The sequence below is a fragment of the Gopherus flavomarginatus genome, chromosome 2 (genome assembly GCF_025201925.1).
Source record: "Gopherus flavomarginatus isolate rGopFla2 chromosome 2, rGopFla2.mat.asm, whole genome shotgun sequence".
Classification (NCBI taxonomy): domain Eukaryota; kingdom Metazoa; phylum Chordata; order Testudines; family Testudinidae; genus Gopherus; species Gopherus flavomarginatus.
The window spans coordinates 34,456,430-34,573,906 of NC_066618.1; the positions used below are offsets into that span (position 1 = coordinate 34,456,430).

Consider the following 117,477-nt stretch of genomic DNA (forward strand, 5'->3'; position numbering starts at 1 on the left):
CTATTGAAGCTAATAGAAAAACTCATGATTCAACAGGAGCAAAATTTTTGTGCACATTCCACTGTTCTGTCATGATTCATGAACAGGAGTACGAATCTGTAATACAGAGTCTATGCATAGTGATAAGGAATGTACTTATTTGTTTGGAGGAAATTAGAAAAATAATTGTTTAATAAAAGAAATTAATTCATCTATTCAAGCAGGAAAGAGCTAATTCCAGTTCAGAAACGCCACCCACCAAAGCTATGGAAACAGGCTATAGAGTTGTAAGCATTACATCCTCAGAATACACTCTAATTGATCTGGATGCACAAAACAGTTAACCAGCAGCTTCTATGAGGTGATGACCCCTCTTTTAGATTTCACATACATCACAGTGCTCACTGTGATATCACTGGAGTTGGTATAATGAAGTTCACATATCCATGAGGTGATATAATCTTCCAGTTTAATTTTAAATTAATTCTGGGGCACATGGCACCCCAGCCTTATTATCTGGGTTTTCAGCAGTGACTGGAGACTGATGTAATCCAAGTACGACCTAGATGGTTCAAAAGACTGATTTGTTCAAGAGTGCTGTTCAAAAGACTCTTAATTTGATCACTTTCTAAGAATTATTCAGAATTATTTTTAAAACAGGTATTAATAAATGTTGTGTGCTGCAGATTATCCATTCTTTTGAATTCCATGAGTAAATCCTGTCCTCTTTGCAGTCAATAGGGTCAGAATTTCACCCCATATAGTTAAATATTGTTTTGGTTTAGCAATAGTTCAACATTCCAAAAACCTAAAATAACAGATTGTCCTAATAATTCAAATTTTTCCTGTTACAGCAAAAGTTGTCTAGGGAAAATTTAGCAGCAGAATAGTTTACCTGAATTGTATTCTTGTAAAGTTAAGTAATGGATGAATAATATGCAAAATAATCAGAGTTCTCATCTTCAGCTAGCGCAGTGAAGATTTATTGCACCTACGAGATTTGGACTTAGTACTTTCTTCTCAAAGCAAAAAGATATGTAAAGTTTCAACAGGTTCAACATGCAAAATAAGTGCTCTGTGAACTCATCTTTGATCATGTTGGAAAGACTGTGTGACTGAAGCACTGAATGAAAGACAATATTACTCAGCTCCCAAGCTGAGAGGAATCAGATCTGTGTCTTAGGCCACGTCCACACTGCAGAGTAAAATCGAAATTAATAAAATCGATTTTATAAAACAGATTTTATAAAATCAATTTTACGCGTCCACACTAGGGCACATTACTTCGGTGGTGTGCATCCATGGTCCCAGGCTACCATCGATTTCCGGAGCGGTGCACTCTGGGTAGCTCAGTAAAAGAATGGGACCAATAACTTCGATTTCCGTCCACACTAACCCTAAATTGATTTAGTAATATCGATTTTAGGGTTACTCCTTTCGTTTAGCTGGAGTACAGAAATCGATTTTAAGACCCCTTAAAATCGATTTTAAGTGCCTTGTAGTGTGGACGGGTACAGCGTTAAATCGATTTAATGCTGTTTAAATCGATTTAACGCTGTAGTGTGGACCTGGCCTTAATTGTATAATGCTTCTGTCTGAGTACCCATTGGATGAATGGACAGGTGGACTGTCTTCTGCTAGAATTCCTCATCATCATCTCGTTGCATGCTTCCTTGAAAACCAATAAAATAACGCTGATTTTTCACACTAATTCTTTATTAATACTTGTTTCTCAGTGTGTGGATGGCTCATTGGCAGTATCACAATGCAGCCATCGCTACTCTGTGTTATAAATTTCACAGTTTCTAAGCCAAGTTTTGGGTCAACCTGCCATTATGTAAACAATGTTCTGCTTAAAAACATTTTTTTCTCTGCCCCATACCTTTGTATGTCTACAATCCTACTGTTTGGCACATCACCTTTCGGCACAGCAAGAAGTATATATGTGCTGGTAAAATAATATGACAATTTTGTGTCTGTGGATTCAGACTTCAGTGTGCTGAAAAACAGAATATGATATGTTCATAACTTGTTTCCTATATATTGAATTGATCCAGCCTTTAACTGCCCTTTGGGAGATATATATGTGCCTCAGAATTAAGTTAATAGAACAGTATGTATATATATACACACAATTGCTGTCTGAAAAAACCTCTCCATTTACTTCCTTCCCAACCCTGCTGTGAGCCTCATCTCCTGAAAAGTCTTCTTCCAGCTGAGAGAAGATGGAGGTTCCTTCTCCTATTGCCCATAAACTTCATGCTGAATAAAATATGGAGGAGGAGGAGGTAGCTGAAGAGGAATGTGAGGCCTGTTCACTCCTATATACACATCAGGAGCTGGGTGTGTTGCCACTGCAGTGCTTTCAGCCTCCGCCATCCTGGGTAGTTCAGAAGCCCTGCTTTGCAGCACAAATCCCTGGATCAGATTCTGAGACGTGAGTCTAAATTGCTTTAACTTACTCCTTCTTCCACCCACTCTGCATATAAGTTACATCAGCTAGACTGCCTTAGACTCACACTCACATACTGTAATTTACACATCAACTCTAAATTTGCCTCCCTGAGCCTGATTATGAACTCACACTGGTGTAAATCAGGAGCAATGTCAGTGAAGTTAATGATGCTAAAACATTGTAAAATTGGCGTGAGACAAATCAGAAGTAGGGCCACTAATCTAAGGGAAGGGAAGCTTGTGTAATTTATACAATTATGAGTTGTACATAAGGGTTATAGCTGGAAAAGCAACTGAAAGAAGGTGTAAGAGTTACTGATCTTCCACCTTATTTTACTGTACTAGTAATTATAGCTATTGTTCTTACTGCAGTAACACTTTGGGGCCCCTATCAGAGATCAGGGCCTAAAATCCCATATAGTGTAGATTTTTTTCATCTTGTTGCATAAGTAGCAACTACTGCATACTATCTTTGTTTTTCCTTTATGACTTATGGAAGAATAACAAAGGCAAATGCAAAAAGAACATTGCTGTTAAAAATCTAAACTGTGATCCTCTTCGGGAATGATATGGCAGTGTAAATGTATATGGTTCTAATTATACTAACCTGCAAAGTTAAACATGGTTTATGCCCTTTTTTACTGCTCTATAATGTATACAAAGTCCTGACAGGTCTAGTGTTGGAGTGGAAATGTTTCTATATATTTCTTACCTTAGAAATATCAAGAATGTTCAATCTGACTTTTCCATGTTTTTTATTTTTTGTATTTGAGGACTCAGATATGAATTGGGAGATTTCTCAGCCCTTAATTAAGCCCTAATCCTGCCCCATAGAAGTCAATGGGAGTTTTAGCATTGGTGTCAATGGGAGTAGGATCAAGCACTTAAGCGACTGGAGAGTCCAATCTTACAAACAGAGCCTTTCTTCCACTATTTATAGTAAGTTTGATATTTATTGTTTATTGTCTTTGTTTCTGCATATACTTCTGTAATGCACTAGTTTGGTATTTGTGATGTCATAAAACCACTAGTTCTCCAGTTGTCCAGGAAAAACAGGACAGATATGCAGAAAAAGTCTAAAAAAACCCAAACAACCCAACCCCTCCAGGTCTTCATTTCACATCAGAAGGGGGGTAGGGGTAGAAGGGTGAAGGCACAACCCCCTTTTATTTGTTTGATTTTTTTTTCAGGTCACCTTTAAAGCAGCTGGAGTAGTGGTTTTTTGGTCTAGCGGCTAGCTGCATGTTGCACTGTCATATATAGATCTAGGTTTTGTTCCTGAATTCCTAAGCTTGCATGTGCTAACCCTAACTGGAGGCTGTGCCTTGCTCACTCTCTACGAGTATGGCTACACTTACAATTTTGCAGCGCTGGTAGTTACAGCTGTGTTCGTACAGCTGTGTAGGGCCAGCGCTGCAGTGTGGCCACACTGACAGCTACCAGCGCTGCAGTGTGGCCACATTTGCAGCACTTGCAGCGCTGTTGGGAGTGGTGCATTGTGGGCAGCTATCCCAGCATTCAAGTGGCTGCAACGTGCTTTTCAAAAGGGGGGTGGGGTGGAATGTGACAGGGAGCGTGGAGGGGACAGACAGAACGGATTTTTGGAGTTGACACTGTTCTCAGCTCCCTGCCTTGCAAGTTCTAAGGACTGTGCCTACCTTCAATCATTTTAAAAGTTCTAACTCCCTTCCCCCACTCCTCTCTCATTCACTAAATGCAAATTATGTACTGCTAAATACCCGTCAGACCAGATCAGCAACTGCTGAACACGGACTTCCCCCTCCCCCCCTGCCGTGTGAGAGTGCTGTTTCTCTCTTCAAGCAAACAGCTGTGAACATTCCAAAGTAATTCCCCTGCCTGCCTCCGCTCGCTCAGCAAACAGGAGCTGTGTTTGTTTTTTAAATAAGCAGTTTGGCTGAACTCCGAGCTCTCCCTTTCTTCCGGTTTGTTGTGGACAGGAATTCTGGGATACCTCCTTATACCCTGGAGGTCAATAAAAGCGCTGGTGGGCGTCCACACTTGCTGACCATCGCTGGATCACCAGCGCTGGAATCCCTACACCCGAGGCTCGACCGGGTGTACAGCCAGCGCTGCAACCAGGGAGTTGCAGCGCTGGCCGTGCTTTGCAAGTGTGGCCACATCCTAAGTTGCAGCGCTGTAACCCCCTCACCAGCGCTGCAACTCTCTAGTGTAGCCAAGCCCTAATGTGTTTTTCTAGCAACACCTGGAGTGATGCTGATACGGTCCAGAGGGAGTCTCCCCCAGTTCTCTTTGACAAAAGGGTTGGTTGTCATGATTCAAGGCCATCAGGGGTTGGAAGATATGAAGCATGAAAACAGAGAGAACACTGGGTCTCAAAAAAATAAAAGGTTTCTGGGAAATATATAATAGGTAGAGATGGCTGAGATTTTTGACAGAAAAATATTCCCATCAAAAACAGAATTTTAATGAAAGTAAGATTTTTTTGCCAGAAAATGTGTTTTTATTATATTTTTCCTATGAGCAATTTGTAAATAAAAATTTTCATTTAGTTTTAAAGTGAAAAATTTATTTCAGTTTTTGAAAATCACCTTTAAAAATATTTCTCTTCACAGGTTTTGCTTTTTTGTCACTTAAAGCAACAGAATTCATGATGCAGGGAAAAGATTCCTTTTTTTTAATTTTTACTTTTTGTTTGGCATGTTCCCCCACACACATACCAATTTACTTTTTCTATCTTGTTGCTTTTCAACACTTTCCCAAATTTTACATAGTTAGAGGGACTGAGTTACGTTTGAGAAGTTTTGAAAAGTTTGAGTAGAAAAGGAATAAATGTCTGGAGGGAGCAATATCCTGGACAGTATTCATTTTATTGCATGCAGTGCCAAGAAGGACATTTAAAAAAAAAAAGAGAGAGAGAGCAACCAGGTAGAAAAGAGAAAAAAAAATTTAAATGAAAATTTAAAAAAAAAGTATAAATTGCACCATTTCAAAGTCCTCAAATGGAAACGACATCACAATTGTTTATGAAATTGTTTTCCAGTTTTTCAATCAGCTCTGATAAGGGGCTTGATTAATCACTGTGTTCCAGTCTTATGTCAGCTGAATTCCAAGGAAAACACTGGACTTTCACTGACGTAAAACTGAAGTAATGCAGTTTTGAACCAGACCCAGCAACTTGGAGTTTAAATGTTGTGGAGTATATCTAGTCACTGCAGTTGGAGTAATTTGCACTTGCAGTTATCCACAAACAAGATGTACAATGGAGTACATATAAGTAGCTATATGTGTAACTGAATTGTAGGTACAAAAATGTGGGTGTAACGTGTGCCTTTAAACGGGAGGCCACTGTCCTGAAAATTTCACAGCTTCTAATGTTCTCCTAGGGAGGAATATTTGCATGTGTGAACAAATGATCTTCCAAACACTGGCCATCTATGAACCTTGCCTATGTAAGTTGTACAGACAAATTCATCTTTCTTGGTGGCTTTCATACAAGAATGTCAAAGCTCATTCCTCTTCCATAGCTTTCAAAAATGTTAAGAATGGGCTCACTGAACCCTTTGAGAAATATCATTTTTAGCGCAGAATTTAGTTTCATATAGCACCTTCCATATGGGAGGTATCCCAAAGTACTTTAGAGAGCATTAAATTACAGAGAGATACTGGACATGCATTGACTAGACAAACAGGGAAGCCATTATACACTCAGCAAGACTTCATGCAGAACGTTGGATATTAGAAACTTGTTTTATTGAAGGTGGGGGGGAATGTTGTCATCAACCATGACATATGGTTTAGGCAGTTCCCCCCACCTCCCTTTTTTTTTTTTTCTAAAAGGACCATGAAATATTTAACTTCTACCAGGACAGCCGCAAAAAGTAGGCGGAGGGGACTTTAGTGTAACTGTTCATCTAAAGGATGACACTTCTAACAGTATAAAAAAAATAATAAATTATACTTGTATAGCACCTTTCCAAAATTTGCATTCACACACATGTGATCAACAACCAGCATTTGCACAAACAAACAGGCTTGGGTGCATCTTTAGAGGCTGCTTTTAAGATATAAATTATAATATGAATCATGTTAGAAATTAAAATGGATAAAGAAACCCACAAAGAGTATTACTAGAAGCGAATCTTGACTGATATTTGAAAAAGCAATGGCACTGTTTCTAATTAAGAAACAAATAGGTGGAGATGCAGTGTCAATTATAACTTCATTAAGTTTGTAGTGAAACAGAACTGAGGGCTCAGTCCTGTAACTCTTAAGCCCCATCCATTTCAGTGTGCTGTCCCTTATAGGACATGATTGAAGGATTGAGCTCTTAACAGATAATGGACACAGAATAAGCATCTAACCCAAAGATATCTAACTCAGCTCATCGGACACATTTACTGATTATCATCCTTTCATCCTCTCAATTTCAGTCTATGCCCTATTTCAAATAAAACATGATGCACTGGTTATGAAACATAGGACTTTGTGAACAATAGAGAAAGCAGAAGGACCTGCATTAGATTGGTCTTGTGCCTTCCCGTGTTCCTGAATGTTACCGTGAAAAAGTGTTAAATGAAAAGAGCAATGGGAGGTATCAAAACTTTGTAGTGAACTACAGCATGGAAGCAAATGTCTCCTCACTAATAGAACATTCACACAAAGAGTTGGGGGAAAGCAACTGAAAGCACACACAATAGCTTGTAGAATTAGAGGATGTAGATGGAAGAAAGTGATGCCAATTCTGTACAATTATGTTTTTGTCCGTCTTTGATTTTTAGAATTTTCTTATTCATCAGAGTCCAGTTCATATTTACTTTGTTTTGATGTCTGGAATACTGTGCATTTCAGTCTAATAGTCTTCTCTATTCTAAATGTTTATACAGTGTGATTTACTACAATGTGGCTGTGTAATTATGTTGATGATTAGACAAAACATTTTTGACATGAAAGGAAAACAGTAGTTAATAATGTTTTCCATCTGTTTGGTAAAACCTCACTTTTTTAAAAAACAAAAACAAAAACGAGCCCTTCACATGTAGCAGCATCCAAGGCAACACCTAAGTACATGACAGAAATATAAATCCTCATGAATTCATTCTGATCATTACTCACACATTTTGTAAAGCGTTGCCATCTGTTTTATAGATAAATATTACTGTAATTAGTGTCAGCACATGTTTACATTATATCAGTCGCAGAGTCTTATTTTAGAGTTAAGACCCTGATTTTCCCCCAGAAAGAATAAAGGTGTATTTTAAGCTATTGGCAGGAAATACACTCATTTTATCCTAATTACAATGTATTTCAATAATGGCTTCTTTTTTGGAGAACTTCAGAGCATTTAATGCTCCTGCTCTTCATTCAGGGTCGAATACTGGGTCATTGCCTGCACATGAAATATTTTTTAAAATAGCAAGCCAGCTGCAGAGGGGATGTTGCAACTGTGGTTACCCTATACCCTTGAGTTTTCTATTGCAGGTCTCTGCAACATCCCCATGTTGAATGAGGACTTAAGGTTTGATGATGCAAGATGTTGAGCACTTGGGGTCTGATCTAGTAAAGTCTATGCCTTTAAGCATATGCCTAAAGTTAAATGCACAGGGCCTGAGCACTCAGCATTCTGTAGGGTCAAGCTTATAGTGACCAGGCCACAGCTGCTAATCTTCCCTATGGCCTTTAGTAGTGGGCTGACTCTGCGTGCAGCCTGTCTTTGTGGGTAAGGATTTTGCCCCTCAACCCCCACAATATTCCAACAAAAGCAAAATCTTTTCATGTCGACTTTTCTCCTTCACCATCGGAAATCCCAGAAAATATATCTGACACCAGACAGATCCCTGAAATTAGTTGGACACATTAATTTAGAATGTCTGTATCTGATGTGCCAGACAAAATGCTCTAAAGACCTGATCGAAAGCCCACTGAAGTCAATTGAGAGACTCCTGTTATCTTCAGCTGGCATTGAATCACGATCCAGCTGCATTTATAGATCCAGAAATATGTTCCAGATGCACAAATACTATTCTGACAATACTGAAACATAACCTTTATTTTTCCTCATTATAGCAATAACTTTCTCTAGCCCAGATAAAGTAAGTTACCACTGAAATTTTCTTGCCCCGCTCCTGATATTTCTTGCACCTGCAGAAGGCCCTGGTATTTGAAAATCTTTGCTGGGTGACAGAGATTGATGGTGTTTTGTTTCCAGTAAGGTTTCAGTTACATTTCCTTTTCCTCAATAGATTCTATGCTACCAGTCCTACCCAGAACACTGATATATCAGCATTTAGCACTAGTATCTCAGCTTTTCTTAACAGGTGGTTATTTTGTGTTCTACAGGAGCTGCAGCACATACTGCCTTGGCTGAATGTAGGTGAGATTTAAGTTTCTCTGAAGAGGCTTAAATCTACTAGCACTACTTTTGTCTGTACATGACTAGCAGCCAATAGATTTTCCAGGATGGTTTCCATCATAGGCAAGGTTTATAAGTATCCATTTAATTTTCCAGTCAGATAATTGCTGCTAAGATTATTTGCAAAAAAATGTGCCAGGTTTGTTTCCATTCAAAACAAAACAACTCACTGGATACTATAATAGAGAACAGGAGAGACATAAATAGCTGCCACAGTGAAGCCATACTAGATTGCTGCTTCCAATCTGGGCACCAGTAGCAGACCTCAGTAAAGGCTCCAGTGAACACAAGTACTGGAAGAGCTTCCCAGAGGGTTCATGTTCATTTTTGGAGGTGGACATAAGGTGGCTAAAATTAAGGCAAAATGATCCAAAAAAAAAAAAGCTGTGTTTTCAAAGTTGAAATATACAGAGCTCAGCAAACACACACCAGTAATAACAACATAGAATCCGCTCCCTCTGGAAAATCCAGAAAACATGCTGAGCTAGTACAACACAAATGAGCAGTATATAAAAAGCTATGAAATTCAAAAGGTACCTTCCAGCAATGTACCAAAAGCCACAGTCCTATCTTGCAGCTATCAGTGTTCTACAGCACTGGCTGCCAGCTTCTTGATCCACCACTTCCTCATCATTTCCACAGTGCCATGTGTTGAAATGCTGGAAGAGTAAATCGTCCCAAATATGAAAATCTGATGGAAAGGTAAGAGATTTTATTGCAGATTTCAGTGAATCTGTCAACAGAAGGCAGTAGCATTAAAAGAAGAAACAGACCAAGACACACAGTTCAAATCCATATCCAGACGCAAACTTCTTTATGTTTGGGAGTGTTTGGATTCAAAAGACTTGGTTTGGCTCATTGTAGTCATGGTCCAGATCTGAATTTTCACAAAGCTAGGAGGTGCGCACGCACACACACACACACACACACCCCTTTCTTCCCTTCTGTATCATCTTTCTTCTGAGAAATCTCAAAGTTCTTTCAAAATATTAATTGCCTAAGTCTCACATCACTCCCAAGAGGTAGGGACAACTTGACTCATTCCTGAGATGGAATGCAGCAGCTGTTTAACAATGCAGTTATCTTCACAAGATTTTAGAGCTGGCAGTGAAGAATAATGGATGCAGTTGAAACAGCAGGGGAATTTAAGTAGGTGGAATGTAATGACACAAGTGGACACTTGGTCAGGACATTCATGTTTTCAATCCCGTGTTCTTACAAAAAGCAATATGAATTTTTTAATGACCATACGCAGTCAGGGTCTCGATTCTATGTTGTACCTGAAATACAATACCTGCTGCAGCACAATGTTCCCTGGCACCATGCTGGGGAATTGGTTCACTGTGACTCAGAGGATGAAGTGCACTCTACTGAATCACCTGCACCATATCCTGAGGCAACTAAGTGTTCCCAGGAGGTCTTCCATCCAAGTACTAATTCAGATTAATTCTGCATATTTGTATGGGTGTTTAAAAACTGTGTTTAAGGTCCTCAGGTTACAAACAAAAAACTCTATGCAAAGTGTATTACCATATTCAAGAAAAACATTATAACCACATTCTGCAAAGTTTAGTATATGCAACTTAAACAGCTGCTATATGCTTTGGAGCACGATACTGTAATGTAATAGATAAAACATAAAAGAAGTGAAGCTGTTTAACTATATTGCTTTGCGTCCATCCACCACATGAAAGCAGGAGGGATAAAGCAAAAAATTATTTGATATAGGATGAGATCAAAGTGTGAGGAATAAAGAACCCAAATACCTTCACACATAGTACTGTGGGGAAAAGATTATGTTTCGGAAAGTTCATTATTACACTTACAGATATAGCATAGTCCCAATGGTTTTTCCTCTTTTCCTCTGCTGTCCAGATTCAGTTACACTAGCTCTTCAATAAAATAAAAAGGGTAAAAATGGCTGTCCTTTGTGAAAAGTCCCATGTAAATACAATGAGAGTTTTGACTGTAAAAGCACAAAGTACTGATTGAAAGAGTTGCTTCAAAGACATTTTATTCCTCAGATTACGGAAGATATGTTTACATAGTAACTAAGACCCTGCGGGGTGGGAGGGTCCCAGAGCTGGGGCTCCAGCATGAGCCCAGTAATCTACACAGCAGTGAAACAGCCCCGCAGCCCGAGCCCTGCGAGCCTGAGTCAGCTGGCATGGGCCAACTTCAGGTTTTTCTTTGCTGTGTAGACATACCCAGAGTGACAAGGAAGAGAATGGTTAGTCACCTTCATAGGTAGCATTTCCAATTCTGCCCACTGTGATGGACCATGAGTATTTCTGGATACTATATGTTGACCTGGTTATTGGGATGTTTACTGTATGAATATTCAGTAGCATGCTGTTGGACAAATAAGCAGAAAGTGGGACAATGGCATGTGAGAGCCACTTTAAACAGGATGGCTTGCCCTAAGAAGCCAGCCAACCCTGATTACTGAAGGAGCTGGACCTGATAGGCATCAGGTGATTTCTCTGTAAAGATCTGCAGGAAGAACTGTGCTGGCAGGATTATAAAGCCAGGAAGATTGTAGCAGAACGGCTGGTGGCTAGGGAGATGCCTGGATGTAGGCCGGCTGACCTATACCTTGGAGAGAGACAGAAGATATAAGGGAGAATGCTGAAGCCAGTCTACAAGGTGATGAAGGAGATAGCAGATGGGAAAACTGGCCATAGGTTAGGAAAACGATGAGGGTGGATGTGCCAGAGTTAGAAAAAGAAACACCAGACAGAAAGAGTAAAGAGAAAAATCAAACGGTTATAAGAATGAAATCACTAGTCACAGATGTGAAGATAGGGGTTATAAAACCTCTAAAAGTGACAGAATGGATTTCAAAAAAGTGCTGGAGACACAGAAAGAGCTAGAAAGCTGCAAGGAGGAGATCTGTTAATTGAATGCAAAAGGAAGGAACAAGTGGGGAAGCTATTAAAGATTAAATTGTTAGGCAAACAAAGTAAGCTGCCATCTGTATCAAGCATCCGATGGAAACAGGAGGAGCTGTGTATGGGGTGCTGATCAAAATGACTGAAGATGAAGTAAAGCAAGAACAGGGGATGATAAGATACTATAGCTTAACAGCTAATTAGCAAGAGAGGAGGGGAAAGAAAAGCCGTCAATGGTTGTGCCAGCTTCATTTAAAGGAGAAGCCTTTCCAGATACCATAACAATAGAATACCAGAGTTTTTGGATGAAGCCATATATCCTAGCCCTGGTGAGGTGTTACAAATGCCAAAGGTTTGGACATGTGGCAAATACATGTAAAGAGAACATTAGATCAAGTAAATAAGGAGGGGAGCACTCTTATGACAATTCTTTGAGGTGGGGGGAATTAAAGTGTAGCAACTATGGAGGAAAGCACAGTGCAGCATACAGATGTTCTGTAGCAGCAAAGCAAGCAAGATAGATTTAAAAACAAATGATTTAAATAGCATATCATATGCAGAAGACACCTGAGGCATTTAAGAGCAAAAGAGGAAGAGGAAAGGAAACTCAGTAAGAAGAAAGACAAACACACAACAGAATAACTCAAATGATATAATGAGTGATGCAGGGAAAACAGGAGAAGACATATTATGTGTAGGCAAAAATAAGTTTATAGCTTGTATGACTGAAGTAATAAACTGCACATCACAGCCTAATAGCACATGGACAGGAACTAAAGAAAAATACCCCTGATAAGGCCACTAAACTTGATATCATTTGCATATAAGTAACATGGTTTATAGGAAAACTGGATTTCAGAATCCCAGGATACGGCATCCACAGGCAAGACAGAAGTAAGTGGTGGAGGAGTTTGTAAACTCATTAAGTAAAACCTACAGTATCTTGAAATGGAGATGAAGAAACTAAATATAGAGCATAATGCTATTGAGATTCCAAAGCAAAATAAATCTTCCTCTTTGAGAATACATAGTATATACAACCTCTGTAGCTAGCTAGAGATTAAGGATTTGACAGATATAGTTGAAGATGCAACAGGCCTGTATATTATATGCAGAGACATAAACAGCCATAACAGATCATGGGGAAGTGGAAAAAAAGATAAGACTCGTAAATGTCTAGAACAATTAATGGATGAAAAAACGTAGTAAAACTGAATGATGGTACACCCACTAGGTGTAATGCAGTCAAGGAAATCTGTCCTATCTAGACCTGGGAATTGTGTCAAGTAGTATAGCAAACAAATACAACTGGGAAGTTGAAAAAGAGGAGGGAATGGGAACTGTTTAGAAGCAAATATAATGAAAATATTAATGAACAATGTATAAGTAATGTTAAGGAGGTTAGTAGCAATGTAACAAAAGGGCTCATAATGTCAGCAAAGTTAGCTGTAACTAAGATATCAAGTCACGCTAAAAAGCAGAAACCATGTAACATGGTGAAATGAATGTAAAAAAGCAATTAAAGAAAGGAACAAGGCAAGACAAAAATACAATGGATAATGAGCACTTCATGAAATATAAAAGAAACAAGGCAATTGCACAAAGGGCTATTTAAAAAGGAGAAAAAGAAACCTGGAGAGAGTACTGTGGAAAAATAAAGAAAGATACTAAATCATCAGAGGTATATATGCAGATTAGGACAATGAATGGAATATGGAGTCAGATCAATTTTATACCAGGCCTCATTGTAGAAGGTCAAGGGATAAAAAAGCTCTAATGAAGACAAAGCAGAAATCTTAGCAGAAATATTTCACAATATTAGTAATGGTGAAAATCAGAGTGCAGAAATCAACGTGAGGGAAAAATAAATCATTAAAAAGAATCATAAAAACTAGAAGCAGTGGGAGGAAGATGAGGACATGATATTAAGTAAAAATATCTGCAGGAGGGAACTTCAAAAACCTATAGCTAAAAGCTAAATCTCTGCAATAAGCAAAGATGGTGTATGTAACAAAATGCTAAAGCACCTGGATCAAGGGAGTCAGAAAATATTACTAAAACTGTACAAGAGCAAATGGGGAAAAGGTGAGCAACCACTGGAGTAGAAACATATGATTGTAGTTCCAGAGTGGAAACCAGGTAAGCAGCAAACAAGATGTGATTTCTACGGGCCTGCTGCCCTTACATCATGTATGAGTAAAGCTATGGAAAGAATGGTAATTGAACGATTAACAACATAGCTAGAGAGAAGTGGACTTACAGACAATGTACAAAGTGGGTTCAAGAGAGGAAGGAGTACAGTTGATCATGTAGTAAGAGTGGAGATGGAAGCACAAAAAAGTATGAGAAATAAAGAATACTTTCCTGGATACTTAAAAAAGCATGATACATTATGAAGAGAGGGCTTATTGCATAAAATAGCATGCATGGGCATAAAAGGAAGACTATATAGGTGGATAAAGGATTTTTTAAGTAAAAGACCTATGCAGGTCAGGGTAGGGAAAGCCTACTCTAGCATATGTACAATCACCAAATGGCACTCCACAGCAGAACGTCATCAGCCCTACCTTATTCAATGTAATGATAACCAATCTCCTTAGAAGGATGATGGCAGGCATAGGCATTTCCTCATTTGCAGATGAATGCGCCATATGAGCAAAAAACAGAAACCAGGAGAACCAAATTAATGAAATACTTAGGAAGAGTGCAGAATGGGGAAATGTGCAGCTTTCAATTTTCAGTTCTCAAAACTAAATGATATTCACTAAAAGGAAGATAGATTGTAAACTGGTTCTATATGGGCAGTAAATAGGCATAGTTAAAAGCTACAGATTCTTGGGTTTGACATTTGATAGCAAGCTAACACAGACAGATCACATTGAAAATATTGTAGATAAATGTAAAGGTAAAATCAATCTACTTAAAAGTATTTCCAGAACCACCTGGGGCATGGAAAAGAAACCAGTGGTAATGCTTTATAGAGCATTAATAAAACCGATCATTGAATATGGATGCCAAGCATTTAGTTCAGCATCAAAAACATACCTAGGGAAGCTAGACTCAGTGCAAGCCCAAGCATTACACATTGCATGTAGTGCCCTCATCAGGACCTCTTTGTGTTGTGCTGGTGAAATGCCTGCAGCATTAAGAACAATATTATTGGATTGTGATAGGACAGGGTTCCCTCACCCTAAGTTCCTTACTGCAAACAGTCTTCACACAGAACTCATGGCAAATTCAAAACACCAAGTGCTTTATTTATTGTGTGAATATAACAGAACAAGTTCCCCACAACTCAATGTTCTGACATTCTTCCTAGACACAGGGCAAGAGGGGGCAGAGATCTTACCTCCCTAAGAGCCTGGGCTTCTCTAACTCTCCTTCCAACTTACCCCTCTTCCTGTTTTTTTAGCTGTCCTCAGCTGATGAGCTGAGCCACATTGTTGATTGGTTAATTGTTCAGTCCTTAAGGACAAAGTGCCCAGAGTGGCGAGTCAGCCTAGAGGTATTTCACGTTCTGTCACATGGATTTAAACTTTTGGACAAAACTCATAGGAAACAGGGAAGATAGAAACATGAGACATATATGAAGAATTCTGGGAATTCTGTGGAGAATCCAAGGGAAAAGTAAAAAATGCCTCATGTTAATAGGATTAAAATATGGGCAAAGAAGCTAAGAGAAAAGAAAGACCTAAAAGAAATTAGCATATACAGCCATAGGAAAATGCATTATAGGTGGAAAATCATCCCCAGCACCATATACATGTGAAACTATACAATGAAATTAAAAGGGGAAAAGCAGAGCTAAACGTATTCAGTGTATATGTGATAAATGGAGCAAACACTGCCAAATATTTATGGATGAGTCTAAAGATGAGGAAACTGAGAGAGTGGAGAAAGCATTTTGCGTCCCAACACTTGGAATACAGAAATCCATTAGATTGTTAGCAATTAAGACAGCCATAGTAGCAGGGATAATGTTGGCATTATATTGGATCCTGGACATAAGACCTGTCTCTGCTGTCATCTTGTCAGATTCTCTGTCAGCACTACTGGCTATCAAAACTGGGAATTCAGAGAGCAAAAATAACATAATTAATGAAATATTGTTACTAATGATAGAATCAGCACAGATGGGAGTAAACATTGAAATAGCCTGGATCCCAGGGCATGCTGAAAGAGCAGGAAACCATGTGGCAGATAAAGTAGCAAAAATGCTGTAAAAATGCAAAACATTGATAGAGGGAGCTCTAAATAAACAGTTTAAAAACTTTGTTAAAAGTGAACTAAGAGAAGAGTGGCAGGAAGAATGGACAAAAGAAACAAGGGGGGGAAAGATTTCATGACGTATGCTCTAGAATCATAAATGTTGACATACTGAAAGAATCTGAGAGGAAATGTGAGGTAGCTGTTCTCCAGATACTTACTGGACACTGTGGCTTAAACAACAATTTGGTCTCAATTGTGGTGACCGGACCACAAGTGTGAAAAATCGGGACAGGCGGTGGGGGATAATAGGAGCCTATCTGAGAAAAAGACCCCAAAATCAGGACTGTCCCTATAAAATCAGGACATCTGGTCACCCTAGTCTTAATTAATAAATATAAAGATGGGCTGTGTGAGAAATGGAAGGTCAAAGCAATGGTTGATCACATCCTCTGGGAGTGTAAAGAATGTAACATTGATAGAGGGATTTTATATGACAAACTCAGGCACCTTAAAGTGACAAAATTTGCCCTAAAACACCTAGTAAGAGCATCAGAAAAATAGGGCACAACTAATAAAGCAATATTACAGTTCTTTAAAAACACAGGGAAAAGAGAGAGTGTCTAACTATATATTCATGAAATCTAGCACTTGATGGTTATGGACTCAGAATGTGAGTGTGTTAGGCCATAAAACAGAAGAAGACGACGACTGACAGGAGTGAGCAGGTGCTAGATATAGCCCTAGGGGTTCAGGCTGAGACTCCAACCAGTGGCGTGACCTGCCAAAGCAGGAATGGCTGAGGTAGGAAGACTGGGAGAAGGAAGAGAACCTTTTGTTTGGAAAAGCCCCAGGTAGGAAGTCATGGGAGGAGAAAGAGAAATGTTTGTGTGGACTTTTGGATGGACCTTGGGGGGTTTGAGTTTGATTTGGGCTTTGTTTACATTAACTAACACAGCTCAAAAAGGGGTAGGTTTGACAACCAGAAAACCTGGATGAAGTTCTATTTTTGAACAGTGTAAGGGGGGAAACTGGGGCAGGCTGCCTGAAGTGTGACCTCAAGGCCACGGTGGGAGGTGGGAAAAGGTGCTCAGGAGGTGACTCCTGTGGTACAGCCACCATTGACTTAAGGGACATTCAAGAGTCATTTGCTTTGGTGTTCTATCTCTGACCCCTTGCTGAAGTCACTCCTATAGTTTTTCAAGGCATCCAAGCTTGTGAACACAGGAGAACACAGATCTGACTAGATATAAGAGGGCACACCTCCTCCCAGGACTGGCTCCAGGCACCAGCTGAGCAAGCTCGTGCTTGGGGCGGCAGATTCTACAGGGCGGCATGGCCGCTTTTTTGCGGGGGGGGTCGCTGCTCCAGCTGCCTGTAGGGGGCAGCAGTGTGGAGGAGGGGAGTGCCCCACAGCAAACTTGGCAGGGCAGCCTGTGTCCTTCCCTCCCTGCCGACCAGAGCGGCGCGGAGCCCTCCTGGCAGGCGGTGCAGCAGTCGGGGCTGTGGGGTGAGCGCCCGCTGAAGCCCTGGCCGCCCTCCTTCTCTCTCTCCCCCCCGCTCCCTCCCCTTCCTCCCCCCTAGACTGGGTACGCACTCTGCTGCACATCTGCAGCACGGGGAGTCCCCCTGCACCCTGGCTCCAGCTGCCCGGCAGGGTGTTTTTTGTTGTTTTTTCCCCCTTGCTTTGCCACTCTGGCCACACCATTTTTTCCCCGCTGCTTTGCCGCTTCGGCTATGCCCCAGGGTTTGTTTTGTTTTGTTTTGTTTTCCTTCCCTGCTTTGCCACTCTGGCCACGCTGCAGGTTCCCCCACCCCCCACTTTGGCCGCGCTGCAGTTGTCTCCCTGCCCCCACCCCGCTTTGCTGCTCCGGGCCGCACTGCAGGTTTTTTGTTTTGTTTTGTTTTTTCCCCCCTTCTGCTTTGCCGCTCCTGCTGGGCCACAGGTTTTTTTGTTTTGTTTTTTTCCCCTGCTTTGCCGCTCTGCCCCCCCCCTTTTTTTTTGCTTCGAGTGGCAAAAAAGCCAGAGCTGGCCCTGTCCTCTCCACCAAGGGAAAAACATTTAAAGGAAAGACTAACACTCAGAACCCAGAGGTTAGGGATGACAGGTTCCCTTCACAGGCCTCATGTTGCCATCCACAGGATGGTAGGTCTCTAGATAAGACAGACATGCATGTAGCCCATCTGTTGTTTAAAAATCCTCTTACTTGTGTTATGCTTTTGTTCCTGTTAAGAGCAAGCAAGCCTTTGGTTTATGGGGGCTGTCTGTTCACTGTATTCACCACTGGTCACAGACACCCACAGTTGACACTCAGGGTCCTGTCTATAAGTAGCATAATTGCAGGATTCCATCTCAGAAGAGGTGAAGGCACAAGGCCTGACACCTTTGGAGATGCACTTGGAGACCAGAGAAAGGAAAGAAGTGAATCTAGCTCTGTAACCATGATACCCACAGCCTTCCTGAAATACACTAATTACATGCATCAATCAATTACTCCAGACTGGTGATATGGTATGACTTTAAGTCAGATACACTCAAGCAACCAAATTCATTACCCTGTCCTTCCTTGATTCAAGAGTTTAGTGACTCCTGGTGTCCATGCAGTGTTTTAACTGGATCAAATGATGTAGTCAACAACTATCTCACAAATAATGTGTGTTTGTGTCAGCAGTTTGATCTAAAAGATAAGAAAATTGTAGTGGTGGTGCTGGTGGGGGGAAAAATCTCCTTCTTCCATAAGAAGCCACGCCCTAAAGATTGGATTGAGTGTTATTGGAGCTCATGTATTGAAAGAGGCAGATATTAAACCATTCAAACCATCAAGAGAAGAATTGAACCAACTAAATTAGGCTGTATGGTAAATCTAATTTTCGCCTGGCAGCCAAGACACTATTGAAGATTATGATTAAGTGGTTGATGTTTAAGTTTTTATCCTTCACTGTCAAAACAGACATTTCAAATGGTGCTCCTCAAGCCTACAAAACCTTGACTACAAAGGTAAACTTTTCACAAAGTTAGACCCCAGCACATTTTCTGACGTTTTTCAATCTGTTCCTTCTCCACCTCTTGAGGTAGCTCACTCTGCAGAAAATGCATTTCCATGGGTGTCAGCAATAAGGCTTCAATCACAGTTTAGATACCCAGCATTAGCAATTAATTTATTTTCCCGTCTTATATATTTTTCTCTTATTTTCATAAAAAAGTTGTTTTATAATCTTGACCTTCCACTTAGGTACTGTACTTCTGCTAACAGGGCAGAATATGTCAAACAGAAAGGGGTTTAGCTTCATTTCCGCTCATTCAGAATCATTTCCTTAAGATGACTTTCAGCACATAAGTTTAAACAACAAAGGTTTACACAGGTCGTTTGTATGAAGTCCCTTTGGAGAAATGCATGAGTTTCAAGAAGAGAATACACCCCTGTGGATACAGTCTTGGAGTTCTTCCACATCCAGTGCTGTTCTCTACCTCCAGCAATAGCAAAGAAAACTATGTGCTGTATAAATTATGCAAACAACGCATACCTACTTTGACCTCAAACAAAGAATATGATACCTCACTTCAAAAGTGATATTATTTAAAATAAAAACATGGTTTTCTAACAGATTAAACATATTAACTCTTTCATTTTTGTACTAGGTGGTTGCTTTGTTCAGTTACACAATTTCCCCTTATTATTACAGGAGTTCTGCCAACAAATCATTAGAAATAAAAAGGAGGAACATTAGAAAATACAGCATTATTCATCTGTTTTCCCAGCATGTAGCAAATAGGTATAATCCATCATTTCCAATGTCCCTTTCAATTGTATCTTTCACTACTTCAGATAATTTAACAATCACAATGACAGTGATTCCTTCCTTGAATAGCCAAGATGTTTTCCAAGGTAACATTGTTTTTTCTAGTAGCATATTCTGGATTCTCTGCTACAATACCATTAGATGCAAAACGCCTTCCTTTTCTTGGGACAATTTCAGGAATGTTGGAAAGATCTGGAAAACACATTTTCATTTTTCAGGTAACTCAGAAAAATCCCCATAATCTGCTCATCATTTCTGTTCCTTTTACAATCAGTCTCATACTGGAACAGCACTATGATTCTGGAAACATTTAGTTAAATTGTTTGGCTGGCTGTGAGCTCAGGCCATTTGATTATGGGCTCTCCTCACCCATCTCTTTTAGTGGAGAAAGAAGATTATTACTAGCAATGGGCCAAGTGTGGATTACTTGATGCACCTGAATATTCAGCATACTTAATAGTAGGCGCATGGAGTGATGTGTGTGTAGCTTCCATTACTGTAGTAGTTCCTTGCTAACTTGCACTAATGACTGGAGACCCTACTGTTTAGCATCTGCAAACAGAATTTAAAAAACAAGGCTAATGCAGCTCAAAAGTAATCTCTTCACTTGATAAGTGTAGCTTAGTTTGCAGCAGCAACTAGCTCTCTGTAAGGTTATTTAAGTAAAATAACTGACCTACTTAGAGCCCTCCAAACAACCCTATCCTATGGGGAATAATTGTCACTATGCCTGTTATTTGTAACCTTTTATAACATAAGACATTCTCATCAAATGTGCCTATGACTAGGCCAAATGTTTGATCTCTTAGAAATGTGATGTGCACTTAATAATCATGGTATAATCATGGTAGACCAGTTATACTGAGGGGACTCAATACTAAATACCTCTCATTCTATAAAGGAAAAATAGACAAATACTGTATTCTATAGACATCCTATGTTGTGACTCAGAGTCAATTTGTTTCTCTCTTTTGGTCAAAGGAGTGTCAGCTGTTTAATGCCTGATAATGTCATTAGCACTAGAGAAACATTTTAAAACTACTGTTAGTGTTTTTCCTCATTTCTCAGGGTGGCAGTGATATTAATAGGCTAGAAATTCAATAAGAAAGTCAAAAGTTGGTTTGCTTCTGCAGCACCTCATATAGCTTCCATATATCATGGATGTGCTGGGATTTCAAGTGTCAGTTCTTTATAAATACTGATCATCCACTTTTCAAGAACATTCATTTTCTGAAACTGAGAGACATTGGTGATCAATCTGCAGCAACCATGTTGATGTAATAACATAGTGTATTTTATTGATACAATACCTATTCTGCTCAAGAATTCTGTAGTAGATGCCTCACCCAAAAGAGACAGAAAAACTAAAACATTGCTAATTGTTTTTAAATTTACACAAATGACCTTCTGGCAAAAACTTCAGGATATGAGTAGCCCCATTTAAACAAGCCTATGTCCATAGTACTATTTATATCAGAAAGCAAGGGTTTTCCAGCAGAAAAAGGCTGCAGCAGCAAAAGAAATAGAATCATTTAAAAAAGACAAACAGGAATGGGAAGCATAACAAGTATACACTGTGGGTTGCTATTACTATGAGAGCCTCTGACTTGTAAGAATAGTAGCCTTCAATTCAATCTCACATTTTCTATTTTGAATTTCCTTCTTTTTTAGGATAGAAGAACTTTAACAAGAAAAAAAACCTTAAAGACTTATGTTTTAAGAGCTAAGGCCATGGCAGTTATCTCCAGCGGCCATTGTAGTGCTGAAGTATTTTCCCACACTGATGTGTCAGTAGAAGAGGTTTTAGAACAAATTGATTAATAAGACCGTAATAAGTCCCCAGGACCTGATGGTATTCACCCAAGAGTTCCAAAAGAACTCATATAAAATCGCAGAACTATTAATTGTGGTATGTAATCTATCACTGAAATCAGCCTCTATACCAGATGACTGGAGGGTAGTTACGGCTTGAGAGGTGATCCTAACAATTACAGACAGGTGAGCCTAACTTCAGTACCGGGCAAATTGGTAGAAATTATAGTAAAGAACAGAATTATTGAACACATAGATCAACAAATGTTGCTGAGGAACAGTTAACATGGCTTTTGTAACTAAAATTTTCTGAGGGTGTCAACAAGCATGTGGATAAGAGTGATCCAGTCGATATAGTGTACTTGGATTTTCAGAACACCTTTGACAAGGTCCCTCACCAAAAAGCTCCTAAGAAAACTAAGTAGTTAGGGGATAACAGGATAGGTCCTATCAGGGATCAGTAATTAGTTAAAAGATAGGAAACAAAGGGTAGAAATAAATGGTCAGTTTTCACAATGGAGAGAGGTTATAGCAGCATCCTGTAAGGAACTGTAATGGGACCTGTGCTGTTCAGCATATTCATTAATGATCTGAGAAAGGAAATGAATAGCTAAATGGCAATGTCTGCAGACAATATACCATGATTCAAGATAATTAAGTCCAAAGTTGATTGCAAAGAGCTACTGGAGGATCTCACAAAACTAGGGGACTAGGCATATGCAATTTGACATTGATAAGTACAAAGCAATGCACATTGGAAAAATAATCCCAACTACACATATATAAAATAATCAGTTCATTAGCTGTTACCACTCAAAAAAAGAGATCTTAGAGTCAACATAAATAGTTCTCAGAAAACTTAAACTCAATGTGTAGCAGTGGTCAAAAAGGCTAATACTAGGAACTATTAGGAAAAGGGTAGAAAATAAGACAGAAAATATAAATTCATGGTGCATCCAGACCTTGAATACTTTGTTCAGTTCTGGTCACCCTATCTCTATACAGTGGAACAAGAAAAGATTCAGAGAAGGGCAATAAAGACAGTCAAGCATACAGAACAACGTCTATAAGAGGAGATAGTAAAAAGATTAGGGCTGTTCAGCTTGGAAAAGAGATTACTAAAGGGAGGATATGACAGAGGACTATAAAATCATGAATGATGTGGAAAAAGTGAGTAGAGCAGTGTTATTTATCCTTTCCTACAATACAAAAATCATGGGTCACCTGATGAAACTTATGAGCAGAAGGTTTCATATAAACAAGAGGAAGTATTTTTTCATACATGGCACAATTAACCTGTGGAACTCATTGCCGGGGATGTTGTGAAGGCCAAAAGTGCAACCAGGTTAAAAAAAGAACTAGATAAGTTCCTGAAGGATCAATGACTATTGACAATGATAGTCAGGGATGCAATCCAATGATCAGGGCAACCTTAAACTTCTGAAACTGGGAGGAGAAGAGAGGCGTGGATCACTCCAACTGCCCTGTTCTGTATGCCCCTGCAGCTCTGGTACTGGCTACTGTCAGAAAGAGGGTACTGGGCTATGTAGACCACTGGTCTGATCCAAAATGGCAGTTCTTATGTTGCTTCCAAAATCCAACCGTCAACTCTTCATCTCATGGAGAGAAAGGATGGTCCAATAGTTGGTGAGCTAGTCTGCAACTTGGGAGAGTAAGCTTCAATCCAACAGACTCTCTCCAACAGAGCAAGTCATGTAAATTTGTGACTCAGTTTCTCAGGTGTTGTGAGGCTAGAATAATGGACATTTGAAAAGTGTTTGGAGAGCCTCAAGCCCAGTCTACACTAGTCAGTTATTTCAGAATTAGCCAAGTTAATTTGAAAAAAAAAAGATTCTGTCCACACGACCAAACTGGTTTTTTGCGATTAAAGGGACTCTTTAATCTGATTTCTATACTCCATCTCGGCAAGTGGAGTAGCGCTTAAATTGAGATTGCAGTCCTGGGTTAAAGGTGTTGTGGATGCAATTTGACGTTATTGGCCTCTGGGAGCTGTTCCAGAACGCTCCCTTGTGACCGCTGTGGACGACACTCTCAACTCCGATGCACTAGCCAGGTGGGCAGGAAAATCCCCAGGAACTTTTGAATTTCATTTCCTGTTTGGTCACCATCAGCACAGGTGACCATCAGCACAGGTGACCATCAGCACTGTCCAGCATCACAAGAGATCACACAGTCCTGGATTAGCAGATGAGCTCCAGCATGGTCCGAACGGGAGGTACTGGATCTCATTGCATGCTGGGGAGATGAATCTGTTATGGCAGAACTACGTTCCAAAAAAAGGATCACAAATACTTACGCTAAAGTCTCCAGGGCCATGATGGAAAGAGGCTTCTCCAGGGACACAGAGCAGTGTCATACAAAAATCAAGGAATTCAGGCAAGCATACCATAAAGCCAGAGAGGCGAATGGGTGCTCTGGGTCACAGCCCCATACATTCCGCTTCTATCATGAGCTGCATGCAATTATGGGGGGTGACGCCACCACTACCCCATCACTGTCCGTGGACACCTGCAAGGGGGGAGTTGCATGGAGCGGGGAGGAAGAGTCATTGGAGGACAAAGAGGAGGACAGTGTACAAGCGGCAAGTGGGGAATTTGTTTTCCTCCCTAGCCAGGAACTATTCTTAACACTGGATCCAATAGCCTCCCGCCACTCCCAAGGTGGGCTCCCAGACCATGACCCTGGAGAAGGTACTTCTAGTGAGTGAGAGCCTGATCGGAGCCATGCTGTGGGGGGTAGGGGAGAAACTCAGCCATGCTGGGCTGTTTGCGTTTAGTTTAAAGGACTCATCCCTGCTCACAGCCTCATCGGAGCCATGCAGTGGTGGGGAAGGGTGAAGCGATCATCCCAGAGAGTCTGCAGGCCCTCCTTTTATATGGCAAACCCACCAGGCATTGCTTGCTATGGGAAAGGGGGCCCAGCAGTTTGAAAGCATTGAAATGAATGTAGAAGAAGCAGAACCCCGCGTGCCCCTAGACTGCCTGCAAGCTGAATTCTGTTGCCCGGCCGAGTGTGATGGCTTACTCACACCAAAGTGGCAGGCACTTCAATATAAGAGGCAAAATGCTAACTTGTACAGAAAGAACATGTGCTGTGTACTATGAATTGCCTGTTTCACTGAGAAGGAGTTCTCTTTGTTCTCTGAAATTTATCTTTTAAAATACTATCTTCCCTTTTTCTCCTCCCGCAGGTGCAAATGTTTCAACATGGCCCCTATCTACTCCTTCCCAGAGGCTGGTCCAGATAAGATGGTGGAAAAAACGAACTCAGGACGACATATTCACAAAGCTCATGCAGTCCTCTCGCACTGATAGGGCCCAGCTGAATGTATGGAGGCAAACAACTGCAGAGTCGCGTAAAGCATTACAGGAATATGAAGAGAGGAGGGACACGTGCCATGAGAGCAGGTAGGACACTATGGTCAAGCTCATGGGGGAGCAAACTGACATGCTCCGTTGTATGGTGGATCTAATGTGGGAAAGTCAGCAAGACCACAGACTGCCGCTGCAGCCCCTGTACAACCACCCAAGTTCCATAGCCTCCTCACCCAGACGCCCAAGAACTCGAGGGGGGAGGCTACAGGACCCACAAACAACCCCAGCGGATCGCCCAAACAGCAGAAAGCTGGCATATGTGAACTTTTGATTTGGTTTCTGGACTTGTCCTTCCCTCCTCCTCCACCTCCCTAACCCAATACACCCTCCTCCCCCAGTCTACCTTCTGATTTCTCTCAACATGTTGTGCAACAAATAATAAAGAATGGTTTTTAAACAATTTTGACTTTATTTCCTTTCATGTATATATAGGGGGCAGGTAACTTCAAAAGAACCAAACACAACTGTCACATCGTACCCTGACCAGTCATGAAACTGGCTTTCAAAGCTTTTCTGATGCGCAGCATGCCTTTCTGCGCTCTTCTAATTGCCCTGTTGTCTGGTTGTGCGAAATTGGTCACCAGGAGAGTTGCCTCAACCTCCCACCCTGCCATAAACACCTCCCCTTTACTCTCACAGCTATTGTGGAGCACACAAGCAGCAATTACAATTGGAATATTGGTTGTGCTGAGATGTAACCAAGTCAGTAAACTGCGCCAGCATGCTTTCAAGTGTCCAAAGGCACATTCTACCACCATTCTGCACTTGCTCAGCCTATAGTTGAACTGCTCCTTACTACTGTCCAGGGTGCCTGTGTACAGCTTCATGAGCCATGGCATTAAGGGGTAGGCTGGGTCCCCGAGGATAACTATAGGCATTTCAACATCCCCAACAGTAATTTTCTGGTCTGGGAAGTAAGTCCCTTCCTGTAGCTGTTCAAACAGACCAGAGTTCCTGAAGATGCGAGCATCATGCACCTTTTCTGGCCATCCCATGTTGATGTCGGTGAAACGTCCCTTGTGATCCACCAGTGCTTGCAGCACCATGGAAAAGTACCCCTTCCAGTTTATGTACTAGCTGCCCCAGTGTGCCAGGGCCAAGATAGGGATATGCGTTCCGTCTATAACCCCGTCACAGTTAGGGAACCCCAGTACATTAAAGCCATCCACAATGGTCTGCACATTTCCCAAAGTAACTACCCTTGATAGCAGCTGATCAATGATTGTGTTGGTTACTTGCAGCACAGCAGCTCCTACAGTAGATTTGCCCATTCCAAACTGATTCCTGACTGACCGGTAGCTGTGGGGCATTGCAAGCTTCCACAGTGCTATGGCCACTCACTTCTCCACTGTGAGAGCTGCTCTCATTTTGGTGTCTTTGCGCTTCAGGGCAGGGGACAGCAAGTCACAAAGTTCCATAAAAGTGGCCCTACGCATTCGAAAGTTTTGCAGCCACTGGGAATCATCCCAGACCTGCAACACTATGAGGTCACATCAGTCTGTGCTTGTTTCCTGGGCCCAGAATCAGCATTACATGGCATGAACCTGGCCCAATGCCACCATGATCTCCTAATCGCCACATGCTGTGCTTCTAGGAATGTCTGGGTCCATGTCCTCATCAGTATAGTAATCGCGCTGTCGTCGCTTCCTCGCCTGGTTTTGCAGGTACTGGACATACTGCTGGATAATGCGTGAGATATTTACAATGGTCAAAACTGCAGTAGAGATCTGAATGGGCTCCATACTTGCCACGCTATGGCGCCTGCATGCGTAATCCTGGAAAAAGGGCACAAAATATAGGAGAGCTGTTCAGTTCAACATGGCCGATAAAAGGCAGTAAATGGTTGCTTTCACAGAAGCAGGAAGCTTACTAGAGCTGCAAGAGCAGGAGAGCAGAGTTTGTGGCAGAAGCTGTGTGGCTCAGTTTGCGATGGCTGAAAAATGGCAGGGAATTGTTGCCTTCTGTAGCTTCCATGGGAGCCCAGGACAGACAACATGGAGAAATTAGCTAGCAATGCAAGAGCGGGAGAGCAGAGTTTGTGGCGGAAGCTGTGCTGCTTGGTTCACGGTAGCTGAATAAAGGTAGGAAATGGTTAGATAAAAAAGTAGATAGAAAGACGAGAGGACATGGAAGGTGGATTCATAGTACCAGGAGACAGGTGGTGCACCGTTCTGCACTGTCTGCAGTATGGCATCTGCTGTAGCTTTCATGGAGGGAGGAGCGAGTGATGACACACACCCAGAAACATCCACGAGAATGTTTTTGCCTCATCATACACTAGGAGCTTAACCCAGAATTCCAATGGGCAGCGGGGACTGCAGGAACTGTGAGATAGCTTCCCACAGTGCACTGCTCCGACATTCGATTCTAGCCTCAGTACTGTGGATGTACTTTGCTAAATTCATGCGCTTTAGTGGGCACACACAACACCAAATGTATAAAATCACTTCCGAAAATTCAAATAGAGTAAATTCAAATTAATTTTGTACTGTAGACGTACCCTCAGATGGAAAGTATAATGAAAGTCCCAATTATTCTTATTAGCAGAGGGTGCTTGCAAGTGCAAATGGCTCATCAGGTGGCAAAATAGCAATTTGTCTGCTCAGTTGAAGCAATTGTGTGTGCATTTTTGTGCAAGGGTATATAAACTTCACACATATGATAACAAAACAGAGCTGTTAAGCATAAAATTACATTTGGCTTTAATAAATCATTATAAATGTGTACATTTAATTTAACTGAATTCTTAATACATTATCTACTAGCCAGCATAACAGATCCATGTATTAAATTTCTCCAATCAGTGACAGCAGACACTGGCACTTAGACAATTTTTTAAAATGTGCATCATTTATTTGCAATTAACTCCCCTAGCTACATCCTTTAAAAGTCAGAAAGGAGATTTAGGAAGGGAACAATGTGCAGGGTTGAAGGAAGGGGATGGGGACGTAGCCTAGAATAGTGTGTACGAGAAAGAGAGAGAGCCCATCCAAAACCTAGGCATGTACTCAGGGCTGCTAGCCTCTCCCAGACTTGTGCCACCACAGCTACACTTCTATTGTTAGTGTGCTAGCTCAATCGGAGCTAGTGCATGTTTATGTCTCCTCAAGCTGGAAATGACTCCTTCCATATCTAGCATAGAGATGAGACATCAGGAGCATTTATCTCCCTTTGCCTCAGTGAATGCATGTGGCTTCACGGTCAATTGGGTGTGTGAGACCTTCTCTAACTGTTCACACTAAGGAACTTTTCAGAGATGTATCACCTCATGTAATCACCTGCAACTTCACAAGAGTCTCTGTTTACTTTTAACAATATATTAACTGGACATAGGGTTGCCAACTTTCTAATAACAGAAAACCAAACCCTCCTGCCCCGCCTATTCCCTGAGGCTCCACCCCTGTCCTGCCTCTTCTCCATGGCCCTGACCCCACTCACTCCATCCCCCTTCCCTCTGTCACTCGCTCTCGCCCACCCTTGCTTACTCACTCAGTTTCACTGGGCTGGGACAGGGTTTGGAGTGCAGGCGGGAGGGAGTGAGGGCTCTGGCTGGGGGTGCAGGCTCCAGGGTGGGACTGGGGATGATGGGTTTGGAGTGCAGGAGGGGGGTCCATGCTGGGGCCGAGGGATTCAGAGTGTGGGAGGAGGCTCCAGACTGGGGCAGGGGGTTGGGGTATGAGAGGGGGTGAGGGCTCTGGCTGGGGGTGGGGGCTCTGAGGTGGGGCTGAGGATGAGGGGTTTGGGGAAAATGAGAAGGCTCTGGGCTGGGGGGTGGAGCCAAGGGGGTTGGAGTGTGGGAAGGGGCTCCAGGCTGGGACAGAGGGTTAGGGTGTAGGAGGAGATACACGCTCTGGGCTGGGGGTGCAGGCTCCAGAGTGGGGCCAGAAATTAGGGGTTCAGGGTGCAAGAGGGAGCTCTGGGCTGAGGCAGAGGTTTGAGGTCCAGGAGGGGGTTTGGGGTGTAGGCTCCGGGAGTTTGGGTGCGGAGAGGGCTGGGGCAAGGGCATGGGATGGGGTTGGGGCACAGGCTTCAGGTGGCGCTGACCTCAGGTGGCTCCTGGGAAGTGGCAACCTGTCCCTCCAGCTCCTAGGCAGAGGGACAGCTGGGGGCTCTGCACACTGCCCCTGCCCGCAGGTGTCGCCCCTGGAGCTCCCATTGGCCACGGTTCCCAGCCAATGTGAGCTGTGGAGCAGGCGCTCAGGGAGAGGTAGTGCAAAGAACCCCTGTTTCTGCCCCTTCTCTTAGGAGCCGGAGGGACATGCCAGCCGCTTCCCGGGAGCCACGCTGAGGTGGGCAGGGAGTCTGCTAGCCCTGTTACACCACCAACCGTGTTTTTAATGGCCCAGTCAGCAGTGCTGACCAGAACCACCAGGGTTCCTTTTTGACTGAGTGTTCGGGTTGAAAACTGGGCACCCAGCAACCTAACAGTGGACAGCTGAAGTTTTGAGAACCACAGGTCCTCCAAAATGAAAAGAAACAAGCACCGAAGCCACAGAGTTCCTGCTGATGACTTCTCTGAGCTAGTAGAAAAGTTTTTTTGGCATTTTCCCACAGCGCTTTCTCCTCCTCTCTCCCTCCATAACTGTGATTGTTGCTATTTTGAAGAAAATGTAGGTGTAACTGTAGATGAATGAAACACATGGCCAGGAGAGTCAGCCTGTGTGACATGCTGCATTGCTTTCTTACTGCTAAGGGTTTGGTGCCACCATGTGGCTATTTTGATTTTTGCACATCAGACGCATAGCTCTGCTCTGAAAAATGTGTGCTTATGGTCCACATGCCCAGCTTGATTTGTTACAATCACAATCATGTTAAAATTTGAGGTGTTGGCAGTTAGAAAACCACTCAATTTTTCAATGAGCAAGTTTCACCTGGAATTCAGTAGGACAAAATAAATATGGGACCACATAACAGTCTTTTTTTAAGATAGAGCTGCACCTAAGAACCTGATTTCTTTTTAAAGCCTGGCCTTAATCAGACTTTCCTTATGGCCCAATGTTCCATGGAATACCACATATTCAAAAGGAAAATCACAACACTGGTTTAAAAATCATGAGTTATTTTAAAAAAATACTAGATTTGGGTTGTATTGGGATTGTATTTGCCTTCTGTTTTTTGAGTGCTTAAGATTCACATTTTCAAGCTTTTCCAGACAACCATGACAGCTAAAAGCTTACTTGAATAAAAAAAAAAAGGAATACTGAGATTCTCACATAATCAGATGACTCCAGGAGCTGGGGGCTTTAAAACAAGACCAAATGTCATGAGATTTGTGATAAATCATGAGAGTTGGCAATACCGAGAGCTGGTCTAACTAGAAAATTAGGTCGACCTAGTTACATCACATCTCTTGAAAAACATAGTTAAGCCAGCCTAAACCTCAGTGTAGACAACGCTAGACTGATAGAAGAATTCTTACAATATGCTAGCTACAACCTCACGGAGAGATGGATTTACAGCAGTGACACAAGAACCCCTTCCACGGCTATAGTAAGTGTTCAAGCTACAGTGGTGCAGCTGGAGGGCTATAGCTGTGCTGCTGTAGCATTTTTAATGTAGGCATACCCTTAGTCTACAACTAATTGCAATTGTCATATGTGCCATTTAGATGTTGAAGACCCCCATTTGCAGGCACAGAAAGTAATATCAGCTTTGGGAAATCTGTCCCTAAATCTACAAGAAAGAAAAGGTGGGTGAGGTAATATTTTTTATTGGACCAACTTTTGTTGGGAGAAAGAGAGAGACAAGCTTTCTAGCTTACAGAGCTCTTCTTCAGGTTTGGAAACTTAAGTCAGAGGGTCTAAATGTGTTGTAGCTTTAGACAGTTTCTTATAATGATGTCAGTCCCAGGGTATTAGTGAGAAAAGGTGGGTGAGGTAATACCTTTTACTGGACCAGCTTCAGTTGGAGGGAGAGACAAGCTTTTGAGTTTACACAGAGCTCTTCTTCCATCTTGTATTTAGACACTGACTTAAGTTTCCAGACCCGAAGAAGAGCTTTGTGTAAGTTTGAAAGTTTCTCTCTCTCTCTCCCCCCAACAGAAGTTGGTCCAATAAAAGATATTACCTCACCCACCTTTTCTAACTTATCATGGGACCGACATGACTACAAGACACCATCTAAAGCTACAATACATTTTGTGATAACTTTTAAAAAATACACTTTTCCATAAGAAAAAGGCAAACCTTCTTTGGAAAAGATGATCCACTCTGAATCCCTCCTTCCCCTTTCCCAACTTGTCTCCCCTTTTTAGACTTAAATATGAACCAAACATTTTATGAGGATCTGAAATGTTATGTTAAGGACACTTCCCCTGGGCATCTCCTTTCCAGGATGCACATACAACAGTTTGTACCTGCCCTGTGCAGGATCAAGCTTTCATTGTATGTCTTATGCTCTTTTAAAACAGGTAGAAACCTGTGTTTCTGGTGCTGAAGGACCAAGGCTTTTATCTTGGTTTCCCACATGACAGCATGCATGTGTCATCTAATAATTGTGTCTATCTGCAGCATGTAGATTCCTCACAAGGAATCACTGGGCACCATAGGACTTCTGAGGAGAGTTGGTCCCAGTGCTGTTGACTTGCAAAACTAATCTGTCTCACAGTTTGGGGGCATTTCTAAATGCTGCAGTGCTCATAATGATGCAAGCAGCTGCAGGCACCTGGGGGAATTTTAAGGGTGCACTGCTGGGTTAGGTTGCAGTTTCCAACGCCTGCCAGTGGTTGTTGCCCTTGCCTAGTTGATGTTATCCTAACTCAGCTCCCCTGCACATGCTGCCTGTGATGGGCAGCCTGGCCCAAGCTGGGAGAGCAGCAGAGAAGGTAGCACCATGTTGTATCCCCTCCCCTTCCTCCCGACTTACTGCTACAGTGAGAGAGGCAAACAAAGTAGAAATCCCCACAGTGAAGTGACTCCCTGCAGAGCCAGCTGCTCCTACTCTGCCTTCTGCCTCTCTTGCTGCTGGCCAGCTCCCATATGGGGGAATGAAGAGTGCCCAGCCAGGAAGCAGAGGGTACAGGGCTGCTGGGGATAATGCTCTAGTAGGGAGAGTGGTGCGAAGGAGGATAGCCAGCCAGGAAATGGGTGGTGGAGGATAAGGAAGACTGACCTCTAGGGTAGTGTGAGAAGGTGATGGGGGAGCAGATGTAGATACTTAGGAGGAGCAAGAGAAGAGGATGCCCACAGGAGGAGCAGGGAAATGAGTTCAGGGAAACACCCAAGGGACACTGGGGGAAGGACCCTTCCCACCAGTAAGGAAGAAGACTGGGAGCCCCTCCCCATGTTGGTGTGTGGAGTCCAGGTCACATTTTCCACATGAAATAAACACTCAACATGAGGGAGGAAGCGGAGCTACCCCAATTGTGTATTTAATTGCTCGCTGTAGGAATGTGCTACTTATGGTGTACTGAGCATGCTCAGTTCATCAGAGCATGCTTAGTACATCTGCTGATGCCACTGCCCTTCACTTTGCCCTTATTAGCTGTAAGATTCTGCAGACTGCTTTTGACAGGGGTTAAAAAGGGGCAAAGGGGGCGAATCAGAGGAGGGGGTGTGGCCAGGTTCTGAGCAGGGGGTCAAAATTAACTGGTCTGGGGGTTCAAGCAGCTGGAGGCAATATTAGGAGAGGGGCTAAAGGGCAAAATTAGGAAGGGGGAAGGAGGCGGACTTAAGCCCAGGAGTGAGGTGCTGGCAAAGGGTGTCAGAGGGCAAAACCCTGGGGCAAGCAGGGACAGAGGGGGTAACAGTTACCCCAGTGGAACTGAGACACCCGTGCTTTGCAAAATAGTTTGTTGGGGGGGGCAAGAGGCATTTTTATTTGAGCAAAGTGGCTTTTGTGTCTGGTCACACGAATTGAGCGCATCCGTAACAACTGCTGAAGCCACTGCCCTTCACTCCACCCTTATTAGCCATAAAAATCTTTTGACTGCTATTTACAGGGATTAAAAAGGGGCAAAGGGGGCGAATCAGAGCAGGGGGGCTGGCCAGGGTCTGAGCAGGGGTCGGAAATTGACTGGTCACGGGGGTCAGACAGCTGGAGGCAGGCTTAGGAGAAGGGCTAAAGGGAAAAGAGTAGGCTGCGTTAAGCCCAGGAGTGAGGCGCTGGCAGAGGGTGACAGAGGGCAAAACCTGGCACAGGCGGGGCACGGGGTAGCAGTTACCCCAGTGGGACTGAGAGACTCATGTTTGCAAAAATGGTGAGAGGCAAAGGCAGGACCAGCGCCAGGGTTTCTCGTGCCCTAGGCGCACGGCCATTTCGCCACCCTCCGCGCTGATCCCTCGGCTCCGGTGGACCTGCCACAGGCATGCCTGCGGGAGGTCCACCGGAGCCGCGGGAGCAGCTGACCGTCCGCAGGCGTGACTACGGCAGCTCCACTGGAGCCACGGACCCTCTGCAGGCCAACCAGAGCTGCCTGCCGCCCCCCCCCCCCGGCAAAATGCCGCCCCCTCAATAATCCTGGCGCCCTAGGCGATTGCCTAGGCTGCCTGAATGGTAGCGCCGGCCCTGGGCAAAGGGGATTTTTTATTTCCCGTCTCACAGACAGCACCTCTCAGCATCAGCTTCCCAGGGCTGGGTTCTTAAAGGCAAAGGCATCCCAAAGCCTAGTCAATTCACCTCCTCTTTGTCTGATCTAACCTACTGAGGCTATGTCTACACTACAAAGTTCAAAGCGCTGCTGTGAATGCCAGTGCTCCTGGTAATCCACCCTGATGAGGGGATTAGCTCCGATCCGAGCCTGTCCACCATAGCGCTTTAAAGCGCTCAAACTTGCTGCGCTCAGGAGGGGGTGTATGTGATTTTTCACATCCCTGAGCCATCAAGTTAGAGCACTTTAATTTGCCAGTGTAGATAATCCCTGAGATTTAATTCAGTGAAACATTTTACACAGATCCCCTCAGAAACAAAGAATCCCTTATCACTGTATCTGATTGCATAGAGTCTCCAAGCAATTTCCCAAGTTGTCTTATCTGCTGCTGGGATTCCCTGAATTTTTAAATTTAATTTTTTCTTTTCATTTTAGAGCTCACTGAATTTCTGGCCTAGTGTCAAAACTTTGTTTTGAGTCAATCCACCAATGGGGATTGCATTTTTGCAATTGTTATTTTGCCTCAGTCTAGCCCTTAGTGTTTTTCTGCATGCCATTGTGTACAGCTTGATTCTCAAATAATCAATAAAGGCAGGATACTATCTCCTATAACGTCTTTCTCCCTGGAAAAAAATCTATTGTAATTTTTGCAGAAAATTAGAACTGCCATCATGGGTTAGACCAATAGTGCGCCTAACCTAGTATCCTGTCTTGTGACAGGGCCAGGGCCAGGTGCTTCTAAGGGAATGATCAGACCAGGCAATGACTCAGTGAACCATCCCATTCTCCACTCCTAGCATCTGGCAGTCAAGGGACAGTTTAGGGACATGCAGAGCATGGGCCTGCATCTCTGATTATCTTGACTAATAGCCAATGCACTTATCCTGAGGGACTGATCTAATTCTTTGTTCAACCCATTCATAGTTTTGCTTTTCAAAATATAATGAACACACATCTACAACCCCAAGACACCTTTACAACCACAAGAATTCTAAAATCATGAGTTATACACCCTCAAGTCAAGAAATTTTAATAAATTATATCTTTTTTTTTATGTGCCTCTTTGTTCCTGAGCCTGAAGGGCAGGGACATCCATAGGATTCAGGGGGCCTGGGGTCTTCGGTGGAAAGTCCCCCCTGCGGGTCTTTGGGGCACTTCGGCGGCAGGTCCCGGAGCGGAAGGACATCCAGCTGCCGAATTGCCACCGAAGACCCGGAGCAGAGGAGTTTTCCAGGGCCCCTGGAGCGAGTGAAGGACCCTGCTCCAGGGGCCCAAAAAAACTCTCATGGGGGCCCCTGCGGGGCCTGGGGAAATTGCTCCACTTGCTCCTCACTCTGGGCTGCCCTGCTGTAGGGTGCAGTAAGGCCAGTTCCAATGCCTTGAGCCTAAACACCTGAATGAATCTTAGTCTAGCCTCGTACTTTCCTGTTACTTCTCCCAAACATTTAATATACTTAAGGCCATATCTACACTTTAAGTGTGGGTTAACTCAAGTTATGTCAGCATTGAGTCACTACGGTTACTATGCCAAGTATCGGGGGAAGCCGTGTTAGTCTGTATCCACAAAAAAAACAAGGAGTCTGGTAGCACCTTAAAGACCAAACAGGTCAGACAGGGGAGGTTGTGGCCATGGGATCCAACTTTTTATGATGCATTGTTAACTATCCACTAATATCAATATGTATCCCATACAGAAATGTATACATAATGTTTACCTTTTTTTTTGTAAACTCACAGACCTGCCTGGCCCACCTCTCTGTCTGCCATCTCACACAGAATCATGGAGCTTGTATGGCTCTGCACTATTGTCATGAGCGTTTGCACCCAAAGGTACATACTCCTTTACTTTGCAGAGCAGCAAACATATATGTGGGGTGTGACATTATACTCTACATTCTTTATGAAAAAATGCTTATGATATGGATAAGACATAGCTAATATATACTTTATGCAAGATGGCTGATGTGGTGTATCATTGCAAAACTTTAGACCTATTGACTGTGTTTATCCAACCTGTATGCATGTAACATTTATCTCTGAGGCTAGAAATATTGACCATATCTCTGTATTTCAAATGTGCTTTGTTGGATGAAGCCAGACAATGTTAGTGGCTTATTGATGGAAGGCACAAAGACATAAAGATTACCCCAGGAACTGTGTGCAATAGGAACCTCTGAATGTTAGTGTTATACAATGGGGACTACTTGACCACGATCAGACACCTCTGCACAGTGGATGCTGTTTGACCCAGGTCACAGCACAAGAGCCTTCCAGAAATTGGGGGGAAGAAAGAAAAGGTGGACAATGACAGCCTACAAGAACAACCGGAAACACCTGAGGTACAAAGACTGAACAGTGAGAAGTGATTGTCCCAGCAATCTGGACGATGGGAAGACAGACACTTCAGCTCAGCATACTGAGAATGAGAAGGATCTGACATTATCAACCACTGAAGAATAATCCAGCTGTGTATAATATATTGTATGTCTCCATTATGCAGACATAGACCTTTCTCTCACTGCTAATAAAACTAATGAAAACAACACAAGACCAGTTAAGTTTTAACAGTGAAGACAAAGGCTAAGGAAAATGTCTCAAAAATTAAATGAGAGCGCAATGAGGTGACATGTGAATACCACAGTTCTGAGTGTATTTTTTGTGGTGATACCTCTTTGCTCCTTATGCGTGTGAAACAGTGACAGAAGTGGAAGTCTGTATAAAGCACGATGGTAGATTTTCTGCCTGTGAGCTTGCTTTCCAAAGTAATTAAGTATTTCACATACTATTTATAATGTTTTTCACTGCTCTCAATGTTTTGTGTGCATTCAATTTTTTTTTTAATTAACAGACTGTATGACCTACTATGCAATGGAAAGGGACTAATAAAGATTTCTTTTTAAATGTTCAGACTGTCATTCAGGTTCTTCATGAAATTCCACTTGTAAAATGTTTTTTAAACAGTCCTGAAAATATAGGAATGTCGGGTTGGTTCTCTCTTCTCCAAAAATGTGTTTGGTATCAAATGTTTGTCTAATGGGTATTTTGAGGATGGCGATTAAGCATCTTGTCATACAGCGAAAGTATCACTTAAGATTTCTTGAGTAATAAACATGTACATAAGGCTGTGACACTGGCCCTAAACCATGGTGGATTTGATTTAAATCAAATTGATTTAAATCGGTAGTCAGGAAGACTCGATTTAATCATGGTTTTCTAGATAAAAGTGCATTCTTGTTGGTTGTTATAGCCTTAATACATATTCTTCACAACTCAGAGTTAGATATATGTTTCATTTCTAGAAGTTACACATTATATATTTTTAAACAGTGATTTATTTAGAAAACCTTTAAGAGTCGTTTTACAGCTATATCAGAAAATGAATGTGTGACATTCCATACCTTGGGGGAGTGTGCCCCATGTTCCTCATTTTCATATAATTGTGATCTTACATATAAAGCATGCCATATAAGGTATCAGGGGATACGGTTAGGGTTACACACCAAACCTGTCCTAAGAAAAGTTTATGGCATATGGTTTTTCCTTTCAGCTTAACCTAGAGATATGCAAAAAATTGTGACTACAACATAGCTTCACCAACCCATACCATCCACAAACCAATAGACTAGCTGAAAACACAAATAAATCCATCAAAAGGTAATTTTAGGGCAGGGAAAATTACAGTATTAATAGAAAGGAGAATGTACTATGACAGAAGCTACAAATTGCTTCAAATGTTTAGTGCGTTCAAATTCAACTTGTCTTTTATTTAAAATAAAAGGAATTATCCCACTGCACTAGGATGGCCTCTTTATGCCTTTTCGATATCATACAATTTCTCTTAGTAAAGACAGTCCTTTCCCCTTCCCCCACAAATAATCCATCCCCATTTTTTACAGAGTTGGTTGATGACAGTGTGACTAATTGTGATTAATTTCTTGGTGACATTATATTTTCTTTGAGAACAAAACCAAACATAAACAACCAAATTGTCACCCTATCGACTACTGTATGGCTTTGAGGCAAGATTCCCAGACCAAATGTCAGACAACTGCATGGTAAGTGTCCTTCATCTTTCAGGTCCATATGTTATTCTGCGATTATTCTTTTTACAAACACAACTCCTTCTCCATTTGTTTCCAAAGCCAACAGATTTTGAGGAACTTGATGAATAATACTACAAAGAGTACATCATGAAAATTGAAGCTAGATGTGATGCTGAAACTAAACTGGCTATTAATAATATTTCAAAAGCACAAGAAAAGCAACAAATACAGTATGCCAAAATTAAGACTCATAAACATGGGGAAATAACATTCAAGGTTGGTGACACTGTCATGTTACTGAATGTGAGAAGGAAAACAAGAAAGGGGGGGCAGCTACAACCTACCTACGTTGGACCATACAAACTGCCACTGTAGAGGGCAAAAGAGTTAAATTAGAAAACAAGTTAGGGAAACGTTTAGCAAAGTTGTACAGTATCTCTCAACTAAAAGTATTTAAAAAGCCTCCAAAATTAGGTGAGGAAAACATATCACAGAGAAACATGGAAAAGGAAACTGCTGTGGATGACACTGTGAAAACCTCAGAGATAGGAGAAATGGGAGGGAATGTATCTAACAAGCCTTAGAACAGTCAAGTGGAGGTCACACACACGGAAAAGGAGGTGTGTAATGTCAAGAGTTTCAAGCAGTCATCCAGGTGATTTTGATGACATGGTTACGGAGGATGATGAAGACAGTGAATGGTTTCTCAAAAGTATTGCTTACCACACAGTTGTTTTTAAAGAATTTGTTGACACACTTCCATTTATCAAGCATGTCAATAGTTTCCATGTAGGAATGGAATGTTTGCTTGCAAAAATCATTTCTCTATCTCTTTTGTACACTACACCACACAAGAGAGGTGGGAAGCACACCAACTTCTATCTAACACCTGGTGATAGTGAAAAGATCTGCTGCTGAAATCAGAATTGTAGCTGGCCTATTTACTCTTGAGTTAACAGTGCAGGGGGAAGTTGAGAAGACAAACTGGAGGCACACAAGGTGATGTAACTTGCCAAAGGTTACACAGCAAGTCAGTGGAAATCCTGGCTCTCATTTCCCTGTACCTTTCTTCAGAATCCCGAATTATAAAATTTCTGGATTTCCCTGGTAAATTCTCAAAAGGCCTGCTCAGTGTAATCTCTCTGGTATATTCCGCCACTATATTTCCAGCAGCAGCAGCTATTATCTGGCAGGTTAATCAGCTGAAACTCTCATCTTTCCAAATGTCAAGTTGTGTGTATTTCGTTTTGTGCTGAGTGAGGGAAGCCAGATGAAGGTAGGGAGTGTGATTGGGCTGGGCACGTGCAGAGTTTAGCAAGAGAGAGATCTGTGTGATACTTGTTCACCCACATTTTGTCGGCTGCAGTATTCAGCATTAGCTTCTTTTGCTCCTAATAAAAATAGCAGGGTAGGTTTGATTATTGTGCTAGGCCAGGGGGTTTCAAAATATGCATTGCAGCTTGTAAGGGAAAGCCACTAGCTGGTCACAAGACACTGTTTACCTGAGCGTCCACACGTATGGCCCTCGCAGCTCTCAGGAACTGCTAATGGTAAGAATTCACTCTCTCTCTGCTACAGGTTGCAAATTGCTACAGATAGCAATCTCACATCCCTATGGTGTGAGAAACTGCTATCTGTAGGGATTATCTTAATCAGATTGCAGTGTTACAGGTAGCACATCCCTACAGATTGCATTTCCTTATAATGTGTGTGTGTGTGAAAATGCTACCTGTAGGACCAGTCTATCTTGCCCTTAGTAAGGCTTTTGATACTGTCTCCCATGACCTTCTCATAAGCAAACTATGGAAATGCAACCTGGATGGAGCTAAAATAAGATGGGTGCAAAATTTGTTGGAAAACAGTTCCAACAATAGTTATCAGTGATTCACAGGCTGAAAGGGCATAATGAGTGGGGTTCTCCAGGGATCAGTTTTGGATAATTTCTATTCCAAATTTTAATCAATGATTGAGATAATGGCATACAGAGTACAATTATCAAGTTTGTGAATGATAACAAGCTGCACGCATACAAAATGGGAAACGACTTCCTAGGAAGGAGTACTGCGGAAAGGGATCTGGACCACAAGCTGAATATGAGTAGTCTGGAAAGGGATCTATGCAAAAAAACAGACCATCACCCTGGGATATCTGCTCTACTCTGCGCTGACTAGGCCTCAACTTGAGTATTGTGTCCAGTTCTGAGCACCACATTTCAGGAAAGATATGGACAAATTGGAGGGAGTCCAGAGAAGAGAAAAAAAAATTAAGGTCTAGAAAACATGACCTATAAGGGAAGTAGCATCTTTTTACAAAAGCGGTTTCTTACAATCTATATGTATACAGATAGCACATTTCTACACATAGCAATTTCACACAGATTACAGTGCAAGAAACTGCTACTTGTAGGAATTTGCTACATCAGGTAGCAGTTTACTACAATAACAATTTCTTACAATCCATTGCGTATCAGTAACAGCTACCCGTAGCACATTCCTATAAGGAGCGGTTTAATACACTACACGGGCCCTGGGTGTGACGATTCCTGCCAACCGCCCTTGAACGTTCCCACATACAAGGCACCTGCGCCCCATCTCCCGACCTCCCTTTCTTTGGATCCTTTGTGTCCTCTGCGGCCGGTCCCGAGTCTCAAACAAAACCATCCCCCCGCACCCGCACGACAACTTTGCGCTGTTTCTCAGCCGGCGTTTCGCCCGGCTGGGGGGGCTGGTAGGCGCCCACCCGTGGCCCTTCCTGCTGCTCCCGCTGCTGCTCTCGGGCGGGCTCGGCGCGGGCTTCCTCTTCTTGCCGCAGAGACAAGCCAATGACATAGAGGGGCAGTTCACGCCGCTCGGCGGGCCCGCCAAGAGCGAGAGGCGCTTTGCCCAGGAGCATTTCCCGACCCGCGACTCCGAGCGCTTCTCCGGCCAGAGGCTGCTCACAGAGGGCGCCTTCGCCTCCCTCATCGCGGTCTCCGCCTCAGGCAACAACATCCTGACGGCGGGAGCCTTCGGGGAGCTCCTGCGGCTGGACGGGGCGGTGCAGAGCCTCGCTGTTCCCGGGGGGGACCCAGGCCCCCAACTCTCCTACCCGGACCTGTGCGTCCGCAGCAATGGCTCCTGCAGCAGCCCCAACCCGCTCCTGGCTGCAGTGCAGGAGGAGCCGGCCCGGCTAGAGCCCCTCCTCCCGCAGCTCACCTACCCCGTCTTCGGGAGCAGCGTTTTCATGGGCACCTTCCTAGGCGGCGTCCAGCTGGCTGGCGGAGCGGGCGCCTCCCGGGTGCAGGCAGCCAAAGCCCTGAGGCTGGTTTATTACCTGAGAGAAGACGAAGCCGCGGACCGAGAGAGGAGTTTGCAGTGGCTGGAAAACTTCCTCGAGCGCATCCCGGCTGAGCTGGAGGCTTTAAATCTCACCTCTGTCCAGGTACAGTGCGGAGCAGCGCCCGGGGTACGGAGCCCTCCCCGGGGTGTGCAGCGGGAGCCTCGGGCTGGAGCCTCCCCGCTTCGGGGGCGGGAGAGCCGCGCTCTGTGCCCAAACCCGGCGCCCAAGCACGGATCCGGCGTGAGAGGGAAGGCGCTGAAATGCCGAAGGGAGGGGCCCTGGGCTAGGCTGGAACGTTCCCTCTCCTTGCGTTCAGTTTAAGGCCAGACGCTGCTGGCACTGAAGCTAAAGGGGTTTTTCAGGACTTCAGAAAGTGTAGGATCTGTGCAGTTCTTGGGGCAAGGAGGGGTCCCGCTTTCCTCCCTCGATCCCCTCCAGTGAAGGTACCTCCTGAAATGTGCTGCCAACCAGTTTCAATTCTCAGTGATGTCATGGAGACTGAGGGTGGTTAGCAGGCAGGATGAGGCCTTTACAACACCATCGCTGACACACCTCGAACTGTGGTACAGTGTGGGAAATAGAATCATTCTAGTATGTTTAACAAGCTAAAATTTAGTTTGCTAATCTGATCCTGTATTCCTAGTGCACCTCATTCCTTCTGTTGATTTCAAAGTGTTAGAGGATGTACCTGTATAATTGGACCCAGACCAGTTTCCCTCTAAAAAACCCTCTGAACATGTGGCATGCTTTAATTCCATCTGTTCTTTTCCTTGAAGAGTGTAAAGGCAGAGGGTGAAACTAGCATTTAGTTCAATGGGAATTTTGCCTGAATAAAGATTGCAGGCCTAGGTCCAAATATTTCAACCAAATGCTTTGCTCACCATCATTCATCTTCTCTTGGGCTGTGTTCTTTACTGTGTGCTAATTTCTTTTTAATCTTAATGGGTGATTTTAGCTATGGCTGACAGTTAATTACACCTAAAATGATAATGAAGATATTAAAATAGACTCTTTGAACCTTATTCCTATAATGTTTTAAACACAGGCATACAATACAAGAACAGTGACAAATGTTATTTAACCTGTTATATATATATTTTTTAATGGCAGGTGGCTTACTTTACCTCAATATCAAGACAGGAAGAGTTTGAAGGAAATACCAGGAAAGTGATCCCCCTGTTTTCCATAACATACTTTCTAACTATAACCTTTTCCATTATTTCTTGTTTAAGGTAAGTTCTTTTCTTCTAAGTTCATAATCTTTTATTTTTCTTTACTTTTCCACATCCTTTATATATTTATATTTTATTTAAATTACCTTTACTTGAATTACAAACTCTTCTTTTCCAGCTGAAAAATAAGAGTTTGTAATTAAGACAACGGCTTTCTTGCCTAGTACAACAGAGCCCTAGTCCTTGGTTGAGGGTCTACTCCTAATAGTTAAAGTGTATGACTATTCATATTGATACAAAAATGGTAGGTGAGCCTTAAAGTCTTACTCATGCGAGTAGCTGTAGCGTAGTCAGACATCTTGCCCGAGTGAGAACTACTCACATGAGTAAGAATTTGCTCAAACATGCCCATATCTATATTTTTAAGGTGAGAAACATGACTTGATGCAAATCTGGTACTGAAAAGCAGATGCATTATGACAGAAGTAATTTAACACAGATGGACCAATCCTATAATAGCAGTTGCAAGGTAGAGAGGGCCACCACAGCAGGTGTGCAAAAGGCCACCATAGGTATGTGGAAGAGGCAGTGCTTTCTATGTACCTATGTTTGAACACTTACACAGGACAAAAAAAGTGAAGGTGGAAAAATAAAGGGTGTGTGCACTTTCATAGGCTTCCTTATAGCTGATCCTGTCCTCCATCAAGAGTGTGAGGGACTATTTCCTATATAACTAGTTATACCTGCTCCATTGCAGGAGAATCTGAAAATATGGATTCAAGGCAGTTGTTAATTACCAAAATGAGGATCCTGGGCTGCCAGATTCCAAGGTGCAAAGCTTCCCTTCCTGCATACTATGCAGCTCTAGTTTTGACCTATGTGAGATCAACCTTTCATTATGTTATCCTTCAATAGAAAAAAACATTTTTACAAAACAAAGAAAAATAGGTATGAAATGTTCAAGAAAAAGCTGTAACACGAATGTGTGCATTTTGCTGAGTTTCATGTTTTGCTGAGTATCAGAGGGGTAGCCGTGTTAGTCTGGATCTGTAAAAGCAGCAAAGAATCCTGTGGCACCTTATAGACTAACAGACGTTTTGGAGCATGAGCTTTTGTGGGTGAATACTCACTTCGTCAGATGCATGTAGTGGAAATTTCCAGGGGCCGGTATATATATGCAGGCATGCTAGAGATAATGAAGTAGTTCAATCAGGGAGGATGAGGCCCTGTTCTAGCAGTTGAGGTGTGAAAACCAAGGGAGGAGAAACTGGTTTTGTAATTGGCAAGCCATTCACAGTCTTTGTTTAATCCTGAGGTGATGGTGTCAAATTTGCAGATGAACTGAAGCTCAGCAGTTTCTCTTTGAAATCTGGTCCTGAAGTTTTTTTGCTGCAGGATGGCCACCTTAAGGTCTGCTGTAGTGTGGCCAGGGAGGTTGAAGTGTTCTCCTACAGGTTTTTGTATATTGCCATTCCTAATATCTGATTTGTGTCCATTTATCCACTGAGCTATTTATCCCCCAGGTATTTGGCTGGAGGTCTCCTGAAAGGCCCTGACCCTTGAGGGAGAATTTGCTGTTTCTGTGATATATTCTAAGAAGCTATGGATAAATATTAAATGTGCATCAATCGTAAGTGGACAGACAAAAACTACTAACCATACTGTAGAGAGATGTCTCTCCTGGCAGTTTTGAGTATGAAGCAGTGATCTTAAAAGCCCCTTAAAGCCCGCTGGCAGAGGGCCCACTATAGCAATTTAAAATTCCTCTTTTTCAATAAAGATAAATCATTACAATACAGAGGTTACAATGCACCCTACCTAGACTAACATCACTAATTAGAGATTTGTTGTTTTCCTTTTAAATGAAAAACATAACACAGGATCTAAATCAGTTCAGGAATTGGAGCTTCTGGCAACTGGAGATCTGCTTTCATGTAGGCTCGCCCTGAGTATTCTATTAACAGTTAAATAAAACACTTAATTATGGAGAATGTGTGGTTTAAAACATCTGAAGGCTGCTCTATATTACCTAGGGACAAATGGTTTGGTCGCAAGCTTCAATGGAACACTGAAATCTATGCAAACGAAAAGGCGAGCCACTGAGAGGAAATGTGACCCTATCTGTTATTTTCTTATAGAGAGGTTCCCTGGGAATTAACAGGATTCGCCCCATTTGATCTCCTGTATGGGAGAAAGGAGAGGGGGCTCTGTCATGGGGTGCACTCTCTGGTAGTGGCGCTTCTTCCTGACCATCCTCGGGATTAGATCTGGCCAGGTGTTGCGCCCTCTTCTGGTGGTGACTCTCCCATCATCATCTCACCCTGCAGATCCCTCACGCTCTTAGAACCACAGCTTCTTTGAGTGCTTGTTCATGTCAATTCCAATCGTGTGTGCACACACCGCGTGCACGACAGATGGAAGATTTTCTTGCAGAATCCGTAGAGTCAGTTTGGGCACCCCTTGGAGTCGCACCTTCATGGTGCTTGATATAGGGCCCTCCCGACCCACCACCCCTCAGTTCCTTCTTACCATCTGTGATGGCTAGCTGGAACTCCCATTGCTCTTGCCACGGCAAGCTCATGTTCTCCTCAGTTTCCTTTTTAGTGTACTTAGTAACAGTCAGTTCTTTGTATAATTAGTGTAAATAGCTCATAAGTTTCCTTTCGGGGGCTTCCTTTCCCCCTCCCCAATGTTCCCCCAGCACCAGACCATGCCTCGGTCCCTAGGTTTTAAGGCATGCACAGACTGTGGCAGGTCTATGCCCAGAAGCGACCCGCACACTTCTTGCTTGAAGTGTCTCAGTGAGGGTTACCTTAGAGAGCATTGTAGAATCTGCAGCGGGTTCCACCCCTGGACCTTAATGGACAGAGATCAGCACCTCCACATTTTACTTATGGAGGCAGCGCTCCGACCTCAGTCAGAACCCGGCACGGGGGAGCTAGCCCCAAGCACCGCTTCTCAATGCACAGTGCTCTCGACGCATGAGCCGGTGCTGAGGATGGATTCCTCTAGAGACCCTCAGCACCGCCATGGCTTCACACACAGAACCCAGACCTCTGTGAGGCAGCGGTCTGAATCTCTGGTGCCCCAGAAAAAGAAGAGGTCGGACATTCTCCGACCAGGTCTAAAGACCTTGCGGTCAGTAAGCCTCCATCCAGAGCCCATCTGCCATGGGTCATGTCGACTCCTGCCTCAGAGGGGGCCCAGTTGAGTCCAGATCCTCATTGCTCGCTGGACCAACACCAAGAAGACCTGCAGCTCACCCCCATGCCAGAAGCGTTCAAGGCTCCATCGGACCTTCTGGCACTTACTGCAGCAGCCTCCCCTCCAAAGCAGGAGAGGTTACCAGCACTGGTTCGGGCCCCAGTACAATCAATGAGCAAGCTGGCAATGAGCGCACTGTCCCCGATGCATTGCCTCCTGGCACTGGCTGCCCTTGTGGAGGAGCTGCTCCTGTCCCCCAGTTTCCGGCACCCATCTCCGGCACCGAGGGGCTCCGCTCCTCTGTGGTTGTCCCATTTGGAGACCTCAGAGTTCGAAGTGGAGTCATAGTGCTCCAGTAGGAGCAGGAGGTCCCGCTCCCACCGAGACTGGCATCCGTGCCTGGCACCATGACCAGGCTAGTGGCAAGCTCCTCAGAGGCCATTCTGGATGCTCTGGGCCTATCATGAAGGCCAGGGGCAGAACCACAGTTCGAGATTAGCATCAATAGTCTCAGCGTCCTTCGCGCCAATGCTCACACCTTGGCCACTGGGGATTTCAACTGTGACCCAGCCAACCCACATCCCCGCGTCGATGGTTCTGGCACCAACTGCAGCATCGATGGCTTCAGCAATGACTGCGGCGGCACCAACTACGGAGTCAACGGCTGCAGCACTGACTGTGGCACCGGAGGTCCTTGCTTCTTGGGACCCCTGAGGAGCCAAGAGCAGAGAGCAGGCTCCTGTACCGGTCAGCCTCTCCTCCTCCTCCTCCCTGCATGAGGCTGTGGCTAGCACATCAACTGCCCTGGCCCTGAAGGACAGACAGCAAGGTCTTACAGCAGCTGCTAAGATGGTTGGCCCAGAACCTCAATATCAAAACAGAGGCGATGGTCGATATCCTTTCCCCTTCTGGGCCATCCCATATCCCACTTCTGCTGATCAAAACTATCAGCGAAACCACTGAGACTCTTTGGCAGACCCCACCCCCCGCAAAAAGGTATGAGTGGACCCTCGCCAGACTCCCTGGTAGTGGACGTGGTCAATCAGCACAAGCACCAGGGCTACCGGGGGCCCATCTCGAATAGTCAACTGGCCAAAAAGTTAGACCTTTTCGGAAGAAAGGTTTACTTGACAGGGGTTGCAGCTCCACATCGCTAACCACCAGGTAGTGGTCAGCAGATATAAGTTTAATATACGTGGGTCCTTGACAAAGAGTACCGAACTCCTGCCCTCAGACTCTCGCACAGAGTTTTCCATGCTAGTAGAGGAAGGTAAACTAATTTCCCTGGTATCTCTGCAAGCAGCTTTGGATGCACCAGATGTGGCTGCACATACCATAGTGACTCGGGTAGCCATGAGGAGGAGCTCCTGGCTGCAGGTCTCTGGCCTCCCATATGAGGTCCAGCACAACCTCAAAGACTCTAGGGCCACCTTAACGTCCCTTGGCCTTCACCCCCTGGCCAACTAGTGGAGGCATTTTAGACCACAGCCCCAGCTGAGGAGTTACCAGCCTCAAAATAGGCAGGAGGTGTATAAAGCAGTGATAGAAGGAACAGAAAGAAGAATAGAAACTCTAGAAAGAGACCTCATCCCTTCTCTGGCCAGTCTAAACCTTCCTCAGGCCAAAACCAGGCCTTCTGAAGATGCGCACGAGGACAGCGCACCAGTACAAAGACTGGATTCATCCCACCTTACCTTTTCATCCCATCTATCACCTTTCTACCCTGCATGGGCCCATATCACATCAGACTGTTGAGTGCTCTGCACGGTAGAGAAGGGATATTCACTCCAATACTCTGCCCTCTGCCCTTCCACCCCTCTTCCCCGTCCCTTTCAGGGACCCGTCTCGCAAGTGTCTCCTTGTACAGGAGGTGCATTCACTCCTATTGCTGGGAGCAGTGGAAATGGTTCCTGAGGAGCAGAAGGGCAAGGGCTTCTATTTCCTAATTCCGAAAGCCAAAGGCAGGCTCAGACCCATCCTAGACCTGCAAGAACTCAACAAGTTCATAAAGAAACTCAAGTTCTGCATGGTTTCTTTGGCCTCCATCATCCCTTCCTTGGATCCAGGGGACTGGTATGCAGCCCTGGACTTGAAGGATGCTTACTTTCATATAGCAATCACTCCATCCCCAGGCTGGATTACCGAATAGGCAGACTAAGCACATGCTTGATGTTATGTATTTGGTTATCATGGTTTTTGTTCCTATGGCAACTGAGTTAGATTATTAGGGGATAGCCCAGCCAGCTTCGGCCAGTTAGGCCAGCTCTGTGTCTGTAAATAAATGGTAGTTTTGTTAGCTGTCTGCTGTCTGGCCTCAAGTGATTTCTTCCTAAACCGGCTGCCCCCAAGGATATAAGAAGTGGCGATAAGGATGTGATTCCAGTGCTGCTCCAGTAACAGAAGGAAGTAGAAGTCAAAGTAAAGAACAAACAAACAAAAAAACTGCTTGTTTGCACTGACTGTGAAAGTGAAACTAAAAATCATGGCTACTCTGACCAGGCCACTGGAACCTTTCGATGAGAATATAGTGCAGTGGCATGTGTATACTGAGCATTTTGAGCTTTTTGTTATTGCAAATGACATTACAGAAGAGAAGAAGGTGCCAATATTCTTAAGTGTTGTAGGGGCTAAAACCTACTCCCTGCTACGCAGCTTACTACACCCTGTTAAGCCTGGGACTAAATCTTACAGTGACATCGTGGAAATCCTGGGGTCCCATTTTTCCTCAAAACCACCGGTAATTGCTGAAAGATATCGGTTCCACAAAAGAGACCAAAAAGAAGATGAAACAGTTGTACAATTTGTAGCAATTTTAAAAAAGCTAGCAAAACACTGTGAATTTAAAGAGATGTTAAACAATGCCCTGCGTGACAGGTTAGTGTGTGGCCTCTACAGTGAAGCTATACGGAAGCGCCTACTGACAGAGGTTCAGCCTACATTACAGAAAGCTGTTGATATTGCTGTCTCCATGGAACTGGCTACAAGGGAGGCGCAATACATCGGTGCATCCCCTAGGGTGCAAAAAGTGTCACAAGAACCTACCCACAAAACTGTGCAGAGTCAGGAATGTTACCACTGTGGTAAGTCGGGTCACCAGGCATCAGAATGCTGGTGTAAGGACCTGGTGTGTCGACACTGTGGCAAAAAGGGACACATTGAGTGTGCCTGTAAACAAAAGAAAAAGAGGCCTGTGGTCTGGCCGACAAAAAGAGGAACCCTGCATACCCTAGAGCAGACCCAGGATGATCAAGGTGATACCTCATCACAAGAGGAAGTGCCACTGCATGTTTTGTCTTTGGCTGTGGGCTCACATGAATACTGAGTAAACCCCGTTGTTGGATGGCAAACCTATACGCATGGAACTGGACACCGGTGCAGCCGTCTCGCTGGTCTCCGAGGCTGTGTATAAAGAAAAACTACAGCATCTTCCGCTTAAGGCAACAAAAACTGTTCTGAAGACGTATACGGGAGAAGCTGTGCCCATGTTGGGCACTATTGATGTTAAGGTGGAGCTCAATGGACAGGCTGCTAAATTGCCACTGTTTGTGGTGAGAGGTAACTACCCAGCCTTAATGGGTAGGTCTTGGCTTGGGAAAATTCAGCTGAACTGGGCAGAAGTGCACCGGATGACTAAGGAAGAAACCAGTCTAACCCCTATACTAAGGAAACATGCTGCTGTTTTTGGAGGTGATTTGGGAAGAATGAAGGGAATCATTGTAACATTGAACATTAAACCTGACAGTCCACCAAAATATCTAAAAGCCCGAACTGTGCCATATGCCATCAGGCCAAAAGTTGAAGCAGACCTGGAGCACCTGGTCACCAATGGAGTCCTAATACCAGTTACCCATAGCTCATGGGCCACTCCTATCATTCCAATAGTGAAGAAAGATGGCTCTCTCCGGATTTGTGGTGATTTTAAAGTCACTGTCAACCCAGTGTTGTGTGCAGAGCAATACCCGCCTTCCCCGCATCGATGACCTCTGCAGGCCTGGCTGGGGGACAGTCTGGTTGTTTGTTGTGGGGGAGACATGTCATTGTTCCACCACCACTGAGATCACAGATGTTAGAACAGCTACATTCCGGTCACTGTGGAATAGTGCGCATGAAGGAAATTGCACGAAGCTATTTTTGGTGGCCTGGATTGGACAGTGCTATTGAAGAGAAGGCAAAAGCTTGTATGTCATGTCAGGGTGTGAGGAATGCACCCCAGTGGGCACCCCTACACCCATGGGACTGGCCTGAAAACCCATGGCAATGTATTCACATTGACTTCGCTGGCCCCCTTGAAGGAAGCATGTTCTTGGTGGCAGTAGATGCCCATTCTAACTGGCCAGAAGTCTCTATAATGCAGTCCACTACTGCAGAGAGTACTATCCAAAAACTACGGGGACTCTTTAGTCGTTTCGGTCTGCCAGAACAACTTGTGAGCGACAACAGACCGCAGTTTGTCTCTCAGGAGTTTCAAAATTTTATGAAGGCAAATGGGATACACCACATCACGTCAGCACCATATCATCCATCCACCAACGGATTAGCTGAAAGATTTGTGCAGACAATGAAACACGCTTTGAAATCAGCAAGGGGACAACACTCCATTCAAAAGCGTTTGGATACCTTCTTACTTTCCTACAGAAACACACCTCATGCTACGACCCAGGCATCCCCGGCCTTTCTAATAATGGGACAACTTTGGCACTTGCTTTGATCTGCTGAAACCTTCTGAACCCCGACAAATTGTGCAACATCAGCAGCAATATCAAGTCATCAGATGGACACCCAGAGCAAAAGACCGAACCTTTAGCCCGGGACAGCCAGTTTTGGCTCGGAATTATACTTCCAGAGCTAAACGGGTCCCTGCCACGATCATCACTCAAACAGGACCTGTTTCCTACACAGTCCGGACTGCAGAGAATCCTACCTGGCGGCGACATGTAGATCAGCTGTTGCCAGGTCATGCCAGTCCTCAGGACACATCTGCAGTTGAGTGGTCTGACTTCACCTCTTCCAGTGAGACACCGAATCACGAATCACCTGTTTCTGACTGTTCTCCTCCATTACTGCTGGCAGCTGAGATACCCCTTTGCCCAGCACGAGCTGATACCACCTCCTCACCTATTCGTGCTGCGGACCCTGAGCCCATGGTACTTTCGGGTGCAACAACACCAGAAGTTTGCCATAATCCACCTAGAGGAGGAAGGGTGGAATTAGCAAGGAAAGCTACCTTAGTGAGGTCAGAACATGTAGGGATAAAGTGAGAAAGGCTAAAAGCCATGTAGAGTTGGACCTTGCAAAGGGAATTAAAACCAATAGTAAAAGGTTCTATAGCCATATAAATAAGAAGAAAACAAAGAAAGAAGAAGTGGGACTGCTAAACACTGAGGATGGAATAGAGGTTAAGGATAACCTAGGCATGGCCCAATATCTAAATAAGTACTTTGCCTCAGTCTTTAATAAGGCTAATGAGGAGCTTAGGGATAATGGAAGGATGACAAATGGGAATGAGGAAATGGAGGTAGATATTACCACATCTGAGGTAGAAGCCAAACTTGAACAGCTTAATGGGACAAAATCGGAGGGCCCAGATAATCTTCAGTCAAGAATAATAAAGGAACTGGCGCATGAAATTGCAAGCCCATTAACAAGAATTTTTAATGAATCGGTAAACTCAGGGGCTGTACCGTACGACTGGAGAATTGCTAACACAGTTCATATCTTTAAGAAAGGGGAAAAAAGGTGATCCGAGTAACTATAGGCCTGTTAGTTTGACATCTGTAGTATGTAAGGTCTTGGGAAAAAATTTGAAGGAGAAAGTAGTTAAGGACATTGAGGTCAATAGTAATTGGGACAAATTACAACATGGTTTAACTAAAGGTAGATCGTGCCAAACCAACCTGATCTCTTTCTTTGAGAAGGTGACAGATTATTTAAACAAAGGAAATGCAGTAGATCTAATTTACCTCGATTTTAGTAAGGCATTTGACACGGTTCCACATGGGGAATTATTAGTTAAATTGGAAAAGATGGGGATTAATATGAAAATTGAAAGGTGGATAAGGAACTGGTTAAAGGGGAGACTCCAACGGGTCGTACTGAAGGGTGAATTGTCAGGCTGGAAGGAGGTTACTAGTGGAGTTCCTCAAGGATCAGTTTTGGGACCAATCTTATTTAACCTTTTTATTACTGACCTTGGCACAAAAAATGGGAATGTGCTAATAAAGTTTGCGGATGACACAAAGCTGGGAGGTGTTGCTAACACAGAGAAGGAACGGGATATCATACAGGAAGATCTGGATGACCTTGTAAACTGGAGTAATAGTAATAGGATGAAATTTAATAGTGAAAAGTGCAAGGTCATGCATTTAGGGATTAATAATAAGAATTTTAGTTATACATTGGGGACACATCATTAGAAGCAACAGAGGAGGAGAAGGACCTTGGAGTATTGGTTGATCACAGGATGACTATGAGCCACCAATGTGATATGGCCGTTAAAAAAGCTAATGCAGTTTTAGGATGCATCAGGCGAGGTATTTCCAGCAAAGATAAGGAGGTGCTAGTACCATTATATAAGGCACTGGTGAGACCTCATCTGGAATACTGTGTGCAGTTCTGGTCTCCCATGTTTAAGAAGGATGAATTCAAACTGGAACAGGTTCCGAGACGGGCTACTAGGATGATCCGAGGAATGGAAAGCCTGCCTTATGAAAGGAGACTCAAAGAGCTCGGCTTGTTTAGCCTAACCAAAAGAAAGCTGAGGGGGGATATGCTTGCTCTTTATAAATATATCAGAGGGATTAATATTAGGGAGGGAGATTAATTATTTAAGCTTAGTACCAATGTAGACACAAGAACAAATGGGTATAAACTGGACACTAGGAAGTTTAGATTTGAAATTAGATGAAGGTTTCTAACCGTTAGAGGAGTGAAGTTCTGGAACAGCCTTCCAAGGGGAGTAGTGGGGGCAAAAGACATATCTGGCTTTAAGACTAAGCTTGATAAGTTTATGGAAGGGATGGTATGATGGGATAGCTTAATTTTGGCAATTGATCTTTGATTATCAGCAGGTAAGTATGCCCAGTGGTCTGTGATGGGATGTTAGATGGGATGGGATCTGAGTTACTGCAGAGAATTCTTTCCTGAGTGCTGGCTGGTGAGTCTTGCCCACATGCTCAGGATTTAGCTGATCGCCATATTTGGGGTCAGGAAGGAATTTTCCTCTGGAGCAGATTGGCAGAGGCCCTGGAGGTTTTTCACCTTCCTCTGCAGCATGGGGCATGGGTTACTTGCTGGTGGATTCTCTGCGGTGGATTCTCTGCAGCTTGAGGTCTTCAAACCACAATTTGAAGACTTCAGTAACTCAGACATAGGTTAGGGGTTTGTTATAGAAGTGGATGGGTAGGGTTCTGTGGCCTGCTTTGTGCAGGAGGTCAGACTAGATGATCATATTGGTCCCTTCTGACCCTAAAGTCTATGAGTCTATGAGTCTAGAGACAGAAGGCCTCCTCAGTGGCTGGATCTTTAGCTAGGGCGAACCCATGGTTATGGGGCAAAATAATCCTCAGGGTTTAGCCGGGAATGGAGGCAATCTACCCTCCTTCTCTAGTCTAGTGTGTGCTTTTTATTTAGGGGATGTTCTTATTGGGGGGGGAGGAATATGTTGTGTATTTGGTTGTCATGGTTTTTGTTCCTATGGCAACTGAGTTAGATTATTAGGGGATAGCCCAGCCAGCTTCGGCCGGTTAGGCCAGCTCTGGGTTTGTAAATAAATGGTAGTTTTGTTAGCTATCTGCTGTCTGGCCTCAAGTGATTTCTTCCTAAACCGGTTGCCCCCAAGGATATAACACTTGATATTTGATATTTCAAAAAAAGCATCGAAGTGGTCATCATGGGAAAAATCAGAACTTTGTTAGACTTCCTTACACTCCACTCCACACTCTTCCCCATTTGTCTGTTTTCTTTTTATTACTTATCCCCACCCAAACTGGGGTGGGGGTGGGGGTGGGTTGCGTCCCACTAACGTAGATCGAAATAATGCGAGGAAATCAGATGCTGTCAAGTAATGCAATAAATTGATGTTTTATTATTGATATATACTTCTGAGTTAAACATATTTGATTCATTTTTTTTCTTTCTTATATATATATTATATATATACATAAAAATAGTGTACGTTGTGTAATTACTATTTTTTTTAAGTTCAGAAAACTGAGATAAGGGGCAAGATGAAATGTAATCAACTGAGTGGAGCATAGAAATGTAAACTGGCAGAAGAAAAGAAACAAAAAACTAGTGAAATTTTCCAAAATCTTCCAAAGTTGACATAATTTTTCAAAGCGAATCCATCAGAAGCAACATCTTCTCTTAGTAGCACAGACATCATTCCAAAACCTGTAGGTGTTTCAGAGACTGACCCTTCTTCTATTGGTGAAACAAACACCATTCCAGAACATGTGGATGTGTCAGAGACTGTAACTGATCATCCTACTGCTGGTGGTAAAACAGACATTGTTCTAGAAGGTGTGGATGTGTCAGAGATCAAACCAGCTCATGCTGTAAATAATAGGAGAAAAGATCCTGTTGATTTCTTTCTATTACTCGCTGGGAGGCACACGCAGTGGCAACAAATGCAATTCTGGAGTCCTACTCAAAGATTGTGGATGCATTAGAAAGTATAGCTGATGACCAATCACAAAAGGGAGAAACTATACGAGAGGCAGAAAACGTTGCAAACAAGCTGCAAGAACTAGAGTTTGTATTCATGTTGACCATGTGGAATGAAATTTTACAACACTTTTACCACACAAGTCAAGCTCTCCAAAATAAAGAATTGGATTTGAAAACATGTGCAGACCTCTTTCAATCATTAGCAGACCACTTACACACTTTGAGGAATGATTTTGAAAGATTTGAAGACATATCAAAAGATATCTTGCCTGATACTAACTACAAAGAAGCCCAGTCCAGCAAGCGAATCAGGAAAAAAACAAGCAAATGATAGCAGTGCAACAGAAACAGTATTGAATCCTAGAGACAAATCTCACGTATCTACTTACTACGCTATAACTGATACTCTTGAAGCTCATATGAAGAGGAGAGGTGACGCGTACAAAGGAGTATCAAGTAGATTTTCTTATCTAAACGATATGGACTTATCTGACAAACAATATTCACAAGGTTCCCAAAAACTAGTTGACTCATATACCCTGTTGAGTTGAACATGAATCTCTGTGGAGAAGTGTGGCAGTTCCACAGTTATATGTGCGCAAAGTTTAATGAAACAGGAAAAATGAAATTCAGTCACATTGATCTTCATGACACAATATTGAAAGACGGAAAAATGTGTATTTCCAAATGTAGAGATTGCACTACGTATTTTTCTAACATTGATGATTACTAACTGCTCCTCAGAACGCTCTTTTTCTCAGCTGAAAAGAATAAAAAACCCTCAGAGAACAACGTGTCAGGACAGACTTGATTCACTTTCCCTACTGTGTGTGGAAGCGGACATGCTTTGTCGAGTCAGCTTCGATGAACTTATCCAGAATTTTGCAGTCAGAAAATCTAGAAAGAAGCTATTTTAATTTCAGCATGCATGTGTCATTTTGAAAAATAAAGTTTTATTTTACGGTATAGTATTGTTTTTATTTTGAATTACATATGGGGGGGGCACTGTAATCTTTTCAGTGCTTAGGGCCTCTAAAGGTCTTAATCCGGCCCTGTCCATCCTATACAAGGTACCTCAGGTTTGTGGTCAGCCACAATCATTACCAGTTCCCAGTCCTCCCGTTCGACCTCTCAGCAGCGCCATGGGTATTCACCAAGTGTATGGCAGTTGTGGCCGCCTTTCTGCACAGATGGCAGGCACAGAGGTTTCCGTGCCTCAACGACTGGCTGATCAAGGGCCACTCCATGGCTCAAGTGGAGGCACAAGTCGACTTCATAAGAACGACATTCGATGAATTGGGTCTTATCCTGAATGTGGGGAAATCAACCCTGACCCCGGTTCAGCAGATAGAATGTACAGGGGCGGTTCTGGGCTCGAAGCAGGCCAGCGCATACTTCCCAGAATCAAGGTTCCGGGCCCTGAGCAACATCATTTGAGGTCTCAGGCAGTTCCCCACCACCACAGCAAGGAATTGCCTGAAACTTCTGGGAAACATGGCCGCTTGTACCTATGAGGTGCAACATGCCAGGCTCAGGCTTTGGCCACTCCAATTATGGCTAGCCTCGGTGTACCGGCCAGTTCTTGGCAGTGTGGACAAGGTCATGACTCTGCCTTCTCCTGTCATTGACTCCCTCCTGTGGTGGCTCGACCCTCAGGCACAGGGCTGGCGCTTCCATTAGGTGACCCTAGGTGGTCGCCTAGGGCGCCAGGATTTGGGGGCGGCATTTTGTGGGCTCCCAATGGGGCGCACGGGAGCTTCTGGTTCTACTCCCGTTGCACCGCCAAAGAAAGACCTTCTGCCGATGTGCTGTGGAAAACAGCGGCAGGCAATTGAGCAGCTCAATGACTGTCGCTGTCGCCTGCGGCATTTCGGCGAAAGGTCCTTCTTTGGCAGCGCGATGGGAGCAGAACCGGAAGCTCCCATGCGCCCCGTGGAGAGTGCACAAAATGCCGCCCCCCGAATTCTGCCTAGGCAGCCAGAAACTCTGGCATCGCTCCTGCGCAGGCAGTGCGCGAGGGAGTCCCTATCACCTGTCTTCAGCCATCCCTTTTGCTGGTGACAGACTTCGGCTCGGGCGCACACCTGGGAGAACTCACAACACCTCACAGCCTCTGGTCGCAGGTGAAGCTCACTCTCCACATCGACGTCAGAAAGCTGAGAGCAGTGTGTTTAGCATGCCAGACTTTCTGAACCCACTTGGCAGGGAGATGTGTATCAGTTATGACAGACAACACCACGACGTTTTAAATTAACAAACGGGGGTGCACTCTCCTCTCCCCTCTACCAGAAAGCCGTCATGCTGTGGGACTTTTGTGTAGCTCATTCAATACAGCTGCAAGCATCGTACCTTCTGGGAGTACAGAACGAGTTGGCGGACCATCTCAGCAGATCATTCCATGGCCACGAGTGGTCTCTATGTCCGGATGTCATGAACTCCAACTTCCAACAGTGGGGCTTTCTCCAGATAGATCTGTTAGCTATGTGATGCAACAGAAAGTGCCAGCAGTTCTGCTCCTTCCTAAATCACAGTCCGGGTTCCATCGCGGATGTGTTCCTCCTCTCATGGGGAGGCCATCTCCTGTATGTGTTCCCGTCTATCCCTCTCGTTCACAATGTGCTCCTCAAGATACAGAGGGAAACTTCGGTGATACTGATCACTCCAGCCTGACCCTGCCAACACTGTTACACATCTCTCCTCGAAATGTCTGTGGAAGCCCCAGTCACCTTGCCGCTCTTCCTGGACTTAATAACTCAGGATCATGGCCATCTCCAGCACCCAAACCTCGAGTCCTTGCACCTCACAGCGTGGAAGCTCCATGGCTGAACCTGATGGAGCTCTCTTGCTTGGACTTGGCCAGATAAGTCCTCCTTGGCAGTAGGAAACACCCAACCAGGACTACCTACCTGGCCAAGTGGAAGAGATTTTTCAATCTGGTTGGCACAACACTGTCCATCTCCGATGCTCATCTCAGTACCACGTATACTGGACTACCTTCTCCAACTTAAGCAACAGGGGCTGCCCATGTCATCAGTAAGGGTTCACTTGGCTGCCATCTCTGCCTTCCACCCAGGAACAGAAGGCCATTCAATCTTCCCCAACCCTATGGTCAGCCATTTCCTGAAAGGTCTTGACAGGCTATATCTGCAAGTCCAACAACTGGTCCCAGCTTGGGACCTTAATCTGGTCCTCTCCAAACTGAGGGGGCCGCCCTTCAAACCCTACAATGTGGCATTTCTGGTAGCGATAACCTCAGCCAGGAGGGTGTCTGACTCAAGGCCCTAACATCAGAGCCTTCTTACACAGTGTTCTATAAGGACAAGGTTCAGCTCAGGCCACATCCAGCTTTCTTCCCAAAGGTTGTTTCCCAATTTCACATCAACCAGGACATCTTCCTCTCAGTGTTCTTTCCTGAGCTACACTCAAGTGGCAGGGAGCAGAGGCTTCACTCATTGGTCATCCACAGGGAGCTAGCCTTTTACGCAGAAAGAACAAAGCCATTCCAAAAGTCAATTCAACTGTTTGTGGCCATGGAAGACAGTATTAAAAGACTTCCAGTCTCCTCTCGGCAAATTTTGTCATGGATCCTGTCCAGCATCTGCTACAGCCTGGCAGAGTTGCCTTCCCCTCCACTTACAGCGAACTCCACCAGGGTGCAGGCTTCTTCACCCCTCACCCCCCGCCCCTCCTCCTCCTCCTCCTCTTCCCCACCGAGTGTGCCACATTCCTGCTCCTCCGTCTGCCTCCCAGCGTTTCCCACCTGGCCGCCACCAAACAGCTGTTTGATGGCATTAACATGTTCCAGGAGGGAGGGGGAGCAACAAGAGCTTGGTGTGCACAGGAGAGGAGGCATGAAAGAGGCGGGTCTGGGGCAGGGATTTGGGGAAGAGATGGAATCGGGGCAGGGACTTTGGGGAAGGGGCTGGAATGGGGGCAGGGTGGGAAGAGGAAGGGCAGGGGCGGGGCCTCATGGAAGGGGTGGAGTGGGACCGGGGCTGGGGGTAGAGAGGGGATCGAGCACCCAGGGGAAAGTGGGGAAGTTGGCACCTATGACTGGATATGGGAATAATTAAAGAATCTGACGGCTCCTAGACTTCACCTGTTGTGTTTGTCCCTAGGAAAGGCAAGACTGCTGTAAGATTTATAGAAAACTTAATGCTGTCATAGTTCCTGATGCATTATTTATGCCCAGAATTGATTATATGTTATATATTTTGAGCAAAGCATAATATCTAAGCACAGTCAAACTGGTTAAAGGCTATTGGCAGATTCCTTAGACAACGATGCACAGAAGAAATCCAATTTTATTACTGATGTGAGATTCTGAGTTCAAAATTTTACCATTCAGATTAATTAATACCGGAGCCACTTTTCAGAGGCTTGTCAGGCAAGTGTTAAATGGATTAAAAGACTTTGCACAGGCTTATATCAGTGATCTAGCAATATTCAGCTACTCTTGGTCAGATCACACAAAATGTGGAGATTGTATTGTCAGCGCTCAGAAGTGAGGTCTTATTGTAAAGGCATCTAAACATGAAATAGGAGCAGCAAAGGTTCCTTATTTGGGACATTGGATTGCGGTGCTGGGGGAGGACCCTGGTCTCTTGAAAGTAGAAGTGATTGTTGACTGGCCAGTACCCCAGACCAAAAAATAGATCCCATATTTCATAGGCTTGGTTGACAATTACCGCTGGTTTGTACATGGGGTCAGTGACACTTGCATACTATCACAGACTTGTATAAGAAGATAAAGCCAAACAGAGTGGTGTGACCAGCAGGTTTGTTAAGGTAAAAAATATCTTCTCAGAAAAATCTGCTCTGGCCAGTCCAGATTTTGACAAAACATTTGAACGTGCACAGATGCATCAGATATTGGGCTTGGTGCAGTTTTAATGGTCAGGAGAAAGTAACAAAAAGACCCCATTGCTTTCTTGAGTAAAGAACTGACACCCACCGAGAGAATTACTTTGTCATAGAAAAAGAGTGGCTATGCCATTGTACGGGCCAGAGCCAGCTCCAGCTTTTCTGCTGCCCCAAGTGGCCAAAAAAAAAATAAAAGATGAGTGGTGGCACTTCGGAGGCTGCTCAATCACGCTGCTTCTTTGGCAGCAATTCGATGGCGGGTCCTCCCTCTCTTCCTCTTCAGCGACAGCTCAAAGAGGAAGAGAGGGAATGAGGGACCCACCATCGAATTCCCGCCAAAGACCTGGATGTGCCTCCCGATACCGGACGGAGTGCCCTTTGTATTCGAAGCCCCAAGCACCAGCTTCCTGTGCTGGTGCCTGGAACCGGCCCTGGTACGGGCAATCCAACAATTCAGGCCATATCTTTTTAACAGAAAGTTCAGGATTCTAACTGACCACTCTCCATTATTGTGGCTACAGAGATCCAAAGACACCAATTCCAAACTGCTGCAGTGGGGCCTGACACTCCAAGAATATTACATGGAAATTGTACATTTTATGGGGAAGGAAAATATACTAGTGAATGCTCTGTCCAGGAAAAAGGATTTTGACCCAACGCCTTTATATTAGTCAATGGCTGACCCTACTGAGTCATTGAAAGAGGTGAGGTGTGACCCTAAAATCCCCTTCATGCCCACAGGCAAAGCAGACAAAGGACTGTGGATTTACCTGTTTCACGCACTTAATTCCAGGCAGAGGACAATGAGAGTACATTTACGTAATAGGTAAACAAAGGAATCAAGCTAACAAGCAGCAGAGGAAACATCTTAACAACCACACCAGGGCATATAGTTTACAGAAGCTCTTCCTGGCTCATGAAACCAAGACAATGGACTTTGGAAAAGATAAGGAGTGCAAACAGACATTCTAGTTATCCATCACTTAGGGAACAAAGGGGAGAGTACCTTCTAGCTCTGCGAAGGTTGGGTCCTCTGGCCTGGAGAGCTAGTGATGCTGGTAACTTGATGTAGGTAACAAAACTCCTTAAGCAAAGATTCTAACTTGCTAAAATTAAGTGGGTTTTAATTTATTTTGTTTGTAACTGTACCTGTCTCTTTTTCTCTTGCTTAGTAGCACTTAAATCTATGTTCCTTATTAATAAACTTAGTTTATAGTAAAATTAAGAATATCTCAGGGCTGTTATATTGAAGTAAAGAGTGAATCCTCAGCTACCTGAACAGGCTGATACACGTACTGTCTCTTTGGAGGTAGCGAAGTTAATAATTTCTGGGAGTATCCAATGAAAGAGACTGGACATGGCAGAGAGATACTTCTGGAGAACATAGGAACTGGGATTCACTGAATGTTACTTGCAAGCCAAGGATTAGACTGTCTCATGGAGTTTGTTGGTGAGGTGGAAAGGCTGATGTGGCAGGGAGCTGACACACAGTCTAAATTCCAACAAAAGTCTCCCTTGCTGAGGCAGAGAGGGTAATACAGTGGCTGACAGTTCTGATGGCCCTGAGCAGAGCATCACAAAAGCCTTCAGAAATCTGGATGTGTCCCATGATGTGGTGAGGGTATTTTTTTTTCAAACTATATCAGTTTAGACTCGTAGTATAGAGGCAATGCTCTTTTTTTGTTGGTGCAACATTAGACAAGAAAATGCAAAAAGATGGGCTGCTAATAGTGCTTATAAAGATCAGGCATCAATGGAAGCCCATCCTGTACAGTCCCTTCCCTTTCTGCCCCACATTCCAGATGCCTTGCTGGTCCATGTGCTGTCCCCATAAGCCACACATGTATTTCATCAGATGCCGCTATAGCGCTTGGGTGGAACTGGATTTGGGGGTAGGGCAGCAGGGACTGAGGGCACAACACTGAATGTATGGCACACATGCAATTGCTATGGGTTTTTAAAACCCCCCAAGCAGAGACCTGAGCAGCCAGAAACTTTGTACAACCAAAGTCTAACCTGACTTTGGGAAAACACAAATGGCTTAAAAATCTTTTGAATATTGTTTTTTAAGCACCCAAAACCTGCCTAAAGGTGATGCACTGCAGACTCACCTGTGTACCACTCTATCAGCATTAATATTATTCCCTGCCTCTCAAGCACTCCCAATTTCTCATTCTTTTCTCCATCTGCTCGCCTTGATTTCTCTATCAGAAAAATGGAGATAAAAATGCTTTCCTTCTCCCACCCTGAGTCTAACTTGTCTATTTACATTGTATGCTCTTTGAGGCATGGACTGTCTTTCACTCTCCGTGTCTGTGCAGTGATTAACACAACAATGATAAATAATAATATAGCGCTGAGCTCTTATATAGCACTTTTCATCAGTAGTTCTCGCTGCACTTCACCAAGAAAATCAACATCATTATCCCCATTTTACAGACATTTGGTTTAGGGAAGCTGGAAGGTTTGTGTTATTTTAGTGCGTTTTTTATTTCAGTGAGTTTACATTAAACTGTTGCCAGAAATGCCTGAGGGTTTCAATCTCTTCATTACTGTGCTCGCAAAAAACAGAGGCTGATACTAATAAAGCAGAAGGCCCTAGGGTGTCAGTAGATTTGTTTAGAGATGTGGGACCCACTCAGCAGCATCAGACTGGGTAGGCAAGGACCTACAGGGAAAAGAGGAAAAAGAGACCTCTAAGGCTTTGTCCATCCCAGTCCTCGCTGTACCTCAATCCCTTTGACTATAGTTTTCTTCTTGTGTAAAACAGAAGAGTGAAATCCTGACCCATTAAAGGCAGTGGGAGTTTTGCCACTGACTTTAATGGGGGCCAGGATTTCACCCAGGGAAGGGACACTTGGGATGGCTGTGGTCCGAGGGATAAGAGTTTTGCAGGGTTTCAAGGCTTCCACAAACCTTTGGTACTTGATCTGTTTCCTCCTGGCTTCCTTTTATGTGCCCTTCAAAAATGTTGCTGTTACCAAGGGCTAATAATTTCTAAAGCAACATTTTTCTTTTTTGCATATTTGTACATTTGAATTATTAATCAATGGAAATATTTTGACATCAGTTTGTGTGTGTTCAGTGAAATCAATGTTTGAGATTTAGCAATAGAAATATAATCTTACCAAGCCTAATCATCATAAGCAGTTCACTGAACTCCAGTGAATTCCAACTGGATTATTTTGCAGCATCTGTTGAATTTCAGAGGCTGTTGTCTTATTTTGGTGAAATACGACCCCTTCCACTTTCTCCTGGAGGTATTATTTTAAAAAGGACAATAATAAACATTGGCTCAAAGGAACCTAAGGGAATTTCACTGAGAGCTGGGATCCTAACTTCTTCAGGCTCCTCTAAAAATATCAACCTTTCCATATTACCCTTTTTACCCTGAATGAAATAAGGGCTTTTAAAAAAGCATTAAGGAGGGAAAGGGGGGCGGGGAAGAGGAGAAAAAGAAGAACTAAAATAAGGCAGTGGAAAATGGAAACATTTACTAGATTTTTCTTTTCTTTTCTACTGTATTTATGTGTTTGCTTTTTAATAGTGGATGGATAATAATTGATACAATGAACTGAGATCAACTTCTTATACTGTGTGCTTTTATATACATTAATTCTGATATTTTTCATGGATATGTAAACATTCATAACTAAAACAGAAAAAATGTAAGCTTGTGGCAGTTGAGACAGCTTTTTGATTTACAATATGTGATGAAAAGACAAGACTAGTGTATCCTGGGACCAAGGTGGCTACAACACTACAAACAATATGTGGTAGCATCATGCAAGACATTTCTTCATTTGAACAGAAATGATATGTATTCATAAATAACATATGTAATAGGCAAGTAATAATATAAATCACAAAACAATTGCTAAGATATTGTGTTGTTTTATTTTAGTATATTCATAATTTAAGATGCAGATCAATCTATTATTCATTAATATCCAAACAGAAAAAATATACAGTTTACTTATATTTTATCTCATATACAAATCTGCAAAATAAAGATGTATATACATTTACTGTATTTTTACTAATACAAGTTAACAAAAAAATGTGTGCTGCACAGAGAAGGTATGAGTAAAGTGCAGTACCAAAAGTAAGCTGGTTTGGTGGTAAAGAACTAACTTATTATAATTCAAAGCTTTACTCTACCCAAAGTGTATGATGATTGTTTTGAAAAATCACTAGGGTCCTAATAATTCCAAAGTTACCAAATTACTACATGAAATGGGTTCCTATAACCAGCTTCCATCATCGATACTTTCTGCTACATGAGTTGTTTTCTCAAGTGACCCACATTCATTAGAACTTTCTTCTAAAAGCCGTACTAAACTTGACATAGTTGTGTGAGGATCAAGTAGTTTCACAAGGGGGATCTCCACCCTTCTATCATGAAAGATATGATTCTGTAGCGTCATGGCTAACATAGAGTCCACGCCCAGTGATGCAAGTGATGTGTTCATTGTAAGATCACTCGCATTTGTACTACTGAGATAACTCACCAGTGAGGTGATATAATCTTCAGAACTGACTGGAGATAAATTCTGAGGGGTTCCTTGTTCAGATAGCTCGAGCTTGCTGCCGAATTCTTCTGAAATGAGTGTACGGAAGCGACTTTTGAGTGATGCTGTTCGAGAAAGAACATGATTGCTTAGCATTCCAAAATTTAATTTTACTACAGCTTGCTGAGGATTATTCAGAATTAAACTTTTTTTAAGATATTCATAAATTTCATGTACCTGCAGAATATCTATGCCTTTGGATTCCAAAATATTTTGAATCTTGTTTTGATTTAGCAATAAGCCAAGATTCAAGGCACCCCAATTAATGGATTGTCCTGAAAGTCCACAATTCCTCCTGTAGTGGCAAAAAACATCCAGGAAAGAATTAGCAGCAGCATAGTTTGCTTGTGTTGAATTTCCAAGAAATGAAGTCACAGAGGAGTAACACACAAAATAGTCGAGTTCCTGCCCCTTGGTAGCCCGGTGGAGATTTATTACCCCTGCAACTTTGGGACTTAACACTTTCTCAAAGTGAGATAAGTTCAGAGCTTCAAGACATCCGTCATGCAAAACCACAGCACTATGGAATACACCTTTGATTGGGCTCTTTGGAAAGATTGTGTCAATTGAACTCATAGCTTTCTCAACCTGAGAGCTAGAAATAACATTACACTGCAAACTGACTATTCTGCTCCCTTCACTCTGATTTTGCAAAGCCTTGATTTCTTCTTGCTTCTCACTGCTTGGTTTGCTCCTTGAAAGTATCGCAATACAGCCCCCTCCGTTCTGGACTATAAATTTCACAGTTTCAAATCCAAGCCCAGTGAGCCCCCCTGCCACTATGTAAACCGCATTCTGCTTAAACATTTTCTTCTCTGCTTCATATACTGGTATGTCTGAAATCCTGTTGGTCGCCACATCCCCTTTCAGCACAGCCAGCGGGATAGATTTGCAGGTGAAATAGGAGGTCGCTGCAGTGTTTGTACTTTCAATGTCCTCAATCTGCTGAAAAACAGAATATGATAGGTTTTTAAATTGTTTCATTTGCATTGATTTGACCCATCCCTGGACAGCCCTTACAGACTGTTTCAGAGATGCTTTCTGAAAGATACTGAAAAGTTTCAGTACATGAACACGAATGTTTTCTTGATCACTTCCAATTAGGTATCGAAAACATTCAGACTGTTGATTATCATGTACTATCACAAGGTCTTGGAGATGGGAAAGATGAACTAGAACTTCCTTAGACATTTCATCTACTGGAGGCAAATAAACAAGGGCATGGCACTGATTTACACGTTGCCACTCATCAGACGTAGGTTTTGCAAGTACTGTTCTCCAGCCCATTTCCTGTGCTGTTAGAGTGAGCACTTTGCATAACACTGACTCTGGGTCAGTAGAAATAATACCTAAAGTCCCACTGTGTTTCACCTTCGGTAATGTTTGATTTACAATTTTCCATGCTACCACAAAGTATGACACACAAGGAACATTTCTAAAGCATGGAAACTTCTTGATGTTGAAACAAACTGTCCCTGGAACCATGACTCTCGATGATGCAACAACTGGATAACATGAAGCCACATGATCTCCCACCTTAACTTTTTTCACTTCACTGCCTACTGCAGTTACTGTGCCACTGAAGTCCAGAGCTAAAAGCTTATGTTTGTCTATTGTATATGAATTCCAATACAATGTATTCCCAAAGTTACAGCTTGAAACGCTAACAGGAAAATAATCTTCTGAATGGATGCATACTTTATCCATTTGAACTTCAACACTGTGATTTGCAAGTTGAGTAATGGTATTATTGGCTATTTCAGCAGATAAATCTTTCACTTGGTAAGGATCTGTAGTGTATAAAGTGAACATCTCTGAGTTCTGAAGAGACTTTGAAGGTTGACTGTAATCCACATCTTTAAATGGTGTGCGTCTGATTTCCGAAGTGTAAATTCTTCCTTGATGAATCCAAATTTCTGGATGATCCTGTCCTTCGTACTTTACAATAACATCTGCTAAGGCTGAGATGTCCAGTGTACTGGAAGAGCTGATGTCAATCATCTGAAATGTGATTTCTGAAACTTCAACTATGCAGGTTCTCGTCATGCCACATAAAGCAAATCCAGGGTTAAGATGATCTACATTTCTATCTGTTGTTCTGTAGGTGATAATTCTAACTGAACAACTGGATTTTTTCTCTCTTAATGCCACAATAATTTGGCGATACGCTTCACAACACTTAGCTAAATGTGCCACCACTTTTCCTGGGAACTCGTCATTTAACTTCTGAATTCCCCACATGAACAAAACTTCCTGGTAGTCTTCAAGCTCCTTTTTCATTTTATGTTGTGTGGTCATTTCTGAACTCTTGGCTTCCAGCAATGTTTCCCAATCTTCATACATAGCATATCTCGAATCACTGTGTAAGTATTTTTTGAGCTGCTGAGCTATTCCAAGTTTGTCTGCAAACACAAAGACTCTGGGTGCTTCCCCTAAACTTCCTATGATCTGAGCGGGAAATATTTCTTTCCACTTATTTTCAAAGAGCAAGTCGTTGTCTCTGGGGGATGTTGGCTTCATAAAGATGATCCCAACACGTTTCAGTTCTGCCAAAACAGAGCCACATTTATCTGCAAAGCATCCACAAACCTCTAAGTAGTTCCCAGTTGATTTGCTTGTTTTCAAATATATCATCATTTCCTCCTCCAAAGGTCTGAAAACTACAAGACTGCCTATGCCAGAAGGAAAGCCTGCTCTGGTCTGGAAAGTTATTGTTGTCATGACAGCGGTCATCTGTAGAAAACAGTCTAACAGCACTGGATGGATACAATAGTCAGACATCTCTTCTCTTGTCTCTCTGTTCACCTTTATGGTGGTTATAGCTTCCTTTAGCTCTTCACAATAAAATATATCACTTAACTGTCTGAACATGGAACCATATTGAAATCCAACCTGAGACAGTGTTTCATAAACCTCATCTGCAGTAACTACTGATTTACACCTTTGAAAGATGTCTTGAAAGGAGATGCTGTTTTCTTCCACTGCAGCTTCAGACTTCTTGGTAATTTGTCCTGATGCATAAACTGCAGTTGAGGATGACAGTATTTTGAAATCTGTCACGGTTTTTCGTGACGCCAATTCTATCTTTAAATCATGGGAATTCTGGTTTAAAACACAAGGGGCCAAAAAATTGATACTAATCTGACAAGTACTTAAAGGCACTTTTGGCCTCGAACTACTCATCACAGATGCCAAACCGAGCTCTGCAAAAAATGCACCTGGAACTAAAGCAACACCATTGTTCTTGTGCTCATATAAACAGGGTGCTGATGCCTGGGAAACTGGGCAGCTGAATTTGGTGTTCTCATTGTTCAAACTGTAAATCAAAGGATGATTTGGGTTTACAGCTCTTCGATTTGCTTGTTGATGGATGTCCAAATAGGTCATTAGCTTCTTACGATCAAACTGGTATCTGGGAAATGCTGCTGGAATACTTTGATACCCTTCATAAAAGTGATGCCAGTCAGGATTATATCCCAGTTCAAACAGATTCCCTGCAAGGCTAAGAAGAGTCTGATATTCTTTATCAGTTTGCAAGGAGGACAAAACTCTAGTTTCTTTGCCTAGCGTTTCTATTATATACCTCTGTAATGCTCTTTCTGGGCCTATTTCAACAAACACAACATTGTCCTTTTCTTTAGCTGAAGTCACTATGGCCCGTGTGAAAGCAACAGGATTCCGAGCATGTTGGGCCCAGAACTTGCCTGTAGTGAAATCATCTACAGAAGCAGCCTTTCCAGTCAATGTTGAAATCACTTCAATTTCCGGCTTCTGTTTTTCCAAATACTGTAAATGCTCCATCATCTCCTTTATTATTGGATCCATCATGTGGCTGTGGTATGCAGCTGGGACATGTAAAACACGAAGAAATATGTCTCTCTTGCTGAACACTTGAGCTAGTTCTTTCTGAAGGGCACTCACAGAGTCTGCATCTCCAGACAAGGTACAGGAAGAAGGGCTGTTAAAAGCTGCAATGCACACCTTCCCAGAATACGGGCCAAGGGCTTCTGATACTTCTTGAACAGGGATGTTACCAACTACCAACATTCTGCCTCCGGTAACCTTCGCCTGTAACCTACTCCTGTGATAAATTACTTTGACGGCATCTTCAAGGGAAAGAAACCCTCCACAATGGGCGGCAGCAACTTCTCCAACTGAATGGCCAACAGCAGCCACGGGCTTAATTCCCCAATGTTTAAGAAGAGAAGTTAAGGCAACTTGGAGAGTAAAAAGCAATGGCTGGGCAATTTCTGGCCTGGGCAAATCCTCACATTCACTTTCTGTTAATCCCAGGAGGCTGATGGGTACATATTGCTGAAATAACATTTCTATTTCTTTACATTTATCTCTGAATACTGGCTCTGAACTCAATAATGTCCTGCAGATCCCTTTGAAATTTACTCCATTAGCACAGAACACAAAAACTAGTTGTGGAGTCATCTTTGATGGCGTTATTTGTGTTTTAGCTGCTAATGCAACTTGTTGCTGTAAATGTTGAAGAGAGTTTGTAACAAATGCTTTTCTGTACTTGTAATTTACATGGCTTCTTCTACAGGCAGATGTATAGGCCAGATTTGGGAGAGTTACTGAGTTGCTTATGTTTAACTGCTCAGCTGTGTCTTCCATTGTCAATTTGAGGGATTTGCCTGAAGCCGCAGAGAGTACAAATAATTCAATCGGTCGTTTAAAAGAGGGAAGAACCTGTGTTTGCTTGAACTGTCTGACAACAACATGGGCATTGGTTCCCCCAAATCCAAAACAGTTGACACCAGCTACTCTTCCAAATTCTCTCGACTCTTCCCATTTTTCTACAGTCGTTGGAATTGATAGATTTAATTTCTCTGTATTTATGCTACTAATATCCTCTCTGTAATGCAAAGATGGAACAATTGTTTCATGGTGCATCATTAAAAGAACTTTAATTAATGCAGCTGCCCCAGCAGCTGATTCAGCATGGCCAACATTCCCTTTAACAGAACCAATCTTTAGAACAGGCATTTTAGGAGATCTGTTATTACCAATGATGCTACCTAGGCTCTCTGCTTCTGTAGGATCTCCAGCAGGAGTTCCTGTGCCATGTGCTTCAACATACTGCACAACTGATGGGTCAACATGAGTCAGATAAATGCTGCGTAGTAACTTTTCCTGTGCTGTCTGAGATGGTCTTGTGATTGGAGTCACGGATCTTCCACTCTGATTTATTGCACTGATGTTTATAACTCCCCATATTCTGTTACAGTCTTCTAGTGCCTGTTTTCAAAAAAAGGAAAAAATATATGGGATCATTTGGGATTTTTATAATAGAAAGAAGATCAAGGGCAGACAGAACATTCTGTTTAACTGTTAAATGTACCCTTCTTATACTAAGGTAAGTGCCTACATATTTTAGCCCTGGATATTAACCTCACAGTAGAAGAGTCCAGAGTTGTGAATATGTCCTCCCATAAGAGGACATATTAGAATGGGAATTGCAGAGCCCTGGGTATTTGGAAATCTTATTTTTGGAAGCTCTGTGAAAATGAACCTACCTTTTTTAGTGGCTTCAGTAAAAGAACACCGCAGCCTTCTCCTCTTCCATAACCATTTGCCTTTTTAGTAAAGGGCATACTCATCCCCTCAGGAGAGATCATTTTTGCTTTACTCAGAGATACGAAGGTGCGGGGATCTATAATGCAGTTCACTCCTCCACACAGAGCCGCTTCACAATCTCCTATGGTAAAATAAATGTGTGACTGTTTTCCATCTTCTGTGCATCTCTACAGATTTACATTAATACACTGTAGTAATATTTGGAATTGTTAACATTGCCCATTAGTGATAAAATGATAGAATTTGCAGAGAAATTATAAAAACAGAACTGACTCACTGAAAGTGCATAGACATATTCAAACTTTCAGGCCCTGAAACCCAACAGATAGTAAAATTCTCAGTGTTTGGAATGGGCTTGAGTAGACAGCAGCATATTAATAAAAGCCATTGAGGGAGTAAACACTCTTGGTCTTTTATAAAAACAAAAAACATCCACCCCTTCATGAATCATGATAATGTGATTTGAAAGAATGGCAGACACTAACAAAGGCTTACATCTTTTATGGGTGCCAAAAATCAGTGATATTGTTTGACAATTGCTGTTGGCTGTCACAGGTGGTATAAAGCTCTGTAACCTGTACTGGTGGAACTGAAGATGAAAACTTTCATTTTGGTGATGGCAAAAAACAAATGGTTTTAGCCCTTACCAGCTGTAACATTAGTCAAATTCCAGTGAGACACTGCATATATATAGCTTAGTAACTTAACTACAGTATCATCCCTAATTTATTTTCTTATTTACTTTTAGTCCCAGTACCTTGTTTAACTGCTTGCGAGGCGTAATGCAAAGCAAAAAGAAACGATGAGCAGGCAGTATCGATGGAAAGTGATGGTCCAGTCAGATTAAAAGTGTATGAAATTCTGTTAGCAGCTATGCTTACTGCTACCCCAGTCCCATCATAATGGTTTATTTCAGTTACCGCTCTGCTTGTGATGATCTCATAGTCTCGGTTCATAAGACCTGTAAAAACAGCAGACATGCTTCATGTTATCGAGAGAGATTAAAACATATGATCAGATCCAAACGTAGTGGTGTTCTTTGCTCTTGTAGTTTTATCATGTGCCACCCTACATCAGCACCTAGAGTGAAATCCTGGCTGTACTGACGTCAATGGCAAAACTCCCATTGACTTCAGTGGGGCCAGGATTTTACTCCTTAGCTACATATTTAACATTTGAAATTTGTCTGAAGGTATTAAATGACACAAAGGCCTCGTCTGCAGGAGAAAGTTGCAGTGGTCTAGCTAAAGGTGTGATTCTAAACTGATTCAGTGACACTAGGACAAACCCCTATTTTGATTTAACTTGAAATGATTCCTAATTAACTTAAACTAAACCAAAATAAGCCTTGTTTAAAACTGAAACCGAGTCTGTGGAATCTTTTGAACTATTTTAACTGACTGGGTTTTAAAATCACACTTTTAGTGAAACCAGCACAACTTTCTTGTGTAGCCCAGGCATTAGTGTTCAATATTGACACAGCCCTATGCAGCTGAGCAGGGCAGTGAGGCCTTATAAGAACCATCCCCATCCCATGTGGCCAAGCAGGACTTAGCTGGCTTATGAGACATTGGGTTGAGTGAGGCAAGAGCAAGAGCTGCACTCCCAATAGACTCCCTGTGAGCAGGTAGATGAGGGGAAAGGGGCCGTGTTGCTGGTTGTGTGGACATGCAGCCAGGCAGTGGGAGGAGAGAGGAGTATGACCAGCTGGAGCACCAGAAGCTGGAGGCAAAAGGCTGCCAGAGTCATCAGGAGTGCAAGGGAAGCTTCCACACTACTACTTCCATCCGGAGAGCACAACGTCCATCCCCCTCAGCCAGGCAGTGCTGTTTGTGATTTATGTAATAATGACCAATACAATTAATTCATTAGACAATGTCAGCTGTTTATAACATACACTATGCAGCATTGTTCAGAGCATGGTAGCTTTAGATATTCCATCATTAAATGAATAATGTTAGATAACTATGTAAAGTATATGGAAATGTGCACTGTTTTCCAAGATGCTAAATTTATGAATTGGTTCACCACTAGACTGCCAGCTTACCAACAAAAACCCCTGTTTTGGTGCCACTGACATGTTCCATCGTGACTCCTGCATCCTCCAGTGCTCTGTACGTGCATTCCAGGAGTAACTTTTGTTGAGGATCCATGCGCTCAGCTTCCACATCACTAATTCCAAACAGCTTGTTGTCAAATGTGTTAAATCTAAGAAATACAAATCAGGAAACGGCATGAGATTCTTATAAGGAAGCTAGGGAAATGTGATCTAGGTGAAATTACTATAAAGTTGGCGAATAACTGGTTGAAAGAGTGTAATCCAAGGGTAGTTATCAATGGTTTGCTATCAAACTGGGAGAGTACATCTAGTGTGACAAAGTTCCTCCTCTACTTTGGTGGGTCCTGCACCTATTGACAGATTTGCTCACCTCAGTGATCTTCCCCGCTGGTGGAACTCACAGTCTGGGTCAGCTCCTCCTGTGTCTGATCAGGAGTTGGGAGGTTTAGGGGGAACCCGGGCCCGCCCTCTTCTCTGGGTTCCAGCTCAGGGCTCTGTGGATTGCAGCTGTCTATAGTGCCTACTGTAACAGCTGCATGACAGCTACAACTCCCTGGGCTACTTCCCCATGGCCTCCTCCAAACACCCTTTTTATCCTCACCACGGGACCTTCCTCCTGGTGTCTGATAACGCTTATACTCCTCAGTCCTCCAGCAGCACACCCTCTCACTCTCAGCTCCTTGCGCCTCTTGCTCCCAGCTCCTCACACGCACACCACAAACTGAAGTGAGCTCCTTTTTAAACCCAGGTGCCCTGATTAGCCTGCCTTGATTGGCTGCATGTGGTTTAATCAGCCTGTCTGCCTTAATTGGTTCTAGCAGGTTCCTGATTATGCTAGTGCAGCTCCTGCTCTGGTCACTCAGGGAACAGAAAACTACTCGTCCAGTGACCAGAATATTTATAGACTCATAGACTCATAGACTCTAGGACTGGAAGGGACCTCGAGAGGTCATCGAGTCCAGTCCCCTGCCCTCATGGCAGGACCAAATACTGTCTAGACCATCCCTAATAGACATTTATCTAACCTACTCTTAAATATCTCCAGAGATGGAGATTCCACAACTTCCCTAGGCAATCTATTCCAGTGTTTAACTACCCTGACAGTTAGGAACTTTTTCCTAATGTCCAAGCTAAATCTCCCTTGCTGCAGTTTAAGCCCATTGCTTCTTGTTCTATCATTGGAGGCTAAGGTGAACAAGTTTTCTCCCTCCTCCTGATGACACCCTTTTAGATACCTGAAAACTGCTATCATGTCCCCTCTCAGTCTTCTCTTTTCCAAACTAAACAAACCCAATTCCTTCAGCCTTCCTTCATAGGTCATGTTCTCAAGACCTTTAATCATTTGCCCTCTACCAGACTCCTGTACCCCACTGGTCTGGGTCTGTCACACTAGTGAGGTCCCATGTAGGTCAGTGCTGAGTCCAGTACTATTCAATATGTTCATTAATGAATTGCATAATGGAGTGATGAGTATGCTTATGAAATTTGTGGATGACACCAATTTGGGAGGAGCTGTAAGCACTTTCAGGGACAAGATGAGAATTCAAAACAACTTTGATAAATTAGAGAATTGGTCTGTGTAAGGTTCTTGGGAGGCTACAGGCCTACCTAGCGTGCTCTGCAAGAACGAGGCCCACACACACTGTGAGTTATTGGCTTTAATGAAGGTAAAGTGACACACCCGCAATGGGGACTCCTGGCATTGCTGTCACAGAGGCAGGGAACCCAGCGCACCGAAGCTCGGCCTGGTATGGAGTCCAAGGGCGGGACCGGGACCATACAGCTATATATACAGAATACAAACACAACTCATGCATAAGCAAATAAGGGCTTTCCACAGGCTGTGTCCGCCCTTTGGCCAAAGGCCAGGGACTTTCCACAGGCGGTGTCCACCCTTTGGCTGAGGGCCATACAAACTGGCTGTAACCAGTTAAGAGCAAGTTATAACTGGCGTGCTGTGTCCTACAGTGACCGGCCGCCGAGAAAGCGGAACTACCCTAGCTAGGCCGTTACACAGTCTTCCACGGTTCCCTACAGTCTGAAATGAACAAGATTAAATTCAGCAAAGGCAAATGCAAAGTCCTGCACCTAGGAAAAAAATCAAATGTATAACTACAAAATGGGGAATAACTGAATAGATGGTAGTACTGCTGAAAAGCATCTGGGGATTACAGTTGATCACAAATTTAATGAGAGTCAACAATGTGAAGCAGTTGTGAAAAAAGCTAATGTCATTTTAGGGTGCAGTAACATGAGTATGCAACACACATGAAGTAATTGCCCTGCTTTACTTGCCAACTTTCTAATTCTAAACATAGTTACACTCTGGAATAGGGTTCCAACGGAGGTTGTGAAATCCCCATTACTGAGATTAAGAACAGGTTGGACAAATACCTATCATGAATGGTATAGGTTTTCTTGGTCCTGCCTCAGTGCCAGGGACTGGACTTGTTGATTTCTCAAGTCCCTTCCAGCCTTACATTTTTATGATTCTATGATATATACAGCATGCACTATGAGAGAGTTTATTTGTGTTGCATATTCAATTGTGATTACATGACAAGCCAAACCTCTGTATCTCTCCAGGAAAAATTCACATCAGAAAGTAGCATGCTAGTTAAGCTACAAATATACCAAGTACAAACGTGACCATAATGTAATTAAATTGTAGCAAGGAAAATGACAAAGGAAGCCAGTTAAAGAGAAATTAAAAGAAACTGTCATAAGAATGACATGCTTGCAAACACCATAATAAAGGTTCACACTAAATGTATATCCAAAATTTAAAAAAAGTAAGAGGACCAAAAAAATGCCACCATGACAAAAAGAGGTGGTTAGAAGAAAAATTATATCTTTTAAAAATGAGAAGGCAAATCTTACTGAGGAAAACAGAAAGGAGCACAAACGCTGGCAAGTCAAGTAAAAGTATAATGAGGCAGGCCAAAAAAGAATTTGAAGAGCAACTAGCAAAAGACACAAAAACTGATATCAAAATTTTTTTTAAGTACATCAGAAGCAGGAAGCCTGCAAAACAATCAGTGGGGCCACTGCATGATTGAGGTGCTAAAGGAGCATTAAAAGAAGACAAGACCATTGTGGAGAAGTTAAATGAATTCTTTGCATTGGTCTTCATGGCAGAGGATGTGAGGGAGAGTCCCACACATGAGCCATTTTTTTTAAGTCACAAATCTGAGGAACTGTACCAGAATGAGGTATCAGAAGAGGAGGGTTTGGAACAAATTGATAAATTAGAAAGTAATAAGTCACCAGGACCAGATGGTATTCACCCAGGAGTTCTGAAATTACCCAAATATGAAATTGCAGGACTACTAACTGTGGTACATAACCTATCGCTTAAATGAGCTTCTGTACCAGATGACTGGAGGACAGGAAACAGAATGCTGCTTTTCAAAAAATGGCTCTAGACGTGGTCCCGGAAATTAAAGGCCACTAAGCTTAACTTCATAATCAGGCAACTTGATTGAAACTATAGAAAAGGACAAAATTATCAGACACATAGATGAACATCGTATGTTGGGAAAGATTGAGCCTGGCTTTTGTAAAGGGAAATCATGCCTCATCAATTTATTATAATTCTTTGAGGGAGTTTACTAGGAAGTGGACACGGATGAGCCAGAAACCCTTTGACAAGATCTCACACCAAAGGCTCTTAAGCAAAGTAAGCAGTCATGGGATAAGTATGAGTATTTTGTTAACAGATAGGAAACAAAGGGTAAGACTAAAAGGTAAGTTTTCGTAGTGGAAAGAGGTAAATATCAGGGTCCCCAAGGATATGTACGGAGACCTATGCTGCTCAATATATACATAAATGAGCTATAAAAGGAGATAAACAGTGAGGTGGCAAAGTTTGCAGACAATACAAAATTACTGAAGATACCTGAGTACAAAGCTGTCTGAAGATTTACAAAGGGGTCTCACAAAACTGGGCAATAAAATGGCAGGTGAAATTCAATGTTGATTAGTGCAAAGTAATGCACATTAGAAAACATATTCCCAACTATACATACAAAATGATGGAGTCTAAAGTAGCTGTTACCACTCAAGAAAGAGACGTTGGAGTTTTCATGAATAGTTCTCTGAAAACATCCGCTTAAATGTGCAGCAGCAGTAAAAAAAACAAAACAAAAAAACAAAAAAAAACCTCACAGAAAGTTAGGCTCCATTAGGAAAGGGAAAAATATTGACAAGAAATGTCATAATGCCACTATATAAATCCATGGTATGCTCACACGTTGAATAATATGTGCAGTTCTGGTTGACACATCTCAAAAAAAGATATATTAGAACTGGAAAAAGTACAGAGAGAAGCAACAAAAATTATTAGGGGCATGAACCAGTTTCCATATGAGGAGAGATTAAAAAGACTGGGGTTGTTCGTCTTAGAAAAGAGACGACTAAGGAGGAATATGATAAAGATCTATAAAATCTTGAATTGTGTGGAGAAAGTGGATAAGGAAGTGTTGTTTACCCATTCGCATAACACAAGAACCAGGGATAACCCAATGAAATGAATAGGCAGAAGGTTTAAAAGAAACATAAGGAAGTACTTCTTCACAAAATGCACGGTTAACTTGTGGAACTCATTGTTGAAGATGAAGATTATAACTGGGTTGAAAAAAGAATTAAATAAGTGAATGATCCATCAACGGCTATTAGTGACGATTGCCTCAATGTTCCAAGTCCTGTGACTGCCAGAAGCTGGGACTGGACGACAGGGGATGGGTCACTCAAATTTGCCCTGTTCTGTTCACTGCCTCTGAAGCATCTGGCACCAGCCACTGTCCGACGACAGGATACTGGGCTAGATTAATCATTGGTCTGACCCAGCATGGCTGTTCTTATGTTGTTCTTCTATCTATGTTAAGCATGCCCTCCAAAAATATTTATCTTTACAACAGTATAGTTACCAAGTAGTCAGAGGGATTCACTGAAAAAACAACTATATAAAGAATTGAAATAAATAATGGAAGAAAAAAATATTAAGAAAAAAATATTTTTAAAAATGTTATACCACTAACCTAGAGAAATAAGATTATTATTTGCATTTATTATTATTATAAAAAATAATAATATATACCTATATAACTATAGATATACATTAGATTTCGATATAGCACTGTCAGGTTTCACAATAAAAGTGGCTAGAAAAATTCCAGTGACACATTTTTAGTCAGAATTTGCTGATTAGTGAACATCAAAATGATCTGCAGAGACAGTTTGGTACCAATGAAGTTCCAATAGAACCCAGGCAGAGGATTCCTAGGGTGTCCCATAGAGTCAGGCTCCACCGCCCTGGTTTTTTGTTTGTTTGTTTTTAGAAAAAACATGAATGGAAACAGTCTGATTTTTCCAAAACAGAACATTTCAGAATTTCAGACATTTTGAAATGTCAAAATTTCCTGTGGAACGGAACTTCTCCGTTTCAACCAGCTCATCTTATGAACAAGGAGCCAGATTCTCAGATGGTGTGAATTTTGGTAGCTCTTCTCAAGCCAGTGCTAATCACTTCACTGGGAACAGGATTACACTTTAACATCTAATGTAAGAAATTTGACTAATGGTTTAGGAGCATAGAAACAGGCTTACCCATCAATAAGTGCAGCTCGCGTCGTGCATATTTTTCCTGATTTGGTATCATCTGGATCATACCAGTCTCTGGTATTGAATCTTTCTGGGGTTATTTCTACAGTACAGTTTCTTCCTTCCACTAGTACTTGCCAGAAATTGTTGATTCCTTCACCTGTTGCATCAATAGTTTTTAAAATAGGATTAAATGTTTTTCCCCCTCAACAGCACATACCGACATAGAAACTCTCCTAGATCTACCTTGTAAAAGAAAAATTTTATATTGTCTTTTTTTAAAAAATGACTGGCGATAAGGAAATGTAAATTCTCCAGTAACAAGGAATTTAAAGCTCTGCAAACGAACGGTGTTTCTGTTACTTCTTGCACTCCGAGTATTTACAAAATTACAAAACAAAAAAGCAAACCCCACAAAATCCTGTTGTCTCCATTTTGAGAAGCAGTGGGATATTTTTCATAGCTATTAATGACCTAGCTATTTTCCTAGCTATTAATGGCATCAGAAACATTCATGTCTGCCATGAAGCATATCCAATATATACTGATCACAATTCAATATTTATCAGTGTGAACAAACTACCTGCTTTCCTGCATCACAGTATGTGTAATCCTGTCCACTGTTGTGTTGTCGTAAATTAACTTCATTGAAGTCAACAGCGTTTACCCAGATGTAAAACTGTTGCGAGCCACAGCTTGGCCACCCCTGGCATATGCACTATCCCTGCTGAGTGACTGAGCATGCGCCAGCCAGGGGATGCAAGGAGGAGCAGAACTTTCCATTCAATTGCTGCTTCTGGCTGCTGCAGACCTGTAAGGACACTGTCTTTCCTCTGTGCTCAGCGCTCCCAGTGTGTGATTTGAATGCAGAGGAATGGGAATTGGGGTTGGAAGAGATGGAGGGCAGGGAAGGAAGGGAGTTAAGAGCTGGGAGTGGGGGGACAGGGGCAGGAGAAGTTGGGGTCAGAAGATGAAGAAAGGAACAAAGGCGGGTGCAGCAGCCAGGGATGAGAGGATAGAAGTGAGGAAAGAAGGAGCAGGAGCTGTGCTGGGGGAGGGGAGTTGACATGCAGGAGCCAGGGAGATAGAAAAAGGGGAGGAGACAGAAACTGGGAGTGGGGGACAGGAACAGAATGGGACAGGGAGAGGATAACCATAACCACTAAAGAACATTCCCCTAAAGAAATTGGGATTTGAACCTATTACTCCTGAGTCTCAACATTATTTTGCTGTCTAGCAAATAAGCTGTAAAACCCACTGTCAAAGTGTGTATGTCTCATCCCCCTGTAGTGACAAGTCCACTAAGAAGATACCAACCTTATAGTGCTCTCAGGTACTTCATTAACTCAACTGGTGAAGGACTGTGCTGCAGAACTAAAGATCCCTGCCCTGATGATGATCCATTGGGGGGGGGGTCAGGATCTTTCTACTCAATGAAATTTGGATTTCTTTCATTTTTTTAAGTTTTTTTTTTAAACTTAGGAATTTACTAGGGCTGTCGACTAATCGCAGTTAACTCAAGTGATTATCTCAACTCAAAACAATCACAATTAATTGTAGTCTTAATCACACTGCTAAACAATAATAGAATATGCTTCAATGTTGATAACACTCCTTAAAAAAATAATATGTTAATTAAATTTTTGACTGAACTTCTTGGGGGAAAATTGTATGTCTCCTGCTCTGTGCTTTTACCTGCATTCTGCCATATATTTTGTGTTATGGCAGTCTCAGGTGATGACCCAGAATGTGTCATTTGATTTAAGAACTCTTTCACTGACGAAACGCAAAGAAAGTACCAAAGACAGCTATATCACTTGACCCAAGGTTTAAGAATCTGAAGTGCCTTCCTAAATCTGAGAGGGACAAAGTATGGAGCATGCTTTCAGAAGTCTTAAATGAGCAACACTCCAATGCAGAAACTATAGAACCCGAACCACCAAAAAATAAAATCAACCATGTGTTGGTGGCATCTGACTCAGATGATGAAAATGAACATGAATCTGTGTGCGTTGCTTTAGATTGTTATCAAGCAGAACCCATCATCAGCATGGAGGCATGACCTCTGGAATGGTGGTTGAAGCATGAAGGGACATACGAATCTTTAACGCATTTGGCATGTAAATATCTTATGATGCCGGCTAAAACAATGCCACGTGAATGCCTATTCTCACTTTCAGATGACATTATAAAAAAGCAGGCAGCATTAACTCCTGCAACCTCAATCATGGTGAATTTGGCTCAGAATTAGTATTTTTTCAAAACCAGATTTTTAAGCCTGATTCTTTGGCATGGATTATGTATGCTTGTTTAAACTGTATCTAATTTTTATGTCTGTGGTTATAATTCAGGTTCATATAATGGGATGGGCCAGTGCATGTCATCTAAGTAAGAATGACTAGTTTGCAAATCCCATATGGGAAATATAACCTACAGCTGCTATAGAAATGGTCTATGGGTAATAATGAAAGCATAATAAACAGAGTGTTAAAAAGAAAATCCTGTTTTAGAATGTATGCATGCACAGAAATCTGGTATTGTCCATAAAGTCCATAAAGTTCTCAAAGTTGCCAGAACAGTTTGTGTATGAGAGAGAAAATAATGGCAAACCCTGATAAAATGTAATCAAACAGCCACATTATCTGAAAGCTGACGCATACTTCTTGGTTACTGCTCCATGACCTTGTCTAGTAGTCTCAGATTTTTTAGGAGTATTTATGTTTCTATAACAGCTACAGAATAACATCACCACGGTCTTTTCATTTAGCAGATTAGAGCAAATTGCAGGCTCAGGATCAAGCATGGATCTTAATGGGGTTGAACCTGCTTAGGTTCAATATGTCCTGTAGCCTACAAATGACCCCACTTTTTACTCCATGTGAACAGATGTTTGCAGTGATGTTGTAACTGTGAGGGTCCCAGGATATCCGAGAGATAAGGTGGGTGAGATAACATATTTTATTAGACTAACTTCTGATGGTGAAAGAGCAAAGCTTTAAAGCTACACAGAGTGAACTCTTGACAATCATGTTAAAAAACTCATGAGTTTTACAAGCTGTTCTTAAATAACAGTTTGGGTTAGGTTTGCTCTAAATCTCAAAGCAATGAAAAACTGCCTTATGTCTATAGGTGTGAAGAAGCAATTAGTAGAGATTGGGTCCCATCCTGTTGCTATGGAAGCAGAAGTCAGGAGCACAGAGAGGAATGTAGTCAGAGGTTAATGCTTTGGGCCTAATCCAAGCCAATAAAGTCAATGGGAGAATTCCTGGGAACTTCAATGGGCTTTCGATCAAGTCCTCTATTTGTCATAAGCAGGAAGTGACAGTCAGTCACACTACTTCCCAGAGCAGTGAGACTTACAGTATTCACTTATAAATGTCTTCTCTGAACTTAAAACATCAGAGAGTGTTCTAAATCTAAACTCAGATCCTCATTTAGTAGTTTGAACCTACTAACAATGCATTCCCTTCCCTATGATATTTACTCCTGGAGGAATTCTACTCCAAAAAATTAACAATTCTGCACACAATATTTTAAAATTCTGCAAAATTCTGCATATTTTATTTGTCAAAATACACAGTATAATCACAAAAGTTTCAATTAGTTTGGTAATTTATTTCAAAATACCTGTCAGCAAATATGTCTGTAACAATACGGACACTGAAAAAGATTCAGGAAATGGGTTTCTTTTGTCAGATTCCTTACTAGGCATATAAATACAGAAGTTTGAGTAATTCATTTGAACTACAATACAAAACCATATTTTCCACTCCCCTCAGAAGCAGTGCAAAAGCTTGGGGCAATCAAGGGTAATGGGGGAGCAGAGGGAGAGGAACGGAGTCTGGGAGTGAACGTGGTGGGTTGTTGTGTGTGTAGGGGAGAAATATGGAACAGGTTTTTTTGGGGGTGGGTGGGGAGGGATTGTTAGGGAGCTCTCCCATGCAGACCATGGCTGACCTCTAGGCTCTCCCATTCAGTCAGGCACATCTTCTCCTGTCCCCATGTGTCCCTCCACCCACATTGAGTCACCTACTCCCCCCATCCCCGTATGTTCCTTCACCCCACTCAGCCACCCCCATGTGTCCCTGCACACCCTCCCCCATGTGCCCCTGTGTCTCCCAGAAAGCCCCCTTCCCTCATTTCTGTGTCCCTGAACGCCCTCCCCCATCTCCATGTGTCTCTATGCCCCAACTCAGCCACCTTCTCCACCATGTGGCCCTGCACCCCTTCCCCCATCTCCATATGGCCCAGTGCCTGCACTTCCATTCAGCCCCTGTCCGCCCTCCCGCAACAGTCCTTATGAACCCCAGTCTGTCATCCTCCAGCCCCACACTGTCTATCCCCCTGTCTCCTAACCTGGCCCCATATGCATGGCACTGCCAGGCAGGCAACCTCTTCCTTTCCCCATTGGCAGGTGGGGCTGCTTCCTCGAGAGAGCAGCTGCTCTGTTCTAGTGCCACAGCAGCCCCTGGTGGGCAAAAGGCAGAACTGCAACAACTTTCCAGCAGAAGTTACTTTCTGCAAAGAAAAAAAGTATGGTATTTGTGGCACACTAATTATGCACGTGTGCAGTGGTGCACAATTCCCCCAGGACTAGATATTACTAGATATTACTACATACTGCACGGTAGCACAAACTTACCATAGATAAAGTAAGATACTGTAGTCACATGGAAGTTAATGCTTTGGGCCTAATCAAAGCCAATAAAGTAAATGGGAGAATTCCTGGGAACTTCAATGGGCTTTCGATCAAGTCCTTTATTTGTCAGAAGCGGGAAGTGACAGAGTCAGTCACACTACTTCCTGGAGCAGTGAGACTTTCACTATTAACTTACAAATGTCTTCTCTGAACTTAAAACATTGGGGAGTGTTCCAAATCTAAATCCAGATCCTCATTTTGTAGCTTGAACTTACTAATAATGCAATCCATTTCATATGATATTACTACATATTGAACAGTAGCGCAAACTTACTGTTCATCTTATCACATAGTAAAATAAAGAGAGGATTGAATGATAGCACTCTTTGACACTCTATCAGTATTGTGATTTGTATTTATTCAAAACTTACCTCCAGGAAAATTGCATCCTATCCCCACTATGGCAATTTCATCTCCAGTTGCCGTCATTTTTTCAAATCTATTCTTGAACTGCAAAATACACTTTTAGATATCACATAGTTCTAATTAAAGTATATTTCTCTCATTAAATAAATATTCTTGCAGAAGTTTAACTTGCCATAATCACACACATCCAGACAAAGCTTGATTAATCTCGAGCATTCTGTGTGGGTTGTGTGAGATTCATACTCCCAAATGGTGACCAGACTGCTACTATCTCAGTCTGTTTGATAGTGGACTTTTTTGCAACTGCATCACACTGTAGACTCATATTTAATGTGTGATCCACTCTAGCCCCAGATCCTTTTCAGAGATACTACTGCCTAGCTAATTATTCTCCATTGTGTAGTTTTTACATTTTATTTCTTCTTCTGAAGTGTAGTACTTTTGTCTTTATTGAATTTCATCTTGTTGATGTCAGACCAGTTCTTCAATTTGTCAAGGTGATTTTGAATTCTAATCCTATCCCCCAAAGTATTAGCAACCCAATCATGTTGTGACAAATTATGAAGAGGTCACATGATGGGGTTTCATCCCATTACAGGCTAGAAAGGTGTTGATAGCCAATTAGTTACATTTATTGCACCTGTGCTGTAATTAATTCATAGATTTCAGTACCAGAAGGTGTGATCATCTAGTCTGACCTCCTGTAGAACACAGGCCACAGAACTCCCCCCAAAATAATTCCTAAAGCATATCTTTTAGAAAAACATCCAATCTTGTTCTTAAAATTACTAGTGATGGAGAATCCATCATGATCCTTAATAAATTGTTCCAATGGTTAATTAACCTCACTGTTAAAAATGTATGTCTTACTTCCGGCAGGAATTTGTCTAGCTTCAACTTCCAACTTTGTGTTTCTTTGCTAGATTGAAAAGCCCATTACCAAATATTTGTTCCCCACGTAGGTGCTTATAAACTGTGATCATGTCATTCAGGAACCTTCTCTTTGTTAACCTCAGTAAATTCAGCTCCTTAAGCCTATCATTATCAGGAATATTTTCTAATCATTCAATCATTCTCATGGCTCTCCTCTGAATCCTCTCCAATTAATTCGCATCCTTCCTGAATTGTGGACACCACAACTGGACACAGAATTTCAGTAGCAGTCACACCAGTGCCAAATACAGAAAATCAATCTCTCCACTCTTACTTAAGATTCTCCTATTTATGCATCCAAGGATCACACTAGGCCCTTTGGCCACAGTGCAGTACTGGGAGTTCATGTTCAGATAATTATCCACCACTACGCCCAAATCTTTTTCAGATTTATTGCTTCCCAAGATAAAGACCCCTATCGTGTAAGTATGGCCTACATTCTTTGTTCCTAGATGTATATCACATTTAGCTGTACTAAAACCCATATTGGTTTCTTATGACCAGCTTACCAAGCAATCCACGCACACTGAATCAGTGATCTGTTAGTTAGTTTGACTACCATTAATTATACTGTCCTCCATTAATTCTTTATTGATCAAGTCCCATATCATTCACTCCATTAACATGCCTGAGTTCAATGTTAATTAGTTGCTCTTCAGCCAGAGGGGCAGGAAGAGGCATCAGGTGATAACTTAATGGACACCTGGGCCTTGCAAAGGGAAACAGATCCTTCTGTGAAGGGGCCTGAGCTGAAGTCTGCAGGTAAACAGACACCCAAGGAAGGCAGTCTGAGGGGTGAGTGCTCAGTACTGGAACTGGGGGGAAAACTTCAGACTTGCTGACATAGGAGATTGAAGATAGAACCCAAAGGAAAGACTGTTTTGGTGGATATTAGCTTGTGTTTTTCTTGCGCCAAAAGGGATCTGAACTACACAATTCTCAGGTGGACAGCTGAGTTGCACACAGCGACTGATGGTCTACAGGGTGCACTGGAGATGAAGACCCCAGAAACATTGCACCTTGATGTGCTGGGGCGCTATGTGAGTGAGTGTGCACTATAACAGGTGGTGCCTCCATTCATACTGGCGGCAATAAAGGGCCACTACTGCTGCAAAAGTGGGAAATGTTGGCTAAAAGGGGGCACGCTGTGGGAAACAGCAGAGTGAGAATTCAACATTTCCCTTCAGAGGTGCCCACTGGTACACTCCCCATAATGCACTGGAAAATACTGAAGTTGTCTTTGTCCCAGTTCAGTAGCAGCACTACCAGAGCATAGAGGAAGAAACATTAACTATCTTCTGCTAGTATGACTCTCCTTGGATGCAATCAGTTGGACTGATGCAGAAAAGAATACTTTCCATCCACTTTCGATGGTTTTGTAGAATTCAGTCCAATCTGCAGAAAACTAACTCCCTTTAGTCTTTGTGCTTGTGGCCAGATTTTCAATGGTAGCCCCTGAGAGCAGCTTTTGAAAATCTGTCCAGAAAGATAAATTTGTTTTAACTGTTAATACTGCATTTCTAGTAAAAAAAAAAATTAGTAATGAAGACATTCAAACTCTGGGGATCAGATTCTGACCTCAGTTACACCACTGTAGAGCCAGAGAACTGTCACTGTCTGCAGTGCAATTATTTCAAATTGACACTGATGTAACTGAGATCAGACTCTGATGTTTTAGATCTTGTAGGTTGTTTATAGCTACAGTTTCTGATGTTTCTTTTTTTCTAATGTTTAAAGTTGGTACACTCCCTCATGCTGAGTGGTCTCACAAATACTGTGGTGTAAGGTGTTACCAAACTTGAGGAAGGGGGTCAGAATGTGGCCCTCCAGAAGTAAAAATCTGTTTTTATATGTGTCTATAAAAATTATTTTCTTTGTATTCTTTCAAAAATTGCCCCCTTATGAAGCCTGAAGATGTTCTCCCAGGAAGCAGAGAGAGACCCAACAATCATAAAAATGGCAAAAAAAAATTTTGGTTTTGGTTTATAAAATATTCTATAAAAATCTGGCCTCAATTTTTTGATCCAGTGAAGTTATATCTTTTTAAGCTAAAGCTGGAAAGTCTAGTATAGACACTAACAGACTTATAACTGATCGTTATTGTTAAACTAGAACCTATGTAGTGTATGAACAATTGCAGTGGAAAAATAATAGTCACAATTAAACATAACATATTTCAAATTATATAGCATTCTTGTCTCTTAAATGAGATATGTTGTTCTTACCTTGTTTCATTTCTCCTGAATGGTGTTAAATGCTGATTTTCTTCAAAGCCTTTATATAGTCTTCTGAGAAGTGTCAAATTTAACTAACCTCAATAAAATGGGGTAAAGAAATGTTAACATGCTTTAAGGAAGAGGAAACCAAATGAATAACTGGAATAGGCAGTGACCTTGACTGAAGTTCAAACCATTTGCTACTAAGTGGTATGTTCTTACACTGATAAATAGGGAGTAATTAATGTTTTACAGTGGCTAAAATATCAGATTGCTGAAATACATAATAAAGTCAATATACTATCAAATGATGCTTTTGCAGTAATTACTGTCCTAAACAGGAGATGTTATCCTCACATTACACTAACCCACAATGTGCTCTGAATTTAAGAAATCAGCTAAGCACAACTGTCTTCCAAGTAATGGATCAAGACTGTCTGCCCTTTATCTCAATAAATCTCAGATATTATTTAAAGACACATTGCATTCACAGCAGTTTTGATGCCTAAAGAAAAAATCCTATATCAACTGAAATTGTTCTTTGTGTTTCATTTTGAGGCTTCTATTTTTAAGTTGTTTTCAAATTTGCAAATACAAAACTTCTTTAAAAGTTGAAAATGTGTTTTATTAGAATGCGGCTAGCACTGAAAAACACACCGTATATACTTGTTCATAAGCTGAATATTTTTGGCAAAAAAGTGACGTATGAAGGGGGGGGTTGGCTTATAAACGGGTCTACACCAAAATTTGATGATTTTGAACTCCATGGAATCATTGAGTTGAATATCTAATACAGTGTCATTTTGTTTACCTGGAGCGTCTGCAGGCATAGAGCCCCTCAGCTCCCTGTGGCCACAGTTCACTGCTGCCATTGGCTGGGAATGGCAAACCGCAGATACTGGGAGCTGAGGGACTCCATACGTGTGAAGGCTCCAGGTAAACAAAACGTCCAGGCCCGCTAGCGACTTACCCTAATGGGCCAGGAGCCAAAGTTTGCTAACTCCTGAAATATAGGGTTGGTTTATGAAAGTTTTTGCTACTTTTACCTAACCATCTTGGGGGGTCGGCTTATAAATGAACGGGCTAATAAATGAGTACATGGTACTATAATTTCTTTTTAAAAATTCTGCACCTTTAAAAATAACAACAAATATTAGCATGTCCAGAAGTGAATGGTTAATGGATTCAGTCAGTTCTTCACTACTATATGATCCTTCATCACTTCCCCATCTGATTTTACACCACCCACCCAAACCTATCTCCGCCCCCTTGTTTTGATGTGAAATGGAAATATGTTCTTGTATATATATACTGTTGAGTGTGTATGTTGTTAACTTAGGACCCATCTTATAATTGGATCCTTTCCAAAAAGGGAAAATAGTGAAAAAGAAAACACTGAACATATTTGAAGAAACAATTCAAGTTACCACTCAAAACCCATGAAACTGTAACCAAATTCTGCTATCAGTTACACTGGTGTGAATCTGAGTAACTTCACTGTAATGAACAGAGTAGTCATTACTGATTTATAACATGTAAGTGAGCAGAATTTGGGGTCATTTGTTTAAACAGTCATGCAAATTACCGTTTCTAAGTAATTAATGCTGTAGCAGTAATTCTAAGGTCAAGGAACATGTGGCCTGCACATCAAAATTCAATGTCAGAGATCCTACTGACTTTAATGGAGACAGGATCAGCCTGGCTGTGAACATCACTGAAACTTTAAAAATCCACAATCTATCAGTGTGCTCTGATCATACGTAGTTCTGACTAAATTTGCATCATGGTTCTATCTGCATATGTTCATAAGAACACTAAAAGTTATAATGGTTTAGTGATTAATGAATACCCAGTAACTAGGAAATGTAAACCAGACAGATAAGGACTACAGTGATAACGGCTAAAGGCCTGATCCTCTCACTGACTTCAGTGGTACAAGATTGAAGCATAAAAACTTGTTTCTGCAACTAATCTGAATCATTCAATTATTGACACATTAGAGAGGAAATTCAAAATGGCAAAAAGTTAACATTTTTCAGGCAATGTAGTCAACTTCCCTACCACATAATGATATTGTCCATGTTTGAACCATATTTTGACAGTTTCCAAATATGTGTCAGGCACCAACGTTGTATTAATTTCAATGGAATAAATGGGCCGTGAGAGTCATAGATATTAACTTGACCTTGTCACTGTATAACATTGAACAAGGTTCAGAATTTCAAGTACAGAGACCTCAACCTGCTTAGTACCATGGCAAACACACTATTAAACATCTTTTCCAATTTTTATTAAACATAGAGAAAAAGAAGGAAAATTAGCTAAAGCATTTGAAACAACGTATTAAGTAGGATTTTCAGAGATGCATAGATTCCAAGGCCAGAAGGGAAGCATTGTGATCATCTAGTCTGACCTCCTGCATAACACAAGACATAGAACTTCCCCCAATAGAATGCCTAGAATTTATCTTTCAGGAAGAAAACCCCAACGAATCTTGATTTAAAAGTTTTCAGTGGTGAAGAATCCACCATAACCCTCGGTAAGTTGTTCCAATAGTTAATGACTCTCTCTCTCAAAAATTTATGCCTTATTTCCAGGCAGTCTGGGCAGAGCTTTTATCCAGGAGTTGAAGCCTCTGTGGGCATGTATACGTGGGGATAAACAGCCCACGGATGGCCCGGTCAGCTGACTTGTGCTCACAGGGCTCAGCCTACAGGGCTGAAAAATTGCTGGGTAGATGTTTGTACTTGAGCCTGAACATCCTCACAGCAGTTTTCAGCCCCGGAACATGAGCACCACAAGCCTGAGTCAGCTGATCTGGGCCAGCCGTGGCCAGGCCCTGTGGATTTTATTCCCATCTAGACATATCCTATGTCTCTGGGCACCACAACATGTGTTCTTTGGGTCTTCATCTTGTAACATACCCCATTCTACAGTTCTACTTGACAACACTTAAGAATATAAGAGTGGCCATATTGGGTCAGACCAATGGCCCATCTAGCCCAGTATCCTGTCGTCTAATAGGGGCCAATGTCAGATACTTCAGAGGAAATTAATGGAAGAGGGTAATTATCAAGGGATAATTGAATGATATCCCCTGTCATCCAGTCCCAGCATCTGGCCAGTCAGCGGCATCAGGACACCAAGAACATGAGGTTGCATCCCTGACCATCTTGGCTAATAGCCATTGACAGACCTATCCTCCATGGATTTTTCTATTTTTTTAATCGCAGTTATAACTTTCACCTTCACAACATCCCCTGGCAACGAATTCCACAAGTTGGCTGTGCATTGTTTGAAAAAGTACTTCCTTTTGTTTGATTTTTAAATCTGCTGCCTATTAATTTCATTGGGTCAACCCTGGATCTTGTGTTATGTGAAGGGGTAAACAACACTTCCCTATTCACTTTCTCCACACTCTTCATGATTTTACACACCTCTATCACATCCCTTTAGTCATTTCTTTTCCAAGCTGAATAGTCACAGTCATTTTAATCTGGAAGGTGTTACATATAGAAGGTGTTACATAAGTTTAATCATTCTTTTCCATTTCTAATATATCTTTTTTGAGATGGAGCAATTAAAACTGCACACAGTATTCAAGGTGTGAGCATACCATGGATTTATATAGTGGCATTACCTCATTTCCTGTCTGATTATCTATCCTTTTCCTAATGGTTCTTAACATTCGGTTAGCTTTTTTGACTGCTGCTTCACACTGAGCAGAGGTTTTCAGAGAATTATCCACAATGACTCCAAAATCTCTTTCTTGAGTAGTAACAGCTAATTTAGATCCCATCATTTTGTATGGATAGATGTTTTCCAATGTGCATTGCTTTGCATTTATCAACGCTGAATTTCAGATGCCATTTTGTTGCCCAGACATCCAGTTTTGTGAGCTCCTGTGACATTACCCAGGGTGCAATCCAGACTGTTGAATAGTGCTGTCCCATTAGCATTTTATCCAGAGGTGCCTTTTACACTGCTTTTCAGTCAGAACATCCACTCCTGGCCTGTTCTCACAGCCTTCAGCATGCAAATTCACTCCCAGCTCAATTCATGAGCACTCTGACCCGTCACTCATGAATCACATATAGGGTGAAACCCACAAATTCCCAGAAATGTGCATTGTGTACTACTCAATACCCTTCTGAACTGTACAGGCTCTGAAAGTCTGTCATTTCATCAAAGGAAAATGATAATGCACCTACCTTGTTACCCCAAATGGAATTTTCCACACACTTTAACCAAAAGCACTGGTTAAGATAAAACAATAAGCTAAGGGCTTGTCTACATCAGAAAGTTGCAGCGCTGGTGAGGGGGTTACAGCGCTGCAACTTAGGAGGTGTACACATTTGCAGGGCATCACCAGCGCTGCAACTCCCTGTTTGCAGCGCTGGCCGTACTCCCGTTTTGTCTCGGGTGTAGAGGATCCAGCGCTGGTAATCAAGTGTAGACACTTACCAGCGCTTTTCTTGACCTCCCTGGAATAAGCAGGAATCCCAGCATACCTGAGGAAGCCTCTGGTAATCAAGCTGGTCTCCTTCCCCGGTTTGCTCTCGCGTTCCCCGAACCCCGAGCAAGCAGGTCTCCTTCCCTGCGGTTTGCAGGGTGGTTCGGGGAACGCGAGAGCAAACCGCGGCGAAGCTGGTCTCCTTCCCTGGTTTGCTCTCGCGTTCCCCGAACCCCCGAGCAAGCAGGTCTCCTTCCCTGCGGTTTGCAGGGTGGTTCGGGGAACGCGAGAGCAAACCGCGGCGAAGCTGGTCTCCTTCCCCGGTTTGCTCTCGCGTTCCCCGAACCCCCGAGCAAGCAGGTCTCCTTCCCTGCGGTTTGCAGGGTGGTTCGGGGAACGCGAGAGCAAACCGCGGTGAAGCTGGTCTCCTTCCCCGGTTTGCTCTCGCGTTCCCCGAACCCCCCTTGAAGCCGCCCAACAGCGCTGCAGTGTGGCCACATCTAACACCACTTGCAGCGCTGGTTGCTGTAAGTGTGGCCACTCTGCAGCGCTGGCCCTATACAGCTGTACTAATACAGCTGTAACAACCAGCGCTGCAAAATTGTAGATGTAGACATACCCATAGTATATTAACTACAGAAAGATAGATTTTAAGTGATTACAAATGATGATGCATAAATGTCAGGATTGGTTACAAAAGAAACTAATAAAAAGTAAAATGCAAGCTAATCCTTAATTTAACAAGTAAGTGAATTTAAAAGCAAAAGTTTTTGTCTCACCATGTGCTGGAGTAAATTTCAAAGGCTGGATCACCTTTCAACATGGGACCCCCTTGCCCTTAGTTCACTGTCCTTCAGGCATTCCTTGATGTCCTGAGCACAAAAATGAGAGAAGGAGTGAAATCAAGTGTTTTCCTCCCCTCTTTATAATTCAATTTCTTGTGCTAGAAACATCATTGCTGAGTCATTGTGACATGCAGTCCATTGTGGACCTGAGGTTTGAACTGTCCCTGTGATGAAATGTAAATTTCTTGTTTACACCCTCCCGTTGTTGGAGAATGGCTGCTTACGCATGTGATAGCTCTTTAACACCTGACTGGGTTGCCTGTGACTTTGTCTCTGAAAAACTGGTTTGGGTGTGCTTTTCTTAACCTTGGAGCATATTAGAACAATGTTACACAGTATAATCTTGTAACTTTACATACAGTGTTGATACACGTGTTTCACCAGGACAATAATGTTCAGCAGATTAAGAAATTTTGAATGATACCTCACAAGGCATACTTTGTACAAAATTTATCATAGTCTCATAAAAGTGGTAAACATAATAGTATAGACCAGGGGTTCTCAAACTTGGTTCGTGGCTTGTTCAGGGTAAGCCCCTGGCAGGCTGTGAGACACTTTGTTTACCTGCAGGTACGGCAGCTCCTAGGGCCACAGTTCATCATTCTCAGCCAATGGGAGATGCAGGAAGCAGCATGGGCTGGGCCACCGCTTCCCGCAGCTCCCATTGTCCGGGAATGGCGAACCGCAGGCACTGGGAGCTGCGGGCAGTTGTACCTGCGGATGATCAGGTAAACAAAGTGTCTTGCAGCCCGCCAGGCACCTACCCTGAACAAGCCGCGAACCAAGTTTGGGAACCCCTGATATAGATCATCAGCGATCCCTTTGTAACTTTTCACAGTCTACTTTGGATTCAACTATCTTGAGTAATTTTGTATCAGCTTCAAATTTTGCCACCTCACTGTTAACCCCCTGTGAGGCTGTCTAACAGGTTACTACCAACCTAGAACAATAATGGCATTAGTATTTAGATGTGAATTTACTTAATGTGTAAAACTGCATGAAAACTAATGAAGAATTGTTTCTGGCTATCACACTGTGTTAATACTATGTTTACTTCTTGGAAACTGGAGCCTTGGAAATGTAACTGAAGGAACATGTTGACTTCAAAGTGTGGGTCATTGTGTGCCCAACAATGGGGGAGCTACAGATCCATACTGTACTGAGAACATTCTGTATCTCTGATCCATTTGGAGGTTGTCAGCAGGTATTCCAGATACAAGACAGAGGTCCCCAAAGCCATTTTGGGCAACTCAGAGAGACCTATGGCAAACTAGGAGATACCACATCACTGCCATCATTTGGACTTATAAACTCTGACTCACCTGTTATGTATTTTATCTACTTTAACCTCTCAGTAACTCTCATTTCTTTTTCTTAGCTAATACATCTTTAGTTTGATTACTAGAGGATTGGTTGTCAGCATTGTGTTTGGTGTGAGATCCAGAGCATCCATTGACCTGGGATAAGTGACTGGCTCTTTGGGGCTGAGAGTAACCTAATATGTGGTGATTTTTGGTTTTAATAACCTTTCATCACAGAAGTTCAGCTTGTCTGAGTAGCAAAATGCACTGGAAAGCCTAAGGGGACTGTGAGTGGCTCCATAGTGAGACTAATAGAGTAGTCCAGAAGTTCACATTTGTTACTGCCTTGGTGAAATCTCATTATGGAGTATACCACCAGTGTGGGGTGTCTGCCCTGTTTTCTGGCAGTCTGACCTAAGTTTGGCACTCTCATTTATAAGCCACATACCAGACACCATGACAGCTGAAATAGTTAGCAGGATTCACATGCCACAGATCAACTGGGCCTTAAGATCGGAATCCAATGCTATTTAAAGTTTAAATTTGATATTGAGAATTTTGAGGGTTAATGATTATTAGCCACAATGATTAATATGAGAGTCTTTACAAAAAATAACTTAAACATTATGAAAAGAACGGGGTATACCTATTAAGAAGGCTATCCCAGAGCGGGAACCGAGAACTTTGCTAATGGACTTTGACTAAAAAGCAGGGTCTCAGTCTCGCCTCTCCCCCTCCCCTTTCCCAAATGATGCAGAAATTATCCAAATGCAGCTCCTGACAGCCAAGAAACATCATGAACATGAAATAAAAATGATGGAACTCCAAATGAAGGAGAAGAAAGCAATTGATGAGATGGAGACGGAAGCCCACCAAAGACACACGCAGCAGTGGGCAGCTGAGGAAAAAAGTCACCAGAGATAAGTGGAAGCTCACACACTGCAGCTGCAAGTCCTGAAGCAGCAAAAGGAACAGCCGCCTCAGCCTGTGGGTACATCCCCTCTCAACAGCAGAGAATGGAAGCCTGCCCAATGTATCATGAGTCTGACTGCACTGAGGAAGTCCTATCCACCTTTGAGAGACTGTGTGACATCCACAAGATTCCAGAGGATAAATGGATGCCAATCCTTTTAACCAGATTGACTGGAAAAGCCAGGCAGATATTTAATGAAATGAAGGTGGATGATGCTATGATATATAAGAACTTTAAAGAAACTCTATTGAAGATGTTTAAGATCACCCGAGTTTATGAAATATCTGACAATATCACTTATGTGGAATATGTGCATAAGCTGTGTTGTTGTGTGAAAAAATGGATAATTGGGACAGGCATTGATAATAGTGTTAACAAGCTATTAGATTTGGTAATACAAGAGCAGTTATTGGGGGAAGTCACAGACAAGGCAAAAGCAGCTATTTGTGACAAAAAAATCTTCCACAGTTTCAAAGGCAGCAGAAATAGCTGATGAATATGTTCAGTCCAGGGCTCAGGAAGGGCACAAGCCCCAGGGGAAGGGTAATTCCTCAGCTAACCAGGCTAACAGGGATAAAGGGTTTAAGAATAAGCCTAAACTCAATTTTGTTAACAAACCTTGAAGGAGCCCAGATTTTAAAACCTCCTACCCTAAGGGAAAACCAGTAGTCTGCCATCACTGTGGGGCTCCTGACCTTATAAAACCAAATGGCCCAAAACTTAAAAACCACCCCACAAACTACATCCACAATCCCCACCATGAGTGTCAATACTAGCCATTAGTCTCAGAGGAAATTGTGAAGGAAGAAAATGGCATCTTAATTATATTAGAACTGAGTCTTGGGATGATAGTGAAGAATTCATTAAGAGTGCAAAAGTAAATAGCATTGAGTGTACAGTTTGGAGAGATATGGCATCTCATGTTACTTGGTTATGGAAAGTTTTGTGAGAGATGAAGATAGATTGCCTGGCAGAAGTATAAATCTTTTGGTTTTAGCTGAATTTTCAATGACTGGCTAAAATCCACCCTGAGTGGGAAGATTTTAAAGGTGAAATTGTGGTTAGCATTAGGAATTTGCTAAACAGGTTAATGTTACAAGTTTTATAACCAGATTCCAGGGAAAGTATGAATCTGAGTCCTCTACTTTGCCTGTTGTCAATGAGGCCTGTGAAGTGTAGGGGAACCCCCTCAAGCTATTGTCTGCTAAGAATGGCAGCTTGCCGGCTGAGAAAGGAATTGAGGATTCTATTGTACCAGAATCACCTCTGGATTTAAGTGGAACACAAAAAGAAATTAAATCTGCCCTTAGAGAGGTGAATATAATAATATAGACCATCACAGATCTCTGTAACTCTTTGCCGTCTGCTTTGGACTCAAGTATCTTGAGTTATTATGTATCATCTGCAAACTTGGCACCTCACTGTTTAACTGCTTTTCCAGATCATTTCTGAGTATGTTGAACAGCATTGGTGCCAGTACACCGCTATTTACCACTCGCAATTCTGAAAATTGACCATTTAGTGCTACTTTTTGTTTCCTGTCTTTTGACCAGTTACCAGAGGTAAAAGTGAGCTGGTATGGGCCAGTACAGCGTACCAGTAAGAAGTGGCCATCAGTACAGGCCTGTACACAGCTGACGTTAAAGCACTGCCACGGAAACATTTTAACATTACTTTCCCTTTTGCCCTCCTCCCAGCTGCTGGAGGAGGGGCAAAAGGAGCAGCTGCCCCAAGGTCTGGTGATTTAAAAGGCCTGGGGCTCCCAGCCACTGCTGCTGCTAATGCGGCAGCAGTCCCAGGCCCTTTACATTGCCACCAGAGCCCTGGGTGGCACAGACTGGGTAGTGTGGAAGGGCCGGCTGGGGGAGGCTGACCGCAGACCCCTTCTGCCCAAGGCCCCACCACTTTCACCTGAAGCCCCGCCTCAGGGGCCTGGAGCTGGGCCCCCAGACCAGTAAGACTTTTAAGTTACTCTCACCCCTACCAGTTACTGATCCATGAGAGGACCTTCCCTCCTATCCCATGACTGCTTACTTTGCTTAACAGCCTTTGGTGCAGGACCCAGCTTTCTGAAAGTCCAAGTACGCTATATCCACTTGATCACTCTTGCCCACATATTTGTTGACCCTCTCAAAAAATTCTAAGAGACAGGAGAGGTATGATTTTTCTTTACAAAAGCCATGTTGACTATTCCTCAACATATTTTGTTCATCTATGTATCTGATAATTCTGTTCTTTACTATAGTTTCAACCAATTTGCCTGGAACTGAAGTTGCGCTTACTGGTCTGTAATTGCCAGGATTGCCTCTGAAGCCTTTAAAAAAAATCAGTGATATATTTTCTATCCTCTCATCATTTGGTGCAGAGGCTGACTTAGTGGTAGGTTACATACCACAGTTAGTTGTTCTGATATTTCATATTTGAGTTCAGAACTCTTGGGTGAATATCATATGGTGCTGATGAGTTTTTACTGTTTAATTTATCTATTTGTTCCAAAACCTCTTCTACCGACACCTCAGTCTCGGACAGTTCCCCAGATTTGTCACCTAATAAGAATGGATAAGGTGTGGGAATCTCTCTCACATCTTCTGTAGTGAAGACTGAGGCAAATAATTCATTTAACTTCTCTACAATGGCCTTCTCTTCCTTGAGTGGTCCTTTAGCACCTCAATCATCCAGGCCCCACACTGATTGTTTGGAAGACTTCCCACTTCAGATGTACTTACAAAATTTTTTTGCTGTTAGTTTTTGTGTCTTTTGCAAGTTGCTCTTCAAATTCTTTTATTGCCTGCCTAATTATACATTTATACTATAATTGCCATAATTTATGCTCCTTTCTATTTCAGCAGGATTTGACTTGCAATTTTTAAACGATTCCTCTCTGCCTCTAACTTGGGCTGGTAGTGAAGAATTCATTTTTACTATATTTGACTCTTTTACTCTGTTGTTTATCCACAGTGTCTTTTTTGGGGGGATGGGGGGTAGGGACCTCTTACTGTTTTTTTATTCTTTGGAATATACATTTAGTGTGAGCCTTTATTATGGTGTTTTTACATAGTTTATGGTGTTACATAGTTTCCAGGCAAGTTGCAGGCATTTCAGTCTTGTGACTGTTTCTTTTCATTTCTGTTTACTTAGCTTCCTCATTTTGTGTCGTTTCCTTTTTGAAGTTAAATGCTACTGTGGTGGGCTTCTTTGGTATTCTCCCCTCCCCACAAGGATGTTATTTTAAATTCTATTATGGTTGCTATTAGCTAGTGGTTCCGCTATATTCACCTCTTGAACCAGATCCTTGTGCCACCTAGAACTATATCAAAAATTGCCTCTCTCCTTGGGGGTCCCAGGACAAGCTGCTCCAAAAAGCCATCATTAATGGTGTCTCAAAATTTTATCTCTGCATCCTGTCCTGAGGTGACATATATCCAGTCAATATGGGAATAGTTGAAATTATAGAGTTTTCTGTTTTTGTAGCCTCGCTTATCTCCCTAAGCATCTCACTATCACCATCACCATCCTGGTCAGTTGGTCAACAGTATATTCCTACAGCTATATTCTTATTATTTAAGGATGGAATTTATATCCATAGAGGTTCTATAGTACAGTTTGATTCATTTAAGATTTTTACTATATTTGACTCAATGCTTTCTTTCACATATAGTGCCACTCCGTACCAGCACAGCCTACTCTGTCCTTTCTATGTAATTGTACCATGGTGTTACCATGCTCCATAGATTACCATAGTTCCAAGTTTCTGTGATGCTTATGTGACATTATCTGATTAAAATATGACTGCATAGATCATTGTTGCAACCACTGTTATATATTTGCAGCAAATCTTGTACAAAGTTATCAAGGAAGGTGTCTATGGAAAGGTTATGATTTGCTGAATATAATTATGCTATCTGTATGCCTGTATCACTTTTGTATTTGAAGTTATGAATTTTGGCTCTATACCTGGATTTCAAATGTTTGCTCCTGGTGTAACACCCACAAGGTAGTTAGCCAGCACATCTTGGAGGGACGATTTAAATTGAGTGGCCCATAAAAAGGACACAACTCACAATGGACCATGGGAGATGCCTATCTACACTTAATTGAATTTCCTGCTGTGACTAAGCGAAATGCATGGACATGGGACTTGTCCATGTGACTCCAAACTCCATCTTGTTGCTGTAATTTTCCACAGCAAGAACAATGGGATTCCTTCCACATGGCAGAAGATATAAAAGGGCCTGGAAATACTTCTACTTTGCCTCTTTCCTGCCCATACCTCTGGACTGTACTAATCAATGGACTGAGGGCCTTCAAATGATTTGGAAGCAGCCAGAGATTTGACTTATGCCAGCAGTTTATTCCATCACTGCTACAAACCTGAACCAAGAACTTCTCATTTATTGTATGCATTTGATTCCCTTAACTAATTTTAACCCTCACTTTTCTTTCTATGAATAAACCTTTAGATACTAAAGGATTGGCAACAGCGTGACTTTTGGGTAAGATCTAAGTTATATGTTGACCTAGGTGTATGGTTGATTCTTTGGAATAAAAAAAAACCTTTTATTTAATGAGATTGGTTTTAAAGAACCACTCATTTTTAAATCCATTGTTTTTGGTGGTGATACAAGGACTGGAATGCTGAGGAAATTGCTGTTCTGACTTCCTGTTAGCCAGAGTAATGAAGCAGAAGTTTACTTTTGTTGCCGGCTTGGTATATCTCATGGGGGATTAGGCACCAGTCTTGGGGTGTATCAGCCCTATTTCTCAGCAGTTTGTCCTGAATTTAGCATTCTCAGTTGTGACCCACAAAGGCATAGTTACAGCTTGTTATATCAATATCCTCATTTAATACCAGGCACTCATGTTCACTCATCTTAGCATTTAGACTTCCAGTATTTGTATACAAGTATTTATAAAATTTGTCAATTTTTTTTGTCTTCCTTGATATGATGTAACTGAAGGGGACTCTTTCATTTAACCATTTTTCTTCTGGTCCTACCTGTACTTTATCAACTTCTATCCTCTCTTGGATAGGATATGGAGAATCTACTAGGATACGGAGAATCCCCATTAATACATCCTCCTACAAAGGATGTCTCTGTCTGAACCGTGTGCTCCTTCATACCTGCTGGCATACCATAAGCCCATATCCTAACACAACATCTCATAGAATTTTTAGTGAACACAGTTCCTTTCTGCACACTGGCCCTGATTACAAGTTCTGAGCACATGGAAATATAGCCCTGGGCTGTATTGGGGAAATCTGGCCCCAGTAGTGTCTCAAATGAGACATCCCAAAAATGAGACATCATAAAAAATTCAGCAGCCTCAGTTGGAGAAAAATATCCTGACAGCCTAAAGAAGAGAGAAGTTGGTTAATAATGACAATTTTTTTTCTGGGCTTAAATTTTCAGGAGTGGCTACTGATCTTGGGTATCTGAATGCCCTCTGATAGCCAAGGTCCCTTTAAAGGTTCTCAGTATTGTTGCTTTTGTTTCTGCCCCTGCTTGTGAGTTTGTTGTTAAAAGGACATCCAAGATTAAGGAAGTATTCCCTCCCCCTTCTTCCCCCCATCCCCCATGATCTAAGGATTCAAAAAAAATCAAATGTTGACACTGCCCCCAACTGTTAAGGCCCGCACACCTTTCACCATAAGCCCCTAACCTAGAGCATTACTTGAGGGCCCAAGGTTGACACATGACTAGAAGCAGGAGTTGGCATGTGACTACCTCTAAGAGCTTCCACTTCAATTGGTAGAGGGCAGTAGGGGGTTTCAGCCTCATAGGACCTCCCTAGGAGCCAGGTTGACTAACCAGGGTAAATTCTGCAGTGGGGAGACCCCTCTTCCCACTCCCTTTACCAATTGGCCTGGGTTTCAGCCCCTGTAAGTCCTCCCAGAATGGAAACCATGTACTAATCAGAATAAATTAGAACAAGGGTCTAGACCAGAAACCCCAATCTCTGGAGTTTAATGGTTGGCCAGAGGGCAGCACCATCCTCTGAAGTCCCATCACTGTGTGGAAGAGGCCATCTTGTTTCAATAGCATGTTTTTCAGAAACTGTGGAAATGCTCAGAGGAAACATGGCCTTCTTCACCACCCTTGTGAAAACTACAAAACTCATTTTAGCTCCAAGGGTGCTCAGTTGCCTGAGAAGAAAGCACTACATCATTGACAGTTTGGAGGAGGAGGAGGAGGAGGGAGCTGCCAAAGGGGGTTCGTTGGCCTAGCCATTGATGGAGATGCCAGAACCTGACCTCGAGACTCAAGCGCTTATGAGGCACATTGATAAGCATGATGGCCACCTATTGTCTTTTCCCACGAAGGAAGGCAACCACAGCTCATTGGAGGCACTATTGGAAAAGGTGAACAGAGAATATGTTGCTCAGGCAAATAAACTATAAATAGTGATGGTCAAGGATGAAGTGTAATAGGGTAGGAACCAACTTAGGGTGGTGAAAATCTAAAAACAGGGGACTTACAGCTGTTTCTTTTCTGAATCTCTCTCAACAGCTCAATGACACTTTTCTAGAGGACTCAGAGGCCATGGACAATGTTGCATCAGAGAGTGAAGATGAATCAAGCCCAACTTGTTTTTGCTCAGCACCAAGACAAATTGTTCAAGAATACACTGAGCATGAAGAGGATGACAGCTATCTGGATTTAAGGAAGGCCCTTGGCATAGAACTATGAGTTATTTATTTCCATAGTTCTCAAGAACTCATAGACTGCCTTTCAAGTACCTGTCAGGCATTTGCTCTCACCATCAGCATCAAGAAAATGGTTGTATTAGGACAGGGGATTCACAAGATCCTTCAATTACCTTAAATGCAAACAAGCTAAAAGTAGTCCAACAATTCAGCTATTTAGGTTCTACAGTGACCACCAACCTCTCACTGGATTAATGTTCGCATTAGAAAGGCTGCTACCACCTTTAGCAGACTAACTAAAAGAGCATGGAACAACTGAAAGCTAACCATCAAGACCAAAATGCTAGCATACCAAGCTTGCATCCTCAGCACTCTCATGTATGGTGGGGAAATATGGACAACTTATATTCATGAGAAGAAAATGTTAAACATAGGTGGAAATTGTTTACGCCACATACTCAACACCAAATGGCAGGATAAAGTCACCAATGCAGAGGTTCTTCAAAGGGCAAATGTACCAAGTGTGACAGCCCTGTTCAAGCAAAGATGACTGTGCTGACTGGACCATCTGAGTAGGTTGGAAGACTGACGTATAGCCAAGGACATGCTATACAAGGAGCTATCAGAGAGAACAAGAACAGGATGTCCCAAGTTTCACTGTAAAGACACATGCAAGTGAGATATGAAGGAATTTGGAATTGATCTTGATTAATGGGAAATCTTCGCAGGTGATCGTAACAAGTGGCGCTATCGTCTTCATTAGGGTATAAAAGTCCATGACAGAAGTTGACTCCTACAGCTTGAAGAGAAAAGAAAAGGAGCAGGCAGCTCCTAACCAAGATACGTACATTTGCAACAACTGCCAAAGACCATGCAAATCTCGAATTGGACTATTCGGTAACATTGCAAACCATCTACATCATAGGCTGCAATTCCCACCACCTCTCGCAGACGAAAGGATGCCAACAATATGAAATTGAAAACAAACCAAGATGCCCCATCAAGCTTTTCATCTTATTTAAGGACCACACAGACTTTGTAACAGAAACAGACAGTCAAAGACTTTCAACAGATATTTTTATTTACAGATATCAAGTTTTATAACATGTTATGTCACATGTTTGTCCTCTCTCCATTTTCTAACTTAATCTTTTTAGATTTCTTACAATTAGTCTTTTTCCTAAGCAGGTTTGATGTTTAATACTATAGAACGCTATGTAGTGCTCTCTTTTTAATTGAAAGAGACAAATACATTTTGCCTAAATTAACCAAAAGTTGTCCTGTTGTGTAGACAATTTAATTTTCACCCACAAATCACAGATGGGGATCTTTGGGGACAGGTGCATAAATTCCTTACGTATCTATTAATTAAGAGCTGTAGTAAACAAGTCAACCAACCAAATACAGAAATTGAACTTTGTTTGAAACAAAGATGTGGGGTGGGTATAAAAACCTGAGCTCTTTTGGAGCCTGTATTTTTACAACAGAAGAGAATGACTGCTGCTAGACTGCTTGATGAAGAAAATAAGCAATCATGGACTAACTGCTGCAACTCTGTCCTGAACTTATCAGGCACAAGCACCTGCTTTCAAATTTCACTAGGACCCCTCTTTTTCCCTATGGGAGCCTCTGTACAACAGCACCACATCTGCCAGCAGCATCCAGTAGACATATGGTGACATTGAAAAAAGGCGAGAAACGATTTTTTCTCTTTGCTTTCATGGAGGAGGGGGAGCGGAAGGTGACGACATATACCCTGAACCACCCACGACAATGTTTTTGATCCTTCAGGCACTGAGAGCTCAGCCAAGAATTCAAATGGTTTTCGGAGAGGGTGGGAACTGTGGGATAGCTGCAGTCATCAGTTGCCCCTCCCTCCATGAGCATCCATTTGATTCTTTGGCTTTCTGGTACACTTGTCTCAGCTTGTTAAGTTTCACACCGCACCGTGTTGAGTCCTTGTTGTGGCCTCTGTCCATCATGGCATTGGTGATTTTTTCAAATGTTTTGGCATTTCATCTTTTGGAACAGAGTTCTGATAGAACAGATTCATCTGCCTGTACAGAGATCACATTCAGTATCTCCTGTACAGTCTGTGCTGGAGCTCATTTTTGATTCTGGGACTGCATGGTCACCTGGCTGATCGACGCTCCAAGCTGGGCAAACAGAACATAAAGTTCAAAAGTTCGCAGGGCTTTTCCTGTCTACCTGGCCAGTGCATCCAAATTCAGATTGCTGTCCAGAGCGGTCACAATGGTGCACTGTGGGATAGCTCCTGGAGGCCAATACCGTCTAATTGCAGCCACACTAACCCTAATTTGAAATGGCAATGTCTATTTCAGCACTACTCCCTTCATCGGGGATGAGTACAGAAATTGATTTTAAGAGCCCTTTATATCGAAGTAAAGGGCTTTGTTGTGTGGATGGGTGCAGGGTTAATTTGATTTAACGCTGCTAAATTTGAGAAACTCATAGCGTAGACCAGGCCTGAAATATGTTGTGAGATTGGGAACACCCAAAACCAGCCTTTCAGTTACAACACAGGAGTAGTCATCAATAGCCAACACCCATGAAGAAAAGAATCCACTGTCCCAGAGACTCCTCAGAAAAGGCACATATGCAATGGAAGCTGCTTAACCAATGGGGATTCCCTGACCCCCATGTCACAGTACAGATCTTTCCAGCAAGCTGAAAGAAAGTATAAAAGAGGAAGTGACATCATCACTTGGCCTGTCCCCTCCCCCATCTCAACACCTGGAAGCACATCTGGAGGAAGAAGACTTTGAATTGAGGGAGTTTGCTCCCAGGCTGGAAGTTAGTCCCAAACTGTGTATTGAGGAACTGTAACCTCCTTGTACCATCTGTCAGGGTGAGAAAAGCAGTTTTATTCAACTTGCTTAAAAGTTTGGGATTTAGATTGCCTGTTTACTTCTTATTTTCTTAAGGTAACTGTCTTTGACCTTTATGCCTACCATTTATAATCACTTAAAATCTGACTCTCTGTAGTTAATAAAGCTGTTTTATATTTTACCTAAAACAGTGTGTTTTGGTGGAAGTGCTTGGGAAATCACAGCTCAGGTTACAAAGGCTGGTGCATGTCCACTTTCCTAGGAAGAAGTGGTGAACTAACTAATGAACTTACATTGGGCAGGCTTCTGACCAATGCAAGACTATACAGTTCAGGGTTACAAGACTGGTGAACTAGGGGCAATTGGATGGAGCCTCTTTGTTGATGGTTCATGAGTGGCTGGGGGATCATTCATGTAATACAGTTGGGTGTATCCCTGCCTGTGAATGTCTGTGTAAGTGCAGTGCCTGTCAGAGATTTGTTGTTTGACATCAGCATCACTATGAGAGATGGTTGGTGAGCTTGGAGGACTCAGGGGTCCCTCAGTCCAGGTTGCACTCCGGGAACCCAGTTGCCCCCTCCCAAGACTCAGACCAAATATAATTCATTAGGATTTCCTCCTGCTCTACTGCTGCCTTTGGAGCAGTGAAGTGACATTCACTGTGGCAGGTGGGTGTGTGGATCATGGGGTTATGGTTACCTTAACTTTAGGGCAATTTGCTTTTATGGGGCTGCCAGCCCCACAGTGATAGCAGATTACTTGCCTACCCTTTGGGTAGGGACTTTTAAATGCTGTGCTTCGGGTTTTTTTTAAAACAAAGTTGGAGTTACGTTTATTTCCAATTCCCTCTTCTCTCTTAACCTGGGTGACAAAGGGATTTCCCTTCCCCTGGGATTTGGCCCCACAGGAGCCCTTGATTCAATATATTCATCAGCAATTTCTGCAGCTGATAAAACTGTAGATAGTTTTCTGTCACAGATGGTTGCCTTTACCTCATCTATAACTACCCCTAGCAATTGCTTCTGGGCCATCAGATCAAACAAACAGTTTTCCATAAATCGCCTTCAAACCCCACTTCCATTATCCTTTTTTCCATTAAATTACACATTTTATGTACACATTCAACATGAGTGACACTGTCAAACAGTCTGAGGTTTGTATACTTCAGTCAACAGGACTCAAGGGTAAACAAATCTTGTCAATATGTTTTCTTTAATGATATGGAGGAAGGTGATCGAAGAAATTTAAAGACTTGTCAGGCTTTCCCAGTTAATCTAATTAAAAGGATGGCCATCTGTTTATCTTCTGGAATATTGAGCATCCCACACAGTCTCTCTACAGTAGAGAGGAACTCTTCTGTAAAGTCTGTTTCTTTATAGATTAGGTAGAGTTTTTCCTACTCCTGTGTGTTGGGGTGAAACTCCTTTTGCCGCTACAGTATTTTGAGCTGTATTGCTTGAGCCTCCGGTGGGCTCTCTCTTCAGCTGCCTCTGCTGCTTGATCTGCCTGATCCACAATTCCACCATGAGTTTCTGGTGCTAAGGTTCTTCCTTGGCTCTCCAGTGCTGCAGTCAGACCTGTTCCCCTGTGATGGTTGCCTCTGCAGGGTCTGGGAAAGGAGGATTCTCTTCCTCTAGATTGGACTCCATCTCCTCTCCTTCGCTTGGCACCTGGCAAAAATTTATGAGCAAACCGCTCTGCTCCTAATCTGGAGTTCTCTTTAAAGGATATTCCCTCTTGCAAAGGTCTTTTGTCCCAAGGCCAACATATCATAGAAGCATAGAAAATTAGGGTTGGAAGAGATTTCAGGAGGTCATCTAGTCCAACCCCCTGCTCAAAGCAGGGCCAACCCCAACTAAATCATCCCAGCCAGGGCTTTGTCAAGCCAGGCCTTAAAAGCATGGAGATTCCATCACCTCCCTAGGTAACCCATTCCAGTGCTTCACCACCCTCCTAGTGAAATAGTGTTTCCTAATACCCAACCTACACCTCCCACACTGCAACTTGAGACCACTGCTCCTTGTTCGGTCATCTGCCACAACTGAGAACAGCCGAGCTCCATCCTTTTTGAAACCCCCCTTCAGGTAGTTGAAGGCTGCTATCAAATCCCCCCTCACTCTTCTCTTCTGCAGACTAAAGAAGCACAGTTCCCTCAGACTATCCTTGTAAGTCATATGCCCCAGCCTCCTGATCATTTTCCTTGCCCTCCCCTGGACTCTCTCCAATTTGTCCACATTCTTTCTGTAGTGGAGGGGCCCAAAACTGGATACAGTACTCCAGATGTGGCTTCACCACTGCTAAATAGAGGGGAATAATCACTTCCCTCAATCTACTGGCAATGCTCCCACTAATGCAGCCCAATATGCCATTCAGACTTCTTGGCAACAAGGGCACACTGCTGATTCATATGCAGCTTCTCATCCACTGTAATCCCCAGGTCCTTTTCTGCAGAACTGTGGCTTAGCCAGTCAGTCCCCAGCCTGTAGCGGTGCATGGGATTCTTCCGTCCTAAATGCAGGACTCTGCACTTGTCCTTGTTGAACCTCAGATTTGTTTTCATCGATCCTCCAATTTGTCTAGGTCACTCTGGACCCTATCCCTACCCTCTAGCATATCTACCTCTCCTCCCACCTTAGTGTCACCCACAAACTTGCTAAGGGTGCAATCTATCCCATCATCCAGATCATTAATAAAGATGTTCAACAAAACCGGCCCCAGGACCGACCCCTGAGGCACTCAGTTTGATACCAGCTGCCAACTTGACATCGAGCTGTTGATCACTACCTGTTGAGCCAGATTTCTATCTACCTTATAGTCCATTCATCCAATCCATACTTTTTTAACTTGCTGGCAAGAATACTGTGGGAGACCATATCAAAAGTTTTGCTAAAGTCAAGATCTCTCATGTCCACTGCTTTCCCCATATCCACAGCCAGTTATCTCATCATAAAAGGCAATCAGGTTGGTCAGTCTTGACTTGACCTTGGTGAATCCATGTTGACTGTTCCTGATCACCTTCTTCTCCTCTAAGTGCTTCAAAATGGTTTCCTGAAGGATCTGCTACATGATTTTTCCAGGGACTGAGGTGTAGCTGACCAGTCTGTAGTTCCCTGGGTTCTTCTTCTTCCCTTTTTTAAAGATGGACACTATATTTGCCTTTTTCTAATCGTCCAGGACCTCCCCCAATCGCCATGAGTTTTCAAAGATAATGACCAGTGGCTCTGCAATCACATCAGCCAATTCCCTCAGAAGGATTAGATCTGGACCCATGGACTTGTGCATGTCCAGCTTTTCTAAAAGCAGCAAAGAATCCTGTGGCACCTTATAGACTAACAGACGTTTTGGAGCATGAGCTTTCGTGGGTGAATACTCACTTCATCAGATGCATGTGACAAAGTGGGTATTCACCCACGAAAGCTCATGCTCCAAAACGTCTGTTAGTCTATAAGGTGCCACAGGATTCTTTGCTGCTTTTACAGATCCAGACTAACACGGCTACCCCTCTGATACTTGACAGCTTTTCTAAATAGTCCTTAACCTGTTCTTTCACTACTGAGGGTTGCTCACCTCCTCCCCATGTGTTGCCCAGAACAGCAGTGTGGGAACAGACCTTGTCTGTGAAGACTGAGGCAAAAAAAACCATTGAGTACTGCAGCTTTTTCCACATCTGTCACTATGTTGCCTCCTCCATTCATTAAGGGTCCCACACTTTCCTTGACCTTTTTCTTGTTGCTAACATACCTGTAGAAACCTGTTACCCTTCACATCCTTTGCTAGCTGCAACTCCTGTTGTGTTTTGGCCTTCCCGATTACACCCCTGGATGCTCAAGCAATATTTTTATACTTCTCCCTAGTCATCTGACCAAGTTTCTACTTCTTGTAAGCTTCCTTTTTATGTTTAAGCTCACTGAAGATTTCACCATTAAGCCAAGCTGGTCACCTGTCATATTTGCTATTCTTTCTGCACATCAGGATGGTTTGTTCCTGAGCCCTCAATAAGGCCTCTTTAAAATACAGTCAGGTTTCCTGGACTCCTTTCCCCTTCATATTAGCCTTCTGGGGACCCTGCTCAACAGTTCCCTAAGGGAATGATTCACTCATGAATATTCTTCAACTTTTAAAACTCATACTATCAAGTCTAAACTTTCACAGTGCTGGGGTTATGATCTATAAAATTAAATGACTTGTGAATCCTGCTGCCTGCAGTGATTCAGGAGCATGAATACCAACCTCAGGCAGATTGTTAGGAACTAGAGCACAAACCCCAAACTAGCTGTGAGTTCTATATTTAGATTTCACCAACCAATTATCACATATAAACTTCTCAAGCACTATGGGTATGTCTACACGGGGATTGAAAAAAAAAAGTCATGCCTGGGTCAACTGACTTGAGCTCACATGGTTTGGGCTCTAGGGCTGAAAAATTGCTGTGTAGAAGTTTGAGCTCACCGGCCTCCTTGTTTTGGTGTAAAATGGAAAAATACTGTTGGACATATACTGCGGAGTTTATATATTGTTAATTTAGGCCCTGATTTTATAACCAGACCCTTTCTAAGAGAAAATAGTAAAAATAATGAAAATATATAAACAAACAATTGAAGTTACCACTGAACCTATGAAACTATATCCAATTCTGCTCTGTTACACTGGTATGAATCTCAGTAACTTCAGAGTTATTACAGATTTAAAACATGCAACTGAGCAGAATTTAGGGTCATTAGGTTCAATAGTCATGCAAATTACCATTTCTACGTACTTAATGCTGTAGTGGCATTACAAAGGAGCAAGGAGCACATGGCCTTATCCTTCAAATATGAACTCTGAGATTGAATTCAGCCTGGCTGTGAACATAACTGTACTATTAATTAGGGAAAAACCAATAGTAATCAATGACCCATGCCTTCCGCCTCCTGACATGCCCGGACCCAACAGCGAGGAGCATCGCACAGGAGTCCTTATGGGATGTGGTCAGGAAACGCATCGCCAGTTGCCACTTACCTCAGCGGCTCCCTGGAGGCTGAGTTCGGGAGAGAGGGGGGAGACCTATCCTCTCTGGTCCCGTGCCCACAACGCCTCAAGACGCCTGAGAAAGAGGATCGGCTGCTGCTGGAAGTGGTGCGAGGAGCTCTGGGAGCTGGGAATACTGGTGCCACGCGTAAAGACCTTGGACCACACCATCGTCACCCCGACCTCCAGAGCCATGCTAGAAAGGTCCTGAAAGACGCCATCTGCTGCTACTACTATGCCGAGAACCTCAAGCAGAAGCCGGACCAGGGCAAGGGGTTCAAGGTGTCCAGCAAGTGGGACGCCAGTAACCACTTCCTTCCCGGGGGCAGCTTCACCAGGTTAGCCAACTGGCGGTTCATCCACACGGCCCGACTCAACTGTGTTCCCCTCAACGGAGCCCTCCGCCACTGCAGCCGGGACAAGCGCTGCAGGAAGTGCAGCTATGTGAACAAGACCCTGCCGCATGTCTTGTGTGGATGCAAGCAGCACTCCGGAGCCTAGCGGCACTGCCACAACACCATCCAGGACCGACTAGTGAAAGCCATCCTACTGTCCCTGGGGAAGATCACTGTCAACTCCGCCATCCCCAGGACAGAAAGCCGACGGTGACCCGACATCATCATGACAGACACAGAAAAGAAGAAGGTCCTCCTGGTAGATGTCACGGTGCCTTTCGAAAACCGGTCACCTGCCTTCCACGAGGCCCGAGAACGGAAGGAGTCGAAGTATGCCTCGCTGGCTGAGACCCTGAGAGCCCAGGGCTACGAAGTCCAGGTACACGCCCTGATCGTGGGAGCCCTGGGCTCATGGGACCTCCGCAATGAGCCAGTTCTGAGAGCATGTGGGGTCGGTCGACGCGATGCCCGGCTCATGAGACAACTCATGGTGTCCGAGACCATCAGGTGGTCCAGAGATATTTGTATCGAACACATCACTGGACACCACCAATATCACACTGAGTAATTGAGACCGCCGACCAGGGAAATAGCCCACTTCCTTCCGAGGGACCAAGGGACGCTCCCCATCCACATAACTATCCACTCCACCGATACTGATTTGGACTCAGGGCCGGCGCTACCATTTAGGCAGCCTAGGCAATCACCTAGGGCGCCAGAATAATTGGTGGGCGCCATTTTGCCAAAGGGGGCGGCAGGCGGCTCCGGTGGAGCTGCCGCAGTGGTGCCTGCGGAGGGTCCGCTGGTCCGCGGCTCCGGTAGAGCTGCCGCAGTCGTGCCTGCGGAGGGTCGGCTGCTCGCGTGGCTCCAGTGGACCAGCCACAGGCATGACTGCGGCAGCTCCACCGGAGCCGTGGGACCAGCGAGCAGGGCGGTGAAATTGCCGTGTGCCTAGGGCGCTCAAATCCCTAGCACCAGTCCTGCTTGGACTCCTTATTCATTCCATGGGTGGCGAACCCAAGCCCACTTATTCACTGACACTTTAAAAACCCTTGCACCACAATCTGGGTCTAGGCCGGTTATGCGATATGTATGTATCTTTTCATCCTTGCAGACGATATCTGTAACCCCCCCATAACCCAAGCCTGACCCCAGATGTACAGTACCTTCCCTCTCAACCTGTGTATATTTCATTTCAGACATTTACTTTAATAAAATTTTTAAATCTATCTACAGTGCTGTCAGGGGCAGCTCTAGGCACCAGCAAAGCAAGCACCTGCTTGGGGCAGCCCATTTGCAGGGGCAGCATGGGAGCTGAGAACCAACAGGGAGCTCTGGGAGCTGTAGTTCCTTGCCCCTACAGAGTTCTATAGCTCCCTGCCTATAGAGCCAGCCCTGGAGCAGGGAAAGAACTACATTTCCCAGCATTCCCTTAGCCGCTACCAACAGGAAAGGAAGGAGGGAGACCTCATGCGGCAGCATGCTGTGAATAGTAGGGAGACTATTTTAACATTCAAAAAACAGGACATTGCAGGGGGAGGGAAGCCCCACTCTGCTATCACCCACTCCCTCTGACTGCCCCCCACAGAAACCCCAACCCATCCAACTCCGCCCCTGCTCCCTGTCCCCTGATCATCCCCTCCCGGGACCGTCCCCCAAACTGCCCCTCAGAACCCTACCCCCTATCTAAGCACTGCTGGTTCTTGTCCCCTGATTGCCCCCCTCCTGGGATCCCTGCCCCTAACTGCCCCTTGGAACGCCAGCCCCTATCTAAGCCTCCCTTCTCCTTGTCCCCAACTGCGCCCTCCTGAGGACCCCCCCCAACTTCCACCCTAGGATTCCACCATCTACCCTGTCCCCTGACAAACCCCTGGTACTCTCATGCCTATCCAACCGCTGCCTGTCCCCTGACTGCCCCACTGAACCTCCGCCCCATCCAACCCCCCCCGCTCCTTGTTCCTTGACTGCCCCCTCGGAACCCCCTACCCCTTCTCCAACCCCCCAGCCCCCTTACCGTGCCACTCAGACCAGTGTGTCTGGCTCCACGTAGCTCCAGACACACTGCTGCATATATACCTCTGTGCTCCTCTGTGGAGCCCACAGCACTCTCCCCCCCCCACCCACACACCCAGCACCTGCCTTCCAGATTTGAACACTTCAAAATTCACGAGTGCTCTAGCTCAGTCTGGGCAACTGTTACTTCATTTCTCCCAAATCAAATATACTGATCCACTGTAACTTGCTGTAGAAAAAGTAGGATAAAATTGAGCAAGAAATGCTTCCCTGTGGTTATTAGGACTGGAATTGCTATTTTCAACAGCCATTGCCTTTTTGTTTGGTTGTTTAAAAGGAAGACGGTGATATTGCATTGGCAAATTCCCCATAGAAAGAAAAAGAGTGGAACAAAAGAATAGTAAAGGCACCTCAACTTTTCCTCATTTATGGAGGACAGGCTTATAATATGCCTCCAGATATCCTCCAATCACACAAGCTGAAAATTGTTCCACTTTACTGCAGCTCTCTAACCATATGGGAACCAATCCTGTCTGTTTTGTGCACATCCAAAATGACCCGCCCTGGGAGCAAGTTACCAGTGACCCAGGGCTGCAATGGAAAGAGCGTGCAGGTGGAGGGGTGGGGGGAGAGCCCAGGGCTGGGGCGGCAGCGGGGTGGGAGGAGGGCACTGGTGGAGGGGAAAGGGGGAAGCCCAGCGCTGGAGTGGCAGGGGGTGTGGGTGAGGGGGGAGAGCCCAGGTCTGAGGCAGCAAGTGGGTATAGGGGGAGCCCAGGGCTGGGACGGGGGGGCAGACAAAAATTTTTTGCTTGGGGCAGCAAAAAACCTAGAGCTGGCCTTGAGTGCCATCACCATGCTATGATCATAAATATTTCTGACTAAATTTGCATCATGGTTCTATCTGCGTATGTTCACAAGAACACTAAAAGTTATGATTTAATGATTAATGAATAACCAGTAACTAGGAAATGTAAACCACAGATAAGGACTACAGCGATAATGACTAAAAGCCTGATCCTCTCACTGACTTCAGTGGTACAAGATTGAAACACAAAAGCTTGTTTCTGAACTAATCTAAATCATTCAATTTGACACATTAGAGAGGAAACTGAAAATGGCAAAAAGTTAGCATTTTTCAGGCACTATATTTAACTTCTCTACCATGATATTGTCCATGTCTGAACTGTATTTTGACAGTTTCCAAATGTGTGTAAGGTACTAAGGTTGTATTAATTTCAATGGAATAAATGGGCCTAGAAAGTCAAAGGTATTAGCATGACCTTGTCACCGTACAACATTAAACAAGGTTTGGAGTGCCAAGTACAGAGACCTCAGCCTACTTAGTACCATGTCAAACACACTATTAAACATCTTTTCCAATTTGTATTAAACATACAGAAGGAAGGAAAACTAGTTAAAGCATTTGGAACATAAAGTATTAAGTAGGGTTTTCAGAGATGCATAGTTTCCAAGGCCAGAAGGGAAGCATTGTGATCATCTAGTCTGACCTCCTGTATAACACAAGAGACAGAATTTCCCAACATAATGCATAAATCTTGATTTAAAAGTTGTCATTGATGGAGAATCTACCGTGACTCTTGGTGAATTGTTTGGTTAGTTACTCTCTCTCAAAAATATACATCTTATTTCTAGGTGGTCTGGGTGGTGCTTTTATCCAGGAGTTCAAGCTTCTGTGAGTATGTATACATGGGGTTAAAAAACCTGTGGCTGGCCCAAATGTCTACACAGAAATTTTTAGCCCCAGACGTCAAGTCAGCTGACCCAGGACGGCTGCAACTGTGCCACAGAGCTTTTATCCTTATCCAGAGACACAGGGGATGTCTACATATCATGGAGCATGTGCTTTTTGAGTCTTCAGGCTTTAACATACCCCATAGTACAATTCTGCTTAACATCATAAGATAGGAATGGCCAGACTGGGTCAGACCAATGATCCATCCAGCCCAGTATCCTGTCTTCTGACAGTGACCAATACAAGATGCTTCAAAGAGAATGAACAGAACAGGGCAATCATCAAGTGACCCATTCCCTGTCATCTAGTCCCAATATCTGGCAGTCAGCGGCTTAGGGACACACAAAGCATGGAGTTGTATCCCTGATCCTCTTTGCTAATAGCCACTGACAGACCTATCCTCCATGGATTTATCTAAATCTTTTTTTTTTTAATCCCAGTTATACCCTTTGCCTTCACAAAATTTCCTGGCAACAATTTCTACAGGTTGACTATGCATGGTGTGAAGTAGTTTTTTTTTTTTTTTAAAAACCTACTGCTCATTAATTTTGCTGGGTGACCCAGGGTTCTTGTTATGTGAAGTGGTAAACAACACTTCATTATTCACTTTCTCCACACCATTCACGATTTTACAGAGCTCTGTCATATCCACTCTTAGTAATCTGTTTTCCAAGCTGAACAGTACCAGTCTGTTTAATCTTTCCTCAAATGGCAGTTGTTCTGTATGTTTAATCATTTTTGTTGCCCTGCTTTGTACCTTTTCTATTTCTAATATCTTTTTTGAGATAGGATGACCAAAACTACATATAGTATTCAAGGTGTGGGTATGGACGGCAGGTGACGCTTCCCCCTGGAGAGGCTAGCTCTCACTCCCACCTCTTCCACTCATGGTCCCGCCCACACTCCACTCCCACTCTGCCTCAGGCCTCACCCTCTCCCCACTCATAGCATCCTTCCTCTCCTTCCTTGTCTGTGCTTGCGCCCCCATCACTCCTCCCACCAGAGCTCCACAATTCTCCCTTTACCCCGATTCCCCTGTATTGCCCCATCCTCCATGCAGTGCACCCATTGCCCCTGCCCCCTGTCAAAGTTAGACTCAGGACTCAGTTTGTCAGACCACTGTTTTTTTAGCACAGTGCTCTGCTAATAACACCTAGATAATGTGAGTACCATGCAAGACACAAACTATCTTATTTATACAGATGAAAGGGTGAGAACTTAACAAAGGAAGCAGAATCTGATAAGTTTACCTGGGCTAGGCATGCATATCTTATTTCCTTACTATTACCGATCTTCTGTTAACATTTCACCATTAGCACCATTTATGCCTAATGTTTCTTTTCCTGGCACCTGTATTTCAACATTTCTTATTTCTGCTTAAAAGGTACACACATTTCTTTAATCCATTCTTATTTTTACAATATAATTTATTGTACTTTCACACCCCCCGTCTCTCTCCACCTGCCTCCAGCCCCTTCACACATCCATTTCCCGTTTACTCGTAGGGTGACCAGAAGTCCCGATTTTGGGATCTTTTTTTTAATATAGGATCCTATGACCCCCCACCTCCTGTCTCAATTTCACACTTGCTGTCTGGTCATCCTATTCAATCCCCTTTTGTGCACCGCTTCCCCCCACCTCCCCGAATAGCTGATATGCGGCTTTTCCCTGCAAGAGGTACACAGGGCTGCCCTGTTTCAGAGCACACAGAGTGCAATATAAGCCCCATAAACGGAGAAGGCTCAAGAATACCACTTTCAAAAGCAGCAGCAACTTTTCATTTAGATTCAGAGCAAGGCGGTTTGGTGGAGGAAATTAAAGGCTCATCAGCAAAACTGATCCCTAAGAGTAATCTCTTCAGTTAGAGTCTCCTCCTTCACCTAACCCAATAAAGCCACTCTCCTAATAGACATGAGGGGAGTACGGGGGTGCTAAAACTATGTTAGAAAGGAATATTATTGATTTCTTGTTTTAAATGGCACATGAAGAGTAACTGTGCACAAATGCTGCACTTTGCTGTCCAAGCCATTAGTGCACTGATCTCATAGCAAGTAATGAGTTACACTCAGATGATAGGAAGACAGGCAGGCATGTACAAGAACACACCGACTGTTTGCAGAGGAGTGCAATGCATGTTTGTAGGTATAGCTGACACGGCGAGGGGCATGCAAGCAAACCCATGTGTGCGCAAAAGGAGCAAGGAGCACAGCACTCCCATGCAGCAGCACACTCTCCCTTCTCTGTCCCCCAACATGTCACTATCTGAGTCCTCAGCACAGTGCAGGCTGGCTTCACACACCCTGCAAAGAATGGGAGCTGACAGCAGCTTTCCTGGGCACAGGGCAGGGAACAGCTCCAGGCCCCAGCATGCCAAGCGCGTGCTTGGGGTGGCATGCCACAGGGGGCGTTCTGCTGGTCACCGCGAGGGCGGCAGGCAGCCCTCAGCTGCATGCCTGCAGAGAATCCACTGGTCTCGCAGCTTTGGTGGACCTCCCACAGGCATGCCTGCAGAGGGTCCGCCAGTCCCGTGGGACCGGCGGACCCTCCGCAGGCAAGCCGCCGAAGGAAGCCTTCCTGCTGTGCTTGGGGCAGTAAAATGCCTAGAGCCGCCCCTGGCAGGGAATCACAGCCAGCCCAGCTGGAGCAACCTGGGGCCAAACCCTCCTGTCAAGGTTTTTTCCCCACTTTGAACTTCAGGGTTCAAGCAGTAGGGACCTGCATGATCACTTTTAAGCTTAATTACTAGCTTAAATCTGGTACACTGCCACCAGCCAGAAGTCTGTGTCTGGCACACTTCTGTTCCCCCAAAACCTTCCCTGGGGAACCCAAGACCCAAACCCCTTGGGTCTTAAAACAAGGAGAATTTAACCATCTCCCTCTTTTTCCCCTCCAGACTCTCCCCTCCCTGGGTTGCCTTGAGAGGCTACACAGATCCAAACTCCTTGGATCTTAAAACAAAGAGAAATTAACCATCCCCCTTCCTTTTCCCCCCCACCAATCCCTGGTGAGTTCAGACTCAATCCCTTGGATTCTAAAACAAGGAAAAATCAATCAGGTTCTTAAAAAGAAAGCTTTTAATTAAAGAAAGAAAAGGTAAAAATTCTCTCTGTAAAATCAGGATGGAAAATGCTTTACAGGGTACTCAGATTCATATAGACTAGAGGGACTCCCCCCCCCCACCCAACCCAGCCTGAGATTCAAAGTTACAGCAAACAGAGGTAAAAATCCTTCCAGCAAAGACACATTTACAAGTTAAGAAAACAAACATAAGACTAATCTGCCTTTCCTGGCTATTACTTACTATTTTGAAACATGAGAGACTGATTCAGAAAGATCTGGAGAAGTCTGGGTGTATGTCTTGTTCCTCTCAGTCCCGAGAGCAAACAAACCAACAAAAACAAACAGCACAAACAAAGACTTCCCTCCACCAAGATTTGAAAGTATCTTGTCCCCCCATTGGTCCTCTGGTCAGGTATCAGCCAGGTTCACTGAGCTTCTTAACCCTTTACAGGTAAGAGACATTAACCCTTAACCATCTGTTTATGGCACTTTCCCCTATAGTCAAGGTGAAATGGGAAGGCACTGCTCCCCCGGTGGGAGGAGGGGAAAGTCTCTTACCTTCCCTCCAAATGGTGCCCTCCCTGGGAGCAGGGTCTGAGTCCAGGCAAAGGAAACCCTAGCTAGGCTGAGGTCTCTGCACTGAGAGAGACTCTGGGGAGCAGCAGGAATGTTACTGATCAAGATTCACCTCTCCCGGCTGCAGCCAGGGCTCACGGGTCCCCAGCAGCAGCCTCAGGGCTCAGAGACCATGCAAGGAATGTGTGATCCAGAGGCATTCCACACAGTAGGGAGTGTGATTCACTTCCCGCTGCTGCCAAGAGGCACGGAGTCCAGCCATACTTCCCAGCCCAGGGGTCCCCAACACGCTAAATGCGCCCACGTCTCAGCCGGCGGTGGAGCATCCGCCGAAATGTCACTGAATTTCTACGGCGTTTCGGTGGCAACGCCTCTCAATGACGTCTCTTGCTACCAACAAGTGACGTCATCGAGAGGCATCGCTGCCTAAATGAAGCATCCACCAAAATGCCGCCGCAACACCACCACAGTCCTTCGTCTGGCACGCACCAGATGAAAAAGTTGGGGACTACTGTCCCAGCCAGTTCCTCCTGGGTCTTAGCGAGGCACCAATTCCATTACTCTGCAGCCCACGTCCCGGAACCTGCCCCACAGGGGCTCCACATCCTCTGGGCAGGGGAAGATTCATCTCCCGCACCAAGGGGGCATAGTGCACAGAGGCCATTGTACCTGTCTGAGGACAAAAAGGCATCCAGATCCTGGAGCGGGAAGACTGGCAGCAGGGAGGCCACAGAGGAGATAAGGAGGAGCCAGGCAGCGGCAGGCAGGTTGGAGCTGCCTCTCAGCTTTTATATGCACCATACAGGTTCCAGGGCAGCTGAGGAGGTCTGAAGGTATGGTCTGCATTCTTTGTTCCTAGATGTATACATTTACATTTAGCTGTATTAAAACACATATTAGTTGCTTATGCCCAGTTTACCAAGCAATCCAATCACTCTGTATCAATGACCTGTCCTCTTCATTATTTACCACTTCCCCAGTCTTTGTTATCTGCAAACTCTCAGTAATGATTTTGTTTTCTTTCAAGTCATTTATGAAAATGTTAAATAGCATAGTAGAGCCAAGAACCAACCACTGAGGGACTGCATTAGAAACATACCCACTCAGTGATGATTCCCCATTTACAATTACATTTGGAGAACTCAAACAGTTTTTCATTCATTTAATGTGCACCAGGTTGATTGTCTCATTCTAGTTTCTTAATCAAAATGTCATACCTTACCAAGTCAAATGTCTTGCAGAAGTCTAAGTAACAATATTATTACCTTTATCAGCCAAATTTGCAATCTCATAAAAAGAGATATCACGTTAGTTTGACAAGATATATTTTCCATATACCCTTGTTGATTTGCATTAATTATATTGCCCTTCTTTAATTCTCTATTAAGATATTCCATTATTTTGCTCCGGATCAATGTCAGACTGACAAGCCTATAATTATCTGGGTCATCCTGTTTACTCCTTTTAAATATTGGCATAACTCTAGCTTTCTACCAATCCTCTGGAACTTCCCCGGCATTTCAAGACTTAGTGAAAAATCAGCATTAACATCCACAGAGCTCCCCACCCAACTCTTTTCAAACTGTTGGATACAAGAAAGCCATACCTGCTGATTTTTAAATCTCTAGCTTTAGTAGCTTCTTTTTAACATTGTCAAGGTTTTTTTCCCCTCACTTTGAACTTTAGGGTACAAAAGGTGGGGCCCTGCATGATCACTTTTAAGCTTAATTACTAGCTTAAATCTGGTATGCTGCCACCAGCCAGAAGTCTGTGTCTGGCACACTTCGTTCCCCCAAAACCTTCCCTGGGGAACCCAGACCCAAATCCCTTGGGTCTTAAAACAATGAGAAATTAACCATCCCCCACCTTTTCCACTCCTGGGTTGCCTTGAGAGGCTTCACACTGATCCAAACTCCTTGGATCTTAAAACAAGGAGGAATTAGCCATCCCCCTTCTTTCCCCCCACCAATCCCTGGTGAGTTCAGACTCAATCCCTTGGATTTTAAAACAAGGAAAAATCAATCAGGTTCTTAAAAAGAAAGAAAGAAAAGGTAAAAATTATCTCTGTAAAATCAGGATGGAAAATGCTTTACAGGGTATTCAGATTCATATAGACCAGAGGGACCGCCCCGCCCCGCCCGCCTTAGATTCAAAGTTACAGCAAACAGAGGTAAAAATCCTTCTAGCCAAAAGACACATTTACAAGTTGAGAAAACAAACATAAGACTAATCCACCTTGCCTGGCTACTACTTACAATTTTGAAACATGAAAGACTGATTCAGAAAGATTGGGAAAGCCTGGGTGTACCTCTGGTCCCTCTTAGCCCCAAGAGTGAACAATGAACAAAACAAAAAGCGCAAACAAAGACTTCCCTCCACCAAGATTTGAAAGTATCTTGTCCCCCAATTGGTCCTCTGGTCAGGTGTCAGCCACGTTTACTGAGCTTCTTAACCCTTTACAGGTAAAAGAAACATTAACCCTTAACCATCTGTTTATGACAAACATCCTCCCTGGTCACTGTTGAAATAGAAAGTATTGCATCATTACCATCAGATATGACTACATCTGACTTCTTCCCAAATGCAGAACAGAAATGTTTATTTAACACGTGTGACTTTCTGCATTATTATTGACAATTCTACCATTTCCATCCAATATGTACCAATACCATTGTTAGGATTTCTTCTGTTTGTAATATACTTTTAAAAAGTCCTTCTTGTTGTCTACCTCTGCTGCCATGGATTTCTCTTTGTATCATTTTGTTTCCCTAATCAATTTTCTACAATTC

At 43.1% G+C, this 117,477-nt stretch overlaps 2 protein-coding genes across 3 annotated transcripts; one reads left to right on the forward strand and one right to left on the reverse strand.

Moving 5' to 3' along the window:
- The first annotated feature begins 23,703 nt into the window (after positions 1 to 23,703).
- LOC127044371 (uncharacterized) lies at positions 23,704 to 59,394 on the forward strand. Of its 2 annotated transcripts, XM_050939161.1 has the most exons (4): positions 23,704 to 24,254; positions 24,746 to 24,962; positions 35,254 to 35,346; positions 59,305 to 59,394. In XM_050939161.1, exons 1-4 carry the CDS (start codon positions 23,810 to 23,812, stop codon positions 59,345 to 59,347), a joined length of 798 nt encoding a protein of 265 aa, XP_050795118.1. In that variant the 5' UTR covers positions 23,704 to 23,809; the 3' UTR covers positions 59,348 to 59,394. The 2 variants fall into 2 exon arrangements, with proteins under 2 accessions (XP_050795118.1, XP_050795117.1); XM_050939160.1 differs by lacking the exon at positions 59,305 to 59,394 and having other exon boundaries at positions 35,254 to 36,346.
- Positions 59,395 to 63,027: 3,633 nt separating this feature from the next.
- LOC127043647 (mycolipanoate synthase-like) lies at positions 63,028 to 81,731 on the reverse strand. Its single transcript, XM_050937628.1, has 6 exons — positions 81,674 to 81,731; positions 76,610 to 76,763; positions 70,991 to 71,151; positions 69,701 to 69,904; positions 68,883 to 69,064; positions 63,028 to 68,604 (listed from the first exon to the last, which is right to left on the reverse strand). The coding sequence occupies exons 1-6, from the start codon at positions 81,729 to 81,731 to the stop codon at positions 63,028 to 63,030; spliced, it is 6,336 nt and encodes a 2,111-aa protein (XP_050793585.1).
- Between the last annotated feature and the right edge of the window lie 35,746 nt (positions 81,732 to 117,477).

What these genes read in the sequence shown, in the direction of transcription:
- LOC127044371 (XM_050939160.1), top strand. Translation starts at nt 23,810, where the DNA reads ATGGCAGAACTACGTTCCAAAAAAAGGATCACAAATACTTACGCTAAA. An exon ending in CCCTGGAGAAGGTACTTCTA is followed by an intron (nt 24,255 to 24,745) that starts GTGAGTGAGAGC and finishes CTCCTCCCGCAG; the next exon opens with GTGCAAATGTTTCAACATGG. An exon ending in GACACGTGCCATGAGAGCAG is followed by an intron (nt 24,963 to 35,253) that starts GTAGGACACTAT and finishes GTAAACTCACAG; the next exon opens with ACCTGCCTGGCCCACCTCTC.
- LOC127043647 (XM_050937628.1), bottom strand. Translation starts at nt 81,731, where the DNA reads ATGACGGCAACTGGAGATGAAATTGCCATAGTGGGGATAGGATGCAAT. An exon ending in CGAGCTGCACTTATTGATGG is followed by an intron (nt 71,152 to 76,609) that starts GTAAGCCTGTTT and finishes TGTATTTCTTAG; the next exon opens with ATTTAACACATTTGACAACA. An exon ending in TACTGAAGCCACTAAAAAAG is followed by an intron (nt 68,605 to 68,882) that starts GTAGGTTCATTT and finishes TTTTGAAAACAG; the next exon opens with GCACTAGAAGACTGTAACAG.